At 43.7% G+C, this 144,179-nt stretch overlaps 1 protein-coding gene across 1 annotated transcript; it reads right to left on the reverse strand.

The window, feature by feature from the left end:
• Positions 1-2,647: 2,647 nt before the first annotated feature.
• Col6a6 (collagen type VI alpha 6 chain) lies at positions 2,648-102,500 on the reverse strand. Its single transcript, XM_036193786.1, has 36 exons — positions 102,440-102,500; positions 98,904-99,500; positions 96,835-97,455; positions 95,212-95,772; positions 93,940-94,497; positions 91,037-91,612; positions 88,010-88,579; positions 81,196-81,539; positions 81,029-81,107; positions 76,129-76,283; positions 74,475-74,567; positions 73,093-73,146; positions 71,528-71,599; positions 71,416-71,442; positions 68,544-68,588; positions 68,400-68,453; positions 67,091-67,153; positions 62,100-62,165; positions 59,953-60,006; positions 52,576-52,611; positions 51,771-51,833; positions 49,956-50,018; positions 45,868-45,930; positions 42,657-42,719; positions 41,555-41,605; positions 38,849-38,884; positions 37,910-37,972; positions 31,223-31,285; positions 30,008-30,043; positions 29,860-29,896; positions 27,068-27,079; positions 23,902-24,395; positions 17,542-17,638; positions 13,857-14,528; positions 10,992-11,085; positions 2,648-2,879 (listed from the first exon to the last, which is right to left on the reverse strand). Exons 1-36 carry the CDS (start codon positions 102,498-102,500, stop codon positions 2,684-2,686), a joined length of 6,789 nt encoding a protein of 2,262 aa, XP_036049679.1. The 3' UTR covers positions 2,648-2,683.
• Positions 102,501-144,179: the final 41,679 nt, after the last annotated feature.

Consider the following 144,179-nt stretch of genomic DNA (forward strand, 5'->3'; position numbering starts at 1 on the left):
AGAGAATGTTCCAGGTAAAACTTTATAAGTTTCATGGTTGCTTTTCCAGTAAGGTAAAACTTTGGAAGCTGACAGATCTATGCAGACCCAGTTCTCTTCACATTTTACTCTCTTCGATTAGAAAGGGTTTATGGTGTTTAGAATATTCTAATTTGAAATTAGTACTTGAGGACAAACACACTGCACAGTTTTGTTATGTACCCCAGTTGGTTCCTGAAGTTTACATGTCAGTCCAGGATTCAACATGGTTTCTGGATGGCTTAGACTGCAGAATTGTGAGGAAATACCAGTCATTCAGGTCAAAGCTGGCAGTGTTGACTCTAACTAGAGTTGTAGACTTTGGGAGCTTGGCATGACCATTGCCCAGTTGTACATCTTGTGTGCTGTCATGGTTCAGAGAATCACAGGGTGCGGGGAGTTGTTTGGTGTGTAAGTGTCCTATGGAAAATGGGCCTCAGGCATGGAGCTGTTGGATAAAGGAATGCTTGACAGAGAGCTGGACTCATTCTCCATTTACTTACCCATCCCTCAAATGACCCTCTTTGAAAGAAGTTTATTTTTCTGAACTGCTACTATTATAGTCTGACAACTTAGTTTAGAGATAATGAGAGGCAGATCCATTGCAGTCAGTTACAAATTATTTTTAAGCCAAGATGTACTAGTAAAGCTTATTGTGTTTCTTGACTTAAATACAGCCTTACTAAGTTTAGAGTCAGCTTAGTTTTTTTCCAATTTCTACTTTTTGGAGACAGAACTCAAATCTAGGAATTTGGGGTTTTAAATTTTTTAATTTGTGTTTGTCTGCACATGTGTAGTACCCTGGGAGTCCAGAAGAGGGCATTTGATCCCCTGGAGTTACAGGCAGCTGTGAGCCACGCAGTTGGAGTGTTGGGAACTAAACTCCAGCTCTCTGAAGGAGCAGATCTTAACTGCTGACCCATCCCAAATGCCAGGGACTTACTTTTCAAAAAGTGAATTATTTGCTGCTTTCTTCAGATCCTTAATCTGTTAAGGATTAAAAATATGACCCAAGATGCTAAAATAATTTTAATCACCAAGCAATTTTTAAAATTGTACTATACTTACCAACACAGAAGAAAATACATTTTCAAAGTATCTCCAACAATGAGTGTCTGTGTTCAACCAAAGTTAATCAGAAAAGTCCCTGCTTTTAAGATACCTCTTAAATATTGCTCAGTGGTTTCCTGTGAGCCTCTAAGCACCTTAGGATACATGAAGCTGATGTGCACCTGAGTACAAACTGACAGTTACTCCTGGGCTTCTTGCTCCTCAGAGGGTTCTGGGACTGTCTCCATACAGTTGCCCCAGGAATAGTGGCCCAAAGGGTTTCAGAGAAAAAATGACTGCACATGGCTCGTCCTTCCAGATTCCTGAGCAGAAGTGTAGAAGAGAAATCTGACCACTCTACGGGTCTCTGGTGTAGTAGCTACTTCCACTCACGGCTTCCTTTCTGAAGGCTGACATTCTGCCTAGCAGCGAGCACATCACTGCTAACTGGAGAGGTGGCTGTGACCCGAGGTAAGGTCTGAGTAGTAGGCCTCAACATAGTGCTGTTCTGCTGTTTAGTTGTTGAAAATACCCTCATCCTAAAAATAAAGACATAGATGGGGATGAGGAGACAAAGCATGATGGAATGCTTGAGAGGCTGGACTCTAAGACTTCCTGCTGACTTACTCTAGACTCGGGCATTTGATAAACCCAAATTTTGAGGATTTTCTTACACCTCCGCTCTTCCCACAAGCTCAGTGCCATTTAAGCTTCATTCTGAGCTCTACCAGTCCTGCTGGCTGCTGCTCAGTAGGGTAAAGGAACTCAGAGCCCAAGTTATGACATTGTATGTTGTCACTCTTGTCTAAGGAACAGATTGGCTTAGTACAAATTAATAAATGACCATAGCAAGGTGAAAAAGCAGAGATCGACTGAGACAGCTTGGCAGAAGTTCTCTATAGGCCCAGAAGCGTGACTCGGGTTCCTGGAGAATTTGTGAGTTTCTCAGTGAGTTTAGGAAGAGTGAGAACAGGAGAGTCACTCTGCTTCTTACCAGACCACACAGACAACTTTAGAAGGCCAGAGCAACCCTCAGGCACAAGGCTGCCCCAGGCCAGCCAGTCTACCAAGACAGTGCTGTACTCAAGTGGAAGTCAGGAAGGCCAGAGTTCCAAAACCATGACATGCAAACAGCATCAGTTTCTAGGGTAACTGTTTGAGAACTCCACAATGTTAAAGATGTTAGATTAAACAGATGAACATTAAAATGGCGGCTTGGAAAACAACAGAAGCTTGAAATGAAAAGAGTTTACATTGACCTGTAGCCACATGCATACACTGTAAAGAAATCAACTTCAAAAATAGGTCTCCATTCAACTTTTCAAAACACATCTTTGGCTCTTCCATTTCCTCATAGTAAGAGTTCCTAACTATCATTCTCAGGGTGCTGGAATTGTCTTTCGGAGTCATCAAGTAAACCTACAAGATAGACCTTAACACCGTGAGTGTAGGGGGTCAAGGTACCTGATCGTCTACAGCCACAGGCTTGTTCTGCCTCCAGAGCAGCCATCCAGATGCTGGTGTGCAACCCAGCTAAGCAGCTCGGAGTTCAGGGGTGGATTTGGTTCTAAGTTCAGAGTCAGACCATGGCTAATCCCTAAATTGTTGGATCACTTCATTTACCGTGTGCGGATGCAGCTTTTATCCCTCCTTTCCCGTGTTTAAAGGTATAGAATGGGTTTCTGGAAAGCCTTGAAATAGCATCTCTGCCCCCTCTCCATGTGCTTGAAAGGCGCTTTTTATCTTGAAAGAGCTTTGCGGCCTCTGGCGCATGGTCTTTGAGGATCGCTTTCTGTGGTCCTGGGACAAAGCTGCACAGCAAAAGAAGAGAACAGCATGTGAGGCAAGCCCTCCAACCCTCCTGGCTCCACATTTACCTTTCCTTCTCACTGCACCCCCTCCAGGGTAAGTTTTAAAAATTAGTGGAGATTTACATTGGCCTGTTATAGTGGTTCTCAACCTACCTAACGCTGTGATCCTTTAATACAGTTCCTCATGTTATGGTGAACCCCCCCCCCCCCCCCCCCGCCCCCAGCCAATTCTATTGCTACTTCATAACTAATTTTGCTGCTGCTATGAATCGTAAATACTGGATATGCAGGATATCTGATATGCAACCCCAAGGGGGTCATGCCCTACAAGTTGAGAACCACTGGCCTAGCAGAAACTAACAAACTTAACATCTCAAAGTATGTGGAGGTGTAATTCCAGCTGGAACATGTTCCATCTGGATCTTCATGCTGTTGGTCTTGCTAATTATTGACATTTGGGTTCAGATGGGCCTCACTATAAACCTCTCAGTTTCTCAGTAGGCACATTATCTTCCTCATAACTCTTGGGTAGGTCAGAGTCTTTAGTGGCTTATAGACAACTCCATGACCTGCACGCCACACTTCTGTACCCAGGATAAGTTGCAGGGGACAGTGCCACCTCATATAGTCCTCCTCAGGGGTTTGTCCAGTGCCAGGCCGAGTGGATGCTCCTCCCCTCCCCATCCAGCTGTATACTCTGATGCCTATTATCTGCCCCATGGGAGGCAGATCACAATAGTGCTCTGTTTGTTGGGTGCATAAAAAGTTTTGGGGTTGGGAGGACCCCAACAGCAAGAAGCTGTAGCAACAACTGCTGTCCTCGAGTCACACTCCTATGGTTCTCATTTGGGTGCAGATGCCATGTGAGGAGGTGACAGTGACAGCCAGAGCTGTAGACCCACATTCCTATGACTAAGAGGTCAGTGTTACTTGCACTGACTTAGAGTTTTACTTAAGACATGGAGAATTCAGAATTCTTGGAATTGTGTTCAGGAGAAGAATTCAAGAGAACCAAAGGTCAAGATCAGAACTGTGCAATTCATTTTCATCTACTACTTTACTGCTACCACACTACCTGTAAGAGATACCCAACCTCTTTTACAAACGTCAGTGGGTAGAGGATGAGCACATTGTGAAAATACAGGAAAAAATGTCAATTTTCTGTTTCTCCAGCATATGCACACTCCTCCCCCGCCTCACCACACATGTGCTCTTTTTCTTCTACGAAGATGAGGTGAAAAAACAGCGAAGACCATGTCACCCACAGACTGGCTCTGCCTGGGCTTCTGAACTCAGCTCATGGTGTACCTCAGTCCTTCGCAGCTACACTGTCAGGGACATAGAAACAGCAGCCATGGCTCAGTGCCAGCACTAACACACACACTCTCCTCACACCTGCCCAGTTTTGCTGCTGTTGTATTCTCTTCATTTCCACTCTGAATATTACAAACTTATTTTCCCAAGTCATGACTGTCTATATGATTATACATGCAACATGATTATCGTGGAAGGGGAATTCTGTTTTTAATAGCTCTGGAGAGGAGGATAGTCAGGTGTTATGAGGGGGTGATGGGAAACTGGGGGGTGATAATAAAGGGAGAAAGGAGGAAAGAGAACAACACTGAAGAGTTTTGAAACAGCCATATAGAAACATTTCATAAGTGTACTTAAAAATAAACATGTATGTGTACATGGGTCACACATGAGGTGATGGTACTATCCTCAAGAGCCATACTCCATCTAGCAAAAACCTCAGTGCCAGGCTTAGGAAATGTCCCCTTCAGGAACATAAAAGTTTTCATAACAATATGAGCTACTGCCATTGCCCATGGTTGCCTTTGGAAACTTGAAGATAAGGGCCTATTGCTAAAGATACCATACACTTTGGACACAGGACTTGGAGGAATTTGGCTGGAACTGAATTGGAAGCAGCCTGTCTGAAGAGCAGCTCTCAGTATTAAAAGGTGCTATGCAAGCAGCCAAGGGATAGGAGCAATCGGTAGTCCCACCCAATGTAAAGCCCATGAACTACAATGACTGGACCAACATGGTATCCCCAGTGGTGCAATAACGGCCCCTTTTGTTGGATAACCAACAGCTATCTAATTGGACATAAGGCCTGCTCAATGGGAGAGAATTCACACACATTACTGGGAACCTGGCCACTCCCCGTGGCTAGAGAGGTCATAGATTCCAGAAGAGAACATTCTACTGCCATTTCCCCAAACTAATACAATTCCTAACCTAAATACTTGTCTTTATACCAATAAGTGTAACTCTCAACCCTCACCAAAGATTTTTGTAACAGATGACTGTACAGATCCACAGCTCTTCAAATGCAGAGAATAAGAAGTCAGTGAGGTCCCCAACCCCAACAGATACGTCTGCAGTGCAATCCCTGTACCTCTCAGGGAACATTGTGAAAAAGGGTGTAGAGGTTTTAAGAGCCAGAGGACCAGGGTGCCTGCTGCTACATAGTGTCCCCTAGACATGACAGGGAAAATGCACGTTTGCATGAACAAGTCCAGCATGATGGCAACACCAGTTGAATGCCAGCATGGATGGGCAAAATACACAAGCTGCCGTGCTTAGGGAAAGAGCTGCAGGTGACCAGTGGCTTCTGAGAGGGAGAAGCCGCTTCCTTCAGCGACAAGTTTCAATATAGGTTGTCCAATCCTAAATGATCAACCCTGGACATATTGTGCTGGTATTGTGTTCCCCAAAATATTGTGCACCCTAATAAACTTATCTGGGGTCAGAGAACAGAACAGCCACTAGATACAGAGGCTAGAAAATGGTGGCACTCCCGCCTTTAATCCTAGCATTCCAGAGGCAGAGATCTATCTGGATCTCTGTGAGTTCAAGGCCACATTGGAAACAGCCAGGCATGGTGACACATGCCTTTAATCCCAGGGAGTGATGGCAGAAAGCAGAAAGGTATATAAGGTGTGAGGACCAGAAACTAGAAGCTTTTGGCTGGTTAAGCTTTCAGGCTTTCGAGAAGCAGTTCAGCTGAGAGCCATTCAAATATGAGGACACAGAGGCTTCCTGTCTGAGAAACAAGATCAGCTGAGAAGTTAGCCAGGTAAGGTTAGCTGTGGCTTGTTCTTTCTCTCTGATCTTCCAGCATTCACCCCAATAACTGGCCTTGGGTTTGTTTTTATAATAAGAACTTTTAAGATTCATGCTACAACATATATACATATGGGTAATGCTAAATGGACCCAGAGGTTGTATACATGTGTGTGCATGTACACATACACAAATGTGTATATTTGTGTAGCAATAAGTCATGAATTTGGGAGGGAGGATTTGGAAGGAGTTGGGGGTATGAAGTGATGAGATTCTCTTAAAACTTAAAATTTTCATATATTTATACAATGCATTTTATCATATTCATCTACCACTACCCTCTAGTTTCCTCTAGTACCCCATCCCATTTCTTTCCCAACTTAATGTCCTTTTTTTGTTCTTAATAACCCTGAGTCCAGATAGTGCTGTCTACATGCACACAGGTATGCAGCCATCCACTGGGACCTGGGCAACCCACCATCCAGTGGCCACTTCCCTAAAGGAGAGTGACTCCCTGCAAGAGGTTTCTTTTGGAGTCTAAAGTGTACTGTTCTCTCAAGGCTTGGTTATCTCAACTCTATTTCATTCTCCTTCCCGTTTACCCCTCCTTTATTTTATGTCACATTTCTTAGTTTCGTTGAGGAAAAAATAGCTGGAGAGATGGCAGAGTTTATTTCTCAGCACCCATGTAGGGCAGCTCACCTGTCTTACCCCGGCTCTAGGGATCCGATGCCTTTGACCTCTGAGGGCACTCACATTCGTGTGCACATACCCACCGTGGAGATACATATAATTAAAAATCTTTTTTTTAAATCATGAGATTGGCAACTACTTTTAAGCCTGGCCCTGGTACCTTTTTCTCAAAAGGGTCAAACATATTAAAAGCTGTTTCTTTGCTGTTGTTTTTGTTGCATTTATATGTGTGTTCCTGCGTATGTACATGTGCACCCATAGATGCACATGTGGAAGTCAGAGGACAGCCTCTGGAATTGGTCTCCAGGCAGCGTCCACCATTTGTTTGAGACAAGGTCGCTCACTGGCTGGTAGTAAGTAGCTGTGAGCTTCCAGGAGCCATTGCACCTGCCTCTTCTATGGGTTCTGGAGATCCAAAGGCAGGGCCTCAGTGTTTGCAAGGCAAAGGTTCCTTTTTCTACTGTGTTGTGGATGGGCATTTGTATTTGATAAGGCATTTAGTAGGGATCACTTGACTACCTAGTTTGTTTTTTCTCCAATTGCATATTGTTTCGGGGAATTCTTTGCTGATTGGTAACTCCAACAACAGGCATTCAGGGCAGAAATAAGGATAAAATAATTCAAAATTTCAACTCGAGCCAAGCTCTAGTAAAGCTTGTAGAAAGCAAGGTGTGGTATGTTCTAGATAAAGTGGGGGACCAGAGGGGTACTAACTGTAGCTCTCCGTTCTTTGTGGTCACGGATCCCTCCATCTGTGTTGATAATCAGGAGGCGGCCATGCTGCACTTATGACGAGAAGCACTGAGCTGATAAGGTTGCCTCTATTTCTTAATTCTTTTTTAATGTTAACATATCATGCATTCAGAACTGTACTTTTGAAGGCAAACAGGCAGCAGATGTGTCGTTCGTATGGCAGTGGTAGCTGTCCATTTTTACCAGCCACCCCTTCAGGCTCTGCTGCTCCCTGTTTCAGAGTCTGGCACAGTGTGTAGGTGGCTTTGGGTCTTTTATTATCTTGGAGCAGAGCTAAGTGCTTACACAAAAACTGTCCTACAGTCTCACCCTCTGGCCATCTGTCTTCATAGTTGCTTGTGGCGAGAGTCAGGGCCTTTCTTCTCCATCTGCTACGAACCAGCTTCTGCATGTCTTCCTCAAAAGCCCTGCTGCAGGATAATCTAACAATTTCAATGCAGGTCCCTCTCAGGATGGCAGGTCATCTGGTGCCTAGCAGGCATCCCATCTTCCCCAACCTCCTGTTCCTTTCTGCCTCACTCGACTTGAAAGGTGCAGGCAGGGAGCCTCAGAAGCACCTGTGTGGCTGCTTTTTATCACAGTCTTCGGTTACTTAGAGAAGGCCTGAGGAGTTCCAGGTGATTACACCATCAGGGAGTTCACAGACAGTGGTATAGATTCACATCTCAATTCCTCGATGCCCCAACCACTTGACCATCTCAGATTCACAGAAGAAGCTACACCTCTTGTGTAGCTAGGACACTGTGGAGAAGGAGCAATTCCCTGTCCAAAAGCCCTGGGATTCTCTTCCCACTTATCTTGCTCTTTCAACAAAGCACTTTCTAGAACTGCCTCTTAAATGTGTAGGTTGGCTCTGATGTCTGCCTTTGTGGTCTGAGCTGGCTACATATGTGTGAAGCCCAGGGAAGAATGAAAATCCAAGCCAAAAGGCAGAACAAAAGCTTTTTCTTCTTCTATGGGTGTGTCCCCTTCCCTGCCCATGGCAGTTTTTCATTTGTCATTTAACGTTGAGCTCTGGCATGGGGCAGCACAAACCCTTCTGCTGGCCCACCCTCCCACCCCAGGTCTTGGCCTGCCACCCTCTAGACGGAAGCCCAGTAGCTGAGCTCCTTTCTCAGTTAGCTCTCCTAGCCCCAGATACACAGTGCCCCAGAATATCACCACCTTCTTGCTAGGAATACCGAGTGGAGATGGACAAAGGCAAATGTAGGGACGCCACCAGCCTGAACTGGAAGTTCCCAATACAGAGTGCCTGGCCACAAGCCTCTCATGAAGAGAGTGGGAAAGAGAGGCCAGGCAAGCCAGAAGGTGCCATGGTGGCTGGCCCAGGGAAGGTAGCAGTAGGTAGCGAACAGAAGCTCTAAGTCCTGAATGAGGGCTTTATTTTTCCATAACTTAGAAAACCCAAATTCAAAATTAACAGTAGTTGCAGAGAGATAAGCCTAATTGCACAGCCCTCCAGAGTTCCTTGAAGTTGCTTCCTGCCACACTTTCCTCAGCCCCTTTACCTCAGCCATAAGGGTTCTTCCTCTGCACCAAATGTCAGTCTGCTCACTTATCCAGTCCTATCTGATCCCTCTTCTTCAGTTCTGGGCACCTGCAGTAGGGGGAGCCCTACTCTTCCTGGACTGGCTTCATAGGCAGTGTCAGGCTGGACTTCAGGAAGTATTTGCTGCTGGACAGTTCCCCTGGATCTCTCACTGCTGGAGGGGGGTCAGAGCCTCCAGGCAGGGGCTTCTCAGTTCTTAGCACCTAGCCTGGGAATGCTTGCCCATTCCTGATAACCACACAGAACAGAATGCACACACTTCAGGGGAGGCACACTGCCAACAATGTCTAAGCATGAGCCAGGTGATAGTGCTTGGTTACGGCCAGCGGCTGGGTGTATTCATGTGTATTAGTTCACAGTGGCTTACTACAGAAGTGCTACTAGCCATCTGATGATTCAGTGGATTAAGAGCTTGCTACACAAGCTTAAGGATTGGAATTCAGATCCCCAGAACCCATGCAGGTGGGTTCAGCAGTCTGCCTGTAATTCCAGCATGGAAGAGGATAACGACGGGATCCCTGGAGCAAGCCTGCTAGCAAGACTTGCTAAAACATCAAGCTACCTCATGGAGGGAATCTTTCTACACATATATTAGAAGACTGATCAAGGAAGATGTTTGATACCGACCTCAGGCCTCTACACATAACGCACATGTGCACATACACATGCACATCATGCACATACACTCATGCACAAATACATGTTTTTAAATTCTTTAGCAAGCTTCTTGTAAAGACATTTTCTTCTCACACCAGGAAGTCTACATAGTTCAATAACTTCAATGTATCGTCCACACTCAAATTTCCCCAGATGTTCTCCAAATCACTTCTATTTGGGCTGGTTTTTTTTCTCTCTCTCTCTCTGATACGGGATCCAATTAAAGTTCACAAAATTACAGTTGGCTGCCCTGTCTCTTTAGTTCCCTAGTTCCAGAACTCTCATCCCTTTATTCATGACATAAGACCTATGATCTAACAATTCCACATCCCGGGGTTTCCCAGTGATTTCCTCCTCATTAGCCTCGGGTCAAACATTTCCAGCAAGAACTTAACACAGGTGATGCACCATATGTCCCACTTTATCACCTCAGAATGCACATTGACACCAGCGCCTCAGGAACCACACAGCTCCAGCACACAGCATCGACACTTGTCAGCTCATGATTGTTGCATCCTGATAACCCGTTGCTACATTTGTAATTAGCATTATTATTACATATTGATGTTTTTTTTCTATTCTACCTTTCTAGATTTATTATCTAGTATTATATAAAGGGTTTCTCCTTCCTCTTCTTTTTGAGAATCCATATTGACTTACAGATTTAAAACATGCAGTGTGGAACCAGAACGGTGGCTCAGTGGGTAAAGTGCTTGCTGAGTAAGCCTGATAACCTGAGTTAGACTGCTGGATCCCACAGCATATGCTCTGACTGTCACACACGTGCCTTTGATCATGCACATGCCATACATACAGTAACGCATGAACTAAATCACTCAATGCATTCTAGTTCATTGCCTTCATTCTTTCTACAGCTGCAGCTGTCCAAGATTAGGCCCATGGGAGTCATATCAAACCAACTCACTTAACCTTTTGACATGGCACTGTTTTTCTTTCTTACTTACTATGTTTTTGTTTCCTGGAGTAACTCCATCGTCTCAAGCCAGAATTGGAGTTTCCTCACAAGATCCTGGGTATGTTTCAGGCACCAAGAAACCTTGGTTCCTTTGAGTGCACAATGCTGTTTAGAAACCAAGATCTGGCCACTGGGCATGCTCATTGCCACTGGGGGTGTCCCACTGGGTGCTTTGTTTCAATAGTTGGACTTAAAAGAATAAAAACACTTCTATTTCATTATTTCCAGATCAACTTGGTCATTTAAAAGAGCTCTTGCTCCCTCAAATCATAATTTAATATATAATTTATGTTTTATATTATATCTGGTTTCTATCCAGCTAAAGTGGGGGAGAAAAGGGAGAGAGAGGAGGAAGATAAAGAATAAGGAGGGGTGCATATCCACCTAAGAAATCACATCAAGCACACAGTACCTTCGAAACTGGCGTGGAGGTGGCTTCGGATCTGTAGGGCTGAGTCTGTTGCACTTGGCTTTGAGGTTGACTGGTGGGTACTTGTTCATCCCACCTAGAAAGACAAAAGGCTCTGGTAAGGTTCTCACGAAGGCTGCCAGCGTGTCTGCTCTGTATAGTTATCACCTCAGTTCCCAGCGTCCATCAAAATGGTCACTGGGCATGAGAAGTGCCGGTAGCTCCTCAAGTCGTTTAGCATTATGAAAGATAACTGAGCCAGTCAGTCCTCAGAATGCTCTTGCCTTCAAGAGGAGCTAATTAGAGGATTTTATTTTTTTTTTATTTATTTATTTTTGTAGAGTATCAAAATGCAAAGGGAACAGGGTAGTCCCTTTATGGCCTTTATGTTAGCAACAAACAAAGTGCCTTTGGGTTTAATTTATCATCTCATTTCAGTTGGAAGAGTATTAATTCTTCATAACACTAAAGTATGCCTTAATCCATTTAAAATGCAAAAGATACTTTTATAGAAAAAAATTAAAAAATGTGTTATACATGCCCTGAAAGCATGAAGTAAAAAAGATTTGTTAAATATCTTTCTGGAAAAGCAAGTCCCAATGCCATGCACTTACAATCCTGGCACTGGGGAGGCAACAATGGGTAGATCCCTAGGATTCACTGGCCAGGCAGCCAGCTTACTTGACAAGTTCCAGACCACTGAGAAATCCTGTCTCAAAAAAAACATGGTAGACATTGCTTGAGGAATGACACCCGAGGCTGTCCTCTGGCTCTTTCCCTCTCTTCCTCTGCAAGAGCATGTGCACACACACACACACACACACACACACACACACACACACACCACCCACCCACCCACACACACACCCCACCCACCCCACCCACCCCCACACCCCTTCCTGGTAATACTGGGTTCTTCCAACTAACAGGCATCTCCTAGACTGCCATAGAGTCTGTCTTCCTGCTATTACAGGAAGGGCAGTATGTGAGACAGTGTGACCCAATACTGTGCTATACTTGACCTCTAGGGTGTTGGCGTTTTTTTGTTTTTGAGGTAGGATCTTACTGTGTGGCTTGGGTTGGCCTTGGACTTACAACAATCCTCCTGCCTCGACCTCTCAAGAATGAGAAATACATGTGTGCACTGTGCCCACCAGGTCTGGCTTTGGGTTTTCACGTTTTGTTTGAACTCTAAATAGAGGGTTGTTGTGCTTTGCTTCGCTTAGGAAATGTGCTGCTCTGATGTGGACCATGCTCTGCTGTCTACTTTGTGGCAGTGTGCCAAATGAGTCATAAGCACTTCGAAGGCTTCCAAAACTTTAGAAGGGAAGTGGACAACTCTATTCATTAAGTTTGGCACCTGAATTGCCAGTGGCTCAAGGTAGATGGCCAATGATTGCAATTGTGTTGGAGGGGTGTGACCATGGGGGCCTGTAGTGGAAGGGATTTCCTGCAGTTTTGCAGCTGTATTTTAGAGATGGCATTTTCTGGATGTCTAAAAAGCACGGAAAATGGGGTAGGCAGCTGTGTCATAGTTAACTGTGCTTTCTGTATTTCCCATGCGAGAGCTACCTGCCCTTTCCATGAGTGGGGGGTGCTGCCTCATCTGGTCCTGTAATTGGGCACATTGAAATGAAACATCAGGAAGAATTAAGGGATCCTAGGGAGGAACTCCCAGATCAAGTGTTCCAGTCTTGTGGGCCATCAAGCATGCTTCTTTCTACCAAGTAGTCTTTTGTTCATTCTTTGTGAAAGGCTCCCTTCAGGGCAACACCTCACCCTTAGCTCATCTTTGGGCTTTCTGTTGCAGAACATATCAAAATAAATTTCACTCTGGGATCTTTCTACCTGTGTCCCTGAAACCATCTCATATATATGAATTTCCTGGGAGCTCTGATAAGATGCACTTTCTGGTTCAGAACTTCTGGGGCGGGGCCTGAACCCTGCATCTCTAACCAGTTCCAGCTGATAGTTCATGCTTGTCTTAGACTCACATTGAACAGGATGTGACATCAGCAGTCTCAGACCTGCACTGCCCAGTAGCTCTACAGCCTTAATCCACTTCACTGTTTAATACAATGAACGACAAGCTTGGGAAATAGCTAGGCACTCGCTCAAGCATCCTTCAGCCAATGTGTTCCCTTTTCTTTATATGGACTCTGGGAACAAGAGTCAGCAGGCTCTGAGAACACTGAGACATTTACCCACTGCATGCCCACCTTGAGCCGTGTATCCAGGCATGAATCTTCCTTAGCCATCAAGCTGCATACAAAATGGATTGCCTGTTTTTCAGGATGCCCATTCTAAGAAAAACAGCCCACATTTGTTCCCCTATGGGCCCCACTTATTCTTACCACTACCTCCCAAGAGGCCATGAAGCTGGAAGAAAGTTGTGCAAAGCCAAACCTTTCATTCCAGCTCATAAAATGGTATCTCCTCCCACTCCCAGCTCTGACTCTGAAACTTGTTAAAGCGAAGCCAAGAATTGTTTCATTATTTCTTTGGCCTCTTTCTGTTGATTGTAGAAACCGCTCCCCAAACGGCAGCATGCTAGTGTTACATGGCAAGGGTTCTGCTCTGGAGCCAGAGCCCAGGCTGTGACCTCACATCCCCAGACTACACCTCTCCATGTAGACAGATGGGTAGACAGCTGCTTGTTAGGATTTCTTCTCCATAGGAACCAGAGGCATTAAAAGATGAGCCAGAAAATTAAATGCTTAGAAACCAGTCATCCCTCCCACCATCCATTATCACATATTTTCCTCCCTGACCCTGCAGTGCCCTTAAAGACACATGCCGGCTCATTGTCCTTCTGGGGACACGAAGCAGGCTCTTGTGTACAAGAATAGTTTTGTACATATGACTTACGCCTAATGGAGTTTATGAAGGACTTCACAAATTTCACACCATATCCATGGTCAGGTTTATGAATCCGGCCAAGCTGGATCAGGTGCTGGTCCACAGGGTGGCTGGCCAGGTCTTCTAGTTCCTTGTCATTCCAGTCAGGGCCCAAGGAAAACACAAAGAGGGCATAGCCCTGACATTTGGCTCGCAGGGACTCTTTCTTTAAGGTTTCTTCATCCAAGTGGCTGGTTTCCCCAGCAGATATCACAAATATGACTTTGTTTCTCCTCAGATTGGGTGTGTTTAAAAAGACGTTGTCCAGAGCCCACCTGAGGGCATGGCCAAGGAAAGTGTCCCCATTCAGCTGCTGAACTGCTTGTTCCACATGCCTCTTCATGAGGCGCTTACTGCTGTAGGTGGTTAGGTTGAACTCAGTTCTAACGGGACTCCTCTGGGTGTTGGGTAGGAAGTTGGGGGGAGCATGGCTCAGTAGGGCCACCCTGTCTCCAGTGACAGATGTCTCTGGTTCTGGAGTGACTTCGAAGTGATCTAGCAGTGTCTCCAGGAAGTCTCTCATGTCTTCAAATTCTGCACTCTCCACGTGCCGGGAGCCATCCAGCAGGAATGCAGCATCCAGATAGGACTGTATCGGGGGTGGCTTGGCTTGGTCACAAGAAGCATCCGGCTTGCATATGTCTGTAATCCAAGTCATTTGGAGTTACTAAGCAGATATGGACCAAAAAATTGAAAGATTCCACCTCAGTTATTTTAGTATCTAGGAACTATAGACTTAGCTCATAAAATAAGTATGTCTTTAACATCAAGAGTAAGAGTTCACCACCAAAAGGTCCAGATCTGATACCAACCTGTAAACTCTTGACTCTATTCCATGCCATCATTTTTTTTAAGTTGTGTTCAAGTTCTGTTTAATCTTGACTCTTATGATTTTAAAGTTTGAAGTGAGCAATTCATCTCTACATACTAGAATACACTGTAAGAACACACTCTCTAGCTGTTGACAGTATGCAGGCTTAACCAAGGGCCTCCGTCACTACACTAGAGTGAAAAAACTCATCTGCCTTGAAAATTAAGCTTTAAAAGGCAATGCATCTTTTATTTCAATTTAAGCAAGAGTTCACATCTTCATGCCCCTTATAAAAATGCTCTCCCATAAAGTGAAGTCGTTTTTATAAATATGCCTCTCTCATTATGCATGCATAGCAAGAAAAAACAGAGAGTAGGTTTTATTGAATGTGACCACAAAGAATGTCCAGAGGAATATGATAAATGGGAAATGGGAGAATTCTAGAAGTCACTTAATCTATTTTCATAGAACCGACTAAAGCAGGAGAGTAAGTCATTACAAAGGATGCACCATATTTCTAGAAGTTTCTGTATATGAAGTCAATGGCAATTTCTTTTTAATGTTTACTTATTTGTGTATACGTGTGGGTATTTTTTTTTTTTTGAGCTGAGGATCGAACCCAGGACCTTGCACTTGCTAGGCAAGTGCTCTACTACTGAGTTAAATCCCCACCCCCACGTGTGGGTATTTTAGCACAGCATTTCTGTGGAGGCAGAGGATGATTTTCAAGAGTCAGTTCCCTCCTTCCACCTGGGTCCTGGGGACTGAACTCAAGTTGTCATGTTTGGGGACAAGCACCTTTACCTGTTGAGCTACCACGCATGAGTCCGTGTTTTATTGTTAGAGGGATTTAGAAGTCACTTAATCTATTTTCATGGAACTGACTGCATTAGGACACATGAGGTAGCAGGATGGCCCCTTCGTCCAAGAGCTGGGATGCCTAGGTTATCACATAACAAACACGAAGTCACCTCTGGCCAGGCCACCGCTGGGCTTTAGTTGTGTACAGTTCCTCCACACAACTGAGGAAGTAGTTGTACCTAACTGGGATCAGGCTGACCCTGACATCTTTGCAAGGCTGATAGCTTTGTTTAGTTTGTCAGTAAATGTGATGACTGAGGGTGAGAACCGGTTCTTTAAAAAACCAAAGGGGAAATAAAGAAATAGACTAACAAACTTGCAATGGAACATGGATACCAGCATGGACTGTGAAAGTATCAACTATGAAGTAAAAAACCTAATGGCTAGCATGCAGATCCTGTGGGTGTAGTGAACTTCCTAGCTTCCTGCTTGCTCATGGATTCAATAAAGATGGCTCTGCCTAAGTCCCTGACTGCAGTTTAGTGAGAGTTTATGGGCCTGAATAATGGTCAGATGACAACACAGTCACCTGTGTGCAGAGCAGCTTCCAAAACCAGGGACGGTAGGCTGCCCATTCGCTCTCTTTTGTGGGGTTTTAATTGTGGGAAACGGCAGCCAAAATATCTTCCATTATGTGCTTAGGAGACAAAGCAAGGGTTTAGGCCAAGGCATGGAGCCAAAAATCTATCCCCAGTCAGATATGTGCAGTCCCTGACTGTGCAATACAGCAGCACACTATTGGAGTGGACATGTTCAGGACGTGCAACCGAGAATGCACAGGGCAGATGAATCTTAGAGCTTCACTGGTTTGGGTGGAGGGGAGGGGTGACAGTACCCAAAAATCCCCGTGCAACCTGCATCTGGATATGTGGGCAGAGAGCTTGATTCCAGGGCTGCAGAGGAGACAGAAAAGGGACCTAGAAACTGTCCCCTTCTCAGAATCCCACTCTCCATTCGAGTTCATCTACTCAGCAAACCCCAGCACCCACTAATACACACAGAGAAGGTTCCAGACATCTTCTCCAGGTCTAAATGGAGAGTTTCAGGGAACAGAATGAGACTTTCGTGCTGCAAAAATTAAAGGTACTTCAGAGCCGGCTTTCCTGGGTTTGATGTGGGTGTGGGGCCCTGAGAAAAATATCACGTCTCTAATCTGATTTCCCCCATCTGTACAATGGCACTAATAATAGTTCAAACATTTTGGTGTGGTGATGAGCCTAGAATGACACAATTTATGTAAGCCAATTAAGACTGTGCTTAGAACATAAGAAACTCCATAGCTTAAGTCTCAGTTGTCACCATGATAGTTGGCATCATGCAGCGTAATTAGAACAGTGCACAGCCTATAGCAGAAATGTGGTGACTGCCTGCTGTCATGACCACCTGTAACCCTAGTGGTTTCCACATGGTTATAGGAACAGCAAAGGGAAGAGGAGAGGGGCTCTTGCCAGCTAGACCAAAAGACTGTGCATAACCACCACAATCAATACTGCAAATCTTTCTGACGCCTAACACTTGGGAGTCTATGAAGACTCCTGGGTGAGAATGAATGGGTTTCTGTCTTCCACTCCTACTGCACTGAAAAGCAAATTACCACCCAGGAAGGAAAGTACCAGGTTGCTCTAGAGCCTTTCTTGGGATTTTGAAAACACATATAACATACTCAATAGCATGAAAAACTTGGCAAGGAGACAGACTAAGGTTTTTGGTTGTTGCTGTTGTTTTAAATTATTACTCTTTCCTGGAAGTTGCACTGAAGTAGAGGAGGCAGGATTGTAACCCTCCTGCTGGGATCCATTGGCGGGCCCTGCAAGCCTAACTGAGAGGTTCCATCTGTGGAAGATGCAGTGTGCACCCCAAGCCCCAGCGTGGTCTGCCCCAGGCCATGCATATCCCTATGGCCAAGTTCCAGCTGCTCCTGCCAATGGTGACTCAACACTCTTAGCAGGCCTGATCAAATTTGCTTCTCCCCATGGGTCTCACCATAGCAGAAAGTGCACCGCTGGAGTCTATCTAATGTTGGCGCGAAGTCCGTCCCGGAGGGAACCACAATGACTTGGAATGTACCAGTGTCATCAACCTAGAAGCAGCAGAAGCAAGAGAAAGAACCGCTTAGTGGATTAGGATGGTAGGAATCTTCAGCACTGTTCAAGAGCTGAGGTCAAGTAAGGGCAGCCCCACAAGGCTGCTGGGAGGTGGCCCCGCTGGTTTGAACCTTCAACTCTTCCCTTTAGCTGTCAAATGGGAATTCTCTGACTGCCCTGAGAGCTGCTGAGAGCTCACCATTGTGAAGCAGTTACTGGCACTTGGTGCCATGTGGCTCAGCAGAGAGCACAAGGCATTTCATACCCATCATCCAGGTAGCTAGGGCATTTCTCATCTTCTCTCTTCACAGAGAGGAACTGACACTCAGAGAGATGGATGGCTGATCAAGACAGACAGCCTCCACACAAGTTAGTTATGGAAAAGAATGCCTCTGCCCCTCGCTCGGCCTCACCCCAAGTCCCAGAGAACCAAGGCTGCTCTTTATAATGCTGTCGAATTGATAACCAGAATTAGCCATGCCACTGTTCTGACTTTCTCTTGTGCACTAGGTATTGAAGCAGAAATAGGCCCAGAGCTAGGCCTCAGTGGCTTTCCTCCCCAACACATCTCAACCCTTTCACTGCAGCAGTACCATTCGGAGCCCATCCAGGAAGCTAGAAGGTGCAGAGTCTTGACTAGTGCCCCAGCAGAAGCGACTTGACACTGTTGGCAGTCTTTAGAGGCAGCTACAGTGTCTCAAGTGAACCACACCTTTGCTCCACCTCAATAGTGATGAGTGCCCGAACACCAATCCAGAGCCAGCTCAGAGAGCATGAAGAGATGGATGCACCAGCTGACCAGGGATAGTGAACTTGCCTGTCAACTGTGAGATGATTAGTAGATGAAGAAAAATTAGAGTGATCCCATCCTGTGGCTAAGATGGGATGTTTGTTCCCAGTGAATCATCCTTAGACTCTTAAATAAACAGCTATTCTCTCTCCTAGGCAAGTTTCATTTCCACACTTAATCCACAGAGGTGTAACCATGGAAGGCCTGCTTACTCAGGGTTGTACCATTTCTCTGACCAGAGCCAACTGGACCAGAGCAGGGCATCTGAGCCAGATAGAACTGCTCAGGAGGAGTTGAGAACTGGAGTCCTGGGCTGCAAGAGTGTCTAGAAGCAAGAGTCTGTGAGACACAGGGGGCCATATTCTATCTGTGGACTGAGGAAGGATGGCTATTAGAAGAGGGGAGGAGGGAGGAGGGAGGAGGGAGGAGAAGATCTTCCCAAGGGTTAGCCCTGTTTCTGCCTTTTTTTTTTTTTTTTTTTTTTTTTTTATCTGCTCACAACAGATGGAGGAACCTGTGCTCATCAGATTCCTCTCTGGCTGCCCACTGCTTTGCCTTGACATTCTTCCTGGGACAGAGTGGAAGACTCTGAGACCTTTTGAGAACTGAAGATTTGGGTTATATTGCTAGACCCAAATCCATGGAGAAAGGAGCAGGTTGTGGCAGAGACAGACAAAGGAACAGAAAACAAAAGCAAGCATGTGGGTGTGGGCACAGAGGCTGGCTGGCCAGTGAAGGGGGCCGTGGTGACATGAATGGGGGCTGGGAGCAGTGGATGAAATGCTCTGCGTCCTCTTGCTATCTTCAGCAAAGTCAGCATTGCTCAAAGCGCCGACTGTGAAGGAGGACTAGAAACAAGCCAGTGTCAGTGCAGGGAGTGTGGGTCAGCCATCGGGGTGGGAGTGGGCTGCAAGGATGACACAGAATAAGCCAGAAGAAAATTTAGAAACCACGTAAGCCAGCCTCATTACTTTACGGACAAAAGTCAGCCCAGGGTAGGAATGGGGACCGGAAGGCTTCAGCACCAGGTTTGCTCTTCTCCAACAGGAACTAGCTTCCAAGCTCCAGCCATTTCAGAGTTTTAGCTGTGGATCTTAATTGGGAACGATGTTTCTCAGGGTATTGTCCAGGGAATGCTGCCATCTGCTAACTAGCTTTGTGCTCTATGTGTCTACAGTGTAATAACTTCCACATTTCTGGCGACGACCCTGCTTAACAGTGGATGCTCATATTTAATCATGTATCTGCGTGATGATATGAAGCTAAAAGCAAATCTTCCTCAGTGATTCTAATGAGTTGTTCTATTAGGGAGAGTCCACTGGCAACCTGCATGCTCCCGACACCCCAGCAAGACTCTTTATGAAGTCTGAAAGCTGTATTTTAGGGATCACCAATGATCCCATGCTTACCACAGGATTGGCTGAAGTAGCAAACAAACAAACAAACAAAACCCCAAAAACATAAGCTGAATATAAGCTGAGGGTTTAAAATGAAAAGTTTCTGTGTTTTTTTCTTATTGCTTATTTTCCTGAAAGCTGTAGAGAAGCACCAGCATGGCTGAGCACAGCTGACGAGGCTGCAGATGGACAGTGGATGGACATCCACTCTGTGGATGGTTCTGGACCATTTTTCTTTCCTAGGCATCACAGAACTCTGTAAGATGGCAATAAGGAAAAAATGCCATTCTCATATGATGGAATGTTTTCATTCTTTAGAATGCACAGAGAGGGTTGGGGAAACCCAGTGTGCTAGCTGTAGATTTTTTTTTTTTTTGAGACAGGTTTCTCTGTGTAGTTGTAGCCATCTTGGAACTTGCTTTGTAGACCAGGCTGGCCTTGAACTCACAGAGATCCACCTGCCTCTGCCTCCCAAGTGCTGGAATTAAAAGTGTGCACCACCACCCCCTGGCGGCTAGCTGTCGTTTTATGTCAATTTGACACAAGCTAGAGATATGTGAGAAGTACAAACCACATTTGAAAAAAATGCCCCCCCCATAAGATTGGCCTGTAGGCAAGTCTGTGGGGGTATTGTCTTGACCAATGGCAGATGTGGGAGGGCCCATCCTGCAGGGAGTAGTGTCACCCATGGGCAGGTGGTCCTGGCTTCTATAAGAAAGCAGACTGAGAAACTGCTGGGGAGCAAGCCAGTAAGCAGCCCCCTCCGCCCTCTGTGGGCTCTGCATCAGCTCCTGCCTCTAGGTTCTGTCCTGCTTGAGTTCCTGTCCTGACTTCCTTCCATGGTGTCAGATGTGAGAGTATAAACAAAATAAAGCCTTTCCTTGCAAGCTGCCTTTGGTCGTGGTGTTTCATCACAGCAATAGAAACCCTGAGAATGACCAGGGCTTTAATGTCTCTGACACAGAACTGCACAGGTACCAGATTTCAGTCTAACTGAGATGTAGACAAGCCCACGATAAATAGGAAGGAAGTTTCAAAATATGGCCCTCAGATACTGGGTTACTAGAGTTTTGAAAAAAAAAAAAAAAGATGTCTAAGTGTTCAAGAGGCAGGGACAGGCTGATCTCTGTGAGTTCTAGGCCAGCCAGAGCTACATACCAAGACCTGGTCTCAAAAACAAACCAAAACCAACAACAAAATAGTAATAATGAAAACCAGTAGTTTAAGTACAGGGGAAGCACAGGGACTAAAAATGGACAGAAGGGAGAAGAGGCGGTAATAGAAACAGCAAAGGAGTTTCTGCCTAGTCAGGCATTGGGTTCTAGCCAGCTGGCACACTGCCTCTGTTTAAAGCCCCTCTAGACAGCATACCCAGGCAGAATGGGCTTCAGGATCTCCAGTTCCTTCTTATATCCTCAGAGCCTAGGGCAGCCCCAGAAAACTCAAGTCCTCCTTAAACATTTGAGCAATATTCAACGTGGGTTCAATTTCTCAGATTCTCATTTCAGATCCTTCACTCACCTGCTGCAGCCCAGATCCACACGACTTGTTGATATTGTTTTAAAATTAATAACAAACTATGCTCTTGGCATGTGTCAGAGGATAACAGTGGTATAGGTCCTCCCTTCCACCTTGGTGGAGGCAGGGTCTCCTTGTTTACTGCTGTGTACTCCAGGCTAGCCCACCAGCCTCTGAGGTTCCCTCTCTGCCCCCATCTCCCTGTAGAAATGCTGGGATTACAGACTCAGGACTGCACCCAACTCCCATGGATTCTGAGGATTCAAACTCTGGTCCTCAGGCAAAGCACTTTACCACTGGGCCATTTCCACACCCCACAAGCAATTTTTTTAATTGATCTTCACTAATTGAGTCAGTCTCTAGAAAATTTAGGTAGACTTGAGAAACTAGATTCACCTATCTTTGTGGTTGTTAACACACAAAGTTGAAAAACAAACCCCAAACCAAAATAACTTCTGTATGTTATATTCTGTATGTGTACTTTCTGAGTGGGTGGAGCCCTTCCATTTAAACGCCTCTCGTAAATGCCACCAAGTGTCTGCATCAGGTTATGAAGTTGTCCTTTGTTTTATGACTAAATAAAGCCAGTAGTTGAGGAACTTAGAAGGACTCTGTCACCAAAATCACTTACAGAATTTCCAGGCTTTATGTGCATAGCCCAGCCACAGCCTTTTATAATCTATGCAGAGTGTTCTTCTGACACATCAGCCTTTTCTGTTTATATAATTGTGAGTTAGTCCAGTAATGCTAATAGCAATTTTATCTCCTGTGCTACCCTGGCCCCATTAGTATTAAACATCATTAAGCTACTAAAAAAAAAAGTAAAATTGATCATCCTTGTGCTTGCTAGAATGTTCTGGGCCCCAAGACTCAGTGTTACATCACTTACTCTTTACATCATCTTGAGGTACCACTCTCCTTATTTCACAGGTAAGTATCTTTCAACCCTGTTGTTTTGATGCCATCACAGAAATTACAGAGCTGGAAAAGCCCATGAGAAAATGGTGCTAGCCTCTAGTCGCTAGGAAAAACCACAGTCACACACGGATGGCAGAGTGACTGCCTCGGTACCAGACTGTCCCAAGAGAGTGATGTCTTGACCAGCTGTGTCGACTCTAAATGCACAACTACAATAAATCAAAACGGTTCCTGGAAAAGAACTTCAACCTAACCCAAAGCTGCCTGTCACTGTCGCCTCTCACTTGGCCAGGTGTGAGTGTAGCTAACGTCCTATAAGTCTTCTCTTGAAGACAATGTTTGCTCCTGATTTTCCTTTCTCCAAATAACTGTCAGATGTTGGGACTTATTTATGACACATTTTTCAGTACTCTTATACTGCTGTCTGGAGCCCCACATGAACAACCCCAACATCATGCCTGGACAGCACTGACCGGAGGGACTGGCTGGGGCCAGGGTGTCTTTTGCAATGAAGCCACTGAGGATGGAATGTTGTGAATCTAGGCCCAGCTGTCTCCATTACAGGTGGTTTACTGAGGGATGCTACATGCTGGGTTTAACCCTTAATCCAAGAGGCTTCAGTTGGAATGGCTTTTTTTTTTTTTTTAATAAAGTAGGAACCTTTATATAACTGAAGCTAAAACAAAAGTCAAACTATTTGTTTATTTACTTTGCTTTTGTGTGGACTTGTGATATATGGATGTGTTCTCTTCTGTATTTGTACATGCATGTGACATGCATGGGGAAGCCAAAGGCTTTGTGTAGATGTCTTTCTCAATCACTCTCCACCTCTGAGACAGGGTCTCTCACTGAACCTAGAGCTCAGCCATTCCTTTAGGCTGGCTGGCCAATAAGTTCCACAGAGCTACCTGTCTCTGTCCAGCTCTGGGCTTACAGATGTACAGTTTCATGCTTAGCCTTTGCATGGGTGCTGGGGACCTGAATTCAGGTCCTAGAGTACTTTACTGACCAAGCCATTTCTATACCTCTATATTTTGGGTTTTGAGACAGGTTTTCACATAACCCAGACCAGCCTTGAACACATCATGTAGGTAAGGAAGCCCTTGAACTCCTGATCCTCATGCTTCTGCCTCTCAAGTGCAGGGATCAAAGGGGTGTGCCCCCATACCTAATTAGACAATTTTAAAAAAAATCACACAGCAATGACTACTACCATGATCATCTAAAGGACGTCCACACCTGTTTACTAGCCTCCTGATTTAGTATCTTTGGATGCAGAAGCAATTCGTCCAGTAGCTAGGGAAGCAGTATCCAAGCAACTGAGCATCAAGTCCTGACATCACCACCCCATGGCTGTGGAACCTGGACCTGAAGCTCACCTTCTCTAGGCTCAGTCTTTTCATCTACAAAATAAGAAGAACGATTTCCGATCTTGCACACAGTAGTTGTGGGAATGCAGCAGGATAATGAACACAGAGCTTATCCTGTGCCTGGTAATCAGCAATCAAGCATCTATCATTGTATTTTGCTAACCCAGAATGACCTTGTTCTGAAGGCAGGAAACTGTACCTATATACTTTACGAGGTTTCTGAATATTGGTGAAGTACATGAACAGAAACTTTATACAATGCTTACCGAAAAGGCACGCTTGATGGAGGGCACGTTGCTGAATGCAATCACCACTGGCACAATGTCCAGGGCACTGAACTCCATGGCAGCTGTGGTTATGGACTGGATATCAGCTGACTGAGCACTGCTGAAAAACGTGGCAATTTTCCTCACATGGGCCCCTGGAAGGGTTCGCTTAAAGACATTCCTAGAGACAAACCTCATGGCTTTGCCAATATCCCTGCTGTCGGAGGACCTCTCATAAGGAAGAGCTTTGATTTCCCTGAGCAGTTGATCCTTCCTATAGGTGTCTGAGAAACGGATGATGTGCCTGGTGTGGGAGTTATAGGAAAGGATGGCAACACGGGCACCCACAGGGCAGCTGGTCTCCCTGACCTTGACATCCCTAACCAGGGAAGCCATCATCCCCTTCATCCTCTCAAAGTCCTGTTCTGTGACATCCCGGGACTGGTCCAGGACAAACACCAGCTCAGTTGGATGCACTGGGCACTCAGATTTTTCTGAAAGACAAAAAAAAGCCTTTTATCATGCAGCATGTTTGCCTAAAAGCAATACATGGAAAGCAAAATCATTTTAAATGCTAACTATTCAAACATTTAAACATTAAATAATTAATAACCCAAATATTAAAACATATAAAATATTAAATGTTTACATCTTGAATCATTAAAATTGCTGTTCTAAAAGCTGGCTATGCTCTCCTGAGATGAACACAAAAGAAAACAGTCTAAAATCAACAGGATTAGGGATTAAATCTGTAAGTTAATTACCCACTTCCTTCCAAATACTAGAACCTTTCTGAAATATCCTTTACCCTACAGGAGCTGGCTCAAAGGCATAGTCTTCTGTATCTGCACTTTAATCATGTTAAAACACAAATTGTTTTCACTTAATGAGGAAAATAAAAACAAAGTGAAAAGGATTTTAAAGGGATAGCTGAGGAGACTCCTTATACAATTTAAAAAAAAAAAAAAAAACCCTGGAGGATAAAGGTCTAGGGATGTAGCTCAGTCAGCATGGGGTCACCTGACACGTACAAAGCCCTGGGTTTGAGCCTCAGCACCATATAAAACAGATATGGTAGAATATGCCTGTAATCCCACACTTGGGGGGGGGGACCAGGAGGATCAGAAGTTCAAGGTCACTCTGAACTACAAAGCTTCACAGACAAAAGGAATGACTCCATGGCCAGTTATACTACATGTTGAAAGCAAATTAATCCATCACAGGGGAGATGGGACATAATTTATTAGCCTCTGGAACTAATTAGTGAGATGAGCATGTTTTTCAAAATCAAAGAAATGTTAATTTTACAATTAAAAGATGACTCATAACTTAATGTGGACTTGGTGCTTCTAGCTCTGTTTGGGTTATTTTGTGCAGGGTACAAAACTCAGCAGTGATGCCAGTATAATTTAGAGATGCAGGGACGAAAAGATGAACAGTACTGTCTGAAAACACAGAAAAAGTTTCAGATTTCTAGGAAAAAACTATGTAAGGGCTAAATCCAAGTGCAGCCTTGAAGTCAGCATGCTGTTTCTAGGAGCCCCAAGGACTCTGGAGAGCACACCCAGATGGCGTCTGCCACCACAAAGCAGGTGACATCACCGCCACTATCCAACATGCTGCCAACTCATCCTCTGGCCTTGTTGATCTTCATAATAATCTTGTTGTTCTTCATAATAAACTGAGATCAGCCAGAGTCAAAGTCTACACACCCCAGCAAACTTCTACAGTTAGAAGAGCCACAGAGCAGCCATTCTGAAGCTGTGGGGCCTCACATCGGACTTTATACTTCCACTGTCGATTATATTTGTGTCCATTTATGCACAAGAAAACCTAAAACTCCATGGCACAGTTAAAACTAGAAAAGCAATTAGCTTTGTATCGTCTTTCGTGACTTGTGTCTTCACCTGCACTCAGTCCTTCCTTACCGCCTAATACTGACCGTTTCTTGTTCCCCTTTCTACACGTTATACTGTACCCACATGTACCTTTGTTTATCTACATGTGACAGGCTATGAGGGGACATGATTTTCTAAGATTATGTGACCTCATTTAACATTGTAAGTCCATCTATTTTCTGAAAACTTTGTGATTTTCCTTGAGAGCTGCATTTTAGTCCGTCCAGCTTGGTGCCAATCCCCCCCCCTTACCCCCACCTCTGTCCTCACTGTATCACAGGGATACTGGGCTCTGTTGCTTCCTAAGGAATGTCTAGGTCTGCCCTGTTCCGAGGTGTTGGGATTTGAATCCCCCTGCCATGCACTTAGAAAACGGTGGCTCCTTTAGTCCTGACTTCAAGTTCACCTCTTCAGAAAGGATCCCTGGTCCAAACGGTATCCACCCCTGCCCTTGACACTATCCAGTTGCAGTGCAGCCTGGGGGTTATATCAGATTCTGAATCCTTTCATTTGCTTTTTCTCTGGACTCTCCATGAGAATGGAAATGTGTAAGGTTGGGAATCTTGTCTGCTGTCAACTCTGTACCCAGCAGAGAACAAGACACTAGATCACAGGAGGCTTCGAATAAATTCTCATTGAAGGACTGAATTAGCAGAGGGTAAAGGCTAGTGAATTTATATAAGAGAATATATAAACAGGCTGATGATGGGCTTATACAAACAAATCCCGTAATAAGCATCGGTAAAACACATTAAAAAATGAGACTAAAAGATACTGAGCCAGGTTAGTAATTAACATTTAGCACAAGCTCCGGAAGTCTCAGCATTATCTCCACTGAACATTTCACTCTCTCGTTCCCTGATCCTACTTCCTTTCTGCCCCTCTGCATCTTAATCACTGAACTACAGAGTGTACATGATAGAGAGTGGGGAGAGAAAGGGAGAGGTGGAGTGGGAAGAGAAACAAAGAGGGGACAGGAGAGAGAAGATGAGAGAAAGGGGGGGATGATGTTTTTAAAAACCAGGTAGGGAGGCAAATGGTGATGCAGGCCATTAGAATATTATTAACAATGAAAGGGCCTTCCAGTTGGTTGGAAAACGGCAGTGAAACTCAGCTAGGGCTGATGAGCCATTAGAGGCAAGGGTCTGCTGTGAGTGTGAGCAAAGGAAGCCCGGGTCCAAGTTCTAGCAGCTGACAGGCAGCGCGATGCTTGATCTCATCCTTCCTTAGAACTTGAGTAAAGCATGCTGCAAATGACGATCACTCACCACGTCTGCCAGCTGGGGAGGAAGAACAAAAGAGAATGGGTTATTACTTGGTGGGACAACAGGGTTCTAGATTGCATGGGGAAATCAGAGCAGTGGAACCCCGCCTTCCTGTGTGCAGAACTCAAAACTCAAGGCAACAGACAATCTGGAGAGAATGCAGCTATGCCCTGCATCCTGGGATAGCAGGATTCCTTCCAGAGGTGAGGAGATAGGAGAGGCAGGACAACATAAACATAAATCAACACCCTGCAGCAGCCGCAGGAGGTGGAGACCCTCTGAGAGGGGACATGATACTGCAGGAGCTGAGCTCGATTTGGGAAGTTAGATGGTCCCAACCTCTCTTCATAATTTCTCATGTACAGATCTATAGATATCAACTATATATGTGCAAACATGTATGTGTCTTTTGTTCAATTTTTTTCTTTCTTTTTTTTTTTTTTTAAGGGAGGGATAAGGGTGATTGGGGATCAAGCTCAGGGCTTTTCTTACTTTCTCATGACCAGCTAATGACTCTACCTACCAGTGTGTTACATTCCTTTTGACTTCTTCAGTGCTGGGGATTGAACCAGGCTCTTGCCCAAGCTAGTCAAGTGCTCCACCAATGACCTACATCCCAAGGTCAAATATATATATATATATATATATATATATATATATATATATATATATATATATGCATGCAGAGGTATGCATGCATATACATATGTACATATAAATTTGCATGCATATGTCTCTATGTACACATAGTACATGCTTGCATAGGTTGAGTTTCTCTTATCTAAAAGATTTTTTTTCCAGGGTGGGATATTTACACATATTCATAATGAGATCTCTTGGGAGCAGACCCAAGCCTCAAGACAAAATGCATTATGTTTCATATGTGCTGATGTGTGTAAAGTGAAGGTGAGTATATACGTTGTATTTAGTGTGCCCATGTTTTGTCCACAGTTTGTGACATGAGGTGTGAACTTTTCCACTTGTGACATTATGTCAGCACTCAAAATGTTTGGGGGTTTGGGAGCACTCAAAATGTTTGGGGGTTTGGGAGGATCGCCCTGGACATGTTTGTGTATCGTATAATTGAAAGTGATACATACACTCTGAAAGAAGTATTGGCTGGACCTGCAGTGTCTGGCTACAAGCCATGCATAGTTGTTTAAATTTCAAATAATTGAATGAAAAATTTAGCTTCTAGGTCCCATTCTTCACGTTTTAGTGTCCAAAGCCACATGTGACTGGCAGCTAGGCTGCTGAATGGTGCAAGGGGCATCTCTACCATGGCAAATTGTTCTATTGGGCAGTGCTGCTTTGGGCTACTCATTCACAGAGGTCCCCTCCTCCTCAAGGCCAGGCCTGAGAGGAGTCCTAACTGTAGTCACACGGTCATATGCTTTTATAAAAAGTACAGAAGTTTTTAACTCTTTTGTGTTCTAAGTCATACTCCTGAAATAATGCTGTGTATCTTGGACCAGATTTGTTGGAACCCTCACACTTTGAAAGATCAGGCCCCACTCTTTGCTCTGCCACTCATGATTACTGTCCACTTGGCTCCCACATCAGGAAAAAAAAAACCTACTGTGCTAATTCAATCTCAAAACAGCCTATCTTCATGGACTCAAGGTAGAGGTTTGGGTTCCCACCAGCATTCCTTTCTACCACAGAGAGGCAGAGTCCTGAGCAGCTTGGTTGTATGGTTTCTAGAGCCATTGACATTCTCTGGCTCTGGGCCTGGGGACATGGCTCAGTGGTTAAGAGCACTTGCTCTTGCAGAGGACCTGGGTTTGATTCCCAGCTACACAGTAACTCAAAACCATGTTTAACTCCAGTCTAGGGGATTTGATGCCCTCTGTGGCTTCCATGGGCACTGCATGCATGTGTTGCACATACATTCAGGAGCACACATACACATAAGAATGTACAAACGTTTGTTTTTTAAGTTCTGTGCCTCTAGGAACAATGCCCTCTATAGAAATGGTCTCTGATTTATCTGGTTTTTCTTCCAAAATTGCCTCGAAGAAATTTTCAATGCCTCCTTTCAGTTGCTGTGTTTACTCAAGGAGCATTGTGCATATTTAAATGAACATTCGACACAATAAAGGTGTGTGTGAATACAGAATTATGACATCAGTTGATATTTACAGTGCTAAGAATATACCCTGTTACAAGGAGCTTAAAAATTCAAAGAGCTTTTTGCCTAATCTGAATACCTTTTTGCTTTTTATATTTTTGAGAGAGAAAATTATTGGCAGAACAAGTGTTATTACGAATTTTACAAAACAATAATTCCAGTCAAGCTCATCTTTCCAGGAAAGGAGGAATAGAGCAGAAATCAAAACTAGGGCTTCCCCCACATCATCAAAGCTGCCTCTTCATACTGCGGACCCCAATCCTGTCAATCACTGTCTGACATCAACAATCATCTCCAACTCAGCTCAACAGGACTCCTTTCTTCCCTGACTGACTTGACCATTGGGAAAGTTCTGACCTCAATCTTCCACAGGCTTAAAGCCTCCAGTGTATATAACTACACAGCACTGGGAACAGATTCCAACACACACTCTGGTAGCCAGAGAGGGAGTTAATAGGCACCACCCACTCCCTGTGGACTCAAAATTTACTCATGACATCTTACATGTGAAGAGACTGGTTGGTAAATTGCATCTGTTCTGAGGCCCATTCCTAACTTCCTTCTAAGAAAGCTGATAGATCGTGAGTGCAGCGTGTGTGTGTGTGTGTGTGTGTGTGTGTGTGTGTGTGTGTGTGTGTAGGGTCATTTTAAAAAGAGTACTTACGGCTGTGTTCCCGCACATACTGAATGAGGTCACACTTCTGTAGTTCAAAGATAAAACATGGAGAATTAACCATATCTCTGGGTCATGAAGTTTATAAATAAAGTTAAAGGCATGCTCAGAGTACCGTGTGGGAATAGGAGATACTTACGGAAAATGAAGCCAGTCCTCGGGCCCCTTTCGTGCCCTAGGAAAGGAAGCAAGTGAAACCTGTTTTATGGCTGCACACTTAGACCTCGGTAGCCAGGATGTGCACCAACACTGCTCGGAGGAACCTTTGGAAGGGGCTTACTCCTATGAAGTTAAAGGGAGCAGAGAACCCAGGCAGGGCACTCACTGCCCCTTGAAGAGAATGCTGGGTGCACACAAGCCTCCAAGGTTACCTTCTCCAAGTCCTGGCAGAGAAGCCTAGAACCTGACAGGGCTGCCCTCTTGACGGTGGCCCACATAGCCTTGGAGCAGGCGTTTCAGGTCACAACTAGCAAAGACTGAGCCACCGGTTCCCAACTGCCTCTCCTGTGACTGAGTCTTGGAGTCTTCCACCCTGTGGTGTATTTCCACCGTAAGCAGAGGTCAAAGACCATTCCTATCCATGGCTGATGCACAGAGGGGCTAGCCTCAAACACCTGAAAAGCGCATCTCAACCTCTTCCCCAAATGAATATACACACGTGTGTGTCTGGGTGGAGGGTGGAGAGAACAAAACTGGCTTAACTTCTTATTTCAATCCCATCCTGGAACAGGGAGAGTCTGGCTTCTCTCAGACAGAAACAGCAAATGAAAAATGCAATGGTGCTCCACCCAAACTCTCAGATATGTTCCACAGGAGCACAACTTTAATCACACTTACTGCTCATCCTTCCGAATGCACACACCCACTTTATTCATTGATCACTTGCTAATGTAGGATGGAGACAGAGACTGGACCAATAACCACACTCACTGATAAGAACATGAAATCAGGCTGCTGAGATGGCTCAGTGGGTAAAGGTACCTGCAGCCAAGCTTGATGACCTGAGTTCATTCACCAGAACCCACACGGTGCAAGGAGAGAACTGGTTCCCAAAGTTGTTCTCTGACCTCCACAAGTATGCCATGGCATGTGTCCCACCCCCAAATATATAAAGCTATAAATGTAAAAGAAAACATTTTGAAAGAGAAACCTCATTTTGGTCTGATTTTTCACTTTCTCTCTCCATTGCCTCCCTCCCAAGAGACATATTTATGGCCCCAAACTCTCCCTTGCTAGAATGCATGAGTAGTGGAAACTGGCTAAGCAGCAGAGAAGGAGGTGCATACTCGTGGAGAGGGGGTGCCCATGCACTGACCCCTAAGGTGCAAAGAGCTCACGGGATACTTCCTCTCACCTTGCGTCCAGGGGGTCCCGGCTCCCCAGCAGATCCTGGCTCCCCTGGAAGCCCAGCAGATACCTCAAAGCAGAATTAATTCACTTTGTAATCATATTTTATACATCATGTGTATGGTTTAAATTCAAACTTCAAATACTGACACTATTTCAAAAGTAGAAGTCCCGAAGCACAAACAGTCATTTTCATCTTAGAAAATTTCATCAATTTAGAAAATTGATAGATTTCTAGAATACTCAAAAGGGGGTCCCCAGCAACAATTTGTTCTTCAAATGTTACTTATGAATACTTGGCTACTTTTCTTGTTCTGTTGGTATTAAGATGTCTTTTTAAAAACTGATTATATCATACTTTTTCCTGAATAGCCTCCAGTTCACCATCCTCCTGCCTCTGTCTCCCAAACACTGGGATGATAGATGTGTACTACCAAGCCTGACTCTCTGTTACCTGTTAAATTTACATAATATATACATGTATTCATACACACATATTTCTGTTACTAAATATTCTTATACACAAAATTACTTTTCATGGCTTCATGGTATTTTACCATGTGGAGATACCATGATTTATTTAATTGATTCCTTGCTGTTGGCATTTACATTTGATACTGTTAACAAGCAATACTATTAGGAAGTTATATACACAATTCTGATTATTAGTGAACATTACTAAGACTAGGATTGTTGAGTCAAGAGAAAGTGGTTTTCTTAAGAACATGAAGGTAACTAAATTGAAACACACACACACATACACACAATTGTGATCACATGCTAAGTCACACAATCCATGGGTGGGGGGGGGAGTAAAACCAACCACACAAAAATAGCAACAACAAAACATTTAACAGCTTGCTGGAAATGTCTGTAACGAAAAGGACATAATAGCAAAAGTAATGACAGAAACAACTGTTGTTTACTGTATGTTAAGAAATCTTTCTATGCACATTTGGCAATACAGTTTGTCCCAGAAAAGGCTAACATTTAGGTTTTAAGAAACAATATTGTTAGCTGGGCGGTGGTGACACACGCCTCTAGTCCCAGCACTCGGGAGTCAGAGGCAGGTAGATCTCTGTGAGTTCGAGGCCAGCCTGGTCTACAGAGCTAGTCCAGGACAGGCTCCAAAGCTACAGAGAAACCCTGTCTTGAAAAACCAAAAACCAAAAAAAAAAAAGAAAAGAAAAGAAAAGAAAAAGAAAAAGAAAGAAAGAAACAATATTGTTTTCTTCATTCAAAATGCCACTGAAGAGGCTATAGAAATTTTTCAGTGGTTAAAATCACCTCCTGCTTTTCCAAATTTGGTTCCCAGCACCTGTGTCAAGAGATTCATATACCTCTAATTCCAGCTCCAGGAGATTCTATGCCCTCTTCTGGCCTCTGCATGCACCTGCACTCATATGCATATGTCCATCGATAGACCCACATGCGTGCACACACACACAATTTTTTTAATGCTACAGGGTTTATATCCTTTACAGTAATAAGTGAAGTTATCTAAAAATTAATTTATAAAAGCATGGCCTATGGAGAAGAATTATTAATGTCCTTCTAGTGTCCAAATGATATTAACAGTATTAAAAAAAACAACCCTATGACCTTATTTTAAGAGGTATGTTTATCTTCAAGAGAAAAAAAGAGGCAGATTGAATACTTTGGTCCATTTCTAATATTTTAACAATAGATTTTAGAGTAAAAATCAATAGTACATGAAAAAGAGGATTCTTCAGTGTTTTGGAGCCTGGAAAGCAGCTAAGTGTTGTATGAGATGGCTTGGCAGATCTGAGGAATCTGAATCCTGAGCCAGCAGAAGAGAAGTCAAGAACCAGCGTGTTTGGTATCACACATTCCCAGAAGGTCCAGGTGTTGCACAAATCTTAATTGGTCTTATAATAAAAATCCAGAGCCAGACCATTGTAGCCTTGAACTCACAGAAATCCAGACAGATCTCTGCCTCTGCCTCTCGAATGAGTTCCACAAACTCCAATCATGTCCTCCAGCTTCCCAATTAGACCTTTTTACTCAATTCTCAGTGTGAATACACAGCTCATTCATTCTCATAGGAGAGATAAAAGTCAAAATAGAAGAAAAAACTGTAGAAGACAGACTGTTGAGCAAAGAGGACCTAAAAGCACCCATTTATATCCTCAGAGCGATAAGAAAAAAATGCTTCGATCATGAAACAAGAATAGTATAGTACGAGAAAGGAACTGTCAGATTTTAGCAACAAAGGTAAAATATGGTATATATATTAAAAATAAAATCAAGAAACCTTCTCATAAAGGAGAGAAAAACATTAAAGAGATGTTGAACAATAAAATACAACAGGAAGTAAACTAAAGGACTATATTATTACATAGAATGACAGGTACCTCAAAAATACAGAATAGAGAACACTAGAGGCAGGGGATACACATCAACAAAATAATAACCATTTCCTAGAACTGAAGAACACACATTTTGAAAGTCAAGGGGCCTGCTTAATGCTCAGGAAAAATGTTTAACAATGGACGATGTGCCAGATCACAAAACCCATGGCAGATTAAAACACTGGTTACTGAGAGGCGATCCAGTAGGATTCCAGAGAGAAAACACTGGCATACAGGAATTTGAATGCCCTTGGACTTCCCAAAGGACAATAGAAGCCAGAAATAACAGAAAACATAACTGCCTTCAAAATTCCAAGGAAGAAATTCCTGCCCAGAGCTGTACACTAGCCAAAATATCGACACATCTGGAGGTAATAAAAGTCCTTTTTAGATGCTGGTTGTATCATCAAATGTTCCTGTCAGTCATGTCCTCTTAGCAGCTTGTCAGGGTTTGCACATGAAATGACCTCTCACCCGATTTATGTTTGGAAGTCTTGGTGTCCAGATGCTGGCCCTATTTGGGGGAGGCTTTGGAAGCTTTAGGAAGTGGAGCTTAGCTGGAGGAAGCAAGTCATGCAAAGATATACCAACAAGTTTCAACTGGGTCCCCAGTCCACTCCATTTTCCTCTGTTTTCCACCATTATGGTGTTCTGCCCATGAGGCCCCAAACATGAACCAAATGACCACAGACTGAATCCTCTGACACTGGGAGCTAAAATAAACCTTCATTCTCTATAGTGATAAGAAAAGTGATGAATACAAGGTTCCTGGCCAAGTGTTCATAATGGGAAATCCAGGAGGGTGTGGGAAAGAGAGGGAGAGCGTTGACATGGGTGGAGTGGAGGAGATCTCAGAGCCAGGTGCAGGGCAGATGTAGAATGGCAGCTGACACCAGGCAGCAGGGAAACCAGGTCAGACTGCTCAGGATGTGCCTGCTGCATATGCAAATATCCATGTCAGGTTAGGAGAGGGAAACCCCCAGCTTTAGAATGGGAAATAAGTTCACATTACCTGAAACTCAAACATCAAAAAGCAGGGATGCAAACAGACTGTCAATTCCAAAACAATCACTTGAGCTGAAAGCTGTGTTTTGGAGACAAGGCAATAGGAGGAGGTGGAGGGAGGGCGGGACTGCCATTTCCTCTCGTGCTGGGTGGGGGTGTTGTGAGGGCCTTGGGTACATCAGACAAGTGCTCTACCAGTGAGCCATGGTCTGGGGTTGCCTCTCTTTAAATTCCTTTTTAAGATGACAGATAAAAGCCATTTTAAAGTAAGGGAACTTAAGATGTTGTCTGACTCTTTAAGCAGGAGTGTCCATCAGAAGAGGTTTTGCCAACTCATACAATGACAGTTTCTGGAGACATGCTGGTTGCTCTAATTAGGGAAAGGGGGTGGTAGTTGGAGTCCAGTGGAAGGCTCCAGGGATGCAGTTGAACAGCCCACACCACCCAGGGGCAGCCTCCCCAGTGAAGGTTATGCAGCCCCAGTTGGCAATAGTGCCCAGGCCCAAGATCCCTGCTTGGAACCTATTTGAAGATTTTTTTGCTTTTGTTTTCAATACACATACAAACAGCCATATATGCTGAAACAGGTTTATAGGTTGTTGTTTTTTAATTTTTTTTATTTTTTTTTTAAAGAAAAACGTCAAAGTAAAGATTCAGTGAACTCAAGCTAAGAACAGAGTGACTCCAAGAGACCTGAAAAAACATTCATAATTTAAGGCTAAAACTTTCCAGAGAAAACATTTGCTCTTCCAGGAGAAACCCTGGACATTTTCAGTGTTTAAACTCCAATTTCAAATCCAAATATTACTCATGTCAAGGGGAGGGGGAGGAAGCAGTTGGAGCGGGAGCAACTAGGAAGTTACAGCGGTCCAACATGGAGAACAAAGAGGGAACCAGAAATCATCTCCAGAGGCCCAGACACTGAGCCTGCGTGTCTCCCATCAGTTAAGTGCACTAAAAACCGGTGACTGTGCCATCATAGGGGGGACCCCAACAAACGGCTGAACTTGTTAGAGTTTGCCAATTAGGGAGGACCCCAACAAAAGGCTGAACTTGTTAGCATGCTGCTGATGTTCAAGGCTACACCACTCCGTTAATAAGCCAAGGGAAATGATCTAGAGATGTTTCAATGCAGATGACATCTGGATTAATTTGAAAGTCTTTTCCAATTATTTTCTTAATTATATTCATCTTCATCATTGCTGAGGACAGAGTGATAAAGAATTGCAATCCGAAAACACTACAAGGAAGACAATTACAGCTGGAAGCGGCCACCCCCATCCCCACCCCTCGGGAGCAGCAGGGGCAAGAAGACATTCCTTGTTTTGAAGCCTTAAAACCTCCAAACATGATCCCTATACATAAAGTTCCTCTTAGAGCGTGTAGAGAAAAACCAGATCACAGTAAAGTTCACTGTGAAGACAAAGCTGAAAACTCTCTAGTGTGTGTTTTTGTATCAGGGCTTTTCTAAGACCTTGTCAACAGGGTCATAGACAGGTTTTTTTCCAGTCAAGGTTATTCTGAAAGAAAAGAGGCAAAGACTTTGAGAGACAGTTTGTTGCGGGAGATCTGTTTGAGTTGCTGCTCTGAGACAGCCAATGGAGTCAGACCTTCGTTCAGAGGGCAAAGTCCACATTCAGCAGGCTGAAGTGGACCATAGAGTTTTCTGGCTGACTCAGAGGAAGCTAGAGGGACACACAGAAGGAATAAGGAGAGGTGAGGGAGATGTGCAGGCCTCTTCAATAGTGAAGGTAGAGAAGAGAACAGGTGAATATTTCTCTGTTGTTCTGTGATCTCTCAGGTTTATTCCCTAACATTTAACTCCGGAGTTTTATTTTGTAATAAAACAATGAACGACGTTGCAATAACAGTTGACCTAAGAGTGCCTCATCACAATAAAATCTCAATTAAACAAGTCTAAAGTCAATAAATGCAAGTGTTCCATTCTTTTTCTATTCCCCTCTTCTGTTCTCTGGAGACATGGGCTCACTATGTAGTCCAGTCTAGGTCTTTCTACTACTGATAAACGGCTACCACCTCCATTTCTAACCATCTGTAACATGAGGCTCACTCCTGTGACACGTGGTGGAGAGTTGTGCTCAACTGACACAAAGTGTTAGGCAATACTCAACTCTCCCATAAACTTACGATGACATTTGGTTTGACACCCAGAAACCCCACAAAACACAGGAAATACCTGGTAAGCAAGGAGAGGACCTTTTAATAGACATCTTATTAAAAGTAGTTCAACAAAAGCTTTGATAATAAAAGCAAGATGTTAATGGATATTAGTTTTCACCAAGTCTGCTATGAAGACTGGATTAAATTGATCATATAAGAACCTGCTTTGGATCACAAAAATCCCTTTAAAACACCTTAATTCCATGGTTAAGAATGATACACTGGCCACAAAATGGGCAAACTTGGTCGCTAAAGCAGTTCATTGCCTTCTTGGTGGCACCGTGAGATGAGTGTGAGTTTCTATTTTATCTACAAATAGACCCGAATGCACACATTGTCTAATTTTTTGTTTGTTTGTTTTAAGACTAGGTAACAATTCTAATGACCATGAACAGGAAAGAGGCTCTGCCAACGCAGCTGGAGTCGAGGGCTAAAGTGAGGGCTCAGCTGATGAAGAGCTTGCTGTGCAAGCTAAGGACCTGACTTAAATCCCAACACCCATGCAAAAGCTATGTACAGTGGTGTGTACCTATAACCCCAGAACTGGGAGGCAGAGGCAGGCACCCAGGCTTGCTGACCAGTCAGTCTAACTCAACTGGTAAGTCTAAGTTCCAGTGAGAGACCCTGCCTTGAACGATAGGACAGAAGGGTTGGAGAGATGGCTCAGCAGTGAACAGCTCAGCAGTGAACAGCACGTTCTGCTCTGGCTTAAGACCTGGGTTTGATTCCTGAGCACCCACGTGGCAGCTCACAACCATGTAGAATTCTAGTTCCAGGTGACCTGATGCCCATTTCTGGTCTCTTTGGGCAACAGGCATGCATGAGTATGTTTAGCTGCATGCAAATGAACATGCACATCCATTCAATTTTTTTTTTTAATATTAAAAGGAAAAGATGGCAAGTGATTGAAAAAGACACCTAACATTGATATCTGGTCTCTATATGCACACATACATGAACATGCATCTGGCATGCATGTATACACACACTTATTATGCATATGAACATCATCAATCTCTCTCTCTCTCTTTCTCTCTCTCTCTCTCTCTCTCTCTCTCTCTCTCTCTCTCTCTCTCTCTCTCTCTGCTCAGACATATCCACACATAGCAGCTGAAGTTATCTGCTGGACAGTTTACCGTTTTGCCTCTGGCTCCCTTGGGACCAGCCTCTCCTGGATCACCAGGATCCCCAGTTTCACCCTAAATAAATATATTAAAGTTAAAATAAGAACTATTATTGAAAACAAATACAGATGTCATGGAGGCATATCTATGTTTGTAAACTGACTCAGATGTCAAGTCATATATACATTTTGCCTTGTGTTGCTCTCCATAGCATACCAGATCATCACCCACGGTTCAGTCTTCCAGACCAGAACTCAGGCTCCTTGGAGAACTAAGGGCTCCTTTTGTTTGGTCTTCTGACCTTACCACCGGGTCTGACATTTACAGAGTTCAGTAAAATTCTCCAGAGGAATGAAAGCACTGAGGTGGAGGTTATCATTGCTGACTTGTCACGTGACAGCAGTTTCTACAAACACACTGGGAAAACTCAAGCCAGGAAATATCTCATCATCTGGTTTATTTCTCTGTGTTTTACTTTCCTTTAAGCAAGTGGTTCTCAACCTGTGCCTGGCGACCCCTTTGGGGGATTGAACAACCCTTTCACAGGAATGGCCTAAGACCATTTGAAAACACAGATATTTACAATTCATAACAGTTAGGAAGTAACAATGAACAATTTTGGGGTTGGGGTCACTACAACATGAGGGACTGAGTTAAGGAGTCACGGTTCCAGGAAGATTGAGAACCAGTGCTTAAGCAATGCAGAAAATAGGGGAGGAGGATATTTGAGGAGAAAACTTTCAAAAGGATTATCTTTCTCCCTTTATAAATTAAAAAACTTAAAGTGGAATATTTTTGAAGTTCTTATATTCATCAACAAACAGATCATATTAAACTTGATAGGAGCGACCTAGCTCTTCCCTATGCTGCCTCACCCTGCGGTGGAACATTTATTTCTCATTAACTGTCCTGAGATACAGTCCCTGGCTCTGGACTGGGAAGTGCACGTACCTTTAGTCCACTTTCTCCAGGGAATCCTCCTTGTCCCTGCAATTGACAACAGAGGAAATCAATACATACACGCTTGGCCCAAGTAGATTTATATTGACTTTAATTCTACCACCTTGTTTGTTTATATGTTTGTGCATCAAGGAAGGGCTGAACCCATTGGAAACTAGGCAGCACTATTGGAGAAACACATTCCAATTTCTAAATTTGGTTACTTGTGAGTTACATAAGCAAGATGGCAATCTAAGAGGAAAGGCAGAAATATTTGAGGAGAAAGTGATCTGGAGAATTACAGAGGGCCTGAGTCTCGTTGAAGCATATGTTAAAGAAGAGAGGGTCACTGGCCGTGTGTCTCTGAGTGGCAAGTAACCTTTCTCAAGTGGGTTTCATTGGAAAGGTTTAGGAAGTCAACAGAATCCAGACCTGACCATTCATCTTACCTTCCTTTGGCCAAAGACTCATTGAAGAGCTTTCCTACCCTTATCTGATAATGAACGTTATGCTACCTAAAATAAAGTTTCTTCTCTTTTGTACATGCCTGTGTGAAGGGGTGCACACTCTCGGGTGTGCCAGTAGAGACCAGGAGGATGTCATGTGTCTTCCTCTGTTACTTTCGACATCTTAGTTTTGAGACAGGGTTCCTCTCTGAACATGGACCTAGGCTGGCCAGCAAGCTCCCAGGATTCAGCCATCTCTACTCCACCCCTGCCATGTTGGGGTTAAAGGCATCACAATCACAGCCAGCATTTCCATGGGTACTAGGGATTTGAACTTAGGTGTTCTTGTTTTCATGGAAAGCACTCTTACCCACAGAGCTATCCCTCACCCCTAAATTTTGAAATTTTTACCATTTTTTAAGCTTTTGATGAACACCTATTATTACCTGTGATAAAGGAGAGACTTGAATTTACACATACAGAGAGCATCAATCAACACCCCGATCTTCCCTACTTCCCAACTTCCAATTATCATTAATCTATAAAAAATAAAGCTTTTTTATGTAAAAAAAAATCCTTATATATATAAAATTCAAAAGACAAAAAGAAGAAAAACCACCTGCGTCTTCCTACCTGGAGCTGTTCTAGATCCCTGTTCTAGCTCCTTCCAGCTTTTAGAAATGCATTTTAGGCACTACTGGGATAAGTGTTCTTGTAAGTGTATTATGAGTCTTTACTTCAAGTTTCTATGTACCAATTTTAAACAGAGGTCTGGGAAGATGGCTCAGTGAATTTGCTGCTCAGTCTGCAAGCAGAGGACTCTGATCCCTGGCACCCTGGTACCCTGGCACCCAGGCACTGGTGGATAGAAGCAGAATTATCCCAGGGGATCAATGGCCAGCTCAGCCCATCAGAGAACTCCATGTTTAGTGAGAGATCCTGTCTCAAAAAATAAGGTAGGACGGGATAGAGGAAGACCCGCTCAGCCTTGCTCCACCCCACCATCTGTTAACATCTGGCCTCTACACTCACATATGTGTGCACAAGTGGTCCCCCATGTTCACACACATTTTTATAATAAACATCATATGTATTAATTTTATAGAAAGTCTATGTTCAATGTCACAGGCTATTAAATATTTCCTTTTCTGTGGAATACTAATGTTTTCAATTATCCTATGTTCTAATGAACATTAAAATTCCTCATTTTTTAGTTTTAATTTTCAAAAATCTTCAGCAGTTGTGGTTTTTCCTCCTAATACAACCTGAAATCATTCCCATGGGACTCCACTAGCAGTACACTGATCCTTTCTATTATTTTAGACTACTCTTCTAATGATTTCATGTCTCTCAGATCTTTATCATAGATCTCTAACTTTTGTTTCAGAAAAGATATCTTTATATTTTCTGAGCCTTTTGTAATAATAATGGGGTATTTTTCATGATGATTATATGTGTACACATGCATAAGCATGGTTGTGTGGGCGTCCATACATGTGCATGTGTATACATGCATAGAGACAATGGCAGAGAAGAACCTTAGGTGGTAGTCTTCAGGTACCTTGTACCTTTATTTTGAGGCAGGGCCTCCACTGGCCTTGAACTTTACCAAGCAGGCTAGACTAACTGGCCAGTAAATTCCAGAGGTCTCCCTGTTTCTGTATCCCATCACCACTGGGATTATATATATCCACTACCACACCACTGTTTATGTGGGTTCTAGGGACTGAACCATCCTCCCAACCACTTATTACAGTTTTAAAGTGGTTATTGTTAGCATATCAAAATGACTAGCTTTAGTCAACTTACTTATTTTCAGGCATTTACATATCCAGTAACAATATAATCATTTTTATTTTTAAGTTACCATTTGGGCAAATGCATTAAGAAAATGCTACAAAATTTCTCACTAATAGCTGAAGCAATCATAACAATAGGAAGACAAAATGTGAAACAGCTCCTGAGTGAGGCTCCACACAGAACCTCTAAGATTAAAGACAGTTCAAGCTGGAACATGCCAGGCCATGTTCCACAGCCACACATCACAGGGAAACACATGATTTGTTTTCAACTCTCCATTTTCACCTGCCCCTGGAACCCTGGCCTGATTCTCTACCATACTGCCCACAGGACATCAACAAGTGAGCTATCAAAATAGATTTTCAACTGGATCAGACTCATTATATGCTGCCTTCTTCCTCTTAACCATGGCAAGCCAAACAAGCAAGCAAAAGCACAGAGACTAGGTCCAGCTTCAGTGGGTATAACTTACCTTTGATCCTTTGCGGCCAATGCTGCCGTATCCTGGGCTGCCATCATCACCCTGTAAGCAAAGCCACTAATCATTCACATCCAGACTAGAGATAGAGGTGGGCTTATTACAAGAGGGAGGACATGACTGATAGATTTGGGAAACATCAGGGACAACTAGGAAGCAGGGTCCTATAGTTGGGTGGGTAACGGACACTAATGATGGTGCTAATACTCCTGAACAACAGAATCAACAATTACAGCCACTTTGCAGTTGTTGTGAACATCAAAAGAATAAGCTGGGCATCCTGTAAACTTTCAGTAGAAGTAGGCAGAATGATGACCCAACTCTTTGGAGAGCTTCTGTACAATAATACTTCAGCTCAAATCCATTTTCAGTTCACTGAACAAAACAAGCACAGCAAACTGTCCATACTTTGGCTACTGTCCAATGCTTGTAGAAGCCCTGGGCAATGGGGAAAGGATGGAATGGTGTCTGATAAAGAGGTCCTGTAAATGAAAGGTCAGAAGAGGTCACGGGAAGATGCTACATAGAAAGCTTAGTATGTTTTACCATCTCATCTCAAGAGCATATTGTCTGGGGCACCTGCTGCCTTGGAAAAGCTGGCCAATCAGAAATGTCTGTGATGCCTGTCTCAGTTATTGCTAGAACACTCCAAGGCTAGACTGAGACCGTGTCTTTAAAGCTCTTCTGAGCATCCCTCAGGGATACGGCGCAGACATCTTTTTGCTGTGGTGTGGATTGTGTTCTCTGTAGGCCATGTGTCTGAATACTTGGTCCCCAGCTGGTGGTACTTTTCAAGAGGGTGGTGGAATCTTTGTGGGTGGAGCCTCAGGGAAGCCATCCATTAGGAGCAGACCTTAAGGTTTTTATAGCCCAGCCCACTTCCTGCTCAGTCTCTGCTTCCTGGCAGCAGAAGCCTATTTGCCTTCCCAGCCATGCTGGATGGAGCCCTCTTGAACTCTAACCAAAAGAAACCTTTCCTTTGCTGTTATGTTACTTCTTATCAAGTATTGGGTCACAGTATAGAGGAAAGTAATTAGTTCACTACTGAAGTAAAAGGTTCCAAAGTCCTGGTCAAAAGTAGTGAAAACCAGCCTACCTGCAGGCCCCGGGGACCTGGAAAGCCAGCAGCTCCCTTTCCTCCTAAGTTTCCAGGTTCTCCCTGTTCAACAGAAAATTGGAACAGGTCCTAACTCAGTTGTTCTGTTAGAGACAGGATGTCGTTCTGAGTCCCAGGTTGATTGTGAATTTGTGGTAGTCTTCCTCCTACCCCAGCCCTTCAGTGCTAGGATTCCAGGGGTGAATCAGCACGCCTGACTTTCACTTGTGTAATGGCAAGTCAGAAATGATGGCACAAGGCACTGTTAAAGTCCCATGTGTCACGGCAATGGGCTTGTATTCAGACTTCCATACTGTACAAATGACATGTAAGGAATGGCTGTGGTTGGCCAAAGAGCTGGCCTCCATCTATCACCGATGTCTTACAAAGTCTGATATATTGTTGAGGGTAGTTCACCATCTTAGCCACTCAATGCCATGAAAATGTCCCCATCATGATCCAGGAAGCAATCTCTCTACTGTTAAAAAAAATAATTAGAAAAATTGTTTCCCACGATGACCTGTGCAAATCACTCATCTATGAGGATAGCAGATGTATTAGCCTAGAGACCCGAGTGTAGATCAGCCAGGGAAGACAAGCAGAGTATCCACCATGACTTGTGAACCAATCTCAGTAGTGTCTTGGGGAAACCTCAGCCACTTGGGAAAATGTTCATGAGGTTATGAAGGAAGACGAGCTCCCCTTTTAAGAAAACAAAACATTACATTTAAAATAGTTTTAGATGTGCAGAAAGAACGGTTGCACACAGAGAGAGTCCCCAGCACCCCACACATTTACCTCCCCCATTGCCGATCTATTAGCTGCAGTCATTCATGCTCAGCACAATGAACCACCAATACTGATTCACTGTACTCCCCAAACCCATCCTTTAGATCTTGGTTTTACCTAGTATTTGTTCTTGGTTCCAGGTACCCAAGAGTTTCCCAAATGTGATGTTTCCATAGATTCTTGCAATCTGGGATGGTTTATCAGGCTTTTGTTTTTGAATGACCTTTACAGTTTTGAGGAGTATCCATTGGGTATTTTGTGGAATGACTCCCAATTAGAGGTTGTCTGATAGTTTATTTTTGATTAGACTGGGTCTATGGGCTTTGAGAAAGAAGAGCATAGGGATACAATGCCATTCTTACTGCATCTTATCAAGGGTAGAACAAGCAATGTGGTTTTATTTCCATGGCTGCTGACTCTGACCACCTGGTTGATGTCATATTGGTCAAGCTTCCTCACTGTTAAGGTTGGTGGTTAACTCATTCTGAAGAACAGAAAGGTCACACAGTGTGAGAACTGTGAATGGATGTTCTGAAGTATGGGGTGATACAGAATGGGGAGGGATGATGGAGGTCATCATCCCCAGGACTCACTTTCTCCTAGTGTTCTTGGGGGCCTCCTGTCCTCCCACAAGCATCCAGGACTCGCATACAAAAGCCATTTTCCAGCCCCCTTTGAATGAATCCCGTACTAGAGTCCAACAATATGTGCATTAAAACTCCCCAGCTGACTCAATTTTGAGAACATCCACTTGAAGGCAGGAAAGCTGGAAGTCAGATGGCTTTCCCAGCACCAAATAATTGGTTACTCAGTTACTGGTAGAGTCAGACATGGAGTGCAGGATTCCCGAGTTTAAATGTTCTGGAATACGACCCAGGTAGGCGTTCATCTCAGTCAATAGTGACGCAAGGAATCAGTCCATCTGGGTTTGCCATTTGCACTGGGGCACTTATCCTGCCTCTAACTCTAGCCACCCTACTTAAAGGTTCCAGTTGTTAATAATGATCTCGATGGACATGGCTTCTGTGCCTATGACTCCTCCTCATTCTCACCTAGCTCTGAGTTCCATCCATCTCTGTGGACCTCTTTTGGTCTCTTTTATCATACTCTAGAGTTCCTTCATTTCATACGCATTATGTACACATCCACTGAAACACACACACACACACACACACACACACACACACACACACACACACTTCTTCATCCAAAGAGAAGCTGTATTCTGTGGCACCATTCCCCTCACAGCTTACCCCAGGACACAGAACCAGTATGGCTCCTCTTTCTAACTGTCACTTTCTGACCATTCTTGACACACCACATGCCCAGAGCCCCTCCTTCTGAAGGTGCTTGTCCTGGTTACCCTCAAATCTTATTACACAAGCCAATGGACTGTCTTGCCATGGCTCCTTGCTCCCCTCTTTTCGCAGGCTCTCCCTGGCACTTCTCCAGTACAAATGCCGAAGTGTATGCCTCAGATTCACTCCAGCAGGAAATCCCTCCACTCTATGAAAAGCTTCTTCAGTCTGCCTCACACTTTAATTCCCCTTCCCCCTCTTCTCCAATCATTAACACCCTGCTGTCTCCCCTTCCACTGCAAACACACTCCAAGCTTTTCAAGACAATGGCAGGCCTAAGTAGAGATATCCTTTTCTCCCCCTTAAAGGAGGAATTCCTTGTCCCCCATTTCCCTCTCTGCTTCTTCAAAGTGTTTATCTTCTAAAGGCCTCTTAAAGCTTGGATCTTCTTTGATGTCTCCTTTTCCAGCATGGAAATACTCTTAACTACTTTAGTCAAACCTCCATTTCAGCCTCTTTCTCTCTATCTTTCGTATGCCATAGATTGCAGTCTTCAAGATGTTCTAAATTCTTTGGGCCTGATTTCATGCCTCATGTATCATAGCTCCTGGAATTGCATTCATTCATAAATACTAAGTTCTTATTCCAGGCCAGGCACTGTTTTAAGCATTAGAGATGCACTGGTGAGGAAAAGACCCTGCTTTCCTGTACCCAACTTCCCAGGACAACAGAAGCCTGAGCTTTAAAAGGTCCTTAGCAAAGATTCACACGAGAAGAAAGGAACCAAGCAAGGAAGGAAGGAACAAGCGAGGTAGGAAGGACAGGATGGTGCAGAGAGGATGGAGAGGGAAGGCCTTGCCAGAGCTGTCTTCCTCCCGAGACCTGTCAGTTGGATGGGGTGTAGCCCCTCATGCATTTATGCTGAGCTGGAGTCCCTGACTTCATCTTGGTCCACACCCAGTTCCTTAGAGATTTCTGGCTCTCCACGAATCAAGCCAGAGCTTAGGGGCAACAAAATGTTTTCCTTTGTGTTGAAAGGGCTCTGGCTCATGCAGCCAGCCACAGCCCTCTCGGGTAACACAAACTTGACCACTGCGGGGGCTGTATTAAAGAATGTGACCTACTTTATTTCCTTGGCTTCCCGAATGGCCTTGATTCCCCGCTTGTCCTCCGGGTCCTGGAGGCCCCTGGAAGGAAACAAGGATGGCAGATACAGTGAGACAAAGAAAAACTTTCCCCAACACTTTTACATGTCTTATGGAACGTGAAGTTCAGATGGGAAAAGAGTTACGAGCTGAGCGGGTCCCGCTCCCGAGAAAAATATTGCAACTGTCAAATAAAGACTAGTGAATAAAAGAAAATTAACAAAGTAGCCCTGTCCAGATGTGGCCTAAATGATTGCACTTCCTTGTGAATCTCTGTGTCCAAACAGAGTCTATGTTCCCACTGTTTTGCTCAAGGAACAGATGTTGCTGAAATGTCTAACATTTCAAGAAAGCTTTCCAAAGGACATTGGCCTTCAAAAAAATGCTTTCTACAACAGGCAAGGGCTGGGGTTTTTTTGTTTTTATTTTTTTGTTTTTGGTATATTTATCTTAATTTGCAAACTATGGAATATACATTAGAAAGATCAAAAAGCTTTACTAAAACCAACTAGCATTTTAACAAAAGTGTGTTCAGGGAGCACAGGATAAAGATTCTGAAATGGTTTTTAGAAACTACTAGAAAACAGAAGTGCCATCTTCGTGTCTTAGAACAGGACCTGCCCCTAGAAAGCACTTACTGTAAACACTTGTCAAATTAGCAAAAAGGGGTGAGTCCATGGACCATCCAACCTAGATCTTGCAGGATGGCGAAACCCGACAATTGCAACATGGATTACATATTGTTCTGTGTCTGGCAGGGTTTCCCTCAAAATATGAACCAAATTCCATGCCACAGGCTACCTCTTTTCAGGTTGGGGAGGTGATTTGGTGGGTAATGGTGCTTGGCACCAAGCCTGAGGACCCAAGTTCAATTCCTGGAATGCACAAGGTAGGAGAGAACCAGTTCCTCCAGCTGGCTCTCTGACGTTCACACATAGACTGTGGTGTGTACATATGTGTGTACTCTCACACAAATAAATAAAAGCAAAAAATTAAATCTGTTCAACTAGGCAATATAGACACAATATTGCAGTAATACAAATTTTATTTTTATTTATACAGCCTTTACTATGTAAGTAATGGTTGCAAGCATTTACATCTATCAAACCGTTTAATTTTCACAACATCCAATGAGGCAGCTGCTATTACTATTCCTTTGCAGGAGATACATCCGTTGTTAAGTAAATTACGCAAGGTCACACAGATAAGCTATAAAGGTATGAGCCTGGAACCACATTTCCATGGAACACTCTACCCTCCTCCCATGACTCTCCTCCCCTTTCCTCCTCACCCTGTCAATTTTTTTGAAGCATAGTTTCATGTAGCTAAGGCTTGGGCTCCTAATCCTTCTACCTCTACTTCTTTTAGAAAATCAGTATCATTTGCATATATTGGTCTTTGACAACGTCATACATGAGCATAATGTAGTCTGATCATCCCCATCATCCCCACCTCTCTCCTTTCCCTCTTCCACCCCGTCAACTCCTCTTCCACCCCGTCAACCCCTCTTCCCTACAAACCCCTTTCCTCCTTCCCTTTTTGTTTTGTGACCCACTGAGTTTAACCAAGGCCATTGGAATGACCACAAATGTGAAACTATCCAGCAGAGCCTGGTGGGTTCACCCTACCTCCCCTTCTTGAGTGCTGGTTCAACAGAGAAGGACACCAGTGCTTGGCTAGGTCTAACCTGGCTGGTGTGCATATGACTAGTGTGATTTAGCTAAGAACACGTATTCAAAGAACAGCTACATCCCCGAGTATAATATTTTGGACCTAGTTTTCCACTGTATTTCCTAGCATTTGGAGATTTTAGAGAAGGGACTTAAGGGTAATAAAAGATGGGACAAAAGAAGGCACAGAGGAATCTGTCATTTCTTTCAAAAATATTTTCCTAGGCATAGTACTTCAGCTTTTTTTTTTTTAATCTCAGAAACATATTGGCTGGATTAGCACATTTCATTTATGCAGAACACCAAGTACTGCGTAACTTAATAAGCCTCTGGTATGCCATCAATATAAATCACATCCCCTTTCAAGATATGAGTCCCAAGGAAAGCTTTCAAGTCTGCTGTTAGAAAATACTGTTCTACTGGAGGGCTCCCCCTGTGCCATAAAAGAATACAAGACCTATGGCAATGGGTTTGGAGAGCCAACAAAGAGCAATACTCTCTGTGCATCTGGCTGTGTTTGTCTCTGTGGATTTCCTCTGGAAACAGCAATCTAGAAATCCCATTTGTCATGTCCCAAACACAGAAAATTCCACTTGTCTTTAAACTGCCTTTTAACCAGCCAACAAGCAAGGAATTCCATAAAAACCATGCAGAAGAAGAAAGGTAGGTTTTCCAGCCAGACAAATGGAAGTGGAGGTAGAGAGACAGGGTGCCTTTGACTAACTGGCAATGCCAAAGGCTGGATGATTTATGACTGAGCCACATCTTGCCAAAGTGAGATTAAAGGGACCTGTGAATGAAGGTGTTCTTCGGGGAACATGGAAAAATTAATCCACTAATAGTCTTGGATACCATTTTGGATCCTAGAGCAAAAGAAAGACCAAGGACTTTGGGAATTTCAGCTCATCTACATATCCACATCAATATATGATACCAATAGATGAGATAATAGCCTGATATTCATCTTTCTTTGTACTTACTATTTTTTTTTAAATAAAAATCTCCATTGTGGTGCCAGCCGGCTTTTAATGATTCAAAGATGTGAATACAGAAGAGTTTTTTTTTTTTTTTTACCACCAATTTAATTCTGCTATGAAATTATGAAATTTTCATGCATTTGGAAAGAGCACTTTTATCAAAACCAGGAATAAACATCATCACGAGCAGTTATGAATATACTTTAAAACAGTATGTCATGGCATACAACTTTACGCAAACAGCCTCTTAAATATTCTCATGATGAGCACAGCCACTTAAATGCTGGGCCTCTGCCCAGTTTAACTAATGGATGCAAAGCAATGCATTCCCTTGATACTGCTAATAGTGGAGGGTGAAAGTCCCAACTGGGTCTCTTTCATTCATTTACTGCTTGATTCATTACACAAATGTATTGAGCTCTGCTGGGCCAGGTACTATGGACCCAGGCTCTGGGGATTCAGCATAAGCAAGACACTAACATGGATGGAGCTTACAATATGTAAAAAGAGACCATTATATACATATATACTATGCTAGCCATAGACAGAGAAGACCACACAGAGCCTTGCACTCAACATGTGGTCTAGACCTGCAGCATCAGCACCAACTGGGGACTCACTGAACATGCAGAATCCCAAGCCTCGATCTAGGCCCCCTTAGGACCTGCATCCTAACATACTCTCCTAGAGATTCTTAGAGCCCTTTGAAATAGGAGAAGTGTGGCTATTAGGTAGTCATTTCCAACCCCAGTGTTATATCTAAGGAGAATTTAGAATTATCAACATCATGTCTTCACTTGCAGAGATTCTCAGAATCAGAGTAGGGTTCCAGGTGATAAAATGGTTTAGTCTTCCCAGGAGACTGCAATTTAAAAAACTTTATATGTGTGCATGTGTGGGTATGTGAGTGTATGCCACATGTGTGGGGGTGATTGTGAGGGCCAGGAGAAGGTTTTGGATCCCCAAAGGCTGGAGTTACAGGAGTTTGTAAATGTGGAGAGGGTTTTAGATCCCCAAAAGCTGAGTTACAGGAGGTTGTAAATATGGGTCCTTGGGAAGAGAATTAGCAAGTGCTCCTAACCACTAAGCTATCTCTCTAGCTCCTCCAGGGGGTGAAGTAGGCAACTCCAAGTGGCTTGTGAGCAGGATGTGATGTGACGCATCAACATAGCACAGGGGAGAAATTAAGACTGAGAAGCAGAGGCAGGAGGTTTCTTTAGAGGGGATCCTCTGCATCTACTATAGTCTGTATGTCAAGGGACCAGTGAATGGTGCAGCTGCCACTTCTCACACTCAAGTCACATTTCTCACACTTGGTGTGCAGGCGGCGTGTGTGATTCACCTTTTGAGACAAAACCACTAAAACATCCTCCTTAAAGCCAAGGTCAAGGCCAGACACAGTTGCTTTCTCCTTACTCACCTGAGGGCCTTTCATTCCTAGAACTCCCTCTTCTCCTTTCTCACCAGGCTCTCCTCTTGAGCCCTAAACACACAGAATCAAAGTGTTAGTTTCCCCTTTAGTGAGAATGCTTCAACATTAAACTTGCACATTAAAGATCAAATGCTAAGTCAAGGTAACACAGAAACTGGTCAGGGAAATTTCCTGTGGCTACTGTGTAGGTCTTGAGGTTCTTCTTCATCTTTGTAGGAATACCCACAGGACAGTCTGAAATTGAGGTGGTTGAGCCTATAGCGCCAAAGGAGATAGGGCCTGGAAGAAACACCCCAAAGCTGAGATTTTCAGCACTGGTAACTGTCCTCAGCCTTTACACTCAGAAGCCATATGCTTTTTATGTGAAAAATGTTTTTCTTAATCATGTAAGTCTGAAACCAGAACCTTTAAATCCATTTAATATTCAATAACCACAACCAAGATGGGCCATAAAGAAGATACATTCCATAGTGAGATGAAATTTAGGTATTTCTACTTCTGGAATATTCTATTGTCTATGTACTATGGCTTCCATAGGTTGCAGAGAAAGTTTCTTCATGTGCTGTATTTGGTATTTTGCTCCATTTTAAATTGTGCTGCAAATAAAAAAGGTCCATAAGCTGAAAGAACAAATGCTCATTGTGACTTGCACAGCATGAGATAAAGGCAGTCAATTTATTGAGATGCTTTCTGACGATCCCAACGGCAAAGATTTCTCACTCTAAAGTAAGAAAATTGAACCTCCCTCATCTGGCACGTAATGACAAATAAAAGCAATCAAGCTGGAGAGAGAGAGAACGGTCTGACGGGAAGGCTGTTTACCATGCTGAAATCTTGGCGACATGTCACAAAGTGTCTCTCTGATGTTTTGATGTATTTCGTCCAACTTCCATACACAAACTGCCAATATATAATGCCTTTATTTTTAAGTACTTGCTTTAAAATCTTGAAAAATAGCACCAATGACTGTCCTGCCTAAGCCAAAGAGTGCACCTGTTTTTTTCATACATTCAAAACAAAGTTTAGAGGAAAAATACTATTTTGCGGTCTGATTTCTACCTCTTCCTCCTCCCTCCCTCTCTCCCACTCCATCTCTTTCCCTCCATGCCGGAGACTTAACCCAGGGCCTATACATGCAACACACACTTTCTACCATTGAGTTACATCCCAATCCAGCATCTTTCTTCCTTCTCAGCATGTGCTCCCTTCCTGTCTCACTGTTGATCTAGGCTATGCTTTGCCCTCTCTGGCACACGTGCCTCCCTGCTCACATGACCAGAGCAAAGCACCAACCATGGCTTGCTCCTTGTAAAGGAAGAAGTGCTGGAGGCAGCTCCCCAGAGAAGCAAGCTGGAAAGGACAGGCAGGGTGCCACACTATAGATCACCCTGATGAAGCCTCCAGCTGCACTTAGAACAATTTTTTCCTTGAGTTGAGCCAATGTTTCAACACCATGGACATGCAGAGATACAATGCTGAACTATTACTGTGTGAAATTGGCCATAATCCCCAAATTCAAGGCTCAACATTTTCCTTGGCTCAAGGGCTCCTGGATTATCCTAACAGTCCTGAACCCACAAGGCTGGCTGACCAGCATGTTCATCTCTTTCTACCTCTTAATGAGGACAGAACTCTGATAAAAGAGACAACATTCTGTGCAAGTCAAGACTCGATGTTGCTTATTTGTTTTATTAACCTGAACATACTTCCAAGCCTCTGTAGTTCTACAGGGCCATGTGAAGAGTTCTAACCAGGCTATTGATTCTCCATTTGCTCACACAACTATGTGTTCTCTAGGTATACCTGAGGGCCCTTAAGTCCTGGTGAACCTTCAAGTCCATCTAGGCCTGGGATGCCTGGATTTCCCTGTAGGGAGAAGAATCAACCTATTAATCTTTTAATGCTATCTCTTCATGTGCAAGATTAGAAACTTCTTTTTCAGTGGCAATGAAAAGTCTTTGTAAAAACTGAAGGTTTCTTTTATCCTTAATATCATGGAATTTCACTCAGATGTGACCATGTGACCGAGAGTGGGTTTATCACTAACCCTCATCATGTTTTTAATCTGAGCATGAGTGTTCCACAAACGTCTAAGCCACAGCTCTTCTTTCTTAAAGACTGTGCATTCATGAAGCACACAGTGTAGGATACATCACCAGGGTGCACAATAGGGATGTGACACACCTCTCCATTTACGTCTTCAGGGTACTCAGAGTATCCAGTTATAGACAACTTCCACTGTGTTCTTTGGGTTTATATGGGGTTTTCATACAAATTGTAAGTTGGAGAGGATCACGGAATACAAATGCAAGAAAGGTTAGAGTTTGAATTCAAAATCCAAACAAAATCAAGTTTAACTATTGGACTAAATAGTGTCTTTGATCATTTTCATGTTTAAAGGTTAATTTCTTCGAAATTTTTAAATAAAGTACCCCAATTTTATTTCATTTTGAATTCTTGAAATTGTAGTTAATATTTTCTAACAATTTATCTACAACCAATATCATAAAAAACCAAAAGGTTAAGATGGGAGGAGATAGTTCCATGTTCCTTGACTGGACATGAGTCGTTTATCATCTGAAGGTAAGAAAAAGAAATTATCACTGACCTGCGGACCTGTATGTCCCCTTCGGCCATGAACTACCTAAAATAAAAGGAAAAAAGTAGATATTCTTAGTTTAGAAAAGATGCTGCATCCATAGGATTTCAATTGGTAACAGACACCTCAAAGCACTGATGTAACTCCCACATTACGCTAACTCCTTCATTACTTGGTGCATTGTGAAAACAGGCTCTTGCCAACTCTCAATTTCTAGGTAGATAATTGAAATCATGGAGAAACCAAAGCCAGAGATACACGGAGAATAGGTCATAGCCCACAACCCACCTTCACTAAGCTTGACCAGAGCTGCTCAGTAGCTGCAACAACGACCTGAATTTTCTTTCTTATTTTCCTCCAAGAACTACAAAGTAAATCTGAAATCAGGAATGGACCAGCCAGAGGGCAGGGTGCCAGAGGAAAAGCTGAGGCTCGCCTCTGGGAACTTCACAATACTCAGAAACTCACAAAGCTCAGAATTTAAAGAGTCAAATGAGCTTGATAAAGCTAAGTAATGTGATTAGTTGTCAGAAATCATCTCAAATATTCAAAAGTGACTTGACATGCTGTATCAATAAAATACCCAATCCAAACAACATTGTTAAACAGGGAAGGGGAATTTTCACTCTGTGTAAGGTCAAGGTTCAAGGTGCATTCCCAATCAATAGTCCACAGTTCAGAAAATCAAGAGATAATGACATTTTCCTGCCTGACTTGGTCATTTAGTAAGATCAGAGCAAAACTCACGTCTAGGGTTCACAAAATTCAACAGCCAGACAATACCATCTTGCTGGAAACTCATGTGAGATATTCTGACAGGTCAGCATTGCCAAGTGTATTTCAAACTATGTTGTCATCTAAGGAGCAAAGAGGTGTGCATGGGGAAAAGTCATATTTCTTTAAAACAAGAATGATTCATCTTCAAGGCCCACATTCTCTGTCACAGAAGAAGTCATCATTTTCAAAGGGCTGGAAAGATAGCTTAGCATCTAAGAGCACTTGCTGCTCTTATAGAGGATGCTGGTTCAGTTCTCAGCACCCACATCAGGCAGCTCACAACTGCCTGTAACTCCAGTTCCCTGGGATCCAATGTCCTCCCTCCAGCATTGACAAGCAATTGCATGCATGTGGTTGCACATACACACACACACACACACACACACACACACACACACACACACACACACACACATCTATAATTTTTTTTAAAGTTTAAATAGAATCTGTTTCCTTTAGCACAATGAATTGTCCCAATTCAGTTCAATTCCACATCATCCAGAAAATTATCCACCAGTAGATTTCATTCTGAAAACTGTCTGCTACCCTTTGAAGGACAATAGATGGGACCAAGAGAGAATGAAGCATGTATACGTGCTTGGGCCCTCCCCCACATTTTCCCGGAGTCTTTGACCTTGGGAAATCCTCACTCTAAGTATTGGGGGACGATGGACAAATACCACAAGCATTTACAAGGCAGAGCACAGCACATAGTTAAGGATGGGAAGACAGTTTCAAAGGCAGATCACATCCAGTTGGTCCAATGTGGAAAATCTCCCCAGAGGAAGAGACTTTTTGGCTATTGGTTTCAAGGGATGTGTCCTGGGTAATGACGTAAAAGCAGAAAAATAGGAGGTATAGTAGGTATTGGCAACAAAGGTAAGTTGAGTCAAAAGTGTGAGATAAGAGGGAAATTGCGAGGTTACTATACCACACTACTCAGTTTGTGGTGTAGTTAACACACACGGTTGGAGCAGGCTCCATGTGAATACAACCGGTTGCAGTGGAGGAGCTGAGGAGAATGTCATATTCTAGCAAAACAAAAATTCACTCATAGATTTTAAGGGTTGTAGAGCAGATCTCCACATGAAGGATGTTTCTCTACTGCCAGTGTTGGAAACATCAGCGTCTGCTCCTGTGTATTAAGTTGTTTGCCTTTTGTATGTGCTCATTTGCTTGTGTAGGTAGATGCCCATGTGCGATGCCCACGTGTGAGTATGCACACAGAGGCCAAAGGGTAACCTCCAGAGTCATTTCTTAGGTGTCATTTACCTTGTGTTTTGAGACAGGGTTTCTTCACTGGCCTGGAGCTCACCAGTAAGGCTGGGCTGGCTGGCTGGCTGGCCATTATCAGAATCTGTTAGCCTTCCTTCTCAGGGCTGGGGTTACGTGGGTGCACCACCACACCTGGCTATGTTACTTGGACTCTCAGTCTTCAGGATTGCCTGCAAGCACATCACTGCCTCAACCATCTCTCCAGCTCTGCTCCCATGGGACTTAAGGTCTGATTTTGAAAGAGCTCAATGGCAACGTATCTCTGGTATTCCTGCCCTGCCCCCTGAGTAAAGACTGACTCCTGTCCCTAGTCATGGGGGTTTAGACCTAATGGAGGAGACAGACCTTAATCTAACAGTGATGTAAGTGAGGGGAACAAACCTGGACAGGCCACCTATCATGTTTGCTGGTTTAAGCTACAAAATCATGGGAGAAAGACCTTGGCAAACAGGAGACACAGAAAGCAGACAAGGAATTGGGGCAAATGATTTTGCAGCATTTGCCTAACATTTTCAAGTGTTTGCATAGGAGAGAAAAATCGCAGAATATCGGCAGGGTGTACTCAAAGGCTGACTGGGGTCCAGTCACAGACCCAGACATCCTAACTCTTCTTTAAAGCAAATGTGAGTGGGCACATCGAGAGGAAAGTCCGTCCCTCAGGGGGCTGCAGAAGGAAATGATGCAAGACAGAGTCCCCAGTTCTGTGGTCCTCTCAGCCTGGCTTTCCGGGTACCAATGAGGACCCTGTTTTCTGAGCACAAACAGAGAGTCCTCAGGAAGCAAGCAGGGTGTTAATGGCGACACCCATGAATCCTATTTCTTACTGGCAGGCTCATCTCCCATGATGCTGCCCTGGAGCACTCTGGGAGGCCTGTAAAGAGGTTCCCAGAAGGATGAATGGAGAAAGCACTACCAAAGCAATCTGGACCAAACTGGAATGAAAGGCTGCTTGGGTCTGAGGCTACAGTTGCTTCTCATTACCCCTGGCAGCGGACCCACTTTAGTCCTCAGCACAGCCTAGTTCAGAGACAGCTACCCCTCCCATTTCCCATCAATGCCCGGGGTGTGCTTTCTGGCTGCGGTCCTTTCTCCCTGCTTCACCTGCCCTAGGTCCAGGCTAGTATCTTAGCCTCATTCTGATAATAGCTTGTTCACCCCACAGGCCTGCCTCCTTTTCCATCACTTCCTTGCCAGGAAGCAGTTAGCAAAGTCTGGGGGCATTTCCTGTTGGGTGTGCTGTTGGCACCCAGTGAGATGTTGAAGTAGAAATTTACATATTTCCATGCATAATGCAGCCCTTCACCACAAGCAAAGCTTCAAACACACACCAGTGGTGGAGAAACTTTGCTGTGGTTTACCCCATGGCTCTGAATTCCTGCAGAGAGCTCTAGTACTCAGCCAGTTGCTGGTTCATTGTTGGTGTTCAGTGTTTGTCAAATGAATAGAGATCACATTGGGTCAGCTGTTATCCATTTCCCTGCATGTCACCCTCCAATCACTTGCCAATTCAGCAGAATTTCATTGCACCAAGGATCCCTCATTGCTCTCCATCTTCATCTAGATGCTATTTTGCAGGTATATGAAGTGGTAGTGATGGAACTGAGAGCTTTGGACACATTAGACAGGCACTTGGCCACTGAGCTTCCCCTACCTCCCCCAGCCTAATATCTACCTATATCTTACTGTTTTAGAAACAACAGATTCTTTTTCTTTCAAGAATAACAACTTCATTGCAATTATAAAACCAATAAACCCTTATGAATGCAGATCAAACATAAATGTAAAAGTCACCCCAAAATCTCCAGGTAGAGATAAACATCCGCAGGGGTCAAAGAGATGACTCAGAGGTTAAGAACACTTGCTTCTCATGCAGAGGACCCAGATTCTGTTCCCAGTACCCACATGGTAGCTGATGACCCTCTATAACTCTAGCTCCTGGGGATCTGATCTAACCCCCTCTTCTCACCTCTGACTGAGGGCAGCAGGCACAAGCCGACACACATTCATACAGACAAAACATTTAAACATTAAACAGTTTTTAGACAAAAGAAGTAATCATTAGCTTTTTAGAGTCATGATTCTTGACACATATGGGATTTTTCTGACATAATTCTATATAGTGGCATTTTTATTGAAAAAGGGGTCATGTGGTCATGCTATTTTAAATTTCAGCATTGGGCTGGAGAGTTGGGTCAGCTCTTGTTGCTCTTCCAGAGGACCCAGGTTCAGGTCCCACCCCCCACAGGGCAGCTCACAACCATCTCTAACTCTAGATCTAGAGGATCCCATGCTCTTTGCTGACCTCCACAGGCACTGCATGAGAGTGGTGCACAGACATATAGATGAAACACTTGTACACAAAACAACAACAATAAAATAAATCTAAAAAAATGTAAGTAATACATTTAATTTCACTAGAAAAGTAAAAACAAGAGCTTGGGGCCCAACGTCAACATTTCTGCTATCCAGTAGCTCTCCACTTCCTTCTCTTCCTCTGTCCCCCAAGCTCTGCCAGTTGATGTCTTTCCCTCTCTATTGTCCTGTCAAGTCTTTGTTGTTTTTGTCTTTTATTTCTCAAGACAGGGTTTCTCTGAGTAGCCCTGGCTGTCCTGGAACTAGCTCTGCAGACCAGGCTGGCCTTGAACTCAAGAGATCCACCTGCCTCTGCCTCCCTGGTGCTGGGATTAAAGGCGTGCGCCACCACTGCCCCAGCTGTTCTGTCAGTGTTTTGAGCTTTTATTCAGAGCAAGACTGTGGGCTTCATTTCTTTCAGACTTGAACTGTTGGCCAGAGTCCCACTTTCCCCTTGAGTACCTCCTCTTCAAGTGAGGGGTGGGGTTAATTTGCCTTTGGGACATGATTTTCCCTCCCTCTCTTTTGTGGTTTGATTACTCAATAACCTGATTCATTGACAATAAAGATTGACTATCTGTGGAAAGGACCCCTGTGGACTAAAGACCCCTGGGGAGGTGTAGTGGGACATGGAGACACTGTCTACAACACTTTGGGGTTAAGGGAATTATTGCTTTTACTGTAGGGTTACATCTTCCTCCAGCTTTTGGCGTTTAGGCAAATCTTAGGACTCACATGAAGCCCTAATGGCTGCAGTTTGTCTGTGTCATAATCTCCACTGGCTTCTGGTTTCGGGCAATACAGATACAACACTGTTCACTTTCTCCCCATTCCTTCTGCTTCCTCTGCTCACAGGGACATATGGGGATACCCCTTGCTCCTCTCAGAATCGACAGTGAAAATCTGCACAACTGCATTCATCAGCTCTTTCTGGGTGGTGACAATTATTTTGAGAGAAACCCGATCTGGCTTCAGAGCTAAGGAGCATGTGGACTTCCTCTCTACAGTCCAGGTGCAAAAGAAGTTGGCCAGAGAGTCCTTACCTGTGGCTTGAAGGCAGGGTCACTGTTTGTGTCTTTTTATTTTATTTTGCTGAGTTGCCCAAAAGAGGCAACTGCTTTGACTCCTGCATGACACAGAGGCACCTATCCCCCAGATGGGGGTTCTCCTTAGAAGCTGTGTAGGCCACAAAACAATAAATACACATTCCTTCACACCAGGATTTTCTGGGTGATAGTCTTCACAATGAAAACATTTTGCAGGGGGATGGAAGCCTTCAAGGATGCCCTTCCAGAAGGCCAAGTAGAGAGGACAAACACTCCCTCATCTCATATGCACGAAAGCAACATTAGCAAATTGGGTTGCTAACAATCACACTCTGCACGTTTCCAATATCCCTGCCATTCATTTTATTTCCTAGCCTTGTGAAGAACATAGGTGTGCTTCCAGATGCAAAAATACTTTCCTGATGGAGTATAAGAGCTGGTTTCATAAACTACTTCTGCCCAGAAAATACAAAGCATCAGAAGCCCCATCCACTCAACTAGTTTTCATTTGTGCTCAATTTGAAAACATTGTATTTTGAGGGGGGAGGGGGGAAGGAGGCTGGATAGCTAAACAAAGAATGGAAAAGAAAATGCTGCAAAATGAGACAAAATTGGTCTAATCTAGACTGCAATGCAGGTGTGAAAGTGAATTCCATTAAATAATCTCTTATTGGATAAAGACTCTCTGTTTGGAATCCTTGTGCGTTTTTCTAAGCAGTCATGCATGGAATGTTTTAAAGCATGCATTTAAACAAAGCCAATAAAATAAACTAAAAACAAATTAAAACTCCTCCCAAAGGGTTTCATAATGTGCTGGTTGGCTTTTGCCAACTTGACACAAACCTAGACATATCTGGGAAGAGAGAATTTTAATCAAGAAAATGCCTCCATAACACTGGCCTACAGGCAAGTCTATGGGTATTGTCCTGATTTGTGATTGATGCAGAAGGACCCAGGTCACCATGAGTGGTGCCACTGCTGGACAGGTGATATTCAGTAAGAAAGCAGGCTGAGCAAGCCAAGATGAGCAAGTCAGTAAGCAGCATGCCTCCACGGCTTTTGCTTCAATTCCTGCCTTTAGTTCTTACCCTGACTTGCCTCTGTGATGGAGTGTGACCTGAGAGTTGTAAGTTGAAATATACCCTTTCCTCCCCAAGTTGCTTTTGGTCATGGTGTTTTATCACAGCATCAGAATCCCTAAGACACTCAACAACCTAATCTCACTCTTAGTTACAACAGTACTTCTCTTTATCTCTTTTTTGCTAACATTTTTTTTTGTTATTTTCATTGTTTTTTAATTTTTGAGAATTTCCTGTGAGTATACTATATTTAACATTATTCCTACCCCTCCATCTCCCCTTACCCTAAGACATGACAGGGATGCTACACTCTTTAAAGTCTCAACATTATGGTTGCCTAAACAAGACGTGCATGACAATAGCAGTAGACCTGCCAATGCAGATGGTGAACTTCAGGCTGTCAATCAATGGCTGCTGAGGAAGGGAGAAGCAATTTTCTTCCCAACTTTCTTAATAGTCAGAAGAACTAGCAGACAATGGAGTTTGCACATCAAGTAACATCACTGGCAACATTAGCTAACTCATCAAGTAACATCACTGGCAACATCCACTGACTATCAAGTAACATCACTGGCAACACGAGTTAACTGGTCAAGTAGGTCAAACATTGGCAGCTTTCCCCTGATTGGCCACTCTTTCATTTGCTCTGTGTGGCAATCTTTCCCTGTGCATGATTTCCCATGTAGCCAGCATTTTCTTATTCAATCTTCAGGGACTTTACCAGGCCATCCCCATTCTGAGATGGCACCCCTGACCCAGTGACCACCCCAGAAACTCCCCATAGTCAGTCACTGTCATCACAGCTCAAGCTGTGGGATCCCCAAGTCTAGAAGCTCCTTTCCTTGAAGAGCTCTTACCGTCCTTCTTCTTGAGCCTGGTGTCCCGGGAGAGCCTGGCCAGCCTCTTCTGCCCTGTCAGAGGGACAAAAGGATGTATGACAGCAACATTCCATCACTGATAGGGTTCCATTTTAACATCTACTCATGTACCAGAAGGGCTCGTTCCAGGGATGGAGTCATCTTTCCCTGAAGTGTGATACTCTCTTCCAGTAGTCATCAGTCACATCTCTACGTGGGTCATGGGGAACAGCAGCACAACTCTGACTCCATTGTTTCTGGTGTCAGCTGCTCATTGTCACTAACTCATGTTGAGACACGGGTTAGAACACTCTTCCTATCTCTACTCTATCACCTAGCATAGCATGAAAGTCTCAACTACTGGTTGAGACTTTTGTGCATGTGTGGGTGTGTATGTATGCATTTATGTGGATATATACATACAGAATTGTGTACATATAGTCTGGTGCATGTGGAGGCCCAGATGTTGATAGAATGTCTTTCTCAATTGTTCTCCACCTTATGTTTTTAGATAGGGTCTTTAACTAGAGCTGAAGTTTGAAGATTCAGCAGCATTAGCTAGTCAAAGAGCCCAGGATCTTCTTGCCCAGTGCTAAGATTACAGGTGTGCCACAACATCCACCTTTTTAAGTGGGTACTGGGGATTTGAACTCAGGTCCTCCTGCTTTCACATGAAGCACTTAGTCAAGTGAGACATCTCCCCAGACCCCAATTGGGATTTCTACCTTTGGACTGTTTCTTTGTCTACCTTGTGTAGATTAACACCTTCCTATGAATAAAGCCTCAAAATTTCCCCAAGAGAGCTACCCCTTACCCCAAGGGCAAAAGTATGGAATAATTTATTAATCAAGAAAACACAAAACTAGGCTATTCACTGTGGAATATTCCTTTACACTGTGTGAATATTAGTGGCTGTGATTGGTTTAATAAAAAAGCTAAATGGCCAATAGCTAGGCATGATTTTTTGGAGCAGAGAGAATTCTGGGAAGAAGAAGGGTGAAGTCAGAGAGTTGCCAGCCAGACAGAGAGGAAGCAAAATGTGTACGAAATGAGGTAACAAATTGTGGCAGCAAGTAAATAAATTGAAATGAGTTCATTTAAGTTATCAGAGCTAGTTAAGAACAAGTCTAAGCTATCAGCTGAGCATTATAATTAATGTTAAGTCTTTGTGTGGTCATTTGGGAGCAGCTGGTGGGACAGAGCTGACTGGTAGTCCCAAAGTAAAACTCCGCCTACAATTTCATTATATCCTACAAGTGAGAAAAATCAAAGGTTTATATAGAGTGGGGTCACAGAGTACAAAGTGGGTCATGAACAACGCCCAAGAAAGAGGTGAGCACCATCAATTCCTTCCTACCACTAGGAGTTCTCTCTACAGGGAGTTCTCAAGGGAGCTTGCTCACTAAGAGGAACCAAAGACACACAGTATCCACATAATTTTTAAATTCTAAGTAATAAGATAAGGGGACTAAATTGTGGTTTGTGAGACTGCAGAACAATCAGCCCCTAGAGATCTGCCTTGGGGGAGGAGCCACCATCCTCAGCTCTTTCCATCACAGGCTAATAGAGGCATGTCTTCCTAGCATGTGTGTCCCCTGGACCCTGGGAAGGTCAACACTTTGCTAGCCCTTTAAAAACAATCTTTCAGCTGGACGGTGGTAGCACACGCCTTTAATCCCAGCACTCGGGAGGCAGAGCCAGGTGGATCTCCGTGAGTTCGAGGCCAGCCTGGTCTACAGAGTGAGATCCAGGACAGGCACCAAAACTACAGAGAAACCCTGTCTCGAAGGGAAAAACAAAAAACAAAAAACAAAAAAAACTAAAAGAAAAAAATCTTTCTATGAAATCAACTAATCCTTCCTTTTAAGCCAGAGTTTAGATGTTTGTATTCATGAAGACCTTATGGGTGTGGCTTAGGGAAGCCAGTAATACAAAATTTAGAAGTTGACAAAATGTTTCCCATATCTCACAGCAAGAAATAAGTAGGAGTGAAGGATTTTTTTTCTTCCTACAATAGTTTTTCTGTACTGAGTATATATTCCAAATTCCTCCCCAGGTGTTTTATATTCTATTCCTAAGATCTTGAGTGTCTCAACCACTGCAGAGCCCCATGCAGCACGTTTACTTTCAAATGCCCACATAATTACTTGTCTTCCATGGTCTCCTTTCAAGCCCTTGGGTCCTTGTATGCTACTGTCAAGTCCAGGAATTCCCTAAAAAGGAGAAAATAAAGAAAAAAAAAAAACGAACAGATTTTTAATAGATTGCAAATTCATCAGAGAGAACAGAAACCGGATAAAGTGACGGGTGGCTTACAAGTATTTGATTTGCCTCCTTGGCTTGCTATTAGCAGACTCGGAGTGGATACCCAAGGTGAACACAGTGGAGAAAGCAAGACCTCACCACAGGAGGCATGGCCAAGGGAAACAAGGGGACAGGGCTTGTGTCCTACTCTGGGGCTGGCGCTTTTCTACTTTCCCATGAGTCCTAGGCAAATCTGCACTTGAGAATTAGTAGGCTTACCATCTTCTCTTGGGAGAGGCTAAATACTTGTGATGGGTTCAACACATGATGCTGAGGACCATATGCCTGCCACACAGTATATAACAGTTTCTGGGAAAGGAGACATCAGGGAGCTAGCTGCCTATGAGTTGGCAAGGGGCTCTAGGGATACAGATTCTGTTGAGTCTCCCTCTCTTGCTGAGGTGCCCTTCCAGTAACACAGCTGCCCCTAAGTCACCCATGCTCCTGTAAATAACCCCTCACTCATGTTCCATAAGAAACTCGAATAAACTCACTGGTGTATAAGGTAGACTTGGGTGCAATCGTTTCCTTGGTCTCCCATCTGGGGTGGGCTGATGTTTGCTGATGTCACTCCAGCAAAGCTCTCAGAACATCCGACAACCTGGTTACCCCCATGTCTTATTCTCATATGCGCATCCCTGGTTTTTAGAAAAACCCTAAATCTTGAGGGTTTTCCCCCCCAATATTTATCCAAACATCCTAGCAGCAACTTGCTGGAAACAGCACCCTTGTGGGTTACCATCCTTAACAGGAAGAACCATAAAGCTTTTCTTTGGGCGTAAGGACCAACTGTATGTGTGTGGTGCTGAGACCATCAATTGAGCCAGTCAAGTTAATCGATGCTCCAATAAGCTGAGAAGGAAGAGCAATGATACAGCCCTGCTGAGTACCAGCTGCTGGGCTGTTTTGCTGACAGTGCTCTAGATTACCTCCAATCAATCAATAAGCAATCCGCAGTCACCAACAGGGAGGAGGCACTGTTCCAGATACTTAGTAAGCCTTTTTTTTTTTTTTTCTGTTAAAGTGGTGTTTGGACTTGCACTTAAGTAGCTTATAAGATAATAGGGAGAAAGAGAGGAACCTGGATTTATTTTAGATAATTGCTATTACTAAAATGTGCAGTGACAATTTTATTTAATTCCCCTCCCCACCAAACCAGAATCATTTTCTACATTTTCATTTCGTCCTCAAGCTTAAACAGGTGTCTCTTAAATCACCAAACATGGACATACCTAGATAAAACAAGTGGAAAGTTGTTTCTGGTGAGGAAGACAAGATGAGGGGAGACCGCCACTTACTTGTGTTGAGACAGGTTCTCTTATGTAGCCTTGGCTGGTCTGGAAACAGTGTAGACCAGGACAGCCTTGAAGCTTGCCTACCTCTGCCTCTGGAGTGCTAGGAGTGAATGTGTGCAAACCTGCCCTGCTCAGGTCTAGAACTTTATTCCACTCAACACGTACGGCCCTTAATTCAAAGGTAACATGAAAGGAATCGCACACCAGCAGTTCAGAACAGAACCTCCTGCCTCTGTGTAGGAGAGCTGCTCTGTCAGTGTGAGCCTTAACTAATCTCTCTATAATCTATTCATCTAGAACAAAGAGCACCATCTAACACAAATTTAAGATCAAACATGGCTTCTAGTAATGATGTATTGTCTGGTGATGAACTTAGTCTCTGTAGATCAGAGAAATGATTTTGCTCAGATTTCTCCTGGTAGTATATGAAATTTTAAAAAGTCATCCTCAAAGCTGGGTGGTGGCACAGGGGACACACTTGTAATCCTACTATTTTGGAGGTAGAGGCAGGAGGATTCAGAGTTCAAGGCCACCCTTAAACAATAACAAAAAATTATGTAGTTAAAATGGGAAAATCCAAAACCTTTAGATTTTTTTTTTCCTCCAGGAATTTATGTGACTTGTGTTTGCATTCCTGAGAAAAATCCGATCCTATCTGTATTCTACTCATTCTGCCAATATTGCTTTTCCCAAATTTCCTGAAATAGCCATCCACCAAAACCACACACAGAAAAGCACAGAGAATTGTTTTAAATTTGGGCTGAAGATTTCCAAGCAGGGATAAAGAACTGTTCAACACTGAGACCTAACGTCAGTGTGGCTAACAGCATGCCACAGAGGCTCCGGCGAGATGAACTGTCAGACATCTTGAAGTCATACAGTGTTGCCTTCAAAATTAAAAAAATCTCTTTTTGGCATTCAATTTATTTGGAGGAGGAGGAGGGGGAGGAGAGGGGGGAGGAGGAGGGGTACATGTATGGAGGTTCAGAGGACAACTCTGTAGAGTCAGTTTTCTGCTCCCACCTTCATGTGGTCCTGGGGATTGAACCTGGGTCATTAAGTTTGGGTGGCAAGTTCCTTTCCCCACTGAGCCAATGGCAGACAGTTAAGAGGACATCTGACAAAAACCAATGGAGATTGTGTACTAATACCTCAAACGAGTTCGCAGTCATCTGTCTACTGACTGAAATATCCATGTACTAGAACCATCGTCTCTTGCTTACTCATTTGTGAGATGACACCCTTGTTGTTTCCTGACTCTACATGACATACCTTGAAGTTATTTGAAAGTGTCAGGAGATGGTGGCAAGTGAAAAACGTCATCTTCAAGTAAAAAGGCCTGCTTTTTTTAGAACACTTTATTATTTTTATTTATTTATGTGCATATATGTGCACACTTTGTGGGCATTTGTATGTTGTAACATATGTGTGGGAGTCAGAGGACAATTTTCTGGAGTCATCTACCGAGTGTGTCCCCGGGATTGAACTCAGACCCTCAGGCTTGACGGCAGCTGCCTTACTCATCAAGGCATCTTACCAGCCCGATTTTTAAATAGTTATTTTCAATACATGCCCCACATTCAGTTTTGACACATATTACACCAAATCTCCTCTATAGTCAACACATTGTGTACCCAAGAGGATGTCAGGTAAATGTCCTATCACCCTCCCTCCACATTTTGTTTGTTTGTTTGTTTGTTTGTTTGTTTCTAGACAAAGTTTCTTTGTGTAGTTTTGGTGCCTGTCCTGGATTTCTCTCTGTAGACCAGACTGGTGTGGTGGTATTGTGTTCCCCAGAATATTGTGCACCCTAATAAACTTATCTGGGGTCAGAGAACAGAACAGCCACTAGATACAGAGGCCATAAAATGGTGGCACTCACACCTTTAATCCTAGCCTTCTGGAGGTATGGATCACTGTGAGTTCAAAGTCACACTGGAAACAGCCAGGCATGGTGACTCACGCCTTTAATCCCAGAAGAGAGCCTTTAACCCCAGGAAGTGATGTCAGAAAGCAGAAAGGTATATAAGGCATGAAAACCAGGAACTAGAGCTGGTTAAGCTTTTAGGCTTTTGAGCAGCAGTTCAGCTGAGAGTCCTTCGGATGAGGACACAGAGGCTTCCAGTCTGAGGAAACAGGATCAGCTGAGGAATTGGTGAGGTGAGGTAACTGTGGCTTGTTCTGCTTCTCTGGTCTTCCAGCATTCATCCCAATACCAGGCCCTGGGTTTGTTTTTATTAATAAGAACTTTTAATATTTGTGCTATAGACTGGCCTCAAACTCAAAGATCTGCCTGGTTCTGCCTCCTGAGTACTAGGATTAGAGGTGTGCGCCACTGCCACCTGGCCTCCCTCAGCATTTTTTAAAGCAGTTTTAAAAAACTGTGGCTGTTCTAATCAGTATATGGTACACTGACCTTGTTCATGTTGTGGGAGAGTAGCTCACTGCAAGCTTTTTAATAAATGTTTGGGAACTGTAAAGATTATGCTCATGTATATTATACATGTCACCATCCAGAAATTCTGTTTCTAAACTATATACTTGATATAAATTATATATCAAAGGACATGCAAAAGAATATTCACATCAGTACTATATTAATATAAATACAATGGATAAATATATGAACACTCAATACAATACTATATAGTAGTGAACTCAAGTGATATAAATTACAGGCAACATGAAAGCATCTCACAATCATGAAGTGAAGCAAAATCATCCAGAAACAGAAGAGTGCATAAACCATGACACCATTCACTCTAAGTTCAAGGGCAGTTCAGACTGACACCCTGAACTAGTTCAGGGTGACCCTAGGGAGTGTGTGGAGTGACCAGAGCATGCACAAGGGGGCTTCTAGGATTCTGGTGTGGTTTATTTCTTTACATGGGTGATAACCACACAGGCATCTTCCAACGATCAAGCCCACGCTTTTACAGTTGGGTACTATACTGATGCGTGTTTCTGCTCATCAAAAAGTTCAACAGACACTTTTATTTCTTGACAAAGTCCTAGTTCACTGAAGTTCTGGAGATTCATTGAACTGTGAGCATGGTGGGGAAAGCCTGTGGTCCTGACTTCCACTGACGTGGTATGCTCACACATGGATGTGGGTCATGCCTGCTCTGCTGGGTTGTAACCTTCCAAGAGCAGGTAGGTACCTTAACATCCTGAGGATCGCCTGATAGAATCCTCCCTGAATCCTTGGATTGAGAAGGCAATGCTGCCCTTCTCCATAGAGACAGAGTCTTGGGGAATAGACAAAAAGAGGTGACTTTTTCTCCCATGCTCCGTATTTCAAGGTGCTTAGGAAAAAATTGAATGGACTAGAATTCCTTCATCACTCTTAAGGACAAAAATGAGTAAGAGGAGGATATAGGCAAAGAAACTACATTTAACTTTTCCAGTTAGGACTTCAAGCCCAAGAGTATGCCCACAGTGCCTTAAAATGGAACATCCCCCCTCTATGGAAGGGTGCCCTAACTATGGTATTCAGCCCAACGCAGCCCAACACAGCCCAACGCAGCCCATGCACTTACTGGATCTCCTCGCAGACCCTTTGCTCCACGGTCACCAGAAGCCCCTCTCGTGCCTGGGCTTCCCTGAAATGAATACAGACCAGAACAAGAACAAGAGGGGAGGTTTTAATAAACTTAATAAGCATAAAGGGCTTAGATTCTCTCTGGTTTGAATAATTAAATATTTTCCCACTGAGATTGTTTTTAATCTGGAAAAATGAACTACAAGAAAAAAAAGTTCTTGGCATCCAATAAGAAACTCAGTGACGACCTTGGTTATTTACTGCACTCGTGAACTCTGTCTTCCAAATACACTTGTCACCTTGTCTGTCGCTATTCTACAAAGGATTTTTAAAAATATTTCGTTTTAATGAGGCATCAGAGACACAGAGTTCATGCCACTTGCCCAAAGACATCTCATAACAACTAAAATGTGGGTTTTGGAATCAATTGCTCACACCATGAAGACCAAGTGGAAACCTGGGGGTGGCCGTCATTGTGCCCCAGATAGAAAGGAGTGCCATGTACTCTCCTCAGCTGCCTCATACCACAGACCCCAGTCAATATCCACCTCATGTTCTTAATGTGCTTCTTCTGTGCTCCAATATGTTTTTCCTCCTTGTATCTGGTCCTTTCTCACATAACTGTGAGGTTATATCCAATCATAGTGAGCAAGATATTCATTCATTCATTCATTCTCTCTCTCTCTCTCTCTCTCTCTCTCTCTCTCTCTCTCTCTCTCTCTCTGTGTGTGTGTGTGTGTGTGTGTGTGTGTGTGTGTGTGTGTGTATGTGTGAGCGCGTGCACGCGCGCGCGCATGGGGGTTTTATATAGGGTCTCACTATGTAGCCTTGGTTGTCTTGGAACTGACTATGTAGTCCCCGTTGGCCTCAAACAAAGAGCTACCTGCCTCTGCCTCCTGAAAAACGCTGGGATCAAAGGTAAGTGCCGCCGTGCCTGGCCCTTCCCCAACTTGAGTACTGTATGACCCCACAGGGATCAAGAGAAAGGAAAAGGAGTGTTTCTGTGAGCAGCCTTGTGGTTTCTGGTTGCCCTCCACAGAAAAGGCATAGCCCATGTGCTAAGAAACACACGTGCAGTATATAGACCTGAGCTAAGCTTAGCCATGCTCAGCCTTGAACAGCAGAACCCATCAGACACAGGAGGAATTAATGTTTACTGTCGTATGGGATCAGGTTTCATGAATACTTGTCCCTAAACAGGTCTGTAGCCATAGGTGGTAGACACATCTAGGGCAGTTGTTTTGCTTTACAAACTATTCCTTTTATCTCAAGTGCAGGTTTACAGTTTCTGAGTCTTGGATCCCTACCTGAGATCCCTCATCACCCTTTTCTCCTCTTCTTCCAGGAATCCCACTGTCACCCTAAAAAAGGAGGAGGAAAGGCTCAAATTCTCATTTTCTCCAGGAGAACCAGCTGAGCAAGGTATCTGGGACACAAGGCGAACATTGTACCTGTTCTCCATTTAATCCATCAATCCCATGTTCCCCAACTTCTCCCTGCAAAGACAGATGTGATTAGAACATAGAGCACATCTGCTGGACACCAACAGACACAGTCTCAAGCGTTGTGTGTTAAACAACAGCCTCTTCATTAGGTGACACCCGGCTGATGTCAAAGATCACTTTCAGTAATAGAAACTGTCACAATAAAGAGAGCCTGCAACAAGAGGCAGAAATAAAATGCAACTCAAGACAACTTTGGATTTCATCTTAGCCCCGTCAGAATGGCAAATGCCAACAAAATGATGGATGACAAAGGCTAGGAGGGATGCAGGGAAAACAGAACCCTCATTCACTGGAGGGGGGGGGGTGTTGCAATCTGATGCAGCCACTGTGGAAATCCATGAGGAGAATTATCAAAAGGCTAAAGGTAAATCTACCATATGACCCAGCTGTACCACTCTCTAGTATATTCTCAAAGGACTCAACATTGTACTCCACAGGTGCCTGCCCAGTCATGTTCGTGCCTGCTCTTTTCACAGTAGCTAGGAAATGGAAACAACTTAAATGTCCTTCAGCCAATGAATTGATGATGAAACTGTGGTACATATACACTATGGAATATTATTCATCTATGGGAAAATGAAATCATGAACTGCACAGGTAAGTGGATGGGGCTAGAGGAGGTCATATTGAGTGAGGTAACCCAGACCCAGAAAAGCAAATGTTGCATGTTTACTCTCATTGGAGGCTCTTGATCCAAATCTTCACATTAGGACATAGCCCTGAGCAACTGCAGAAACCAGGAAAGTAAAACAGGACCATTGCCAGGATAGGGAGGTCGGGGAGCAATAGAGAAGGGAGTACAGCAATCGGGATTGGGATTCGGGAAAAGGGGAAGTGCTGTGGATATCACTGTGTATAAATAAAATGCTGATTGGCCAGTAGCCAAGCAGGAAGTATAGTCGGGACAAGCAGAGAAGAGAATTCTGGGAACAGGAAAGCTGAGGCAGAGAGACGCTGCTAGCCACTGCCTAGAGTACCAACATGTAAGAAACTGGTAAGCCACGAGCCATGTGGCAAGGTATAGATTTATAGAAATGGGTTAATTTAAGATGTAAGAACTAGATAGGTAGAAGCCTGAGCCATTAGGCCAAACAGTTAAAATAATATAAGATTCTGTGTGTTTATTTTATAAGTGGGCTGCGGGACTGCCAGGGCTTGGCAGGAGCTGGAAAGAAACTTTCCAGCAACAGGAAAGTGCTCCTTAGGGAGAGGGAGGAAGGAAATACAGAAGAAGGCAGGAAGAGGGTAAAGAGGAATAGGACCTGATAAGGGAAATGAGAAAGGGAGAGGCTCTTCAGGGAGGGAGAATGGAGGAAATACAGGAGGAGGAGGAAGTGGGTAACATAACAATAAGGCTATCCTGACATCTCTGTGATGAATCATATTATTAACTACTTTTGAAGACCTATAATACAAGTAATTCAGCATATAAATATACATATACATAGTTTTAATAAACTTTTCTCATCTGGGCTGACAATGCTTCCTCTAAGAGTCACAGATTGCCTAAAAGTAGCCCCAATATCAGACATGAGAAGCCCTCCTTTGAGGTGTTGACCAGGGCTGTCTAAGAGGCTCTCAGAACATACAGCCTACTGTTACTGCCCTCGTTCACTTACCTGCCCTACAGAGATGGAAGCTAAGTCCCTATTGCTGAGGACATCATGCACTTCAGACCCAGGTCCCAGAGACCCAGACCTGGAACTGACCTGAATGCCTCCTCCCTGAGGATTAACTTTCATGGTACCAGAAGGCACCATGCAAGCTTCCAAAGAAGGGAGGCAACCAACTGTCCTTCCCAGCTATGACACCTGTGAACCACAATGGCCAATATGGCACAATAACCATAAGGATGCATTGGGTCATGAATACCTTGGCAATAACCAACCACTCTCTAATTGGCCTTAAGACCCACTCAACGAGAGTGCAAACATAGTACTGGAAACCTAGCCAGGTACTCAGTGTTAGTGAAGTCAAGGATCTTGGAAGAGAACCTACAACCATTTAATTAAGCCAGCATACTCCCTAACAACAATCTAAACATTTGTCCTTATACCACAGATAAGTGTAGTCCTTACCCCTCTCTCATATCAAGGAAACTCCTCTTTGCAGAAGACAAAAGCCACTGCCGAAATCAATCAAAACGCACCGTTTTTGTGTACAGTCCTAATGGATACATCTACAAACACTACTGCACTTTAGAGAGCATTGTGGAAGAGGAAGCAAGGTTTTAGGAGCTGGAAGACCAGGGAGTTTGCTGTGAGATAGTGTCTCCTAGTAATGTCAGAAGCTATACTCATAAAACCTCACCAAGATGACTGCCTAACATGAGCTGAACAAGAACAACAATACAAATGTCAAGGTGGATAGGAAAAGCCCACAATCCTACACAAAGAACTACAGTCAACTAAGGAATGCTGAGCAGGAGAAATTGTCTTCCCCAGGGCAGAGCGCAGCAACTGGCAATCCAACATCAAATGCTCAGTCCCAAAACATATACAAGTAACCTTATACAGATCGAGCAAGTTACATTTATATATGTGTACGTATGTGCATGCAGTAACAGGTAGTGAAATAAAAAGAGGCCGTGAATTTGAAAGAGAAAAAGAAGAGGAATATGAGAGAGTTTGGAATGAGGAGAAGAAAGAGAGAAATATTGTAATTAAGTGAAATGGCTGGCACTAAAAAAAAAAAAAAAAAAAGAAAGAAAAAAAGGCCAACAGTGACTTGACTTGTAGCACCTACTGATAATTAATGATTTCAAAAATAACATTTTCATAGATAACTGAAGGATAAATAAAATACATGGGCACCATACCTCTTCTCCACTGAGTCCTCTGGTTCCCTGGTAACAGAAAGGACAGCAGTGTGAGTATGGGAAGTGCAATGAGCTGCTAAGATGACATCACAAGGTCTTGTATAATCCTTACCTTAGGCCCTTTGGTGCCGAAGCATCCCTTACTACCTTGCTCTCCCATTGGTCCAGGGGCTCCTCTTTCTCCCTGAGGAAAAGTGGAAAGACACAAACCCAGATGAGTGTGTCCTGTTATGATCTGGGATCTGTCCTGGATACTTAACAAGTTTTTTGGTTTTTGTTTGTTTTAATTTTAAGGAAACATCTGGCTAGTCATGACTTACATTCCAGGACTCAAGCCTATAAAAACAGAGAATGGGAAGTAAATCAGAACTATGATGATGACAGCCTTTGCTTTGGATGCCACCTGCACGCTGCCTGGGTGGAGCTTCCCTTTCCCCACATGGCCACCACATTGCTCCCTTTTAACCACCTTAGCATGTGTGTTCATTCTGCCCTAAGCTGAAGTTCAGGACTCTTTTCCCGGTCCCTATGACTTTAAGACTTTGACCCATGACCTCGGTCTGAGCATCACCCATGATGCTGTCTGAGCAGACCATCTCCATCCTTCCCACTCCTGTGCTTACCATCACCCACTGTCCGTTATCTAGACACAAGCCAGTCTTCTCCAGGGGACTTACGCAGTGTCCTGGGTTCCAGCCATGCTGACCATGTGCCATTTTGTTAATTCCCAATCCTTTGACTTTATTGTCCTTGAACTCATGGTTCCCCTTGGCAGTAAAATGCAGTTTCCCAAATGCTTTACCCAGAGAAACTCACTGTCATCCTTCAAGAGTCTGCCCAACTGTTACCCCTTATTTGCAGCCTTTTCCTCCCAGACGCAACTCCCACTTTGGTGGTCTTTAAGCCATTAAGCTCCCATTCTTGCTCAATACTGTTGCCCCCCCCATGCCTCTACACAGCCATGTGTAGAACAGCTGGACAGCTGGACAGCTGGACATAGTTATCTCATTTGTCTTCTCACTAGTGTGGAAGGTCCCTTAGGAGCCACATGTGCTTGTTTTGTATTTTTCTCTCATTTCTGGGGCACTCACATGGAGTGCATACACACACACACACACACACACACACACACACACACACACACACACTCACACACACACACATATACATACACACATACACATATACATGTGTATATATATGTGCATTATATATTATAGATATGTATATCAACATTGTTGGTAAATAATGAATAGTAAGGAGCTTCAATATGTATTGTCAAATCATGTATGACTGGATACATAGAAGGAAAAAGGAAGAGAGAAAGAAGGAAGGAAAGGGAGGGACAGAAGAAGGGAGGGAAAAACAAGGAAGGAGGGAGGGAGGAGGGAAGGGTTCCTGATAAATGATGTGGTGAGTTGGTTAAATTCTTACCAAACGTCTGGGCACATGGCAGGGATGTGGCGCCTATGGTGAAGATGTTACCTTTCACATCCAGTTCATTGTGCAATGTAGGTGTGGAAGGTGGTGGAGTAATAACCCAAAAGGAGAAGTGGCACCTAAGCACAAGGAGGCTTGGGAAAGACCCAGGATGCTGCTTCTGAACCCTCAGACTCTGGTCTTGTTTCTCTTCTCATGTTTGTAGGAGTAAGTGAGCTATAAAAGGTCTTGACTTACAGCAATACCCTCTTCTCCCAGATAGCCGTCACTGCCTTTGAAACCTGGAGGTCCCTGGAAAAAAGGAAAGAGGAGAAACATGGGGACTTCTCAGACTGCATGATGAGAGACGTCAAGGCAGGGCCCCCACTTTGAAGTTAGACTTCATGTGCATGCAAGAGTTTGAAAACGCCCTGGCTTTCTGCCTCAAACCAGTGGTGTTTAGACAAATAAGAAAAATGAGAATTTTCATACAAGTATCCAGATATTCAAGGATGTGTGTACATATTTGCACATGTGTATACACATGGGGGAGGGAACCATGGATGTAGGCATGACTGCATTAATACATGCATGTACATGAATCTGTGCATGTATGTATGTGTACGCATGTGTGTGAGCACATGCATGTGCACTTGTGTGTACCTGTGCCAGCACACTGTCTCTCACTGTCTCCTGGAATACCAACAGAACTGGCATTCCTCTCTAGACAAATATATTTGTCCTTGATGGCCCAGAATTATTCTCTTTTTCTTAAAATAACTTTCCTTCCTTTTTAGGACTTACTGCTGCACATAGAACACCAGACCACACACATTTCCTTCTATTCTGGTTTCTGATATATTTTAAATTCTACCATTTTCCTTCCATGAAGTCCAAGCATTCTAGAAATAATTAATCCAAAGCTCTCTTCAGTGACATGATTCTTGTGATAGGGGAGCCATACTGCTATGCATGGTGGTCAAACATCCAAACCATATGTAAAGTAGCAGTATTGAAGTCACTAAATGTTTCCCATAGTGTTTGTACATATTTGAACATGTCCTAATGTCTAAAATAGTATTTTTATGCAAGGATGCATAAGTATTCCCTGTTTAGGAAACCCATAAATTAGTGGTATTGTTTATGAAAAAGAAAACAAAACCTTATCTGGCCCATTTGTGTATAGACAGCCAGGGCCATCAACACTCTCCCATCCTGAGTGACCTGAGTGAGTTTGATTTTCAGCAGACGATACACAACATTGACTTGATTTTAATGTCACTGCCAAGGTTCAAAAGAGAAAGTGAAATGAGTTAGTGGTGTGGACAAGACTTTGTCATTTAGCATGAGGATCACTCAATTTTTCTTCATTATCTTTGCTGATTGAACACTGGGTCCATCAAGGATCCCAATGACTGTGTCTCCTGAAACCCCCCAAAGAACTTCCAACCAATTCTAATTTAGAAGACCAAGGAAAATGGTAACTATCTAATCTGACACAGGGAAAGAGTAGCATAATTGTCCACCTCCTCCAGAGGCTCAGGCTGGCAGATAAAGCCTCTATATTTCTACCTCAACTCATATCTGAAAGGCATACTACAGTTCAAATGATGGGAATCATAAGTCTGAGGTAAAGCCACCTTTTTCCCTGCTGAGCCTGGATCCCCCATAGCGCCGTCCCCTCCTGTGCACCTGCACAGCAAACAGCAGCAGGTTCTTTCTGCAACGTTGATCTGCAGGGAACATGAGGAGAATTATATTTAGTGGCATTGATTCCACAATCCCACACATCCACTCCACTGTGGAGGTCCATGGTGGCAGGAGCCTCCTACAATTCCTTTGAGTCCTGACATCTTTACCATATGAGGAATTCCTGACCAACTCAAATGTATTTGACTCCTGCAGATGGCTTCATTTTGGCCATGGCTGGTTCACTGCATACTAAATGATCAATGGGGCTGCCTCTTGTCATCACACCTTACCCTAGCTTTGCCCATTGTTGACTGCTCTGTATATTCTGCCCCACATGCTTTGTTCAGCAAAATGAATGCATGCTCTTTTCTCCTGGCTCCATTTGTGAAATCTCAGCTTGTTAGGGGAGTCGACAGTGTGCTCTGAAACACTGCTTGGAACAGAGTCCCCTGGAAATACATCCTGGAGAGCTTTGATATGACTTTGGAAGTATCGGCTGCATGCCAACATTTTAGAAGCATTTGCTACAAGGGTGTGAGTATGAGAATATTCCCTTTATGTGACAGCCAAAACAAAATTATTATATATTTAAGGTGTGAGTGAATTTCACCCTGGACTTACTTTGACATCTCCTGAATAGCTAACACTGTGTTAGTTTATTTATTTATTTATTTTGCAATTGGTCCAGCAGATTCATTTTTAGGAAAATGAATTCAGTTTGCAGTAAATGCTCTACCTCATTTTCATAGGTTAAAAAAAAAACCCAGCCCTTCATTGGAAAGTATTCTGATATAACTTATAAAGATTCAATAAATTATAAACAAATTAATTCCAAATCATTAACCACTCATTAAAGATCAGTAATGTGCTACAGACTTGGGAACACATGGAAGTTGGATTTTCTATATATTTCTGACATAGCATGGTAAAGATGCATCATATCTAGGTATAAGATTGTAAAAACAGAACACAGCACAAGGGTCTGGCAGTGTGGAGACAACCCAAGAAAGCTCCTCACTCAGAAAGTCCACCAGGGAGGTCCAGTACCTCTAACCCTTCCCCCACACTCAGAGCAGGCTGCTGTTTCTCTGCTTGGACTCTACATGCCATGGGCTGTCACTTACAGGGTGTGCTGCAGAGAAAATACACCCTGAATGTTAGTGTCACCATATACTGTGATGCTCAGAGCTGCACGGGACCTGAGAAGCTGCTGGTTGAGGGGACAGCCCGGGCCTCTTCATAACTCAGGCTCATCTTAGTGCTCTAGCACTCATGGGTTACGATCCGGCCAGCAGTCAGGGCTATTTACATATCCCCTTATTTTTCTCTTTACTCTCCATCTTGCTACTTTTGTTCCAAGTATGTCTGCTGAGCATGCTTTGGCCTACTCTACTTTGTGACACTTCAAACATGTTCTTACTTAGGCTGGCTCATAAAGACCCATCTTGTCTTTACTTGAAAGGTCAGTATTAGTTCACACCCATATTCATCAATATTAGACCTATATATGAGATATCTGAAGGCTGAAACTATTAGGGTAAGGCTATAGCCTAGTGGTGGGACATTTGCTTAAACCCTCCAGCCTTTTCTGAGTCAACTTACTAGTTGCTTTGACAGCTGACTCCCAAGGTTCCTCATACCAATTGTGAACTGTGTTCTGTACTCAAATCCTTTCCCAAATTCAATGTAGAGAAGGTCAGCCAGGTTGCTGGTGTCTGCAGCTCCATCCACAGCAATAGTTATGAGGGCATTCAGGCCTGTTCAACATATTTGCCAGGTGAGGTGGGCTGGGGTCACTTAAATCATTCAGCATATTTGAATCACTAGCCGCAGCCAACAGCTGCGTTCAATGGTCTACATCCTTCAACCCCATGATATGATGCTAGTAAACAACAGCACAGTAGTTAAGTGAAGCAAACTGGAGATGGCGTGGCAGGTTGTAACAGGACTTCACGACATTATTGAAGTGAGCCAGTGAGTTAACCAAAGATCCACACAGCTTGCAAAAATACAGAGGTGTTCATGCATCGGAAGAGCGAATGTGTTACATTTTTTTATCTTACATAGAAGATTCTCAGAGCCACAATGTCAGAATCACTCAGGAGCATCTCAGAAATATGGACTTTCCTGAGATATATACCCACATTGGCTAGTGTCTTTCAATCAAATACAGAATTGCACGGGGAAAATGATCCATTAAAAAAAAAATACAGACTCTTAGGTCTTAATCCATATCTACTGAACTCGAATCTGTATTTAAGCAAAACCCCAGGGAGAGCAGTTGCTTAGCATGTGTGGTACCCCAGGGTCAAGCCCTAGGTCTGTTCAAAAAAGCAAAACAAACCAAATCAACAAACAGAAATGGGTGTTGAAGGGCAGGACTTCAGCGGTCAAGAGCAGTGGCTGCTCTTGCAGAGGACCTGGGTCTGCTTCCTAGAACCCACAGGGTGCCTTCAAAGCACCTGTAACTCCAGTTGCCCTCTGGTCTTGAAGGCCCCTGCACACATGTGGTACACATAAACTAAAGCAGGCATACACGTATGCAGATAATAAAATGGATGCTTTCAATGACCTCATGTGGAACTGATGCTCCAGCTGTAACTTTAAGTGGGAACAGATGACAACCACTTGGAGCACTATAAGCCTTAGAATTATATAGATCAGAATATTTCAAATAAAATTTTAGGGCTGAGTATAGGGTTGCCAGTGACTGGTTTTGGAAACAAAGAATTAAGTAACCCTGGCAATTATCCTGGCTAACAGTTATGTTAGCTTTCTTAAATAGTTGCTATGTGCCTAGAAGACAGTTGAATAATTTATATGCATTATCTTAGTCATACCCTATAGGTACTCAGATATGATTAGAACCATATTTTATAGACAAGAAAACTAAGGCTTAAAGAAGTTCAGTTCCTAACTTACTGGACTTTTTAGGTTTTCATCCAGAGTCTAATTCCAAAGCCTTACACTCAAGGACATTTTAACCAAAATGGACTGAAGACATAATCATGGAATTAAGGGCAACTCTGCACTTTTTTATTCTCCAATGGGTGTGTGAGGCACTATACGGATGGCATCTGGAGACCAAAATACCAGAGTAGATAAAGAAATATTCAAGGGCTTCATTGAGTCAAGGTGCCTTCTTAGAGAAGCCCAGACTATGTGGTTTGAATGAAGAGAAGGGAGTACTCCCAGGGCCATGGGCGTGGACTGGATTTGAGGCAGGGCTGCTACAGTGGTTAATAATGGGAAGAAAGAAAGAAAGGCTAAAGATGTGGATGGCAAGCTTGTTCCGGTTTGCCTGGAACTTTTCTGGTTAGTTAGTCCTGTAAATTCCTGGCCTGGACCAGACAAACTAGGGTAACCGGTCACCCTTCTAGACTGAGAATGAGCAGAAAGGAGAAAGTTTGTAGGGTGAACAGAGATAACAATGCTGTGCAGCTGAATTGGGTGTTAGTGGTGAGGGAAGGCATGCTTATGGAGCTAGTTAAAGAAAAGTGTATTCCCATCTGTTTTTCCTTACAAGTTCAGGAAATGTAAAAGTGTGAGTGTTATGAGATCCATGGAATACTGACATGTAGGAAATATGCACAGAACTGTTATTTGTGAATATTCTCAGAATTGGAGTATTCAATCCTGCTCCCTTCAGACTCATTCAATAAATGAATCACACAACTTTCAAAACAATGTCTCAGTTGCTAAAAATGAATCAAGAAAGAAAATGATTTAAATGTGAGAATAAGGAATCACATAGAAAATTCTAGGGCATTTGACTTTTAAGTCTTAACTAATTCAAACCCCAATCTACATGCATAAATTGTAGAGCCACGTCCACTGTCATTAATTCTTTTTTCCTCTCTTCTTGTTGCATGGTGACCGCCTAGTCTATATCTATATATGATCTTGAACTAAAGCAGTCTCCTAGGTCAACAGATCATCCATAGATGCCGTGTGTGTGTGTGTGTGTGTGTGTGTGTGTGTGTGTGTGTGTGTGTGTACGGAAAACCAGGGACAGAGAGGGGGTATTCCTTGTCCATTTGAGAGCCATGTGATGCTCTTAAGAGAATACTACCACCACCATTCTTTTGTTACTTTCTCAAAGAGTCTAAATTTCTGAAGATATGATATATATATATATATATATATATATATATATATATATATCTTCTGAAGTTGATACATGTAACAGTCTTTCTTTTGGGCTACCAACCAGCTCCCAAATCACACACAATGACTTATTAGTTATGAATGCTCAGTTTTACCTTATGCTTGTTTCTAGTTAGCTCTTACAACTTAATTTAACCTGTTTCTCTTCATCTATGTTTTGTCTTGGGGCTTTTTACCTTTCATTCTGTACATCCTACTCCATGTCTGTCTGTCTGGTGTCTGGCTGGCTGGTCCTTTCTTTCTTTCTTTCTTTCTTTCTTTCTTTCTTTCTTTCTTTCTTTCTTTCTTTCTCTTCCTTCCTTGTTCTCCTCATTCTCCTGAGCCTAGATCTCTCCTATTTATTCTCTCTGCCCACCAGCCCTGCCTATCCCTCTATTGCCTAGCTATTGGTCATTTGACTTTTTATTAAAATTAATCAGGTGCCTTAGGCAGGCAAGGGGAAACAGCAACACATCTCTACATAATTAAATAAATGCAGCATAAACAAATGTAACACATTTTTACATTGTTAAACAAATGAAACATAAATAAATGTAGCACATCTTTGCCCAGTTAAAGCAATGTTCCCCAACAGATAAAAATTTCCTAGGTTTTCTCTGGGAGATGGAGACAGAATGGCCGTAGAGCTCTTGACATTCCTAAGTGCTTCCTAGAGGACACCTTAGCACCACAGGCAAGAGATCCATATACACCACACAAAAGGAGGGCCAAGGTACTTAAAATCACAAGGATTACAAAACTGCCACCTCAGACTAGGTGCCCCAAAGTCTTGTCCTTTTTTAAGATTTATTTATTCATTCATTCATTCATTCATTCATTCATTCATTTATTTATTTATTTATTTATTATGTACACAGAAAAGGGTGCCAAATCTCATTACAGATGGTTGTGAGCCACCATGTGTGTGCTGGGAACTCAGGACCTCCTGAAGAGCAGTCGGTGTTCTTAACCTCTGAGCCATCTCTCCAGCCCGTGTCTTGTCCTTAATCTCAACTAAAATCTGTTTAGAGCTCACAAAGACCAAGATTGGATAGATTAAAGAAAAGACAGCTTTATAAATATAAATAAATATGTATATATAATAGATAAATAAATACAAATAAAGGGTAAAATAAAAGCCCTTACTGTATGGCTGTAAATCCATACTCTGCAATTTAAGGTTAAGGAGAAAACTTAGCAGAAAAGATAGATTTTGACCAACAAATCTTAGTGAACCTGAGAGGCAGGCCCTGTGCTACACCAGACTCCCTGGAAGCAGAACCTGAGGTAACTGTTTGGACACAAACACAATGTGTTGAAAAGTCTTCAGAATAAAGGGGATGAAGAAAGAAGGGTAGGGCAGGACCCTAGCAATACCCTGGCCTTGACTTGACCTCAGAGAGTTCTAGAGCCCTGGTGTCACTTAAGACCAAGGTCCAACCAACTTTTTGTACTGCCCAGGGGCAAAGTGGGTAGCAACATTCTGGGTGGTGGGACTCCTACAGGCCAATGGCAATTCTTCAGAGAATGCACAGCTCTGATTGGGTGATCCTGCCAGCAAAGGAGATGTGGATGGGAGAGCAGCAATGCCCACTTACAGGAGACTGGTCCTGCTTCAGAGTATGTGGTTACTTTTTCCTTCTACTGACCCATATTTTAAATGGACCGAAGAACAAGTCCAGCGGGCCATTGGTTCTAATGAGCCAAATGCCTGACTCCAGAGCCTTGAGGCTGCATAAGCATCATGGCTGGTCCTTCTGCAGTCTGAAGGAAGGAATTACAAAACCCCAGAACATGAGGAAACTTGTCCAAAAAAAGCTTGCAAGTCTGGAAATGGTTAGTGTCAGAAGGAAGTCATCCAACACTCATGTTACTTGGTCACTGGTTCCTGTTTACTTCCATGTAACAGAGTAGCAGTATTAAACAGTGTGGGGCACAATGGAAAGGAACAGTCTCCAGGAAAGGCTTGGAAGATTAAACACAGCAAGGGGAGATGAAGCACGGGGCCCTGGTCAGGGCGCTGTTTTATATACATGCACCATGACAGGCAGTGAGAAATCAAAATGTTCTGAGAGGACGTTTGCCCTACCGTGCCCATTCAGAAGAGAAAGATTGCAAAATCAGGGTTAGTAAGGTACCCAGAAACAAAAAGATCCAGAGTTGAGTTCTGAGATTACAAAATGAATAAACAGCCAGGCATAGTGGTCCACGCCTATAATCCCAATACTCAGGGGGCTGAGAAGAGGACTACCCTGAGTTTGAGACCAACTTGGGTTACATAAGATGCTCCAGGCTAGCCTGGGCTACAAAATAAAAGCCTGCCTAAATAAGTAAAAACAATCAACCCCATTCCTACCTTCCTTTCTGAGTTCATCAGATTTCTGTTCAAGTTTTTCAATGTCATCATCCAATCCATCTGAAAATAGAAGGACTACCTAGGGTAGTTTTTAGAAAAATGAAGAAAAAAGTTAGCAAAACGTTCACTGAAAACCACAGACCAACACACAAACAAAAGCCGTGTACCTTCCCTCGAGCAGCGGACTTATTCTGAAATGTATCCCACAGTGAATTCAGCAGGTTTGCGTTGAGACGAGATGGACCATTCACTGTCACACCTTGTAGGCTGCTCAGGATGTTCTCACTGTAGATCTCAAACTTGGAAGGGTATCTTTCCATAGCATTTGTCAGTTGAAAAGCTATACTCACCTGGGTCTCCGTGCCCACCTCACAGCTTACCCCATTGAGGGAACTGATGGCACGTAAGATGTCTTGGAGGTAGGTTTCTATCCAAGGCTGACCTTCTAGCAAAGTCTGCCCCCTCTGCTGACTTGAGATATCAAATCCAACCACGACATCCACAAAACAATCTAGGATTCAAGGGGAAGAGTATCTTGTTAGATTAACACCACACTAATGTTATTCTGACACATGTCCAATTCTAGGGACCAAGAAGTCTTATTTCCATTCTAGCTATAAAGTGGGAGAGCAAGGCAAAGCATGGATCAGGAAGAGCCACAGACTCATTCTATGACCTGTAGAAGTATAAATGTATTTTTTTCAGTTGGAATTGAATCTAGATGATTCTCTGACAACTAAATTGCTAAATGATTTTATTCTAGCCATTGAAAATACATTGTAATATGCTCAGTCTCTTAAGTAACTCTAAGGCATCATGTGGAAAGGGCAAGTATTTAAAATACACTCCTATAGCACGACTTAACAGAGATCACTGGCAATTACTCAATTATAATAGGAGTGAGAGAAAAGTAACATTTGAGCAGACAAAGTCATTAAGAACAACAACAAAAAGTCATAGAAAAGTTTTGATCATTTATTTTCCTAGAAGCAGTAGGTCAATTTTGATCATCTTTAATATCCACCCAGAGAGAAAGTCGATATGAAAAAAAAAAGAAAGAAAGAAAAAAACCCATGAGATCTTGCTTAAGTCCTACAGGTAAAAAGACCAGGAATCAAATTATCCAACTTGCCCATGTCTAAGATGGCTCTGTCTTCAGGAGTCAGCCTTCGGGGGAGCTAAGACACTGCCATTCGGGGTTCTAGAGACTTAGAGAGGTATTGCATTTAAAGGTCTTTGCTGTCATTAACTCCAGGGAAGTTTCAGCATCGAAAACATTTGGATGGGCTTGGTATTTTAAGCTGAGCTCCCTAAAGGCGGATAATTTGAGAAGGATAAAAATCTAACTGCACATATACTTTTCTTTCAAGGATGTCTACGCTGCTAAACTTACTCTTACCTTTGCCTGCCTTCACAACACATGAAACTTGGTAAAATAGAAAAATTAAAAATACGTTTGTATGCTTTGCTTAAATCAGCAGTTTTCAGACCGTGTGTGTGTGTGTGTCTGTGTGTGTGTGTGTGTGTCTGTGTGTGTGTGTGTGTCTGTGTGTGTGTGTGTGTGTGTGTCTGTGTCTGTGTCTGTGTCTGTGTGTGTGTCTGTGTATCTGTGGGGGTGGTGTCTGTTGGGGGGAGGGTGTGTGTGTATGTATGTATGTATGTCTGTGGTGTCTGTCTGTGTGTGTGTGTGTGTGTGTGTGTGTGTGTGTCTGTCTGTCTGTCTGTCTGTCTGTACATCTGGCATCTACTATGACCAAAACAGTTGAAATTCCTCATGTCTAATTAAAAATTGGCAAATGACTCCATAATAACATGATCAAAGGGACAGAACTCTGTGAACAAGTCCAGGCCGAGCAGCCACATGCCTAAGTATAATGAGGAGAAATTGGGGAAGAGGATTCTCATGTATTGTCCCAGAAAGCTCTATGGACAGACATGCCTGAGAAATTTGGGAAACTAGAATCTTCTATGAAGAGGCCGTGCTTCATAGGGAATATGCCGGTGGTGACTCAAATTCACGGGAGGCAGGGATAGTTTGAGAAGTGAGCTAGGAAGAAGGGTAAGGTTGATTTTCAAACAGAGGTCATGAAGAATTAAACTAGGGTCACTAGGCTGAGAACAGGGAAGGGACAATGACAGCAAAGACTGAGACAGTCACCACAGCAGAGGCAACAGTGGGGTGGGGATGGCCAAGGGGAGCATGCTTCTCAGTCTTTCATTTCGTTCTTCACAGCCGTGTGGAGCCAGAGCAGAGCTGGGGTGTGGGAGACTGAGCTTCAGTTTTCCAGGATTGAGCAAATCTCTTGCCCTCCTGGAAAATTACTCTTCTTAACCACAAAAATCAAGAGATTATATGTCTCAAAATAAGAATACAAAAGAACAGATAAGATGATAGCCACGCTGGGCCTGCCCTGTCAAAAGCTGATTCTAATGATCTGATTCCTTTATTTGTCAAGGTCTTTATTTAGAGTTTATGGCAGCATATTCAAAGTATTAAGAAATACTATTGTGGGTCAGTGAGATGGTGGGAAAGTCACTCCTGCCAAGCCTGATAATCCAAGTTCAATTCCCATAACCCATACATCAGAAGAAGAGACCTGAGTCCCACAAGTTGTTCTCTGGCCTCCACATGCATGGTGTGGTACATGTGCCCCACCCACAAATACACACAATAAGTAAATCAATGGGGGAAAAATCAAGAGGCAGTGTTGACAGACTGAGGTACATTAATAAGATCAGGCAGCTATGGTCCGGAAGAAAGAGGGAAAAACGGGCTGGTTGGCTGTTTTCGGGGGAAAGAGGAACGACATTTGTGTGGGGCATTTCCACACAGCTGTTCTTCCTTCTACATTCTGAATCACTGTGCCCAGGGAGAGAGACTCTTTAAGCGTGCCCAGGCTTTATGAATGGGAAAATAAGACTCAAGTGATAATTGTGTCCCAGTGCTCGGCATGTCTTACTGAGACAAAACTGGGATGTAGCTCAGTGGTACTTGTCTGCCGTGCATGAATTCAATCCCCTGCCCCCAAAACCATACTGAAACACCGGGGGAAAAAAAAAAAAAACCAAGCCAAGCAAATGTCCAGATCAAAGCCTGCCCAACTTTGAAACACACCAAACTACTGTCTGACCTCTGTGGTTGGAGGATTTTATAATTTCAGTACAGGCATCCCATAACACCCTTGTGCATGCCTTTGAAGATTTATCAGTGCTCATTCCGGCCTCATCAGCCCTCAGCTCACAGCTTGGCTACAAAGCCCTTACATTCTTGTTTGCTGGACTAATGACTTCAAGTTTATCATAAGAGCACTTTATCATTTTGTATTCATGATTGTTTCCTTTATTTTAAAAAAAAGCTTTAAAAATATTTATCCATCAGGTGCCGCATGAGGTCAGAGGAAACTTGTAGCAGCCATTTTTCTCCTTGAGTCCCATGGGTTCCAGAATGGAGCTCAGGTTGCCAGTGTGGGGGCAAGTGCCTCTCCTGGCAGAGCCATCTCGTTGTCATAGCAACCGCTTCTTTTAAAATTATCTCACTACTTGGAGTTAAGAGTCCCATTTTTTAAAACTTTCTCATGCACTTAAGTACAAACTAAAGTGTTTGAAGATAATTTTTTACCTAATAATTTAAAATGAGTATCTCTTGTGAAATAGAAAATTAATGTAGAAGATTTGGCTGGAATAATCAGACGCATTCCAAAGTCAGAACAGTGTCTAAAGCAAGATTCAGCCTAACCAACTTCACGACCTTCAACCTGTGACCCATCCATTGAGTTCTCATAAACGATGTGAGGCTAGAACTTGCTTGGGAAAGCACTTTTGGAGAGAGCTGTTCATGTACTCTGAGCTTTCTCACACACAAGAAGAGAAGAAATTTCCTTTTGAAAAAGTATCTCCTAATTAACCAACCCTGGAAATTTGAGGAATAAGACCCAGGGTTCCTGCAAAGGAGAAGCAGACATTTCCAGGACAGTGAATTCTGGTGTTTATGAGGATGGCTGACTTGCCACTGAGGCTAATGGAACTGGTATGAGCAAGCAGTGAAAGGAACTGTTTCAGGGTCCCCAGACTCTCCACTCAAGAGGAGGGACAGAAAGAGATCAGCAGAATAATGCCAGTGGGATCTCCAGATATCAGGGGCTGAGGAAGGGACAGGGACCATCTAGAATCCAGACAAACCCATCTCTTCTTGTAGGTGAATTCCTCTGTCTTGCCTGCCAGCTCCCTAATTATGAAAGCTTGGCCAATAGCTTAGGCTTGTTTCTAACCAGCTCTTATAACTTAATCCATTTCTATTCATTTACGTGTTGCCACGTGACTCATGGCATTTACCTCTTTTTCCTGCACATGTCTGCTGGTGACTGTGCCTTCTTCTTCCCAGCATCCTCTTTGCTCCGAAAATTCTGCTTAGCTATTGACCATTGAGCTTTTTATTAAACCAATCCAACTGACAAATCTTCACTGTGCACAAAAAGATTAGTCTACAACATCTTCTCAAAGGAGCAACAGTTGAGACATTCCCCTAAAATTTGGCTTTTGTAAGGATGAAGGTTATGGGAAATAGGAAGATCTTCAAGGATGCTCTTACCCCAGGACCCAGATTTAGGTGTGGGTTACTAGGAAACCAGTGCCGGCCAAGTGCCTCTGGATAAAATGCTCCTGTTCCTCCCGTTCTTCTCTTCTCTCTAGCCCATCCTATAACTGCTAGAGACAAAAGCCAGAAAGCAGGGACACAAGCCTGAGAGAAGGGGTCATGTGAAAGGAAGGAGCAGGAACAATGGGAGACAACGTCAACTATAAGTGGCCTTGTCTCTTATGGCAGGTGAGCAGCCTGTGGCAGGCTGGAAAAGAAAAACCTTGAATGGAGTTTAAGGTTTCTGTAGCTTCAGTGGGGTAGGCATATTATTCACTAAAAGGAGGCTCATTCCTTCCAACAAGGTGACTAAGGAGAACAGCCAGCCCTTAGGAATGCATTTAATGGGTTAGTGATAGGCACAAATAGAAGGTGTGGTGGTCATTCTTGGCTGTCCACTTGATGACATCTAGAATTCACTAAAACCCAAGCTCCTGGGTATACCTGTGAGGACTTTTTTTTCTTAGTTAAATCATTTGAAGTGGGAATATCTACTTTTTAAAAATTTTTATTTACTTATTTATTTTTGGTTTTTCGAGACAGGGTTTCTCTGTGTAGTTTTGGCACCTGTCCTAGAACTCACTTGGTAGCCCAGGCTGGCCTCGAACTCACAGAGATCCACCTGGCTCTGCCTCCCAAGTGCTGGGATTAAAGGCATGCACCACCACTACCCGGCGAATATCTACTTTTAATCCAGGTCTTTTGAAGTGAGAAGAGCCACCTTTAATCTGGGCCATACCTTCTGGTGGCAGCCTATATACAGGACAGGGAAGAAGGAAGCTCTTTCTTTACCTGCTAGCTCTCTCCCCTTGCTAGCAAGTCCATTCCTTCACTGGCATTACAGCCTACTTCTTCAGGATTCTGTCATGTATTGAAGACCAGCTGAGATATCCAGCCTGTGGACTCAACAACTACTGGATTCTTGGACTTTGTCAGTAGATAGCTATTGTTGAACTAGCTGGACCACAGCCTGTAACCCACTCAAATAAATCCCCTTTATATATAAAGAGAGATTCATTCTATCAGTTGTGTTCCTCTAGAGAACCCTGACTAATACAGAGAGACTTCACAGTTCCATGGCAAGTGTCAGTCTTATTGAGAGTCAGGTTTAACTATGCATTTTCTCACATAGCCTTCAAAAAGATGAACCTGGTGTTGTTCAGTTCTATTCCACAAAGGAAAACATTCAACTCCTTAAAAACAAAACAAAACAAAAAAAAGCAACTTGTCCAAGAAAAGATGGCATGGAGCAGGTCTCTGCAGTCACATCTTCCTCTAAATGATCCTGTGGCTTTTCTTTTCTTGGTAGAAGTCTGCAGTTGATGTCTACCATGGGTACTGAGATGGAGTAATCACCAGTCCATAGGGTGTCTTTGTAAGAAAAAGAAATGCTATTCTTTCAAGACACTCAGCCTACCAGGAAAATGTTAACATGTTCGTTCTCTCTCTCTCTCTCTCTCTCTCTCTCTCTCTCTCTCTCTCTCTCTCTCTCATGTGTATGTCTGTGTGTGTGTGTGTGTGTGTGTGTGTGTGTGTGTGTGTGTGTGTCTGTGTGTGTGTCTGTGTCTGTGTCTGTGTGTGCATGTACATGTGTACCTGGAGACCAGAGGTCAACCTCATGTCATTCCCTTGGGTACCAAGACCTTATTTTTGGAGACAGAGTCTCACATGACCTGGAACTAATTTACTAGGCTGCGTTGGCTTCCAGAAAGCCCCAGGGATCCTCCTGTCACTGTCTCTCCAGGCCTGGGATTATGGGTATACATCACCACATCTGGCTGTTTTACATGGGTCTTGGGAATCAAACTCAAGTCCTTGTGATCACATAGAAAGCTCTTCGCTGACTGACTGAGATCTTAAGCCCCAAATATGGCCACCCTTAAGAAGGTATTATTAACCTCTGTGGTAAATTTGTATAGTAAAGGTATAGACCTAGAGATGTTCTCTACATGGAAGCATTGACCGCACTGTAGGCCTATTGCTAGGCAACCAAAATCCATCAGGCAGCTCATTTTCTCTGTGACACATTCTGCAACCTCAGAAAGCAGCTGGATTGTAAACAATGGCCTCTCCCTCACACCTTCTGAAGTCAAGCATCTCTATTCACAGAAGAGCCATGTTCCCCCTGGGAGACAGTGTGAATAGAAGACACAGGGTCTCAAACATTCTGTTTCTCATTCCATGGCTCACAAAATACATATACTTCATAGCTGCGAAAAAGTTCAACTTGAAATCCAGAGGCACAAATCTAACTTCTCCCTGCAGCCCCAGGGGAGGCAAACAGTTGGAGGAAAATGTCAACGGAGACAGTGGGGAAAATCAAAATGAAGAACTCACTCAATACTTACTGCTCTCACTGCCTGAGGTACAGATGTTACGGACGATCCTTTTCTTCACCTTTTTCAGCTCGTCAAAGTTATGGACCGTCAGTTTTTTCTCTGCTGTCCCGGTGATCTGGATCAGCTGCTGGTCATCCACGTCCCCAATGCCCACTGAGTAGATGTCCACACCTTTGTGTCTCAGCTCCTCGGCGGCCTGAGCCACCTCGTCTTGGGATTGGCCATCTGTGAGGACCAGCAGCACCTGAGGGGTACCTGCATTGATCCTGCTGCCCGTGTCTGGCATGAAGTAGTGCCTCACCTTCCTGAGTGCCTCCCCAATGTGGGTGTACCCAAATATCTGCTGGATGCCCTCGATCTGTGTGGATATCTCCTTCTCCCCCGTGAACGTCCCCAGCAGAAACTCTGGTCTGTAGCTGTCGCTGAACTGGGCCACTCCTATGCGCACTCTGTTGAGGCTGACATCAAAGTCTTGAACGACTGATGCCAGAAACGCCTTCATCTTCTGGAAGTCATTGGGATGGATGCTATTTGAACCATCCATGAGGAAAACGAGGTCGACCTTTTCAATGTCACAATCTACGGAGAGAAAAGGAAACGAGGTAAGACCAGGGCAGTATTCTTTCTTTAACCTGCCAGGAATAAAGTAAACATCTGCAGCTCTACAGACAGAGTATTTTGAAAGTGGTTTCTTATCTCATGCTACTCTGTGGTCACACTAATGGGCAAATAAATAAATACAAATGATCCTTTCATAGAGGCAGCAGGAGTCAAGCCCCGCTAAGCCGTCCATTCCGTGTTTCTCTTGGCTCTGTCCATTTGGTCTTGGGGCCATTTTCTGTTGGGACATGCCAGAGAAGTGACAGCAGAGTCACACGGAAGTTTCTCTCATCAGCTGCAGTCTCAGCTGGACCTTTCCAGAGGCGGGGACAGCAGTGGCCCAGCACACAACGTTAGCACGTATTTGCAGAGATTCAGTAGAAGCAGATGGTCTATGTTATTGACTTGGTCTCTCGGGTCCAGTTGGTCCAATCATTTTTTTTTTTCTGGTTTACTAGGGCGAATTGTTAAAAGCATGCTTTCTGCTCTCCATCTGCCTTTCCTCTCCTATCAGCCTCCTCTCTGGTGCATGTAGGCAAAACTACCAACTTAAGAAAAAGTGGTTTTGAGCGCATAATACAATATAGTCAGAGATTATTCCATTGCATTATTGTAACAAATATGAAACAAACAGAACAAGAGAGGCCATTGATAATCGTAGGGCTCTGGGTTTTATTATTAAGACCAATTAGAATTCGCACTACAGCTAGTGGATAAGTAGCACCTAGCGCACACTCATCTGTATCTGTCAGCTTTCTGCTAAACCCTATCACTTCCTTGAAATCCCAGGGTTCTCAACACTGACACAACTTAATTTTTAAAATTGTGTGTGTGTGTGTGTGTGTGTGTGTGTGTGTGTGTAGAGTGTATGTACATTAGTGCATAGATGTGTAGGTGTGTACACCCATGCATGAAGGCCAGAGGGGATACTAGCTGTTCTGACTTATTCTCTCCACCTTCATCTCTTAAGGCAGGCTCTCACTGGAACTGGAACTAGGCTGGCAGCCATCAAAGCCCCAGCGACCCTCATGTCTCAGCACCCCCCATGGAGCTAAGCTTATAGGCATAACCAGCTTTTTACATGGGTGCCGGAGATTTGAACTCAGTTTCTCAGGCTTGCACAGCAAGTGTTCTTATTCTCTAAGCCATCTTCTCAGCCTCAACCTAATTCTCAGTGTAGTCTCAGAAAGGGCTAAGGGTAGCAGATTTCCTGCAGACTAGAGGGAGAAAAGCAGATATGGCAAATAGACCCTTCCTGAATGGATGAACTCATTACACTCCTCAGCTTCAGATTCATCTCTAGTAGCCTTTCTGGCTCAGTGGAGAAGTTTCAGTCCAAAAATGCAGTTGTCAACATTCACAGAGAATTAGAGAAGGACAGATCAAATTTCAAGCATTCACCAACAAGGAAGCAAAGATTTGTCCTTGTTCCTAATAACACATAGAAAGATTGTTACTTTTCCAGAGAAAAAGCTAGTGGCTACATTCTGAGGAGGCAAAGCTCATAACAAAACAAACAAACAAATCCAGAAAAGTTAAATGCTTTGGAAAAAGAACTGCATTCACATGTTGGAACTGTGGACCAACAGCAATTCCTCTAATAAAAAAACTATTTTTTATTCACTTTTTAAAGCACAAAATTGCTTATGTTTTTCCATCCATTCTGTCTCTTCCTGAGAAAGACCTTTAAAAAAAGGCTAAGGCTTATTTTCATACTTTTTTGGGGGGAAGGAGGTGAGCGAGCAGGGTCACATGATACAGCAGGTCTAGCCTGGAACTCAGAGTATAGCCTAGGATGGCCTCAGACTGCCTCGGCCCGCCAAGTGCTAGGACTGTAGGTGAGCAGCACCATGCCTAACACGATAAAAAGAGTCAATGACAGCTGAATGAACGAACAATGAGTGTGCACATGTACACACAGTCACGTCATCTCTAGCTGCCCGATGGAAAGATGGGCAAAGGAAAACCGGCTCTCTGTCATAGAGCCCTCGGAGACTGGACTGAAATGTTTAATACCTAAGTCTGCTTTTTCAGTGAACTTGGACCATAAACAAAAGCAAGGAGAAACTAGGGCTGTTTGGCCCGAAGACGAGAACAACTTCAGGTAATGGATGATGGCCCTTCAAAGAGGCAGAGTTTGACTTCCTAAAAAGACATCTAAGTAAACCCATGTTCTTTTCAAAACAGCAGAGTTCCCAGTGTCAGAAGAGTCCAGGTGGGAGAAAGTCAAAAGTGTTTTCAAATGTTCTTCTCTTAGGGGAGAGGATAAATGAAATACTTTGAAGGCCTGTCAAACTGAGAGTCTACACAGTAGGAAAGCCACTTCATAATTTTGGTTTCTTCTCTCCTTCCAGGAAAACTCGGTCCCAAATGTGACTGGTTGGTGCCTCATTTGGCCGTATTTTTAAAAATTAGGAAAAAATTGATAGCCCTTACCAACTTTTGAAGAGTTACAGACACTGGCTGACACGTCGGAAAATATCCCCTTCAGGCCTCCAAACGTCTCTACAAAGTAATACTTGTCACTTGACCCTGCCATGGCTAATAGCTCCCAGCTGTTGGCACCGGCAATCCCCACAGCCAGGACGAGGATGCCTTTGTCCCTCAGGGCCTTGGCAGTGGCATTGAGCTTCTCTGCATCATGAGATTCTCCATCGGTGATCACAATGAGCACTTGGGGGACTCCTTTGTGCAGACGGCTGCCCCGGGCTTCCGTGAACATGTGATCTGAGAAGGCCAGGGCCTTGGCAGTATAAGTGTTACCCCCTATGGGCTGGTCATTCTGGAGAAGCGAAATCACCTCCCACTTTGTGCCAAGTTCATCCAGATAAAACAGTACTTCTGGATCATCGGCATATTTCAGAGCTCCGAACCGGACCTGATTCTTGCCCACGTCAGCTTTTTTCACCAGGCCAATCATGAAGTCCTTCATGATGTTATATTCTTGATAGTCAATGCTGCCAGAGCTATCAATGACAAACACAACATCCAAAACTTCAATCCGCTTGCATTCTGAAAAGAAAAGAAAAGATTTGAGATTCAGGGTGGGAAGTTGGGTCCCCCAACTTCCATTTACATGGCTGGTGTTTTCTCTCTGTAGGAACACACTCTATACATCAGATGGTTGATTATCTGGATAACAGAGACACCTGCAAACTTGTGCTGCCAGTACTTAGCAACACTCAGGTGAGCTCTTAGAGCAAGGCAAGCATGGAGCAAAACCTACTACAGAGACAGGAGGAGGTGGGATGGCCCTCCCAAGACTGCCAAGACCATCAGGAGTAGAATCCCAACCTGAGACTAAATAAATAGAACTCTGTATAAATTTTCTCATATAAATGGTCCCTTCCACATATGCTTTTACTTATCCAAGTTTATTTTTAAGTTATGGGGATCTTGAGATTTTCTTAGGATCCCTGGGGAAAGGACAAGACAAGAGGAAAAAGAATTTAGTAGCTCTACATTTTCATCATGACTCCATGTTGGCTGGTTTCCGAGCCTACATTTTCTTCCTTTTGACTTCCTTGAAATATTTAAGTTCCATTATTAGGACTCATCATAAAAAGTAGACCAGTTGTCGTTTCGCTCAAGTGAATTGTCCTAATATGACACTCCCGTGAACTTGTGAAGCCTGAGGTCAACGCTATGGCAAAGAAGAGCAGGAGAGGCCTAATTTCTAATTCATCTAAAGGGTCACATCCAACTGAGTTCTAGGGCTTAACTCATCCTTTCTGGAGAAGTAGAGTCCTAAGATGGTCATTCGGACTTTATATTGGTAGTACACACTGTCTCTGGGTTTTAGAAAAAGTACAATCCAAATGTTTGTTAGCTCATCCATTCTTGAGAAACAGAACTATGAGAAAGTACTCCCCCCATGCCCAGCTGGATTTCACATTTCCATCTTTTGTGAGCCACTTGCTAGCCATGTGGTGGACTGTTGAAAACACAAGAGCCAAGGTACTCAACACTGACTGGAGGCCATGTGTACAGAGCCAAAATCAAATTCCCAGGAAAGGCTGACTCCACTGAAGAACTGGGTCCCTCCAGCTGCCTGCTGGCTGTGAAGATTACTTAGATTACTCAGGAACTCGGAGGGGGGGGGAGTTTGCTCAGTATTGGGGCCCTTCAAAGAGCTTATACTTATTATGGATGGCATTGCCAGAGAACAAAAATCAGATGTAGTCCTCCTTCTACCAAATACAGATGACAACCACCAAACCCCACAATGGGATTTGAACATAACCGCTGCTAGAACAAGACAATGTCTCTTCTCCCTTGAAAGTCTGAAAATACCTGTTTTTCAGAGTGAATTTTCAGAATGATTTTGCCATTAAATCCAGAGGTCATAGAACAAATTTAGCTGCTTATATTTGCTGGTCTTCTGTTAGTTTTGCGGGGAGGTGAGATACTGAGGTTCAGTCCATGACTTGGAGAAAGCTCTACCACTAAGCTGCATCTACACCCTGGAGCTTTGGTTTGCCCATTACTCTGTAGTATTATAGGAAGACTATGCCATTTACTTCTCTGGAAGCATCTATTGCTCAAGTTCACTTAGTACAGTCATGTTTTATGGGATTTAGTAGACAGTTTTTATAAACATTTCATTTGATCAATAGATGCTAAGCCAAACATGTCTTTCTGCTCAAGAGGTTATGTTTCTCTACCAATTGTGTCAGCAGCCCACATGTGGCCTAATGGCACAGGACATACAAGGTTGGGCCCCTCATTGGAATGCTGGGCCAACAGTGGGAGGACTCACATTCTTACATTGCTCATGGGGTTGCTCTGAAACTAAGCTCACAGCTGAAGTGACTGCCTTGTGTAGCTCCCACCTCTTCTGGTTTGCTTTCCTTCCTCCATTCCTGGAAGCGATTCCTCAGTAGATCACTTCCACAAGAGCTATTGACAAGCCCACTCTTTCCAGGGACCCTGACATAAGACCTGGTGATCGTTTCTTTTAAAGGAGTAGTTAATCATATTAGGATGATTATTTGTCTGCAAACAGGAAAGCCAGGTAGGCCAAAATCATTCCTTTGTGGATTTATTTATTTTTCTTTGCAGGGGTGGGGAAGCATTGAGCCAAGATCTTACTCTGTATTCCAGACTAGCCTGAAACTCATTATGTAGCCCAGGCTGGCTTTGAACTCACAGCCATTTTCCTGTCTCAGCTTCCATACTGGGATTACAGGCATGAACTACCACACTCAGCTTCTACCATTTAACTCAAAATGTCAAAGACACTAAAACAAACATTTAGTTAAGAAGCTTACAGCATTTGAATACAGTTCTATTTAGTTCAAGTATTTGGTTGCCCCTGTTGTGACTGGGCCCATGCTTACCTTCACGGGGACTGCATATTCCCAGAACAAGGGCATCTTCAATATGCTGAAGAATGTCAAAATTCTCAACATAGAAAACCATCTCTCGTTTCCCACTGATCTCCTCGAGCTGGGTGACATTGGAGCCAAATACTCCCACAGAGTAGATGATCACACCTTCTCTCCGAAGTGCGACTGCTGGGTCCCTTACAATGTCCTGAGCCTCACCGTCTGTAATGAGAATGAGGAACTTCCTGACATTGGGCCGGGCCCCCTTCTCGGGACTGAAGTACTGGGACACAAAGGTCAGAGCACTGCCTGTCAAGGTTGTTTCTCCAATGTGAGTCATTCGGTCGATGGCATCAGAAATGTCATTTTGGGACTTGAATGTGTTGAGCTGAAACTCCTCCTTGTTCTCATGGCTGAACTGGACCACGCCAATTTGGACCCGGTCTGGCCCAATCTGGGATTTGCTCACTAGGTTCTTCATAAACAACTTCATCTTGCTGAAGTTTTCAAGTCCTATGCTGCCAGAACTGTCTACCAGAAACATGATGTCTGCTTTCATGTCTCTGCAGGCTGTGTGGAAGAAAATGGGATGTTTATTCACATCATTGCATACAAAAAAAATTAATAGTTCACAGGAAAACCCAAATCACAAATGATTCTATGTTCAAGTTTAGTGTGTGCATCATAAAGATAGGTAAATAAAGCATTGCAAGCAATAAAAGCCAAGACTATTCTGTTCCTTGGTAATTAAGGATTTCAACATCAGCACCATCAGGGGCCAGGTCATTTTTACTGTAGTAGTGCTCTGAATGTTGATCTGTAAATTGGCTAGCGAATAGCTTGGTTTTCATTCATTCAGTAAATGCCAAGAAAGCTCCCTGCTTGAAACACCAAAAACATCTCTACAAATTACCAAATATCCTCAGAGAATGAAATCCCTGAGTATAAGCCACTGATTTAGTACTCTACAGAAATTTGTACAAGTTCATTAATAAAATGAAATGTCAATCAAATGGCCATGCTCCTCTGTGTCAGAACACCTTCGATTGTATTAGACACACAACACCTAATCATATATCCTAGCAGGGCTTCATTAGAGAGAATCCCTCCAAATACCTCTGTCATTCTTCAGATATTAACTTATACTACCATGGGGTTTTGCTTTGTTCTGGAGAGAAAATATAATCGCACAGTCAATAATCTCAACTTAGAAATGTGTGTCACCCCCGACTAAGAGTGTCCCTTTGCGAGCTGCCGTCTGAAGGTCAAGCCGATCATCCCTACCTTCTTCAGCACAGATCTCTTGAACCACCTGGTTCCTTATGTCCCTCAAGGCATCGAACTCATGCACATAGTAAACTCGCTTTTCCTCTCCCGCTATCTCCCGAAGCTGCGTTTGGTTGGCTTCCTTGACTCCGATAGCATAAACACGGATGTTTTCCTCTCTCAGCCTGTGCGCTGGCTCCAGGACACTGTCCTGGGACATGCCATTCGTCAGAACGACAAGGTGGCATGGCACTTTGTTTCCCCGCTGCTTCTTTGCCTTTTGCAACAGCTTCAGGGTGAAGTTCAGGGCTGCACCTGTGTTGGGGTTCCCGCCCAACTGCCTGATGTTCTCGATGGCCTTTCCCAAGTCAGGCTTGCTGGTGTATTTACTGATCTCAAATTCCAAGTCCCAGGTGTCAGCATACTGCACGGCCCCAACCCGCACTTTGTGAGGAGCAATGTTGAACATGCCCACCACCTCTGACAGGAAGGTCTTCATTTCGTGAAAGTCTGTGGGCTGGGTGTTTCCTGAACCATCAATGAGCAGGTAGATATCAGCTTCCTCTGTGTCCACACAGGCTAGAACAGAACCAGAAAGTTGAATGTATCATTCAGGGTAAATGTAAAAGAGAAATGAGCACAGATGGGAAGGAGAAGCTTCTTCAGAAGAAATATGGGGATGGCTTCTGGGCATCAAAGACTTGATTTCCTAGCTTGGGATGGAGGCTCAGCATTAGTCAGGTGAAATGAGTTGCTTCTGACAGTTTGAGACTGAACCCTAATTCTATGTCATGGATAAGGATAAATACTTATGTATAGGAAAACTAGAAATTGTTCTTTGCAAGCTGCTTTTCTCCATTAGTAATATGCAACGGAAAGTGATATGCTATGGAATAGACGGCATGTAACAAGGTACTGTGAACGTGTGAGTTCTCTTTCCTACAATCTAGAAAAAACTATTTACTTCTTGCCCACTCCTAGTCCTGAGATCCAGTAGGGATGTTGTCAATGACCTTGAGTGTGAGATACAGTGACACAGTAAATGAACCATAAATGTTGCACAATATATACAAATATGCTTACATATACACAGATATGAAAATATTTATAGAGCATCCATGGGTATGTATTGCATATGTGTAAAACAAACATCATGTACATGCAAATATACAGACCCTTCTCTCTCTAAACTTGCAGGCAATAGATTGTTACTTAATTTGTCTTCCACACAAGTCATGTTTACCATTTATTCTCTAATTTGACCCTGGAGGTTAAAGGAAGAGAAAAGTAAATAAGAATATAGTACAGGAGATATCAGGGGAACTGGTGAGGCAAAGAATGAGCATCAGCAGAGGAGGAGGAGACAGAAATGATGACTCCAGGACATGTTGGAGTAACCAGCCAATTAAAGCCATGCTAAAGAGGAAACCCCTCTTTGTGTGCCCATGCTCACACTTCAGTAGATTTTAGTGTCCCCCCCCAAGCTGTACTTCTGTACTTCCCAGTATCTAGCTACACTTAAAATTAGGAATTCATTCTTCTCACCTACCTCAGAGCCCCTGAGTCCCTTCACTATAGACAACACTCAAAAGGTGAGAAGAAAGAAGGCTGTAGAGTGGCCTTCTCTGAGTAAGGCTTTACCAGATTTGAGGGTCTCAGTCCGTTCTGAGAAGACAGAGACGGTGTGTGTGATTTGCTTCCGCAGCTTCTTCAGGAATGTCTGATTGTGGGTGGCCAGCTCAGAGAAGTTGCTCAGTTTAGAGGCAAACCGCTCTGCAGGGTAGGAAGCAATTTTCTCCAGTTGGTCTGGGCTGGCCCCTTCTATGCCCATGGTAAAGATGGTCACTCCCTCACGTCTGAGGTTGACAGCTGCCTTGGTCACATTGTCCTCTGAAGCTCTGTGGGTCACCAGTACAGCAATCTGAGGCACCCCTTGGTTCTTCCGGCTGCCCCTCTGTGCACTGAAGACTTCCTTCCTGGTCTTTCTGAGGGCAGCCCCAGTATAGGCCTGCCCTACATGGGGAGACAGGTCCTGTATACGCTGCAGGACCTCTGTCTTATTGATACCCATGCTCAGGGAACTAACCACCCTCGTCTCATTGCTGTAGGCCACCAGACCAACCCTCATGCAGTTTTCCTTGATGTCAAGGGCAGAGACACTTTCTTCCAGAAATGCTTTGAGATGGTCAAGTTTCTCCTGGCTGCCATTAATGGCCATATCCAACAGGAACACGACATCAGCTACAGAAGGGCCTTGGCAAGCTGTGTAGGGAAAGGAATGAATGAGTACGGTTGTAACAGGAGGGTTGGCACTTAGGCTGAGCGTCACAAGACATGCAGAACAAACACCAGAACTCAGCTGTGTACTTAAAGAAGGTATGACATGATAGTGAGGCTGAGAGGAAAGGGACCCATTTGAAAGACTGAATCTCAGCTAAGCTCCCAGCTTCAATTCCCTCATCTATAAAATGAGATATCGTGCTTACCTTACAGAGTTGGCATAGGTATTAAATGAGATAATATACTTAGCATGGAGATTAGTACATACAATTCATCTGATGAAGACTAGCTACTAAATGTGAAAAACATTTAAGTATCATCTCCACTGTATTCAACAGCTCTAAATAATGCAAAGGATGACAATGGGCATACTTGCATTTTCAATTATTTGGGAAAGACACCAGTAGTAAAGATTCATATTTTTGTAAGTTACCACCAAAACACCTATTCTGTATTATCAATAGGTCATCTCAAACTGATTTAACCAAGAGGACAGACTGAAGAACTCAGAAGCTAGTTCAGAATCAAACAGAAGGCAATAGGCAATGTGGGGTGTATGTTAGCTAACAAAATCAGGAGACTTGACCCCGCTCTGGCTACACATGGCTGCTTGGCCCTGGAGCAGCCAAGTCATTTTAGTCCTTTGCTTCAGAATAGGATTTGGATCGTCAGAGGCTGGCTTTAGCCTTGCCATTTGTTTCTTTATGTGGCTTCAGAAGTTGAAGGTTTCTCCAGGAACAAATTTGTTTTTAGTGAGCCAGTAATAAAACAGCAGCAAGAACCACCCAGGGAGGTGGCTGAGAGGGAATCTGGGTGGCAAGGAGAGGATGTTGCAGAATTTTAAAAGGTCCGGGGCTAAATATGCCATAGAAAACTAAGACCTGTGGGATTTATTGTTTGTTTGTTTGTTTTTTTAATTAGCCACAATCACTGGATCTTCTTGAACATGCTGAGATATTTAATACCTGAAAATGCCACTTATTGGAGGAAAGGGATATTTAATCCTCTTCCCATATTTTTTTTCAAAATCATTTTCATATTGGTCCTATGCATGCAGCCTCAGCCCACTGTCCTGATTAAGATTTGTTATCAATTTGACACACTTAGAAGAACCACTTCTATCAGATTGGCCTTTAGGCTTGTCTATGAAGCATTTCCTTGATCACCAATTGATGTAGGAGGGCCCAGGCCACTGTGGGTGGTACCATCCCTAGGCAAGTAGGAGAATGTAAGAGAGGTAGATGAGTAAGCCAGAGAGAGCAAGCCAGCAAGCAGTGTTCATCCGTGGTCTCTGCTTCAGTTCTTGACTGAATGCTCATCCTGGCATCGCTCCACAATGGACTGTAAACCTGGAAACTAAAATAACCCTTTCTCCCCTAGTTGCTTTTGGTCAGTGTTTTATCACAGCAGCATAAAGCCAGGACACACACCTTCTACAATAATGTCATCAGCCATTCCTTCCTTGTACTTAGTCACATCCTTGATGATCTGCGTCATGTTTGAGGCAAACATACTAAGGTCTCTGACAGTTCTGAGGTTGAAATGGAACTGGGATGTGGCCATGGCCTTCAGGTTTTCCTCAGAAGCCTCCTGCACCCCCACTGAGATGATTTTCACCCCATCTTCCCGCAGGGCCTTCGAAGCCTCTTCCACATCATCCTCAGACTCGGCTGAAGCCAGCACCACCAGGATTGGAGGGAACTGTTTCTTGTCTCTTCCATTTGTGGATGCAGAGAAATAGGTCCTGTGAGCCTCTCGCAGGGCATTCCCTATCCTCAGGGACCCACCGATGAACCTGAAGTTCTTCTTCAGGTGGTTCAGCATGGGGTTCCTGTTCTTGAAGGTGCCCAGCTGGAACTCGTTGTGGAGAGCATCGCTGTACTGGGCCAGGGCCATACGGTACTTGTCGGCCTCTATGGGGAGGCTGCTGATCAGCTTGATAAGAAAAGTTCTCACAAGAGGAAAGGACTTCATCCCTAGGTAATCAGAGCTGTCCACCAGAAACACCATATCTGCATACTCGGGGCCTATAAAGTCATAAACATAGCAACAAATTTTAGAAATTGTCTGCCCTGTTTAATGCCAAGTGTGTGTGTGTGTGTGTGTGTGTGTGTGTGTGTGTGTGTGTGTGTGTACAGAAACTTAGTTTTTTCTTTGAATTCTGTTTAAGTACCTTCCTAAACAGAATAGCTTAACAACACACTCTCAGGAAAAAGAAGTGTTTGCTTCATGGTATGAGTGATTTATACAACTTCTCATTACTAAGTTTTGCAATAATGAGCATCATTTTGCAAAGAATTAGCTAACTGGGGATGTGTGTGTGTGTGTGTGTGTGTGTGTGTGTGTGTGTGTGTTTATGTTTAATGCCAATTGTGTATACACATGCACACACATATATATACACACACAGTTGGTATTAAACATACACACGCATACACTGAAAGTTTTCATTTGAATCAGACTGTTGTAGAATATTAGTTGAAGATGTGTTATATTTGTTTATGCTGTGGAACATTAATGATGCAAAGATGTATTTCATTCTTTTATGTTGCATTTGTTTAACTCTGTGAAGCTATGTTTGCCTGTCTAAAACACCTGACTGGTCTAATAAAGATCTGAGTGGCCAATAGCAAGGCAGGACAGAGGCTAGGCAGGGCTGGCAGGCAGAGAGGATAAATAGAAGGAGAAAGAGAGAAAAAAGATCAAGGAGCAAGAGGAGGAGGAAGAAGACTCAAGGGGCCAGCCACTGAGCTACACAACCAGCCATAAAGTAAGAAGGAAATAAAGGTATACAGAAATAGATGGGATAATTTAAGAAAAGCTGGCTAGAAATAAGCTAAGCAAAGGCCAGGCATTCTGAAGTAAGAATAAGATTCCACATATTTATTTGGGAGCTGGGTGGTGTCCCCCTAAAGAGTAAAGAGTAAAAACATCAGGCTCCTTCAAACTGGTTTGAATGATGAAACCTAAAAGTCTTTCATTGTGATTCTCACTAAAGCCTTAGGTTATCTGATCAACTTGTAAACATCATTCTTGTATTATAAAGTGTTGAACTGATGAAGTTTAAGATATCACAAATACACAGGATTTGCTTAATCTGTGGGAAAGCTATTTATAATATATTCAACAAGTCATATGAATGAGCATGAAGATTGACAAATTTATGTCCTCATACATGAAATATGATAGCAGCAAAGAATTTGAGGTGAGAAATGGGATTAATTTTGGTTTTAATTAAAAACATATTTTGTGTTAGAATATAACAATTTGTTTGCTAGCTGTATAGGACTTTAGTATTATATATACATATATCATGTACTATCATTATAATATACAATCAAGTCAACTATATATAAATAGCACATAAATCATATGTTTATAATATATATTATATACACATACATATATACATATTATACATTCATATATATATGAATGGTATAGTCTTATGTATCCCAGGTTGGCTTTGAATCTCCTACCAGCACCTCCCAAGTGCTAGAATTACAGGCATTGCCCATCACTATGCTAGGCTCTGGAATTATATTTTTATTTTCTAGAAAATCAGAATCCAAACTAGTTTCATTTACTGATGGCTGCTTGTCTGATCTCTGAACTTCCACTACTTTATCATAAAGGCAGATGAAGAAGTTGTGTGTGTGTTATCAGAGAAAATACAGTGCAGTTGGATAAGAGATAAGAAACCTGCCTATCAGCTAATTCTATGAGCATTATCAAGGCATTCAATATGCACGAGCCTGTCTCCTCTACTTTAAAATAAGGAGGCTTGATTAGCAAATACCCAGGCTATCTCCTCAGTTTAAGATTTCATCACAAATTGTTACTAGATAAATTGCTATCAAGTCATAATAACTCCTGGGTTTTTTCTTCCATTGCTAGGAAACTAGCCTTGGTCTCCATCATTCGATCTCTGTAAGCATCTGACCAAAGCTCAGAGGATAAATCAATCGGTCCTTTCTCATCCTTTAAGTGACCTCACTCCCAACAGTCTGAGACTCTACCCTTGATCACACAGCCAGCAACATTCATGGGGAGAGTGAGCAGAGGGCCAGTCAGGATCTTCTTCCAAGGAAAGGCTGGGTAGTTCAGAGAGCCCTGCTTGGGGTAGCTTGATGTATGACCATCAGTGACCTTTCTACTCATGCAGAAGCTCCTCTAGCTTGTGTAGGAAAGACATGTGGCTGATTTGCAATGCAACAGTTCCAGGTCCTTTATTATGTCTAAGCCATGAAATTATGGGAAGAGGGTGGAGACTGACTCTTCTTTAAAAGCTTAAGGCTCAGAAAGGCATCAAATGATGATATTTTAAGGGGCAAAGTCTAGTTTATATCCAGTAAACTTGTTTCAAGGTCAGAATCCTAGTGAAAGCTATGAAAGCCAGTGTAGGTGGTCCTGGATGTGAGCTGGCCCACGTACATCAACTTCTTAAGCAGGGCTGGAGGAGGTGGTAGAGGATGTTTTGAACTTCATTTCACTGACCGCAATTACTGATGGTGACAGCTAGTTCTTTCTCCAGGGTAAACACAGGCATGCCTGGGTAAGCAACAGCCCAACATGCTGCAGCTGCAGCAAAATCTTCACATTTAGCCGAAGCAAAGTTTTTAGTCAAGATAATTAAAGACATTCTGAATTTTCCAGGGCTTAATCTAACAATAGAATTCCCAAGGAGACCTAGAGTAAGCGGAATTAAGAACAGAATGATAGCTTTCATAGATTGTATCAGTAGGTCAAAGATTTCCAAAGAATACAGGGTAACCCAAAAAAGACAAAATCTTGGCCCACATCCTTACTACCTCTGAAATCAACCAACGTGAAGCAAATATCCTAACTTAAACAGCCTACACTCTTTACTAGCTATTGAGTGCATATAAATTGTGTGTGTGTGTGTGTGTGTGTGTGTGTGTGTATGTGTGTGTGTGTGTAAAGGAACTATTCCATTTCTTCTTACCAGAATCTTGGTTCACACAAACATGGAAACAAATCACTGTCAGGAACAAAATCAGCAGCATTTTCAGGTTCTAGGCTGAAAAAATCCCCAACATTAAAGCTAAAAAAGGAAAATATAGAAAATCATTTGAACGTTGTTTGTGAATCAGGACTCACAGAGATGACTGCAGACAAAATTATATAATAAACTCGGTGTGAAAAGGGTGTGAGGGATGGGTAAGTTTCACTGGCCGTCTAGTCTGTGAGGTGCCTTGGAGGAAAACAAAGCTTGCTTAGAGGTATGCTTTCTTGGCCCTCAGACCTTGCAGAAGAGACACTGAACAGTCAGCGGATACATTGTTGTCCTTGGTCTGTTCCCATGTCCCAGCAGACCCTGTCTGCTCCCACCATGACAATGATATGGTCCAAAACTGCTAAACCTCCCAACATGAACGTACAGGTATGTTTCATAGTAAACCATTTGTATTCTGGGTATAGGTTAAAAATCCTGATTTCCCCTCTCCCTCCCTAGATAGATAATGATTGCCATTTATTTATTTTTATATTTTTATTTTTGAAACAGGGTCTCTCTATGCAAATCAGGCAGGCCTTGAACTCAGAGATCTCCCTGTCTCCACCTCCAGAGACCATATGCACCCACCATGTACAGCTGTTTTTCTCTATATATTCTTTTTTAATTTTTAATTTTAGATTATGTATTTTAAAATTTGCAAATAAAAAAAATCATGCACTGAAATTAACCAGACCCAAAGACTATATAACTCAATACAGTTAGGCATTTGGAACAGCAGCTTTGTACATTCACTATTGAATGCATTTTGTACACTTACCTACAACCCAAAACAGAAACTCATGACGAAATTAGAACTAGGAAAACAATTAACCTTATATCCTTTCATAACTGTTGTCCATAACCTGCATTCGGTCCTTCTTCAATCTCTTATATCTGTCTTCTTGTTTTCTTTTCTTCATGTTAAACTGCACCACATGTACATTTGTTTACACATACACATACATAATTGGCTAAATTCTGCATACAAAGAGAGCATGAGGTAATTCTTTTTTTGTTTTTTGTTTTTGTTTGTTTGTTTGTTTTGTTTTGTTTTTTTCGAGACAGGGTTTCTCTGTGTAGCTTTGCGCCTTTCCTGGAACTCACTTGGTAGACCAGGCTGGCCTCAAACTCACAGAGATCCGCCTGGCTCAGCCTCCTGAGTGCTGGGATTAAAGGCGTGTGCCACCACCGCCCAGCTAGGTAATTCTTCTAAGATTGTGTGACTTTGCTTAACATTATACATTTTAAGTCCATCCATTTTCCTGTGAATTTTGTGATTTCATTTTTCTGTAGACATGAATAGTATTTATATATATATCTTATATATTTAATTTTCATTATCCACTCATCTGTTGATAGACAGTTAGGTGGATTCCAATGATTTGCACTTTATTCTTAAATTTGAGAGAAGAAGAAACATGAGCTATGTTTTGATGGAAGATGGAAGTCTCACTCCTTAGAATGAGGAACTTAATTTGTGTCTATCTGCCTAGATCCACACAGAACAAGGGTCTCAATCCCAGCTTGGCCTAAAGCCACCCTGGAATGCCAACCATGGAGTTAAACCGAATTAAATACATTACAAATATATTAAAGCACATGGAGGGTCTTTTCAATCATTTTCCCACTTTAAAAAAAAAAAGTGAGCTGGTGCATTTTTAGCTGTGAATAGTATTTCTGTGTCCAGCTTAATTGCTACCCAAATTTGGATTCACAACACCGGCTATGGCCGCTTCACTCCACTGGCTATGGCCGCTTCACTCCACTTCAGGGTCTCCCTCAAACTTAATATTTCACGTGTTCAGAGAAAGGACTCTTGACTGAGGAATTCTGCCCTTACTTCCCTGCCTGCTCCATTCTCCCTTGACATTTTCCACTTTGGGACTCTGTTCCAATCCTTCACAAGAGTCTAGACAATTCACACTTTGGAAGCCCTGTCAATCATCAGCCCTGGCCAAGTGGAAATGAGTGGGCTGGAACTCAGCTCCTAAGAGGTGATTTTAAGCCAACCTTTTCATTTTAAAGGAGCTATACCTTAAAATAGAATGCCCACAGTAAGTATCATCTGTATAGGAATTACTAGTGTATGTAAGGAGCAAATGCTCTCTCTCTCTCTCTCTCTCTCTCTCTCTCTCTCTCTCTCTCTCTGTGTGTGTGTGTGTGTGTGTGTGTGTGTAGGACTATGACAAAACAAGCAATGGAAAGGAACTTCAAGTCCAAGCTTGGGCAGCAGGGCTGGGTTGTAGCTCAGAAGGTAAAGGGCTCCCCTCTACCTTCAGTCCCAAGTAAAAAAGGGAAAGATAATGGGTTTATTTTTATTGTACCAAAGCATGGGCCAGAGCCCGCAATTAATTTATTGGTGTGCCACCAAAGATGACCAGATTCTCTCATGGGTATTTTGAAAATATCTGATTGCTTAAGTACATATGAAGAAAGAATGAGAGAGACAGAGTAAGTAGCATAAAATTTGCATTCCCAGCATGGTTCACTGGACTGCCATAGCATCATCTTCATGCTGATTGCCTCACAAAGTGTGGGTCTCTTTAATCCGTATTCTGCTATGTTACATCCATTCAGAATCAAGCAAGCTGAGGTTAATGTGGCTCTTTTGGAAGTTAAATGATATAAAATAGTTTTTTAAATTCTTGTCTTTGTAAAATTTCTGCAGTGATGGTACAAGTGTGTCTCACTTATGCTGCAGCTGCGAAGCTAGCTCGGTCATCCAAGGGTTGGCTCCAAGCCCAGAGTATTCAGAACCTGACCAAGCCTTCTCTTGAGGCTTTGGGAATCAGGGGTCCAAGAGAAATTTCTGCCAAACACAAGCCAACTCATAATCTAGGCCATATCTACAAAATAAGATAATTTAGAGCCCAGGGGAAAGGAGAAGCAACATTGGCAACATTAAGATCACCATCACTTCTGTTTTTTTTGTTTTGTTTTGCTTTGTTAACTGGGGCATGCAGGACATCTCAGTTCTAAGCACTGGCTTTCTTTTTCTTCAGAAGTAAATGCATCATCAGCACCTTCACTGGAAGAAACATTGGCTCTTTGCCAGGGTGTTAAAGATAAGTGACTGTTTACTCATTAACTCCCAGTGGCGTTACCACTTCCCTCCTTCCAGTGGTTCTACTCCTACCCAACTCAAAGGGAAGAAAGAAAGTTCTAGGGGGGGCCTTAGGTCTATGTTAAGATGCTTCAGGATAAGTCCTTGGCACATGACGAGATGAATGAATATGGCCTCAAGGATGCTAAAGAAAATGCTTGAGCAAGTTAACATCACACTTTCCAGAATCTCATAAAGTTTCATAAGCTGATCATACTCAAGCAAAGTCATCAAGTGACCTTGTCACTTTGTAAAATCCATACTTGTCTGTGTTAGGGTGTTTAGCAGAGGAAAGAATGTGAACACCAAAGCTTTGTGATTGAGGCTCTGCTCATATCTAAACTGTTACTCGATGCTAGACAATGCTGCCCGCTTCCCTAGGTGCCCAATAAGAAGCAGGGATTCTAGTCTCACGTCCAGAAGGCCCACAGTTTAGTGTTCTTTCATCTAACCCCTATAATCCAATAAAGAAAAACAAAAGCCAAAAACAGTGGCAGACCTGGTAGTGTAGGCCAATAATCTCAACTCTCTGGGACACTGAGGCAAGTTCAAAGCCTGCCTAGACTACATAGTAAGTTTAAGGCCACCCTGGGCAATTGAACAAGAAACCTATCTCAAAAACAAGAGGTAAATTGAAGAGCAGGGAGGTCGGGGATATAGCTCAGTGGTAGAATATTTGCCTCGTATATGCCAGGACTACAACAGACAGACGGCTCACAGGCAGGCAGAAGGCAGCAGCAATAACAAAAACATTGGGAATCCTTTAGGGCTCAAGTACATGAAGCACTGGGGACTGAATTGTCAAAATGCAAATAGTAACTGCGAAACTGGAAACACAGAAGCAGTCTGAGAGGAACACAGTCACAAAATGTTCAAATCAGAAATCAGTAAACTAAAAAAGCATTTAAAAATTTAGTTGTGCTTTGAAGAGACAAATTCAGAGGACTGGTCAATAAAAAGAGCATTTTGTTCATCTTTAGATTTTCTCTTAAGAGAAACTATTTAACCAGGTCCAACCTGCTAGGCTTTTCCCCAAGCCTAATCATTGGGGAAAAGGAAATATCCATCCACAGCCCCTTTAGCCTTTGTATGTTAGCCATCCACACAGGAGATGGTAAGGACCCAATACCTGCTTACTCCTGCTGGTCAGTTCCTCCCTTCAGAGGTAGGGCTGGGGACTATGAGTTAAATTCGCCATCTGGAGGCTCACACTCTCTATAGGTCTAAGAGATAACCACAGGGCTATGGAACACTCCCTCCATCCCCATCGCCCACCAAATTGCTGAATGCCTATTTATGGAAATTTATTTTACCCCATGTATCATCTCTAACTATCAAGAACATTACAGGTCAAAATTAAAAAGTCAAAATCACAACTTGAAGAGACTCAGCAACATTTGAACCAGACTCGGACACAGCTGAGATGATGGAGTTAGCCCAGGAATTTGAAAACATAGCTAGAAGGCAAGAAAAGCCAATCAACGCCAGTGGAGGACCACAAGTGTCTCTGCCCAGAAATGGAATGCTGCAAAGGAAGTAGAGAATGCCATGGGTGGGCTTGCTAGACTAGTCCTGAGAGAAAGAACCTCTGAGCATGCAGTTATTTCAGCAGAAACCTCCCAAACTGAAAAAGCAAAAGGAGGAGGAGGAGGGAAGACAAAGAGAGGGGAGGAGGAAGGATGAAGAGGGGGAGGAGGGAGGATGAAGAGGGGGAGGAGGGAGGATGAAGAGAGGGAGGAGAGAGGACGAAGAGGGGGAGGAGGGAGGACGGAGAGGGGGAGGAGGGAGGACGAAGAGAGGGAGGAGGGAGGACAAAGAGGGGGGAGGAGGGAAGATGAAGAGGGGGAGGAGGGAGGACGAAGAGGGGGAGGAGGGAGGACGAAAAGGGAGGAGGAGGGAGGATGGAGAGAGGGGAGGAGGGAGGATGAAGAGGGGGAGGAGGGAGGACGAAGAGGGGGAGGAGGGAGGATGAAGAGGGGGGAGGAGGGAGGACGAAGAGGGGGAGGAGGGAGGACGAAGAGGGGGAGGAGGGAGGATGGAGAGGGGGAGGAGGGAGGACGAAGAGGGGGAGGAGGGAGGACGAAAAGGGAGGAGGAGGGAGGATGGAGAGGGGGGAGGAGGGAGGACGAAGAGGGGGAGGAGGGAGGACGAGGAAGGGGAGGAGGGAAGACGAGGGGGGAGGAGGGAGGACGAGGGGGGAGGAGGGAAGATGAGGAAGGGGAGGAGGGAGAACAAAGAGGGGGAGGAGGGAGGATGAAGAGGGGGAGGAGGGAGGATGAGGAGGGGGAGGAGGGAGGATGAAGAGGGAGGAGGAGACAATGAGGTCGAAGAACTGCATGACTACAGAAGGGGGAACAATATTGGAAGAACGAGGAACAGAAAAATATTTAAAGAAATTGTGAACTGTCCCCTGAATATAACAAATATTAAATGGGAGGCACAGGAACCACAGAGAACACACCAAGCAGATTAAATGCCAAACATCACACTAGAATGTTATTTCTCAAACTTCAGAAAAATCAAAGATAAAGAAGATACCTTGAAAGAAACCGAAGGGATTTTTTTTTCACCCACAGAAAAGGAAAGATTAAAACACACATGTAACTTTTTTTCAAAACATATGTCTTAGTTAGGGTTACTACTGCTGTGATGAAACACCATGACCAAAGCAGCTTGAGAGGAAAGGGTTTACTCAGCTTACATTTCCACATCATAATGCATCATCAAAGGAAGTCAGGACAGGAACTCAAGCAAGAAAGGATCTTGGAGGCAGGAGCTGAAGCAGAGGCCATGGAAGAGTATTGCTTACTGGCTTGCTCCCCATGGCTTCCTTTATTTATAGAACCCAGGACCACCAGCCCAGAGGTGGTACCACCCAAAATGGGCTAGGTCCTTCCCCAATCACTAATTAAGAAAGTACCACCTTGCCTACTATGGGAGCATTTTCTCAGTTGAGGCTTCCTTCACTCAGATGGCTCTAGCTTATGGCAAGTTGACATAAAACCAGACAGTACACCATGAAAGCAAGAGGAGAGCAAATAAAATATCTTGAGTTGAGACGATGCTCCATCCTGCAATGTTGTCCTTCAAAAAGGAAGGAGCCAAAGAGATGGCCCGGTGGGTGAGCATTTTTGACACACAAACATGATGACCTAAATTTAAATCCCAGCACCAAACAAAACAGACATGGCTACTCGTGGCTACCCCACATGATTGCTATCCTGGCCACCTATGGCTACTGGTGTCTGCAATCCTTGCATGAGGTGTGGGCAGGCAGGGACACAAGAATTGGGATTTCTGAGGCTTACTAGCCACCAACATAGCTTTGGGCTCAATGAGAGACCATGTCTCAAAGGAGTAGGTGGAGAGTAAGAGTAGGAAACCTGATGTTGCCCTTGACCTCTGCTGCATCCTCACACAAATGTGCATACCCATACACATATAAATTGCTCTTTCATGCATGCATACACACACACACACACACACACACACACACACACACACACACACACACACATTTATACACCACACACACACACACAAAAGGAAAGAAATAGCTGGGCATGATGGCTCACACCTATAATCCCATCACTGTGGGAAGATGAGGCTAGAAAATTGCCACAAGTTTGAGGTCAGCCTGGGTTGAATACGTAGTGACTTCCTGGCCAGCCTGAGCCACAGTGTGAGACTCTCTTTTAAACACTCTCTCCCCACAAAAATGTTAAGGAGAATGCACCAAGAAAACAGAACAAGAAAAGATTGACTCTCTAATAAACAGTTTGGGAAAATGGGGCATCCACATCATAAACAATGAAATTGGACCTTTTACTCACACTACATACACAAGTCAACTCAAAAATGATACATCTAAGTAGCAGACCTGAAGCCACAAGGCTAGATGAAAACATAGGGGAAAGTTATTATGACAGTGGCCTTGGCCATGGTGCTTAGCTATCCCATCAAAGTTCAGCCTTTAAAGGCAGAAACAAATTAATTGGAGTACATCAAACTGAAGCAGCAGCCAGCAGAACACAAAGACAGCTTTCATAAGGAGAGGAAGCATTTGTCAATTACATACCTATAAGGGGTTAATATAAAAATAAAGGACTCACGATTCACTCTCTGAGAGCCGGTGGTAACAGCAGAATGAACAACCTGGTCAAATAGGTCAAAGGACCCAGGTACTGGATAGAAATTTCTCCAGATGATAAAAATGGCCATCAGTGGTGTGTGTGTGTGTGTGTGTGTGTGTGTGTGTGTGTGTGTGTGTGGCGGGCGGGGGGGGGGGCGGGATCACTGATCTTCAGGGAAATGCAAATCAAAACTCAGATATGTCACCTCATATACCTGTTAGGGTGGCTGTTACCAAAACAAGAGATAAGTGTTGGGTGACCAAAGAAACCGTACATATTATTGGTGGGAACACGCATCAGCACAGCCATTGTGGAAAGCAGTGCAGGGACACCTAGGGAGTTAAACATAAAACCCAGAGACGTCTCTTTGGGGACACACTCAAGGGAGTGAGATCTCTACCTGGGCATATCTTCCCTCTCTTGCTCACTGCAGCATTATTCATAATAGCTCAAGATACAGGAGCAGCTTAGGCTGTGGCCAATGGGGGACTTTTTTTTTTTTTAAGTGTGATGGATTTATATATAATGTTATATAGAGGAATACTAGTTGTCCTTCAAAAAGAGGGGTGTGGGAACTGTCAGTGGATGATTACATTAAGATAAATATCCAGACACAGAAAGAAAAACACTGCATGATCTCATTTATATGAGGAATCAGGAAGGAAGGAAGGAAGGAAGGAAGGAAGGAAGGAAGGAAGGAAGGAAGGAAGGAAGGAAGAAAAGGAGGGGAAGAGGAAGATGCTGATGACGGTACTTGGTAAGGAACAAGAAAACCTGAGTCTAAGAATATAAATCCACACACGGGAAGAATGGGTAAGTCTAGGTGTTTAATGTAGAGCTTGATGACTGTGGTTAATATACTGACAACTTTTATCCTCTTTGCACACAGAATGGCTAGCCTTGGAAGACTACGGGTGTGTTAATTTGGTTATCAATCATTTCACTATATATGAAAAGGTAAAAACGATTCTCAGACAAGAAGTGAAGGAAAGTGTTGTTAGTAGTAAGAGATTAGCTGTCAGATTCTGCTTTGAAGAAATAGTAAAAGAATTTCTTAGGACAGCAAGTAAATAGCATTGTTCTGATCTATATGAAAAAACAAAACAAAACAAGAAGCACCAGAGAATTGTTCTAACAGATGACAGTTTGCTCAAAGTAGCAATAACAATGATGCATTTGATTCCATAAACTCAGATATAAACACAGTGTACTTATATAAATGTAAAATGGATGATGTAATGTTAGAATGGGCGTAGAAAAGGATTAGGATTAGTTTGTTTTTATAAGGTATTCCATTACTCATGAAGCAGTACAGTGCTATCTAAAAGTGGTTTGGGTTGGTTGTAAAATAATTTTATAAACTTTAGGACAACCACTAAAAATGGTTAAAGAGAAAGTAAAACTATCCACACATTGTGATGTTACACACACACACAATAAACAAATATCAATTTTTAAAAGTCAGTTTGAGAATGTGAAATCTGACCACTTTTTTCTTGCCTTTGAAAGTTTCATCAAAAACATTGAACAATATTCCTCAATAGTGAGGTGCTGGGGATGTCTTTCTGTATATTGTGAATGTGTTGCTCTGATTGATTGATAAATAAAATGCTGATTGGCCAGTATAGGTGGGATAAGCAGGGAGGAGGATTCTGGGAAGTGGAAGGCTGAGTCAGAAGACGCTGCCAGTTACCATGAAAAGCAAGGTGTAAAGTACCGGTAAGCCACAAGCCACATGGCAACTTATAGATTAATAGAAACGGGTTAAATTAAGATGTAAGAACTAGATAGCAAGAAGCCTGCCATGGCCAAACAGTTTATAAGTAATATAAGTCTCTATGTGTTTACTTAGGTTCAAGCAGCCAGCCTCAGGGCCGCAGGAGCTGAACAGAACCAGGAAAACTTTAGCTACAGTGAGGAAATCCAAAAAGGCTATTCAAAACAGGAAAAAGTTATATGTGAACAATACAAGTTGTTCATCACCTTCAGAAGCTTCCATAAAGCCTCCTCTCCCTCCAAGCATCTCCCTTTTCAGGCAGCACCACCTAAAATTTTGTTAATCATTTTTTTAAAAATGCCTTATGATTGTGCTTTGAAACAACATACATTAATGTTGGCTGACCATTAACCTCTTTGTCTTTTTCTTTTGGAAAGTCTCAAAATTACAGAAAAGTAGCAAGATGTAATGTGTATGTGTACTTGTGTACACAAGTGTGTTTGTGTGTGTACATGTGTGTGTGTACATGTGTGTGTGTGTGTACATGTGGAGGCCAGAAGTCACCAGTAAGTATCATCTTCCATGGCTCTCCACATTATGAGTCAGGTCTCTGACTGAACCTGGAGCTCACTGGCTGACTAGGCTGCTGTCCAGCAGGCCCCAGGAATCCTTTCTCTACCTCCCAGTCCTGGGGTGAAGGCATGAAACACCTGTTCCTGGCTTTACACAGACTCTAGGATCAGAGCTTAGTTCTTCATGCTTATATAGCAAGCATTTCACCCCCAAGCCATCTCCCCAGCCCAGAACCAGGAACCGACGCTTAACTATGTGTATTCTTCATCTAGATGGCCAGTTGTTAGTGTTTTCTATCTCAGTAGATAGAGAGGCATGTGTGTAAATCATGTAAAAATGTACTAAGCATTTGGTCTCCACCTTTAAATGAATAGGTTTATGCCATGCATGCTATTTTATATTTTTTCATTATTACAGATTTTGGGGATTGATTTATAGTACAAAAGCTGTAACTGCTCATTTTACATTATTGTGTGTTAGTCTATGTATTTACACAGAATAGTTTGTTAATCTCTTTTGTGAGAATAATTTGGGTTAGATTAGTTTTTTTCTATTATAAACAACATTAGCTTACACACTGTTGTGTGAGCCTCTTAGTGTGTATCTCTGTTATATATGCGTCTACCAGTGGTGAGGGAGTCTGGGGTGTGCATCTCTGTTAGATATGTGTCTAACAATGGTAGAGGGAGTCTGGGGGGGTGTTTTACGATAGAATGTCAAGCTGACTTTCTGGAGGTTGCTGTTCCTCCCCACCGCAAGGTGACAGAGTTTCAGTGCTGAGCCCTATCTGACACATCACTATTTTAAACTTACAGCAATTAGGGGTATGTGCAACAGTATCTCTTTGCTTATTAATTTATGGCAATAGATGATGTGGAGGAATCATTTTTAATTAAGAATTAATGCTATATTAGAAATAAATAACACAAAAGCACAGCATCAACTTACTTTAAAACAGTAAAAAGTCAAAGGCACAGACATTTCGGTGTTTTCAAATATGTTAACAAGAATAAATCAGGAAATGCTCAGGTGAAAAGAAGACTCCTGAGTGGCACAGCCCTTGCAGGTTCAGTTAGTAGTTTCATGTAAAACAAAAAGCACTCCCATAATAAGAACCAGTTAATGCTGCAGCGTTTGCACCACTGTAAGTGGAAATGCCATCAGGAAAACCTGTCCCTGGTGCTACAGCCACTTCAGTCACAATTGTCAAACCCAGAAGCAACTGGGACATCTGGCAAAGGAGCAAGGAAACTGGTACCTTCAGACAAAGGAACATTATTCAGTAGGCAAAAGAAATAAGCAATCAAGTCAGGAAAAGACAAAGAGAAAAATCAATGTTTATTGCCAGCAAGAAAAAGCCCAATCTGAAAAAGGCAGCACAATATGCTGTTCTAACTGTATGGTATTCTAGAAAATCATAAAGATGGTTAAAAGATCAGTAGCTGCCATCAGCTAGAGACAAAGGATGAACAGGATGACCACAGAGGATGTTTTAGGGCTGCTGAGTTTCATGATGCTGTAGTAGCAGACAAATGTCACTCCAAGCCTGGCCAGACCTATGGAATGTATAACCCAAGAGCAAGTCCTAGTGCAAACCATGGATTTTGAGTGATGATGTACCATGGTAGTTGGGTTCATCAGTCGAAACAAATGTTCTGTTCTGAGGAGATACTGTGAGGGTCTGTGCATGAACCAGAACAGGTTAGGGAGACCTGTATCCTCAGCTCAGTTTGATGGAATTCTAAACTGCTTGAAACATAAAGACTTTTTTTTAAGTAGAGGGATAATAAACATAGGGTCTAGAATGGGCTCATAGATGTGTGGTTCAGGAGAGTGGGGTTAGGAGGAAACTTATTAAAATTCCAGTTTTTGTGAGTAGATGTGTAGGGCTTATTTATTAATAAACAACTTCTTGCAAGGACTCTTGAATGAGAATGTGGATTGGGTGGGGGTAAGGTGATCCTGTTCTGTATACCCAAGACTCAATAAACATGTGTAGATATGATACACACATTGAAAAAAAATAAATATTATTAGAACAAAGAAAAAGACCGGTAGTGAAGCCAACATGTCACTGAATGAACGTAAAGGGGTTTGTGTGAAGAGCCCTGAAACTGTTACTCTTGATGTATTTACACAGTGTTAGCTGGAAAGGAACAGTGAGGCAAGGAGCAGAGTTTGATCCTAAACAAAAGACTAACTTTCTCCAAGTCTGTACTTCATGGCCTCAAGCAGGATCCAGTTAAAGAAACTCAAGGAAATATAATTTCTATAGTAAAATCCTAGCAAGGAGCAACCCAGGACCCTGCATGGGTACTGCCAGTCACTCAGCAGAAGCAGGCCCCAGATCATGGTGAGGCAGCAGGTGAGCTTCTAGCTGGGACTACATCTTCTAGTCCACTGTAGGCACAGGGTGGGAACTGCCACCCACAGAAATAAAGAAGAGTCTCCCATAGGGTGCCCTTGAACTCTTTTCCCTGGGACCAGTGGAAGGATATACCCTCAAGCACCAAAGTTGGAGGTTCAGGGCTACCCTCAGCATGGGTCTCTGAGTGGCTTCATGGAGAAGGACGTTCAGCAAGGGCATTTATGCCCCCATGTAAGAATGTAACTTACAGGTGGACCAGCATGCATTTGGAGGTACAATGATTACCACCCAAATCAAAGTAGCCTCCAGTACCCATGTACCCATGACAGTAAAGATGGTATGAGGTAGAGGAACTGTGAGCAGGTCCCAAGACCAGAACAAATTCTTGAGATACCATGGTAGGGGGAGCGGGAAGCAGACTCCACTGAACACATGTCTTCTACAACCAATGTTCGGGTGATGTTCCTGTTGCATTCAAACTTGCTGTGAGGCTATGTGGCTTCTTTAGCAGTTAAAGCCCACAGGTTCTGCCAACAGGCCTCCTAGCTAAACTCCTGACTCTCTGTGGCCAGAAAATTAGGTACCTAACTTTGTAAGTCAATGCTGGTTGGCATTCTTTCTTTCTTTCTCTCTCTTTCTCTCTCTCTCTGTCTCTCTTTCTCTCTCTTTCTCTCTGTCTCTCTTTCTCTCTCTCTCTCTCTCTCTCTCTCTCTCTCTCTCTCTCTCTCTCTCTCTCTCTCTCCCTCTGTGTGTGTGTCTGTGTGTCTGTGTGTGCATAGAGACCAGAGGGCCAAGGCTGGGTGTCTCCCATGTTGGATTCCATCCTATTTGGGACAAGTTCTCTCACTGAACATGGAACTCACTAATTCAGCTAAGGTGGCTACCCAGTGAGCCCTGGGCATCCTCCTGTCTCTGCCTCCTTGGTGCTGGGATGGCTGGCTCATATTACTGTACCCAGACTTTAAAAAAACAAAACAAAACAAAACAAAACAAAACCCTATGGTTACTGGGGATGTGGACTTGGGTCCTTGTGCTTTCGTGGCAAGGACTCTACTGGCTTAGCCATGTCCCCAGCCCCGGATGGCATTGCTTTTATTCTTGAATTACTCTATTGACAATGGGACAGTTTCCAAGTGATCTAGAAAAGGGGCTATCTGAGGAACATCCCAGATGGGAACCTGATTCCCCCTGAGTTTTCCCAGCATGCTTCCTAACCTCAGCACATGTACAGGCTTGTCTGGGTCCAACATTTTGCACCCCTCCAGGTCTCTTCATGGCCACTGGTTCTCTGGCTCCTTATAACATATGTGTGAAGCTCACAGTACTTCCCATCCCCTCTCACAGAGGAATATCTGAGGCCTGGCAAGGTTGAGCGCTTCCGGCCCCAGAGGCCCCAGTCCAGTGCTTCCCCCACTGCACCATTGCTGCCCTCCAGGCAAAGCTCTGTCCAATGCCCTGTTCTCTGTAGAGGAAGAATTCTTACCTAATGTGTCTGAAAGCTCAAGATCATCTAGGATCGCAGTTATTTTATCTTACTTGAGATTATTTCTTTAAGTTGTCTTCTGCACCAGTGAAGGGGAACCAACCCAGGTGATCTCTTCTGACTACAGCTGATCCCATTAAGTCTGGGAAGAGGCACCCTCTCTCCAACTTGCTGCTTTCTGTATTTCACCAAATAGACAAAAGTCAAACCAATATAATTCACAAAAGCCAATAATGACATCAGCTAGGCTGAAATCTGTCCAACAAAACCCAGGAGGACCAGCGAGGCAATTAAAAATGTTGGTCAGTGATATTAGCTGTAGCTAAATCAAAAGCATGCCTGGGTTAGTATGGTAGGAAGTATGGCCAAGGTTAACGGGTCCTATTTATCAGCCAGCAGTCAAGCACAAAATAGACATTCACCAAACATCTGCTAATGGTTGACTTCATAAGATCCAAGTTCAGAAAAGCAAGGTTTCACGAAAAAGAGTCACACACAGAGAGAAGCCTCACAAGGCTGGCATGGGCTTTCTTCATCAGCTGACATATTGAGTAACACCAGCAATAATAAGATGGAAGTGGGGAACCAAGGAAAATACATTCTGACCTTGCATTGCGCGAAAATAGCATGGAATGATGTGTAAGATCCCTTGGCTTAAGCAACCATGATGGGTGGGGTACAGGGCCTTTCCTGAGATGAGGAAGAGCAAAGCTAAGGATATAGCTCAGCTGGCATGGTGCTTGCCTAGAAAGCGCAGGCTTGGGTGTGAGCTACAGGATCCCACAGAACCAGGTGACGCTACACCTGTGATCTCAGAACTGGATCTCACAAAACCCATGCCGTTACACCTGTGATCTCAGAACTGGATCTCACAAAACCCATGCCGTTACACCTGTGATCTCAGAACTGGATCTCACAAAACCCATGCCATTACACCTGTGATCTCAGAACTGGATCTCACAAAACCCATGCCGTTACACCTGTGATCTCAGAACTGGATCTCACAAAACCCATGCCGTTACACCTGTGATCTCAGAACTGGATCCCACAGAACCCATGCCGTTACACCTGTGATCTCAGAACTGGATCTCACAGAACCCATGCCATTACACCTGTGATCTCAGAACTGGATCTCACAGAACCCATGCCATTACACCTGTGATCTCAGAACTGGATCCCACAGAACCAGGTGCCACTACACCTGTGATCTCAGAACTGGATCCCACAGAACCAGGTGCCGTTACACCTGTGATCTCAGTACTGGATCCCACAGAACCCATGCCGCTACACCTGTGATCTCAGAACTGGATCCCACAGAACCAGGTGCCGTTACACCTGTGATCTCAGTACTGGATCCCACAGAACCCATGCTGCTACACCTGTGATCTCAGAACTGGATCCCACAGAACCCATGCCATTACACCTGTGATCTCAGAACTTGGGAGGCCAAGACAGGAGGATCAGTAGTGAAAGCCAGCTCTGGCTAGATAGTGATTTCTAGGCTAACTTGGCCTGCAGGAGTCCCTGACTCTAAACATCAAAGAAAATGAATAACCAGCTAATACTCAATACTTGTTGATATGACAGAGATTGTTCTAGGGGCCACACAATTCAACAATCCAACAGAGTATTAAAAATAGATGATACTGAATCCAACGGTTAAGTAGGCTGCCAGGAGCCATGGTGCTATCAGCAATTTCTCTGCAGTTGGTCAGTCAGATGTGGATAGCTTTGCTTGCCTTTGCTGAGGGAAACAGGATACCTAGAGTCTAATTCTGAGCTGTAGCAAACATACACGGTAACAATTAACTACTGAATCCATTGCAGTCAAGAGCACACATGGACTAGTACTGCCTTTCAGCGCTACATCCAGGCAGCAACTTGAGGTAATTACTATGTCATCTCTTTTTCCCATGTTCCTGGGTTTTATTGTTGATTTTAGTTTTAGAAAATTGGTCTAGGATTTAGCCATTTCTCAATACCTTTAATACTTTCATCCTAATCTAAGACATCATTCATTCACATGAATTTTAGCAAAAGACTCCTAGATTCCTTCCTTCCTTTCTTCCTTCCTTCCTTTCTTCCTTCCTTCCTTTCTTCCTTCCTTCCTTTCTTTTTCTTTTCTTTTTTCTCAAGACAAGGTTTCTTTGCACAGCCCTGGGTGTCCTGGAACTCACTCTGTAGACCAGGCTGGTCTCGAACTCAGAGATCCCCCTGCATCAGCCTCCCAAGTGCTGCCCAGCTATTTCTAGTCTTGATCAACTATAGATTAAAGTGCTTAACTTTTTCTTTTAAAGCCTGTCCTACACTCAAAACTCCTTAACACCTCCCAGGATCTGAGCGTTATTGATCCTCCGTTTCTATCCCCTTCCTTCCAGCCCACACCACTCCAGCTTCACTGAGCCTGCCTGTCATAGTATGAGACAATCTTGCTCTTTCGATCCTCTGCATCTTCTGCTTCCTCATTCTCCTCACTTTCCCTTCCTTAAAGGAACCCTTGGATAGCATCCTGTTGTGGGTTGAATGTGAGATGACCCATTGGTGCATGTGTTTCAACACATGGTCCCCAGCTGGTTGGGCTTTCTGTGGAACCCTTAGGAGGAAGAGCTGGAGGAAATGGGTCACTGAGGATATGCCCTGCAGCTTTGTAGTCCCCCTCACTTCCTGCTGAGTGCAGATGCAGTGTGATGAGCTAGCCTCCTGCACCTTTCCCCAGGTCTGCTCTACCTGGTGCCATGTCTTCCCCACCATCGTGGATGCTATCCCCCTGGAACTGTAAGCCAAAATCAAATAACCCCTACCTTCCTTCCTTTAGCAGTTTCTGTCCAGGTGTTTCATCACATCAACAGAAAGTCAACCAAGACACATCTCCATTGACAATAACACCCCTTCCCCTTCATCACCATTGCTGTGCAATTTCTCCTCAGAGAACATGTCTTCATTTGAGCCTGTCAGGGTAATGTATTTCCTCCTTTATGTTCTTTCTTATCCGTAAAATGATATCAGGAAATGGGCATGGAAGCACATCCCCATAACCCCAACATTTGGGAGGCTGAGGCAGGAGAATTGTCAAAGGTTAAAAGCCAGCCTGGACTATAGAATGAGTTTCAGGACAGCCTGAACTACCAAGTGAGACTCCATGGGAAAAAAAAAAAGCAAAGAACTGCAACAAAATGACCTGGCCAGATGGCTCAGTGGCTAAAAGCACTTGCTGCACAGCCTGGTGGCTCGAGTTCTATCCCTGGAACCCACTGTCTCAGGATTACTATTAATGCCATGAAAACACCACAGCAGGAGAGTACTGACTCCTGAGTTGTCCTGTGACCTCCACGTGCATCCCGTGTCAGGTACATGCATGCCTGTATTCATATGCACACACATCACAAACATGCATCATACATACACACACTGTACATACAAAGAATATATATGTATATGTTAAGGAAAGGCAAAGCCACTCTTCAGGGACATCCTTAGGTGCATGAGAATCTCTTATACACTTGAAAGGAACCACCACTGAAGTAATACCAGGATAAAAATATCTAACTATGAAAGCAAGAACCCCAGGAAGATGAGGCAGGAGGTAACACAAAGAGATGCAGCACTCACAGGTATGAGGCAATAAGACGGTCTGAATGCAGCTGTACGTGACATGAAAGGTGATTAAAGAGACTGTGGAAAGCACAGAGATCACATGGCAACTGTCACAGGACATAACGCTACTGGAACCCAAGAATAGAAAACAGACTTTGAAAGCAAACATCAAAACACCAGCCCATGCAAAGGGTGTCCCGTAGAACTAGAGTGGGTTTGGTAAAGATCCTGCTTTATATAGGGAGCTGAAAGCAAACGACTGGGTTCCCAGAGTGGAGTAAAGACAAGGAGATGTTTACAGTTCTCTAACATGGCGTGAAGGGCGAGGCGTGAGAGCTGGCACAGGTCTACTAGAAAAGCTGGGGAAGAGATCGGGAAGAGGGGATGATTTTTGAAGAGGTTGTAGATAAGAATGTTTTATCTGGGAAATACAAATTGTTGGGGCTGGAGAGATGGCTCAGCCATTAAAGGCTAGGCTCACAACCAAAATGTCAAGAAAATATAAATCATTCTGAGGTAGTAAAATATATCAACAATGAAGGGGATATGCTGTACAGGCTTCTTATTCACATCAACAGATGTCAGAAAAATAACATAAATATCTCTGTCATAGGAAAAAATTTATATTGAGACCATTTATAATCAAACAAATGTGGAAAAGATTTACAATGCAGCAGGACAGACAGAGCAGGAAATGACTTGAGAGGAGAAGGGTCCCCGACCCTGGAGCCTGGTGTAAACTCTTGCCATTAATGAAGGAAGACAATTAAGACAACCTTTCTCTCTTTGGAGCAGTAACCTGCTGTTATCTAGGAATCTCACCAGAAAGCCCATTAATTTACAGGGAAAGGATGGGAGCTAAACTCCTTGGGGAAGCCTCCTGGCTCTTGGTTTGAGGTGATACGATAATCCACGCATGGCATCTGTGGAACTGCCCTACAGTCTCACCTAACACAGAAGAGGGCAGAGACAGTTCCTCAGCAAGGTTTCGAGATATGACTTGAAAGCCACCAAATGTTCTCTGTGGCTAATGTTATAGTCAGTTGTGGCTCTTTTGAAGAACCAAACCCACACTGGGGTGTGTGTCTTACTCTCTACAATTCCATCTTAGAGAAGCCCACACCCATGCTCTCGATGATGCTTTTATTGTTTATGAGCCCCTCTCTTCTTATAAAACTGTAACTCCACTTCACGCCAGCTTGTCCTGAAATTCTTTCCTGTGTTGAAGCCACAGATCCATATTTGGCCTGAGTCAGGTTCTTAAAAGGCTAAGGAGTCCCCAGGCTGCCAAGTGTGACAAGGTGGAGCTGTGTCTCTGTCACCCTCACTCATGATAGAAACTACTTCTAGATTCTTATCCAAAACACTACTAAAGGATATATTTGAATAAGAAGAAAATTAAAACCAGTCAGAAAAAAATGGAATGCAGGAAACAACAGAAAAAGACTTTGAAAGCACAGAGATAAATCTAAGAACTAGTTGGGACAGCCTTAGGACTAATTGAGAACATTAAAATTTGGGGTGTTTTAAGACAAAGCATAGCTAAGAGTTCTTGGCATTATCAAGAAAAGATGGGAGAAAGCAATTAAGGAAGACAACTTTGGGGTTTGTATATTATTTAAGAGATGTCTAGATCTAAGATTAAACTGTGATGTGTCACAGGAGAGACATTCCAAAGGCAACATGCTAAAAGACAAACAAAAAAACCTTGTCTTTGAAAAGAATTTCTCAAGGAAACAGTCGAGTTTAGACCAAACAGGAGAAGCAGGACTATCAGAACATAGGAAGTATTTTTGACAAACCCATAGAAACCACCAATCCCGACAGATAAACAGACAATGGTTATGAGCATGAAATTCACAGTAAAGAGTAATATAAATGGCTAGTAGGCACGGGATGGGCTCCACTCTTAGTGATTATGATATGTGTTCTAATATAAGAACTGTGTTCTAATACACCGGGCTCTAGGATCATCTATGCTGGGCAAAGCCAGCCATCATGTAAGAAACTCTGCCCAGTCCAGTATGTCCTGAAGAAACACAAGCCAGCTCCATGCAGAGAGTTCAGGAGAGAGGCCCTACCATCTGGCCAAGCCCAGGTGTGAGGCATGAAATCGAAAAAGATCTCAGTGGCTACAGCCCTGAAGCTGACCAAGACCCCACACAAGACTTTCGCCAGCCACAGAAGCCTAAGGAATACCTGTTACTTTAAGCCACTGGCTTTTGAAATGTATTGTTCTACAAAAACAGGTCACTGGCACATACGGAAGAAACCCAAGTCTGGTTCTTTGAGGTGCTGAGTGGGGGCATCCCAGAGGCAGGAGGCAGCTGCAGTGCCGGGGCTTAGAGAGTCAACATCGCTTGTGTGGGTGTGGTTGGCTGCCCTGGTCTACAGCCCCTGCAAATGCAAATCCCATCGACACAGTCCTGGACCTAAGGAACTCACAGTGTGCACAGGGTGAAGCAAGTGAACCTGAGAGGATATGATGCAGGTGGGTGGGGGAGGGGATGTTGATCAGGACTGAAGCAGCTTAATGCTTCAAAGCAGTGGTTCTCAACCTGAGGGTCGCAACCGCTGTGATGAGGGTCGCATGGCAGCTATTTACATTATGCTTCATAACAGTAGCAAAATGACAGTTATGAAGTAGCAAAGAAAATAATGTTACAGTTGGGGGTCACCACAACATGAGGAACTGTATTACAGGATCTCAGTATTAGGAAGGTTGAGAACCACTGCTTTAAAGGGACAGCTGACAGGAATGCAGAAATTCTATTTCCATGATGTTGTTGCTCCCGGGTAGTGTTAAGCACAGGTGCCCACAGAGGGCATAAAGACCTAGGCAATTGGGGACTGGGAGGGGTAGTTATGAGTTCTTCACTTGAAGTCAAGAACTAAGCAAACTGCTTTGCCTTGGCAACAGTTCCTTTGGGTAATTTATGTGTTAATCTCAGAAAGACACAGGCAAGGTTCTACATATTACTTCAAATGTGATTCTAACAAAATAAATTAAAACAAAAGGCAAAATACAACATGTAAATTCATTCATTTGCTAATTTTTTCGAGGTCACATGTTCTAAGCACATAGTTCTAAGTCACAGGCTAGTGTGCATACAGAAAGACTGTGCTCTCCATCCTGACTCCAGAAAGCCTATAAAGTATACCCACCACTCCCATCTTATGGATGCTAAGACTGAAACTTACAAAGGACACTCTGAGTCATAAGTAGGGACCCAGAACTAGATAAACAGCCAAAGATCCAGGATGTGGAGTGAGGCGTCTTGACTCCTGGTCTGTACCCTAACCCGCCATCCTCACACTAGAGCTAGTTTGCCTTTCACCAGACAGCTGGCCTCACCCTAGAAAGCCTAATTTGACTGATCTGAAAGGTCTGGGTGAATGAATTTTTTTTTCTTTTAAACTCAGAAGGTTCTAGGTACAGCTAAGACTGGGGCCAGGTGCCACCTGGTTCTACCGAACTGGAGTCAATCACCGCAGCCTGCAAGGCCAATCTAATGCCTGTGTCTGCTTTGCTAATTGAAGTTTTACTGGAGCACAGCCTTGCCCGATTATTTATGAACCAGCTACAGTTGCGATGACATCACAGCGGCACACTTGAGTGGCTGTGGAATTCAACTGCTTATTATGTAGCTCTTTCTAGAAACAGCCAACTTTTCCCTCCTCCATTGCTCTCTAAGTGTGGTCCCTGGTCAGCACCACCTCTGGAGAGCTGTTAGAAACACAGATTGTCCAGCGTAGACCCTGCACCAGAACCCGAAGTTTAACAGAAGCCCCCAGTGGTGGCGGTGGTGGACAGGCCTGGCAAGGCTTGGGGAGTCCAGCCCTGTGCCCATCAGGCTCCTGCCACCCTCTCCAGCCTTAAAAGTGGTTTTATTACATTTACTTATTTTTGTGTGCATGTATGTGGGGGGGCACATAAGTGCTAGGATGTGTACGCACACACTGTGTTATACATGTAGAGGTCAGAGGGCAATCTGCAGAAGTCAGTTCTTGCCTTCCACCATGTGAGTTGCAGAGACTGACCTCGGGCCGTCAATCCTGGTGGCAAGTGCAGTGACTGGCGGAGCTCTCTCACCGACCCCGCACTTAACTAAGGTTTTCTCTCTGAGTTTGCCTTCCCAGTATCATCTTCCTTTCCTCCAGCACCATTCACTGGAGTACTGCCCTCTTTGATGTCTGTCCCTCCATGAGGCTGGAGCGTGTAAAAGAGCTCTGACCTCTGTAAGTCTGGGCATGGTGATGCATGCTTGTAATCCTAGTACTCCAAGGGGGAAGCAGAGGATCAGGAGCTCAAGGTCATACTTGACTATGCAGGGAATTTGAGGCCAACCTGGGCTACCCACTTCAAAAACAAACAAAGCACAAAACAGGGCTGGGGAGATGGCTCCGTGGGTAAAGTGTTTGCCAGGAAAGCACATCACATACCAGCACACAGCTGAACCCCAGCACTCAGGATATGGGAGAAGTAGAGACAGGTGGATCCAGTGTCTCACTGGCCAGTCAGTTACCACAAATGGCGAGATTCAGTTCAATGAGAGACCCTGTCTCAAAAAAATAAGGCAGAGCAATAGGAGAGGACATATGAAGTTGACCTCTGGCCTTCACATGTGCACACATAGGCAAGTGCATCCCTAAGCACACATGCAGACACATGTACAACACACATATGTATAACATGCATAAACATGTGTATGCACATGTACAACACATGCAAACATATGTACACATACACGTGCAAAACACATACACATATGCACAGATGTGTAAAAACACATATTGCACACATATCAATAACATACAAGCACACATACAGCACATGCATGCACATATAATATACAATACACATATGCACAAGCATGTATAACACACATTCACACATATATAACACACATACACGCATAGGTGCAACACACACACATAGAAGTGTAAACCACACTGACTTAATAGTAAGTAGGAAACAACCAAGAGGAAAGATAATAAACTAAGTAAGTTATTAGGAAGCTGTTAGACCAAGGAGGATGGTGCCCTGGAGGCCTGGGATGATGAGTGGGTAGGTTAGCATTAATTCCATCCCTTGCATTCTGGGGCTAAGTATTACTATTCAATCACACAGAGATTTTCAAGTGCTTTGGGAAACCTCTGCAGAGCAAGGATCCAATTTCACCAGCTGTTCATGAAATAGCCATCTATATCAGGAATTTAATTAGAAAGCTCAGAATGGGATCCTGCCTGGGAAAGTTACATTGCAGGCAGCTGCTTTGCCCCCAGAGACCAGAGGGGAGCTGTGACTGAATTCTCTGTTCCTCTCCCTCTTGACGAGAGCTCTCTTCAACTGATTTTGCCCAAAATGCCCTTGTGGGCCTGGCAATTTTGAACGACTAACTAACTTATTGTGTGGAGATTAAGTATCCCGGCGGCTCCTGGCAAGAGATCTGTAGCATCTTTTCAAAACAGGACTCTATCAGATGGGTTAGGCTGACTTCCCTTAGGTCCTTGGATCACATCTACCCTTGGATCACATCTACCCTTGGAGAGCTAGCACTGATGACCTTTACTTAGAAGAAAACAAGCTTTGAGAAGATAAGGGCTAGGGAGACGGCTCAGTTGGTGAAGTGCTTGCCACAGAAGCATGAGGACCTGAGTTCTGATCCCCAGCATCCATGGGGGAACAAAGCTGGACTCAGCGGTATATGTCTATAATTTCCACACTGGGCAGGTGGAGACAGGATGATGCCTGGAGTTCCCTGGCCAGCCAGGCTGGTCAAATTGGTGGAATCTACATAAACAAGAAAGCCTGTCTCAAAAGATAAGGGGAGAGTCACTGAGGAAGACATTCCAGTATGGACATCTGACCTCCACACATGCACATACACAACACAGATGTGCACACACACAACACAGATGTATACACACACACACACATACACACACACACACGAGTGAAAACTTATCTCAAAGTGATTGGAATAATGAAGCTATCATCATCAGGTAGGCACCTGGCTAAGCAGACTGGTTATCCAGGTGGACTGTTCTAAGTGCATCTTAGTAAGCCCTCCCTCCTGCTGAGAAAGGAGGATGGGGCTCAAAGGAACTCAAGTGAAAGAGAGGAAGCCTCTAGAGAGAAGGGTGTGGAGACACAGGCTCTGGTTTCCACTGAGAGGTCCTAGGCCATGCCTTCGCTTAAACTCTCAGAGACTCATTTTCCCATTTGTCAAATGAAATGAATGTTAATTCACATCTTTATCCACTCATTCATTCTCTCATTCAAGTGGTATTTTTTAAAATATGTACTAAACAGCAGGAAGGTGCTAGGCAGAAGATCCACGCCCAAAGCAAAATCACACATGAGCTCTGCCCTTCTGAAGCTTGCAGCCAACTGAAGAAATGAGGTGTTTGTGTTTGTGGAGGGGGGCACTAAATATGAAGTTACAGTTATGGTGCATACCATAGAGAAAGAGTCCCTCTGACACCCTGCAGTCAACCCATCAACATCTCTTGTTGTCCATAGCTTCAAAACACATTCCAAACGCCAGTTCCCAACTATGTTCATGCCACCATTGCTTCTAGCTGGATTGGTGCACCAGCACAGCCCCTCAACCTAATCTACTCTTCACACAGAAATCAATGCTTTGAAGACTATAGATCAGATCAATAAGTGCTATGTGTGAAGTCCCTGATGACTTTCCATCATGCTTAGACTAAAGTGCAGTTCTGGAAGGCTCAGGAGGATCTTCATGGTGCAGGCCATGTGGGCCCTGATCTCATCTGCTGGAGCTCTCCTTCCAGCCCTCCACTCCAGCCACTCAGACTTCCTTACTCCCTGAGCTTGAAAATGTGTAGTGAGTAAGAGGTCCTTGTGCGCACAGGTAAGCACTGGAGAACCCAGGAAAGTTAAACACACAGGCTTGTCTCTTCAAAGGAAGGAGATGTTTGCCTGTCTTCCATCCAGATTGCTGGGAAGGGTGTAGTTTACACCCTGGTGATCCTTTGCTATCTGTAGGTCCTGGCTCCACTCGAATCTTCCAGAATATTATGTTTGTTTATCCCATACTCCACCCCGCAAATCGTGAGCATTGCTTCTCAGTCCATAAGCCCATCCTTATAAGAGATGGCACTTGGGCTTTCAACAACTTAAGTAATGGTCTGTGTTCTCTCAGGGCCAGGCCAATCCTGACTCCCACAGGCATGTTTACCTCAGTCCTTCTCCCTAGACCCTTATCTTAAGCACCGTTTTTGAGTTAACAGAACCCTTCTTTATGGAAGAAGCCATATATACTTTGTAAAGAGTTTCAATGTAAACAAGTCCTAAGCTTTCTTGTACACATGGGACTGAGTTAACTGCCATCAGGAAACTTTTTTTCCAAAATTGTGCTGTACTTAAATATAACTAAAATAAACTGCTCGGCATCAAGACTCCAGAATTTTGGCCCAGCACTGGATAACTAAGTTGGGCTGAACTGAGCTTCATTCTTACCTCACCTAGATCATTTCCCTCTCAGTCATGATCTTGAAGGGACCCACACACAAATACATCTGGATAGAGCCCAGCTAACTTAATTTGCTCTCATATTCACTCCAAGATATTGATACCCAGAGACCTTGATCTCCACCAAATGTTGCCCAGGGAGTCCTTCCTGCTCACTGAGTATCACCTCCCCAGCCCATAGCATCATTACCAGCCCCTTAATTCATCCTTTATCTAAGATGGTATTTAACTCCACTTGGAAGTTATTTGTTGACTTCTCTGTTGTTTCTTTCTTCTCTGGAAGTAGGACTTTGTTCAGATCATTTTCAAACATCTGTAATAGACTTTGGGCATAAGAGGATGCTGAATAAATATTTACTGTTATTCTAAACTGACACAATAAAAATTACTTATTTCAGGGAGACCTGGGAAAGCTTGCTTGGAGGAGAACACAATGCTAAAAGAATGGTCGGAGTTTACCAGGGCCAAGAGGCGTGTGGCATTGGCTGGGGAGCAGGGACTGCTCAAACAAAGGCTCTGAGGTGGGGGAGAACGGTACAGTCAAGGAATTGGAAAATGAGCAGGGGCGAAGACTCAGGTGGTAAAGTGTTTCTGTGCGAAGCTGAGTTCGATCTTCAGAGACCTTACAAAAATAAAACAAACAAACAAAAGACCTGGGCACAGTGGCCTGCACTTGTAATTGCAGGGCTAGGAAGGAGATGGGAAGATCCCTGGGGCTTGCTAGATATCAGTCTAGCCTACTTGCCAAATTGTAGCCCAATGAGAGATGGTTTCCTAGAAAAACAAAGAATGATGCACAGCTCTTAAAATGATACTCAGGGGTGTCCTTTGGCCTCCACACACACCTCCATACACTCAGTACAGCTGACCACACACACACACACACACACACACACACACACACACACACACAAGGGTGGGGGTATAAAAGAACATCTACATGAGCAGAACATAGTGGAAGGTGCTAGGGTTTTTATTGCTGTGATGAAACACCATGACCAAAAACAACTTGGGGAGAAAGAATTTTGCTTTCACTTCCAAATAATACTCCATCACTGAGAGAAGTCAGGGTAGGAACCTGAGGGCAGGAACTAATGCAGAGACCACAGAGTAATGCTGTCTACTGGCTTGCTCCTCATGAATTGCTCAGCCTTTCTTATCTACCCCCAGACAACTAGCCGGGCAGGGACACTGCTCGCAGTGAGCTGTGCCTCCTACACACACACATCAATCAGCAATCTAGAGAATGCATAACTGTCTTGCTGCAGGCCAATCAGGTGCCAGCATTTTCTCATTGGAGGCTCCTTCCTCGAGAATGACTCTACTTGGGTCAAGCTGACATAAAATTGGCCAGCACAGCCCTGAATGAAGCTGGATACAAGGAAGTGGCCAGACTGCTCATGGCTGCACAGGACCCATTCACGACTTGTGTCTTTACTCCTAAGTCATGAAAGCATTTTAACCTGGGGGAGTTAGGGATAGAACCAATCATTTTTACTCACCAAAAAATATTTGACAACATTTGTTAGGCCATTGCTTTAAGCCAGACAGTAAAAAGAAAAAAGAATTCTGAAAATATTAACCATAGTCGGTTCCAAGGGCAGAGATTCAAGCCACTGAGGCTTCTGTCCCCAAGCTGGGGGATCAAACCCAGGCCCTTGTGCACACTAAGCAAGTGTTCTATGGCTGTACGGCATCCCAGGCCCTGAGCTGCTGAGTTCTGTGGCTTCTCACTCATCACCAACCGCTTGGAAGCTTTATACGCTGGCTAAGTTGATCATTTTCTCAGTCTTTCCTCTTCTACAAAACAAGGGAATAGAAAAGCCCACTGACTGGAAACTTCCCCTTCAGACCATAAAAGAATGAGGTCTGAACTTCTGTTCTGTTCTGCAAGGATGTAACTCAAGTGTCAGCATAAAGCCTCTAGGCTTCTGCAGCTGTGTTTTCCACTGTTTCCTTCGGGGTGAATAAGCAATGGTCAAGGCTGGTGTCTGGCTACATCCTGAATTCAAATCTTTCCCACTGACCAGCTGTGGTCTTAGAACAGTGACTCCTTGAGACCCTAACATACATGTTGTGAATCATCAATTAATCTAGTTTTCTTTATTTGGGAGTGGGGGATAATGCTGGTACATAAAGTTCTCAGTAAGCTCTGAGTTCACTGACAGCAAACTCCATGGGTAGGAAACTCAAAGAGCCCCTTCGTGAAGATCTAAAGACCCCCAGCTCCTTCCCAAGGGGCAGTCCTGGCTATCCCTCTCACTGAAACTCTACGTCTCAGCAAACCATCTTCCCAGTGGGTTGTTTGGCAGGTATGGGGCTGGGATGGCACAGATGCCTTCTGCACACCTGGTGCACAGCACAGGTACCCTCTACACACCCAGTGCACGGCCCAGCTCAATGCTTCAGTGACAGCAGAGCAACGACATCTACAGCAGCTTTCTCCATAAGACATAGAGAGGCCAGAGGCTGGGAAGACAGTACTGTGGGTAAAATGCCTGCCATGCAAACAGGAGTGAGCTTTTGAGCTGTGAGTGCCCATGTGAAAGCTGAGCAGACACTAGCGTGCTTGTAGTCCCAGGACTCAGGAAGTGGAGACAAGGGATCCCTCATAAAGCTGGCTAGCTAAGATTAGACAAAGAGGTGAGCTTGGGGTCAAGAAGAGACCCCCACCTCAATAAATAAAGAAGAGAGCAATTGAGGAGGACACTCGATGTCAACATCAGCCCTCTACACACACATATGTAGACTCACCCATCCATGTGTCTATAGACACGTAAACACACCTACCCATACACAGCCCACACATACACACATACAAATAAAAAGAAGAGAAGAAGAGTGGAAAGGCCTGCCAAAGCACCAAGGAAGAAGCAAGTTAACAGAGAAATGAAAACCCTCAGGCATGGGGAGTGAGGGAGCAATTATATAAAGTATTTTGCACCACAGAATAAAATATTTGTGGATTTATCTAGTCAGGTTTATTGAGAAAATGGTGTGAGAACCTAATGTAAACATCATTAATCATTGATTCACCTATTTTCTTTATAGTGACTATTCATTACAAGTGATTTGTGTCCCAAAATTATTGGGATCTGTGGATATGGGGAGTTTGCAAAATTTATGTGTCTGTGGCACCTCTGGCCATGCCAGCTTAAAAACGGTCTTGTTATAGCTCCTAAGTAAGTCACCAAGGCAGCAATTTGCAGAATATACCTAAAAGTCTCCAGAGCCTGACACTTCCCTACAGGGCCCTTATCTCAATTTCCACCTCAATTATGTACATCACTGGGCTGCCCACTACACAGATCTGAGTTTATCTTCCTCACCCAGTGGTACAAACCTGGGAATCCATTTACTGTGTGTCCCAGACAGTTAAATCACCTGCAAATGTGCCTAACATTTTAGGAACCCCCTGGTAACAGTTCCCTGGAGGCCTGACAATTAGATGCTTAATGGCCCCACTCCAGGATACTGACAGTAATCTGGGAGAAAGGGGAAAGCCAGGCAGCATTCTCAGGGGGAGGAGTTTACCGAGGCAAAAATTCTTAGAAAAAGCTCTATTCCTGGCTGTGATTCAGGGAATGCAGAAGTTGACAGCTGGGAGGAAAGATCATCTTGAGGAAACTGTGGAAGAGTTATGGCTGGCCTTGCTTTACCAAAAGCCCACACTGGGCTCCAAAAGACATCAGAAAAGCCAGGTATTTTAGCTGCATTACCAATGCCTTTCTGCCTCTGGGTTTCATCCAAAGGTACTAACTATATCAACATGGAACAGCCCTCCCCTCTGGGAACATGGCCTACCCCATCTCAAAGTGTCACAGGATCACTGTTGGACCCGGGAGCCACTCTACAAGGGACAACGCAGGGCTTGCAAAGATCACTGGGATCAAATTAAACTGTTAGAACTGAAAACTGATCAGATGGGATCATTCATGAGGGCTGGGAGAAAGGGCCGGGCTGCAAGGCTACTTTGAGCCTTTCTGGCGAGGCCACTGGATTGTGCCCCGTGTAGGAAGAGGGGAAGGAGTTGAACACTCTGTGGGGTTGTTGGGATTGCAGTGTGTGTGGTTCAAGTTCCTTGTGGGCAGTCAGAGATCTGGAGCGGAGGGTTGTAAGACATTATTTTAAAATGTGCTACATTTGTTTACACTGTGGAACATTTGTTTAATGACACAAAGATGTGTTGCCTTCCCTTATGTTGTGTTTAACTCTGTGAAGCTGTGTTGTGGTGCCTGTCTAAAACACCTGATTGGTCTAATAAGGAGCTGAATGCAAGGTAGGAGAAAGGATAGGCGGGCTGACAGGCAGAGAGAATAAATAGAAGGAGGAAAAGGAAGAAGGAAGAGCAAGAGAACAAGGAGAGGATGACTCAATGGCCAGCCACACAGCCACACAGCCACCCAGCCACACAGCCACACAGCACACAGCCACACAGCCACTCAGCCACTCAGCCACACAGCCACACAGCCACCCAGCCACACAGCCACACAGCCACACAACCACACAGCCACACAGCCACACAGCACACAGCCACACAGCCACTCAGCCACTCAGCCACACAGCCACACAGCACACAGCCACACAGCCACTCAGCCACTCAGCCACACAGCCAGCCACACAGCCACACAGCCACACAGCCACACAGCACACAGCCACACAGCCACACAGCCACACAGCCACACAGCCACTCAGCCACACAGCCACTCAGCCACACAGCCACACAGCCACACAGCCACTCAGCCACACAGCCACTCAGCCACACAGCCACTCAGCCACACAGCCAGCCACGGAGTAAGAGTGAAAGTAAGATTACAGAAGTAAGAAAAGGAAAAACCATAGAGGCAAAAGTTAGGTAGGATAATTAGTTAAGGAAAGCTGGCTAGAAATAAGCCAAGCTAAAGCCAGGTATTTATAAGTAAGAATAAGCCTCCATGTATTTATTTGGGAGCTGGACGGTGGCCCCCCCAAAGAGCAAAGAGTGAAGAGTAAAAGCAACCAAGGACAGCTGAGTGCTCAGGAGAAGTCTGGCCTGAGGGTGGAAGCTAGGAAATTGTTAGCAAATGGTGACCACCCCCATTTTCACCTTCATGAGCACATTGGAACCACCTCATGAACAGCACAGTGTTTTGTGCTATTTCTCTAATTATGGGCTTGCAGCAAGCTCCCTTCAACTCTGAGATCATGATGAATCCTCACAGCCTCCCTCCATGTCCCATGACACAGTTTCCAAAATGCTGATGGTAATTTAGGAGCAACTCAGGACCAAGACACCAATCAAGTAAAACAGCTTTAGCTAGGCCCAGAATTCTGTTCTCTAGTGTGAAAAGCAAGAATTCCATTCTTAATATTTGGCTCCAGTGGTATTAAAGTTATGATTTTAGATAAGCATATTTAGGCTAGCTAAATTACATCATCAGCTGTGTGCACCAAAACAGAACAGTTTCCTCACAAGCAGACCCGGACAAGAAAGGCTTGCTTTCCGTTTCTGTGACTAAAAAAAAAAAAAAAAAAAAAAAAAAAAAACAAAACAAAAAACAAACAAACAAACAAAAAAAAAACCACTCTGATCAAAAGCAGCTTAGAGGATGATTGGGTTTGTTTGGTTTACATTTCCAGGTCATATTTCATCATTGAAGGAAGTCAGGGCAGACATCAAACCACTCAAGAACCACAGAGGAACACTGCTTACCAGTTCAGTAACTGACTTATGCTCAAATAGCTTTCTTATACAGCCCAAGCCCACCTGCCTAGGGATTGGTGATGCCTGCAGTGGACTGGGTCCTTCCACATCAATCATAAATCAAGATAACCTCTCACAGGTTATGAAGGCCTATGAAGGCAATTCTTCAACTGAGATCATTCTAGATTGTGTTCACACTGACAATAAAAAACAAACCAGGATACTGAGTTATTTGGGGAGGGACTCTCAGAAACAGGAAGTGGGGAAAGGAGACAGAGGAGGTACAACATCAATGTACAAGTAATCTACCACCATGTGCATCTGGAATTCTGGTCCCTTGGCCACCTGAGAAAAGTGACTAGACCAGACCTCAGGAGTTATGGGGCATTTCCTAACCGACCTTAACCTGATGTTAGGCACAGCTTTCCTCCCAGTGTTCTCAACACCCCAACCATGCCCCCATGAGTTGGAGAAGAAGCTTGCAGAATGCACTGAATGTGAACAAAGAGAGAACATGGCTGGGGCTCTGACATCATCTGCCAGCCAGCAGAGCAAGGCTGGACCCTGAGGTCTGAACTCTGCTTGAAAGCATGCCATCTTAGCATTCCAAATTCTAACTGCCCCCAGAGAAAATGCAGAAGTAAATGGATTACACGTTCATCTGTACATGCCAGCTTGGGGTGAGTTGGAAGTACAAAAAGATGTTCATGGACTATTTGGTGCTCCGTATGATTTTTTCCTCACTAAACAATAATAACCCGATATAATGAAGCTTCAAAGTTTAGTTGTATTTGGACTCACTTAATGGAGACTTTGGGGTCAGAATTTCTTGCCAAACATGAATCGAGCTGTTTGATTAGCTTATGATTTTTCAAGCCAACACAAATGCCTTTGTCAACTAATTCTGGCAAAACCTTCCACCCTCTAAAGTTAGAGTGTATGAAGTACTACCAGCCCATCTGCACATGTTAAATCCATGTTTAACACCTTGTAAGCTAAGGAGAATTTTGAGGCCCACATTCATTGACCTAAACTCATTTTTATACTCGATTTTTCTTCTCGTTCCTCTACCATTCAAACATTGTAAGAAAAAGCTTTCTCTCAGCGCCAAAAGTAAAGCAGAAAATTTCCACAGACTTATTTGGAACCAAAAACAAAGCAAGAATTAAAAAAACAAAACAACAACAAAAAAAACCTTAAGTCTTAGCATTATCTTAGCTGATCAAGATAACAGGCAAAGGTGAAGTTCAGGTCAGAATGATAGACCAGCTGCTTCTTGCTTGGTAAGACTGACCTTCAGCGACAGGGCTGTGAATGGTGTTAATATGGCCTCCTTTATCCTGCCTGAGATTCTGCATGCTAATAGATTTTTCTGTGAGATTGTACAGCCTAAGGATCTTCAGAGCCTCATGGAGTTCTGCACATTACTGAATTCCTGAAAGCATCTGCTGCAGCTCTCAAGGAAACACATACTGTAGCCATCTTAACAGTTGTCTATTTACTAAATATTTATTGGCTACCCACTAAGTGACAGGTACCGTGGGAAACATTAGGGATAAGGAAGGCACTGGGCAGAGTTTCCTTTGGCATATGGTTTGTGTTGGCTCAACAGTGTCCACTTCTGCCTCTGGATATCTCTTCCAAATTCCCATGCCAAGGCTGTGAGCTCACTCTAAGACCAGATTTAGAAGGAGTGTGAGAACCCAGCAAAGTGACCGAGACACAGGTTATTATTTCTTTACTAGGTGTGCCTGCTAACTAGCTGCCATGTGACAAAGGATCTCTGGTTCTTTGCTCTCTTTCCCTTGAAAATCTTGGGTTGCTATGGAAGATTACTTTAAAATCTTGAAACTGTAGGTTCACATTATGGAATTTTTTTAATGTACTCTTACACTTTGCACCTCAGTAGATATTCTGAATGCCACTGCTATATTTCATACATGGGGAGAATTTTTATCTATCTATCTATCTATCCATCTATCTATCCATCTATCTATCTATCCATCCATCCATCCATCCATCCATCCATCCATCCATCCATCCATCTATCTATCTATCTATCTATCTATCTATCTATCTATCTATCCAGTGTTCCATGTAGCTCTAGCTGTCCATAATCTCAGTATGTAGTTGAGGTTAGCCTTGAACTCATGATCCTCCTGCATCTGCCTTCTAAGGGAAGAGATATCAGGTGTTTATCACCACCCCACTGCAGAGGTTTACATTTCAACAGTCAGACCCTTCTTCTGACAGTCAGAGGAGGAAGGGCTGAGAGGCTAAAGATTCTGCAGGGCTAGCATGAAGACCTGAGTTGGGATGCTTGGCCTCTGCATAAAAAGTCAGGTGCTGGGACACATGACTGCAGTCTCAGTGCTGGGGAGGCAGAGATGAGGTTCCCTGAGCCTTGCTGGTCAGTCAGAGCTCAAGGTTCAGTGAGAGACTTGTCTCAAAACTAGATAGGGGTTGAGGGAGAAACCCAACATTAACTACACATAGGGGTGGGGGTGGACTAGAAAGGTATTTCCAGCATCACAGAACCATGCTCCATGGAATCAAAAACAGCAAACATGCTTTATTGATTTCCTTTTTTATGTGTATTAGTGTTTCAGCTGCATGGAAGTCTGTTTACCACATGTCTGGTTGGTGGCAGCAGAGGCCATATGGGGTGTCAGATTTCCTGAAACTGGAATTACAGGTGGTTGTGAGCTACAGTGTGGGTTCTGAGAATTGAACCCACATCCTTTACTAAAGCAGCCAGTGATCTTGACCGCTGAGCCATCTCTCCTGTCTCTCTAGTATGCTTTTTATAGTCACCTACCTATGGGAATAATTGGATTTTTCTGGAAAAGTTTCCTCAAACCATAAAGCCTAAGATATGAGGACACCCATCCCCACCTCCCACCTCCCCTCTGGGCAACATCTCTTCCAGGATAGCTGCATGCCTTAGTGACAGGTCTTTTCTTAAGTAATCTTTATGAACTGGAACATGTCCAGGAAAAAAAGCAAGATTGTACTTGGCAAGTTCCTGCTCATCATGTGTTGTAGTCCAGGGAAACGAGTCATTCTCTGGGGTGGTGACACCAAGTAACATTGGGTTGAACCCTGACAGAGCTGTCCCTACAGCTATGTCTGCCTGGTCCTCTTCCCGCCTTCTCCCCAGCCTCCTGCAGGAGGAGCACTCCTGCTGGGCATTTTCTCCCTCCTCCCTAAGGCACCCAAGTTCCTTGGGACAGGTGAGCATAGCGAGGCTGCAGGAGGTCAAAGGGACTCAACAGGCTCATCTGTCACTCAAAACTAGGCCACTCCCTACTATAAAAAACTAAGGTCAAAGAAGGAGAGAAAAGATGCTTTGGGAGCTGGGGACATGGTTTAGTAGTCAGCCTGGCAGCCTGAGTTCCAGCCCCAGAAAGATACTGTGGAAAGAGAGGACCAACTTTAGTAAGTTGTCTCTGGTCTCTACTTACATGCTGTGGCTTGTGTATATCCTCCATTCCCCCAAACACAAAAATAAATAAATAAAATGTAATGAGAAACTTAAAAATGCTTTATCTAACATTTAATTACCAAGAAAAAGTCATGTTTCTGCCACATATGAAAGAATAAATCGTCTGGGAGTGGCAGTGCACACATTTCATTCCAGCATTCAGGAGGCAGGAGGATTTCTATGAGTTTGAGGCCAGCCCAGTCTATATAGTAAGTTTCAGGTTGGCCAGGGCTACATGGTTTTTGTTTTGTTTTGGTTTGGTTTTTTGAGATAAGGTTTCTCTGTGTAACAGCTCTGGCTGTCCTGGAACTAGCTTTGTAGACCGGGCTGTCTCCCAAGTGCTGGAGATTAAAGGTATGCACCACTACCACCCGGCAACCAGGCCAGGGCTACATGGTAAGACTCTGTCTCCAAACAAAAAACAAAACAAAACAAGAAGAATAAGGAAAAGCATGGAAAATGTAGTCGTCATCATACTGGTTTTGTGGGACTGCCAGAATGAGCATTTATCATTTTCAAATGCATAATTGTTAGTTCAGACCCTGTCTATTTACCTTGGAATATCGCTAACAACATCATGTTTAGTTTTTGAGAAGTTGTGAGGCAGGGCATATTTACTGAGGGTTCAACTGTCATTTTTAAGAGCTTTCATTAGCAGGACTATGTGGCACACAGAATAGATAATGCACACATTTCTAGTCACAGTTCTTGTAGCCTGGTCCTAGTTGGTGACTTAATTAGCTCATGTCAGTACACCCATGTGAATAAATAAATATCCTCTGCATTAGTATTGCAAATACTGAAACTTAAAAACACTCTGTGACGCTGAAGAGATTGAGACAAGTTAATTGTATTTTACATTTAACAACAATATTCTTGCAGAATTATGTCACTAGAAGACTTAGCAAAACCAAAGGATTCTCTTCCTGAAGCAAAAGTTCATTTTTTGAATGCTTAACAAAAGCTTTGTGAATATCATAAAATTTGACTTCTTATGGCAGAGCATTTAAGTATACCAAACTTATGAGTGGGAAGAAACCCTTAATCCAGGTTCTCTTCTCCCTCCTTCCCTCCCTCCCTTCCTATTACATTCCATCAGAGTGTATGTATGTGTGTGTATGTGTGTGTGTCTGTCTGTCTGTCTTGTGTGAACATGTCATGGTAGATATACATATGCAGAGGACAACTTGAGGGCATAGGTTTTCTCCTTCTATCTCGTAGGTCTCAGGGACAGAACTCAGGTCTCCAAGCTTGGGGCAAGTGTCTTTACCAACTGAACCATGCCACTGGTTCCTCCTCTGCATTTCTAATATTAGGAAAGGGTGGAAGGAAATGACAGTTTTTCTTAGATGAGGACGTGTAAGGCTTTCTATTTCAAACTATTAAGTTTCTGGGTCTTTGTGAATATGGCCCTGACCATGAAGACACTGAACGACAAGCGTAACAGCATATCTTCACGCTGGCATACCTGGGATTTAACATTAAAAACTCTCCTCGAGGCTGGAGAACTGACTCACTGAGTAAAACCTTTGGAGCCCAAACCTAAGGACGTGAGTGCACATCTTCTGCATCCAAAGACACCCAGGTATACACATAATTAAAAAACTAAGAGCATGTGTTCCATCCTAGCAGTACAAACATACAAACAGGCAGATGTCAGTGCAGCAGCAAGATACAAGATGTCCCAACAAGCGCTACATGTGTTTGGCTGAACTCACTTAAAACTGAGGAGAATTGTCTGAGACGTGAAGGAGCTGGATGTGGGTTCTTGGGTCATGCAGCATCTCCAGGTAAACAAAGCACCAGGGATGCCCTGTCACACCTACAGAGCTCACAGCAGGACTGTCCCACACCTCAGTGCCCCTATTGTGTGGAGGCAAGACTCAGTTATAAGGAACCAGCTGTGTCCACACCAGAATCAGAGGCTGCACAGATGGGGACACAATTCCAGAAGAAACTGCCAGAGCAAAAGCTTATACACGGGAATAAATGCAAAGAAAAGCACAAAAAGTGGCGCTCATCAAATAGATCATTTAAAGGGGCAATGCACAGCCAGAGACATGGCTCAGCCCTTAAGAGAGTTCAGTTCTTACTTACACAGGACTGAGTTGGTTCCCCAGCACCTGCCTTCAGCAGCTCACCAACCACTTGTCTCCTGCAGGGGATCTGAAGCCTTCTTCTGGAGTCCCCAGTCACCAGCACTCTTAGATGCAGCAGATTTCTATGCACGTGCACGTGTACACACACACACACACACACACACACACACACACACACTTAAAAATAAATAAATCTTTAAAAATTAAATGGGCTGTGTGACATCTGTACTCTATAGCAATAAAAACCCTTAAGAAAAGCCTTCTACTGATCCACCCTGAGACTTAGGTATTCAGCAACTCCTCAACACTATGCTGGTCTCTCTGCTGACTCCCCAGCATTCACAAAAGTTCTCTTAAAACGGAGCCACAAGAAACCCTATAACAAGAGGCCAAACAGCAAAGAACATTACTTCCTAGTTCCAAGATTCCCTTCCTCCTCTGCCTCCTCTGGTCAGAACTACTTGTAAGGTTGAGTATGAGCCAGGCAGCCTGGGCTCCACTCACAACAGAATGTCACTAGGAATTGATTTTTAAAAGACACGCTTTGCCTGCCTCCCTTGACCCCTGCGCCACCAACAAAACCCCAAAGTCGTCTTCAATCGCTTTGTGTGACATGGAACCAGGAAATCTAGGAGCTAGGTACCTACAGGCTTGGCAGTGACTTTTCCTGGTTAAGTGGCCCTATGTGCCTGCCATGCACGAGGCCCTGTGCCAGGCCCTGTGCCGACTGTGGGGACACAGTATTGGGTGAGGCACTTCTCACCCCTGGAGAACCCTGGCTGGGCGTGTGGTGGGGAACTCCCAACACAAGCAGAAAAATGACTTGTGCATGCTGCTCAGTCTCCAACGGCCTGGGGCAGAAAAAGACTAAGGGAGCCCAGGGAATGCTGCTGCTAGCTCTGTCCTCCGGAGGTGATGAAAAACTCCAAAGGCGCTTTTAAGCCCCTTAAACAGAATGTTTTCCTTCACCATAGTCCTCTGTAACCTCTCTCATCTGGCTGATCCCTGCCTCCCACCACTGATCATTTGTTAACTTTGTTCCGTGTCTTGCTTTCCCAAAGGATCTTGGCTCCTGGACTGACTTACCTCTGGGAAACTTCTACCCAGCCTGAGGTGGATTTGCGGAGCGCACAGCCAGAGCGCACAGTGCAGGAGAGCAGGCGGTCCTGGAAGTGACTCTAGGCGCAGCGGGAAAGCCTCTGGCCTCAGGGTCCCCGCGGGCTGTAGCTCTCACGCCCCTGGCTCTGCTTATGAATGTTGCTTTCCCCACCCTGGGGGTCCCCAGGGCCCAGAATGTGTCTCCAGTCTTGGGGAGGTGAACGCAGTGCAAGTGTGAGGGGGTTCGTGGCGGCTGGCACTATCCCTCCCGCTTCTCTGCAAAGTGGACCGCCCACCTCGGCTGCAGACCCTGGAGGAACCGGAGGGCGGGGAAGTTGGGGCGTGCTTGGGGCTTGCCTTCACTCTCTGCGCCAGGGCGCGCCAGAACTCTCTCTGGGCTCCTTGCTAACCACTGTCCCAGGAATCTTCGCCTGTGCTCTGGAGACTTCTGGAAGAAGTCTGGGGTCTAGCGAGGTAGCCCAAGAGGCTTTGAGTGGCCGGGGCTTCTCTCTTCTCCGAGCTGGGCAAGCGCTAGCTAACTGAGTCCTGAAAACAGCCACCCTACTTGCTCTCTTTCTGTGAGACCTCTGCTCACAGACAGAACAGGAGAGACAGTTGCTGGGTGAGGACTCAAAGGGCAAGTCTCAAGTTTGGAGACCAGGAGAGCCGCCCAATTCCCAAAGGAATTCCAAAGATTAAGCTAGGTGGGGAAACTAGGAAAACACATGAACAGCAGCTGGAAGGGGGGCGTGAGCCTGCTTCAGGAGACCTGGAATTTGCCTCTCAGAACGTGTTGTGTGGTCACTTTACGTGAAAAGAGGCATGAAGAGGTGGTGAGCTGGTGCGTGGGAGAACATGGCTGGAATAGAAGTGGCCTAATTCTGCCATGCGCTCCACCTGTTAGTCTCAGTGTGGCACAGTGTCCACTTCCCAGAGGGCAAGCTCAAGCTAGAAGTGGTTTGTCGCAGACAATTAACTGAAGTCTCTGTTCACCAGCTGCAACTTTGGCCACACCCTCAACCTCACTTTCTCTCTTTCTTTCTTTCTTTCTCTTTCTTTCTTTCTTTCTTTCTTTCTTTCTTTCCTTCCTTCCTTCCTTCCTTCTCTCTCTCTCTCTCTCTCTCTCTCTCTCTCTCTCTCTCTCTCTTTTCATTGTTGTTGTTGCTGTTAAAGTTACACTTACATATTGTGGTGGTGGAACATGAATTTCAGGAGTTGATTCTCTCCTTCTACTAAATGGGTCCCAGGGAATCAAACTCAGTTCTCCAATTTTGGCAGCACATGACTTAATTCACTGTGCCCTTTGGCCAGGCCCTTAGGCTCTTTCTTTCTTTCTTTTTCTTTTTTTTTTTTTTTGTTGTTGTTGTTTTGTTTTGTTTTTCAAGACAGAGTTTCTCTGTGTAGCTTTGGAGCCTACCCTGGAACTCACTCTGTAGACCAGGCTGGCCTCGAACTCACAGAGATCCACCTGCCTCTGCCTCCCGAGTGCTGGGATTAAAGGCATGTGCCACCACTGCCTGGCTGGCTCTTTCTTAATGGAACATAAAGACATGTATTAATGTCCCTCACTGCATGTCTTGGATCATAGACTTTGTGTTCTGTTATAGAGACTCCACATCAGGACAGGTGGCTTCAAAATGATGGTTCTTTACCTCCCGTGGTTTGGAGAGAGGGCAGCTGAGAGGACACTGGAATCACAACGCAAGTCAACAGGAGCAGGTCTCAAACACTTGCTTGTACCTTAAATGATTAAAATCAAGCAGTCCATGTCTTTACATGCTTCTGTGTTTATTATTTGTAACAGTGCACTTTAGAATCTGAGTTACACTCCCCTGACCCCAAGATCAATATTGAAAGAGGAAGATTTGAGATTTCTGAATGGCAGGGTTTCTCATCAATCGCCAACCACCCAGAGTCACTTGTGAAAGTATCCCATATACTCAAACACTGACCATTCTGTAGTCTCCTCATAAAGAGTCCAGTGTGACAAGAAGGTTCATGGAAGTCAAGGACCTGTAACTCATCGCTCTGCCAGTCAGCTGTACGGGAAGGCTTGTGGATCTCTGTGACGTATTGTTTTGAAGTATCTTGACATCAGATCTCATGCTTTGGATCTTAGGCTGTTCAAACTGATTTCACACCTGGATCCAATGGAGACCAGCATTCAAAGACCTGAGCTGCTTCTCACCCATTTCAGATTGAAAAGAAGAGAAGTTTATGAGTTTTCTAAAGAAAAGCGGTTGCTTACACTGACCCCAAGTTTTCACCATTATGCGGCTCATGATTTCTGGACCCACTGTGACAACAGTCAGTGGCTCTCTGCGATACTTCTGAGCCTTCTCAGGACACCTGTGACCGAAGGGAAAGTGTGGGCAATATATGTGTTTGGCTGCACTTTTGGAGTCTATGACAACCTCTTCCAACTAGAGATCAATGACATCAGAGAACAAGCTGTTCTACCATTGACAGTTGTGGGACTCTAGAACCAGTGAGTTCATAAATCAAGGCTGTGGGAAAGCCAGCCACCATTAGCCTGGGATGAACCATACTGACTTTCAAACTGTCTTCAGACCTCAACCCAGCTGAATCTCCCCCCTTTAAATCCACAAGCTACCCAGATCACCTTCCCTTGGATCTTCCAGAGTCCAATCTTCTTCCCTTTCATCCCATGCAAGCCCTGCCAAGTCATCCTTCATTCTGGCGAACATCTTTGTAAGCCATCTTCCTGATTAATCACTCTGCCGGCCTTAATGAGCTGAGCTATGAGCTGTGGTTCACTGCCAATTCCTAGCATGGCAAGACAATACTGACAGACCCGAAAAACCCTGAATTTAAATTCAAAATAAAGTATCTATCAAACATACATAGCTTTTGCATATCAAAGTCAAAGTCAAAAGAAAATGCCAGGTTGACCATAAGCCCGGAACTGTCTGTACATTAAATATCTTATATTAAATTAAATCTAAAATTACTATAGGCCAAGCATTGTGAAGAATAGAATCATTTTACAGTAATAACCTATCTGCATGCCTACATTTGTACATGTATTGTTCCTAATGGCCTTCTAAAGCTATAATTCATATACAATCCAGCAATTTCAATGATTTTAGTATGTTCTTAGATATATGTGACTGTTAGAAATGCTACAACATCTCCTCTCAAAGGGAACCCCGCCCCTGGTTGTCCGTCCTCAATCCTTTATCCCCCCCAGGCTCTTGGCTACTAGTCACCTGTTTGCTGTCTCTCAAGCATTTATCTGTTCTGGGTATTTCAGAAAAAAGGAATCATATGTGACTCTACAGCTGGCATCTTGCCCTCTGTGTGTACTTCAGGATTATCCATGTTGTAGCATGGGTTGGTACTTGATTCCTTTTGTAGGCAAATAATATCCTCTATGTGGCAGTTACATCTTTAACTGGTAGACCTCTGGGACATTCCCACTTCTTTCTTATTAAGAGCATTGCTGTAAACATGCTATATTTTTTGTACATGATTGTGTTCAGGCACATGTTTTCTTTGCTCTTGGGAACATGCCTCAGGGGACATTGCTGGGCTGTTTGAGATGGAAACTTTGTGGTTTCACTTTTCCGGGACAGCTGGACTTTTCCCAGGGGGCTGCTCATTTACCCTCCCCACTGGCAGTGTACAAGGTGTTTGATTTTGTCACCTTCTTGCTTAGCTGTCACCTCCACAGTTGTTAGCTGACATTTTAAAGACAGCCATCGTGGTGTGGTTTAGATTGTCTCTGGTGCTGTGGGAAACTTCCCATGCACTATCTGGAGACTTGGCCCATTTCAGCTTCTTTTTAGGTTTCTTTACTTTATCTGTGTGCTCTTTTTTTGCAAGTATATATGCATACCATGTTTGTGCATGGTGCCTATGGAGGTCAGAAGAGGGTGTCAGATCCCCTGGAACTAGATGGACAGATAGTTGTGAATGACCATATGGGTGCTGGGAACCAATGCCTGGTCCTCTGAAAGAGCAACAAGTCCTCTCAACCATGGAGCCATCTCTCTCCTCAGCCCAAATGTGGTCCATATTAACTAGGCTGTTTTTGTATTATTAAGCTTAAGTGCTTCCCATATAGTTAAATTCCTTTACCTCGGTGCCACATCAGTGTCTCTCCCATTATGTGCTCTTTTTACTTTCATGATAATTGTCCAATTGAAAATATACTTCAAAGGACACTATTTTTGTGCTTATCACTTTCATATTAGTAGTAAAAATCCACTGTAAAATCTGAGGTAATGAACCCTTTACACACACACATACAATGCAGTTAATGATACACTTAAGGTGAGACTTGATTGCACTTACCTGAAATCTCAGCATTTAGGAAGTGGAAGCAGAAAGAGCAGAAGTTCAAGGTTATACTCATGGTGAGTTTAAAGCTCAAAACATAGTGTACTTAAGTCAGGTATCTTACTGGGTTATTAGAATCTATCCCTTTGTTAAATACCTACTATGCGTAAATACTAGGTACCTCGGTTCCCATGAGGATGATAAAAGAATACAATCAGATTGAATAAGTTCTGCCTTTGGGACCTAAGAACCAGTGTTGGAGATGGGTTAATCAGCTAATCATCAATTTAATAAAGGGCTACGTGCACTGGAAATATGGCAGATGCTCTGGTAAAAACACGGTGCTTGAAATAAACATTTGACCTGGAGTTGCATGAGAAAGGTAGAGAGTGGAGGGAGTGACACAGAATGACACAATTAAGGAAGCCAGTGGTGACAGGAGGGCATGATATACAATGAGGTTAGAGGGGTGGGGGTAGGTGACAAACTGAACGTCACAGGGCAGGTGACAGGAGTCTGGACACTCCAAAGGTTTGTGATTATGGCTG

This window comes from Onychomys torridus, chromosome 7, assembly GCF_903995425.1.
Source record: "Onychomys torridus chromosome 7, mOncTor1.1, whole genome shotgun sequence".
NCBI classification, from domain to species: domain Eukaryota; kingdom Metazoa; phylum Chordata; class Mammalia; order Rodentia; family Cricetidae; genus Onychomys; species Onychomys torridus.

Coding starts and splice junctions, on each gene's coding strand:
- Col6a6 (XM_036193786.1), bottom strand. CDS start 102,500: ATGCTGCTGATTTTGTTCCTGACAGTGATTTGTTTCCATGTTTGTGTG. Junction 45,931..49,955: donor TAGGAATGAAAGGCCCTCAG/GTGAGTAAGGAG, acceptor GTTTCCTTCCAG/GGGCCTCCAGGACCCGGAGG. Junction 30,044..31,222: donor CGGGACCCCCTGGACGCAAG/GTGAGAGGAAGT, acceptor TTCCTTTCCTAG/GGCACGAAAGGGGCCCGAGG.